This window comes from Phaseolus vulgaris, chromosome 2 (genome assembly GCF_051622355.1).
Source record: "Phaseolus vulgaris cultivar YP4 chromosome 2, ASM5162235v1, whole genome shotgun sequence".
NCBI classification, from domain to species: domain Eukaryota; kingdom Viridiplantae; phylum Streptophyta; class Magnoliopsida; order Fabales; family Fabaceae; genus Phaseolus; species Phaseolus vulgaris.
In genome coordinates, this window is record NC_143499.1 from 33,819,430 (window position 1) to 33,963,251 (window position 143,822).

A 143,822-nucleotide genomic window follows, 5' to 3' on the forward strand; every position below is an offset into this window, starting at 1 on the left:
TGACTTTCCAAAGAGTACTCCAACAAATTCAAGACAAGAATCAATGTTTGAGATTTCATTGATGACATCATAATATGTCAAACACCATCTCCTAGGTATTTACAGGATGCAGGTCACCATAATCAACTGTTGTAATAATCACTATTGACCACCAGTAGATTGATGTTACGTAGTAACTGTAAATACTCTTTTGAGTGTCATCAGAGACCATACTTAGCCATATTGATTTTGGATCACGATTTAGAACTATAAAATAGAAAAGGCAAGAAGCAAAATGCATTGAAAATAGAGTTACCTAGAAAAAGGCAAAGTTATAAGTTAGGTTACTGCAAACTCATTATGTCACCGATCTAAAGAGAAAGAAATTAAGAATGTAATGTAAACAATAAATTTATTTTTTACATTGTGTAATGTCAACTCGTTAAATAGGTCTTAGCTATATAAGATTTCAAAACCAGTTATCACGGAAGTAAATGAATTTCAACTCTATTGAACATTATATTAAAAAGTGAGTTTTATAAGACCATTACATTAAGTAAAAATTAAAAAAATCTTAAAAATGTAATGACATAGTGAAATACATAAATTAAATTAAATTAGATTAAAATATGATGGAATGATTCTTACAATGGAAATGTTTCAACTTTGCATCTTTATCTAAATGGGATACTTGATGATAAGTTAATAATTATGCATGAGAAGTTAAAAATTAAAAGATTATAAGCATAAACATAGTAAAAGAGGGTAATTTTATTTGAAGAATCCAACACTCTGTTTTACAAATGAAGTAGCATTAAATTTGTAATTGGAAGAAGATGAAACATTTAACATGGATGATGACAAACACATTCTTCTTTGTAATTGCATACACCACTTGCTAAGGATCCATATTTCTTGCGACAAACAGTGAAACACTTGTCATTGTCTTCACATTTCTTGTATAGTATTTCTATGCAAATCTCGGACAACGTTTTCTCAATCCTTATTCCCTCTACCATTTTCAATGCTCCTTCATTTTCTACACAACACAAACCATATTCAATATTCAACCATCAACTCAAACCAAAAAAATCATAAATCATGCATAAATTTGAAAACAAAACTTACCAATGCTAGATGAAAAAACTAGAATCACCATGAAAATTGAAGCGATGACCTTCATCTTAGTTTGATTTCGGAGCAATGTACCCTTTCTTCAATTTGATTCTCTTTTGCTCCATCTCATACCATATATATAGTATAAGGATGTTTGGTAAGTATTTTTTTATTATTAATTTATGATATAGTCAGTACACATTTAACTCTTCTATATGTTAACTTGACTTCATTATCTTCTTCAACACTACTAGAAAATCATTATAGAAATAAATTTTAGAGACACAACATAATTAGGTTCTATAGTGACTAAATTATATACTCTTTTAGAGACTAAAACAATTATTGATATCAAAATTAATTTATATTATTGATAAATAGTTTCTAAATTGGTATCTAGTTAGCTACCAAAGTTTTAGCTATCAGCTTTAGAATTTAAATAATTAGTATCTAAAACCTTGGTAGCTAATTAGATACCAATTTATAAACTATTTATCATGATATAAACTAATTTAGATATTAATAATTTTTTTAGTATCTAAAAGTATATAATTTAGTCAATATACTAACTAACTAAGTTGTGTTTGGGAAATTAGTTTCTACTTAATGATTTTATTATAGTGTAATAACGTTTTTTTTTATTTAAGATTTATCATTTATTATTATTTGTCTCCTATAGGTCATTTAATAAACTCTTAATGCAAAATAGTTAATAACTATGCTTATTTTAACCATTCATGAGTTCAATTCTCACATACGATGTCAATATATCATTAGCTCAAATATATTCAAATAGTATTATTAGAAAATCATTACATTTGAAATATTGTCTACGATTTTTTTTTAAAGAAGCGTTTCAAAGAATTAAAGAAGAGATATATATTTAAATTTTTCTTCACCTCGACTTCTAAGTGATGTTAAATTAATAAAGAACACTTCTCATCCATACCTAATTTTTTTTTTTTAAATTTTAAACTTTTCCAATCATAATTGCTATATAATTAAAAGTTATTTTACTTTATTCCAACCATAAAAATTGAAGTTAGTTTGATTTCAAAGCAATGTACCCTTTCTTCAATTTGATTCTCTTTTGCTCCATCTTATACCATATATAAAGTGTAAGGATTTTTCGTAAGTAAGTATTTTTTTATTAATTTATGAAATAATTAATACACATTTAACTCTTCTTTTCAATAACGTCTTTTATTTAAGATTTATTATTTATTATTATTTGTCTCCTTTAGATCATTTAATAAATCTTAATGCAAAATAGTTAATAGCTATAATCTTATAACTAATTATATATCAATTTAAAAATTAGTTTATAATTTTTTATTAATAATAAAAATTAGTTTTAGATATAAATATTTTTTTAGTTTATAAAACAATATTTAAATTAGTTAATATAATAAAAAAAATTAAATAAAATAATTTTTTAATCAACCAAATTTTATTGATTTATATTATGGATGTAATATTTCTACGTTACAGTTATTTTGATTTAGAATAATAGAATATTCATTCAATTACATAAACCTAACCTAATCCCATCTAACTTAATATCTTAAAGGTTAGATTAAGTTCCATATATTAAAACAAAAATCTATTTAAACTAAAATTTAAAATAATATTAATACACTGTAAGAAAATCATCAAATAGAAACCAATTTTTAGAAACCAAAATAATTAGTTGCAATAGTAACTAAATTAGAGACCATTTTATAAACTGAAATAAAAATTGGTTTCTAAATTAGTTTATATTATTTTCTATTATTGTTAACTAGTTTCTAAATTGATATCTAATTAACCACCAATGTTTTATCTACCAATTATTTAGTTTCTAAATTTAGTCTCTAAAACCTTGGTTGCTAATTAGAGACCAATTTAGAAACTATTTAACAATAATAGAAAATAATAGAAACTAATTTAGAAACCAATTTTTGTTTTAGTTTCCAAAATGGTATCTAATGTAGTTACTATTGCAACTAATTATTTTGGTCTCTAAAAATTGGTTTCTATTTCATGATTTTCTTGTAGTGATAATAATATAATTGTTATTCAACTTAAATTTATTATTTTATAAATTAAATACATTAAAGAAATTATTAAATATTAACTAATTTATAGATAAAAATAATTACTCTTTATATTTACTAAGTTAAATATTATTTTATAAATTAAAAATTATTGGTATATAAAGTAGTCTCTATTATTAATAAAAAAATTATAAAATAGTTTATAAATTGATATATAATGTTAGTTAGCAAGGTTTTCTATTTTTATTTGTATAAAAGTTTTCATCATTATGAAATTCGACATTTCGCGTCTACCACATGAAAAAAATATTATTAAAAAAATAAAAATCAAATCAAATCAAATATGGGAAACTAGATCAAAATTCATATATAAAAAATACAAGAAAAACGATACTTAGGTAATATATACCTATTATATATTAGCAAGGTTTTAACTACTAACTCATTTAAATTTTAAAACTATCTTTAATTAAATTAGTGACTAATTTTAAATCTAAATTAATTAGTAACTAAAATCTTAAATCTTAGTAATTAATGTTAATACTTTAAATGTATATAATTTTTTAATTTATAAATTAATATTTAATTTAATTAATATAATGATTAATTTTTTTAAAAAAATTTGTTGATATTTAATTATTTTCTTATATTGATTAAAATATCAAATTATTCCATTATTTAAGTATTAAATAATATATTCTATTTTTTTAACTCTTACAAAAATTCAACTCTTAACCGGTGCCAATAACCTCTCTCTCTTTTTCAATTCGTAAGTTTCCGATCCACTTGCAACTAACATTTTTCAATTTATAATATCTTAGGTTTTTATATATTCACTTAGGTTTAAGACCCAGGAAATACATTTTTCAATATATAATATCTTTGATAAATATTTTCTTTTAATATTTCAATGATGCTTTAATTATTTTTTAAAAGTATGTAATATATTATCTTATCTTATCTTGATAAATAAATATGTGCATTTAATATTTGATTGATATTTTAAAATATTTTTAAAAAATATAATCGCAATATTATATAATGTTCTTCTAATATTTGATTGATAATTCAATTTTTGTTTACATGCACAATCATATATAAATAAATTTGTGAAAGATAAAGTGGTTTTAGTATGGAATATATTATCTTGATTATCTTGATAAATATGCGCTTTTGATAGTTTATTGATATTTTAAAAGATTCTCTTAAAAAAATACATAATCACATTTTAAATAGATTTGCAATTAATATGTATTTTTAAGTAGGTAATACCTTATTTCGATAAATACGAGCTTCTAATATTTTATAAAAGATTAAAAAAGAACTAATCACATTCTAAATAAATTTGTTATAAATAACCCTTTTAAGATATGATATTTTATCTTGATAAATATTTGATTCATACTTTAAAAAAATGAGTTTATAATATATAAATAAGTGTTTGGTATTTGCATGTAAACATATTTTTCAAGGTTTTATAAAGTAGTGGAAAGAACATGAAGCGTAAATGGTGTAGTATGGAAAATAAAATTGTTAAAGAATTCTCCAAAGATGAATTATCAATACTTAAGCTTCTATGAATTATGCAAGGAGAAAAGAATCCTAAAAAATGGCATGAAAACATTTTTGGCAACAAAATATGTAAACACTCCCAAAACTTTGTTGAATGATCGTCAAAACCATCAAAATTTAAAGATGGTAGCGATGTTTCTTTAGGAAATTTACATCAAGAAGCTCAACTATCAAAGGTATGTTTTTCCTCACAAGAACATCTCATTCATCATAGTTATAGCCTTTCCTATTTGCCACTAGCATGGTGAACCTCTTCATAAGCAACTCACAATTAGTGATGTGAATGTCAATCTAAATAGACTTCTTCTTAACAAAAACCATGTTGAAAAAATCATTTTTATCATTGTTGAACAATGATGAAAATATTGAGAGAGGAATTGAAGTTTGCGTCTATGATGTTCATCAAAATACTTATAGTTTGACATTCAAGAAATGACCAAATAAATACTATGTGTTGAATGGTGGGTGGAAACATTTCTTCCAAGTCCATAAACTACAAGAGAATGATACCATTACAATATGGATATTTCGTCATTCATGTCATAGCAAATTATGTTTTGCTCTTTATTATAAGATTGGAATATGACAAGATACACTATCATGATTGGTTTAGATGATTTATAACTTGGAATAAATTAGTCCTTACTTGATTTTCTAGAAGGACTTTTACAAACATAACACAATGTTGGTTGATATTCGAATTTGCTTCTTTTAGTTTTAAATCATAATTTTGTTTTAATAGTACATTTATTCAAATTATTTGTATCATGGATTCTATTTTTACTTGCACAAGAGAAGTTTGAATTTTTTTTTATCTCACTTTCTTATTTTAAATGAGTCCAAATTTAATATTTATATTAGTTTCAATTTTATATATATTTCCAAATATATATATATATATATATTATAAAATATAAAATAGAATATTGAGTAATATTTTGTTGATAATCTTCTTAAGTTGATAATCAATCATAATCATCTTAAAGAGTAAAGAGTCAATATTATCAAACAAACATATACTTCAGTAGTCATACTTCAACATGATAAATCTTACTTTCTCGTTATTATTGCAGTAAGTATTTTCTTTTCTTTTTCAATTTATTTAATTAATTTTTACATGTGTATGTGGACACCATGTTAATTGTTTCATCTTCTTCCAATCACAATGTTATTTCATATTGCAAATCACAGGGCTAGATCCTTCAAATAAAATTAATCTTTTATATTATATTTTTGTTTCTGATATGGTAATTACATGTTCATGAGTTCGATTATCAGAAGTCAATGTTTCAACTTCAAATCTATTGAAATAGTATCATTAGGATCAATGATTATATTTGAGATATTGTCCATGATTTTGTTTGTAATAAACATATCAGAGGATTAAAAAAGACATGTATTTAATTTACTTTTAATCTCGAATTGTGAGTGATATGAAATTAATAAGGAGAACACTTCTCATCCATATGTGTACATAATAAAAATTAAAAAAGATGAAGAAAAATATTAAATTTTAAGCTTTTCCAATCATAATTGCTAAATTAAAATTTATTTTACTTTGAAATGATTATATTAACACTTTTTTATTTAAGAACAATGGATATCAATAGTCCAATTCAAACTAAAATTAGTATGTAACCGTTAAATTTTTAAAAAATTCACAAGAATTGGTGATGGGAAAATTTTAGTCTCCCAATAATCTAAAATTGGAAAATTGTGTTCTTCCATAAAACATTCATGCAAGAAACAAGCTTTCCATAAGAAGTATTGTCATGGGTGAAAATCTAATTTTTCTTACTAAAAAAAATACCATCTTGCTCTTATTAAATTATTTTATATAATAACGGATTATTTTTTTAATAAAAAAGTAACACATTACTCTTTATTTTGTTAAAATTATTGTTATGAGTAAAAATCTACCTTTTCTAAATTAAAATAAAATCATACTGAAAAATACCATCTTGATTTTATTATTTTACACTAACGAATTTACTTTTTTAATTAAAGTAACATAGTACTTTTTAATTTCTAGAAAAACTCAAACATTTTTAGTAATAGTTATAATCATTCGAGCAAAATTTAATCATGTTTCAATATATCATGATTCTCAGGATTCATATGAAATCTCCTTTTATAATAAATGCTCTCACATAATTCATACTATGAAAATTATGATTTCTAAAAGTAATAAAAATACAAAATTGTTCCTGATAATATTTATGTAATTCATTAAATAATAATATGATATTTTTTCAGAATCTTTATTTTTTTTACCATTTTGAATGGTGTAATAAGTAGCATGGTAGTACTAATCCATTGAGGAAGATGGTGTCCTATTAATGCTATTTTTTTAATAAAATAAATGAGAAACGGATTTCTGAATCTCTCAAAGAAAGAGAATGGTTAAAAATATCTTATCAACTAAAAATATGATTAAATGATAATATTTAAGATAGTATAACTTTTTTTTAATTTGTTAAGTTAATTTTATAAGACTGGTTAAATTTTAATTTTAGTCTCTCAGATGATATTACAGTTATCTTTAGTTTATTTTAATTAAGTTTCTTGGATTTATCACTCACCATCAAATTACTTTATAGTTTTATTGCAACATCTCCAATTACTTAAATTAATAATTATATCATACAAATTAATACACAAGTATATATATATATATATATATATATATATATATATATAATTTAAATACCCACAGTATTGTATTACAAAATATTATTTTTTACATAAATAATTTCAAATATATACATGTACTAATTTCTCCATTGTTTTTATACTATCACCTCAACTTCTTATTACTGGGATTTCGGACACTTTTCTTAAATGGCATATCCGTGTCGGACACACGTATCGGTGTCAACACTCGTACGACACTTATCGGTGAAGTGTTCAATTTAAAAATATTTGTTGGATTCAAAAAATACTTGCTACCAAATTTAGAAACTAAATAATTAGTAGTTAAAACCTTGGTTGCTAATTAGATATCAATTTAAAAACTATTTAACAATAATAGAAACTAATTTAAAAACCAATTTTTGTTTAGTTTCTAAAATAGTCTCTAATTTAATTACTATTGCAACTAATTATTTTGGTCTTTAAAGATTGATTTCTATTTCATGATTTTCTTGTAGTGTTAATTGCACCTAAAGCCAATGCCTTCTTTTGGTCATTTCAACTTTTGCCCTTCTTTCCCAAAATTTGTTAAGATAGATTTTAGTAAAAAATGGTAAGATTGCATTTGGCCAAAAATGGTAAATATGATGTGATTTGGTGCTAATTACCTCAAACTTTGCATAATCTAAATTGGCTTTACATAGTTTCAATTTTGCATAGTTTGACTCAATGTAGGGTAGGATCATATAATGAAATTCGATTATATTGTAAGTGATGCATTAACACTTTTATTAAGTTCAAAATAATTACAAAGTTATTGCTACAATTAAAAAAACATGAAACTTAACTCAATATCTTGTTCAGATTACCACTTACAATTGCTAGCATACACAGTAGTCATTATCATTCATCCAATCATTAAGTTGACTTTTTGTGCAATGTTACTTTGAAATATATGAAAGTTTGAGTTTGTGAGACTACTCTTGTTACTTTGTCTTTCTTATAATGTTCTTGTTTCATTTTGCCCTTTACTTTGATCTCTTTCATGTCTTGTTCATCTTGTGGGTGTTACATAACTGTTGCTAATTCTTGATTCCAAGTTTGTTTTCTAATTTCATTGGAAGTATAATTTTCAGGTGGGTGTTACATGTCTGTATCTAATTCGTTTTAGTTAGGTTCATTAATTAATTTAGGTAATTTTTTTTTATCAATGTAAGATATTGTTATGATTTTACTTCTTGTTATCTTGATAATGTTGTTCATTTATTATGATTACCTCTTGCATTTATTTTCTTATTTTGAGTCATATAACATGTGTTTTATTTTCTTTAATCATTATTTTTATATTTAATAGTAGTGATTTTTTTTATTAAAAATTAAGTTTAAATTTATTTTTGATTAGATTTGATTGATGCACTTCAGAAACTAAATTTAAATGTTCAAATTTAATCTTGTTAATATTGTGTTTTTGAAAAAAAAAAACAAGAAGACGAAATTGAATTGTAAATGGTTGATATTCATATTGAAAAAGTTAGTCAATTTTAGTTTATAGAGAAATTGATATTATTTTCTTCTTATTTTTCTATTTAGAATTATTTACCAAAAACATTATATGGTTTCATTTATGAGTATACTACATGAACATAACCTAAACATTATAAACAACTCATTGACCCTTAATATTTTCCTCTCTTCTTATGACACTTTATACTTATTATTTTGATCAATTCTTTCTTTGTTTCGTTCTCTCATTCTCTGTAAACTGATATAAGACCCTTTTTAGTATGTGAGATGAATGATAAAAGACACTTTTTAAGTATATGAGATAAATGACTATACTAAATAACATTTTATAAAGGATTGTGATATTTCTTAAATACATTTATAGCACACCATATTGTGCAGCATTGCTGATGTAGTGAATAATAACAGTAATGATAGGTAAAATATTTCACATAGACATGGTATTGAAGTATATAAGGACAAATTGAGCTTTTCTTCGTAATGGCAGATGTAATTGATTCATCATTTTTGTTTCATTTGACTGAACTTTTAAACAAAAAGTATTATCGAACATCTGCATCTAATCAATGGTGAAGCACAAGATATTTAATTAACAATCACCTCTCAAGATTTCAAGTAACAATTGGAAGAACAAGCATAATATATAAAAGAGGCACTGCCTTTTGTAAATAGCTAACCATGGAAGCCAAGGATGCTAGTGTCATAAATATGAGTCACACGTATACGAATGACATTCTTGTTGCATTATCTACATGCCTCTTTTTGGTTCTAATAATGCAGAAAGTAATTATGTTGTTTAGACCTACACATTTCTATAGTTCTTCTAACCAATCTTCATGAGATATATAAATGAAAAGTTTAGTTTATAGAAAAGAAACACTCCAATATATATATCGCATGAAGATGGATTGTAATCATAAGTGTGATGTGATCATTTCTCCTAACTACCAGCTTTCATGAGCCATGCAGACTCAAACAGTTCGAAAAGGGCATCCTTCACACTTTCTCCAACTTGATATTTCCCATCATTCTTCTCTCTTCCTTCTTTGCACTCACAATCATCACCTCCATTCACCTTCTCAGCCTCACACCCTTTTTCCATTTTCTCCTCTGGGTTCTCTTTTTTTCCTCTCTCCAACACATCCTTGTATGACCCTTTTTCGTGACTCCGCAATGCAGTGTCATGAGCCCCTTTATATTCACACTCTGATATTATAGGAGGAAATATTTCCAAATTCTCAATATCATTCAAGGAATCCATGTACCCTTCATTGTAACTCCTATCACCTATTGTTTTCTCGTTCGACCTTGAATTTTTATGTCCCCAATGGTTCAACGTTGAGACCAAACTGTTCAACCTTGAGATCACAGGGGTCAGTGCCCAATTCAGAAACGGGACCTCATGGATTATTGTGGGAAACTTGTTCATTGCTCCTTCAAATTTCTCAGGAAGGGACACCATCATTACCACAACTTCATCAACTTTGTCGAACACCCGTGTTGAAGGGGGAAACAGTTTCTCTGTAACTTTTTCAATTGCTAGAATGGCATCATCGATGAAGGAGAGAATTGTTAGCCATTGGATTTGCATGGCGTAGATAAGGAGCACGGCGAATTTGGCTAACTTCGTTACCCTTTTCAACGTTGAACCTAAATGTCCATTGATATGTTGGGTTTTTCCCATGACAATGTCAACAATGGCTAAGAAGGAAACTCCACAAGTGTGTAATGGACGATGCCTTGAACTATTCATTCTTGCTGTTTCCTTAGCTTTAGGCTTCATGAAAAAGACAACATAAAAAATAATACATTATAGAGTCATCATATCATGCGTAGAATTCGAAGTTTAAATTTCATTACATATCCATGTAGCAGATTTCAATGCAATCAGACATATACATTATTTATAGAATTGTAAACAAGAATGAGGATTTTGGCATGTTAAAGAACAATTAATGACAAACTAATAATGATATTGATGATGCAGATAATTTAACCTCATTGATTTGGCGATAAAAAGAAAAGTAATTTACACAAATGAAAGAAAATGATGAAAGAAACTTGGAAACTCACATGGCAAAGGAAATTGAGGGGTGGCATATCCATGTTAACAAAGATGATAGAATTAAGAGTCAAGGAATCAGCAGGTAAGTTTGTCCTTGAGAGAATTTATAGATCTAATGGTTGGTCTACATCCAAAAAAAATGAACTTCTCATATCACAGAAAATATCTCGGGGCAGCCAATTAGAGAAAAAAAACACCGTTACATATTAAACAGCGATTGTTTTGTATTTTTTTTATCCATAACCATTTTAGTTAAATTTAAAAGTCCACGTATCAAATAATCTATCCCTATGTATAAAGGGATTTCACTCTTTAACTGCTCTTAATTTTTTAATTTTTTTCTTATTTTATCTTTATATCAATATTTAAGTTTATTACTGTATTATGAACATTGCGTCATTTCTTATTTTTTCTAAAACATTTGATATGCACGATTTTAAATTTAAAGAGAGGTGGAGAGATGGTTTTGAATTGAATGAGATGATTCAAAATCAGTGCATAGAGAGAGGGAATATCAAATTCTAAGAGAGAGAAAGAAGATATGAAGGGAGCGTTGTTCAAACCTCATTCTTCTCCCTTACTTCTTCAATGGTTTAGAAAAATTACTTACATCATCTAAGAACCTCTCTCTGCAACGTCATTAAACCTCTAACTTTCTCAATTCATGTTCGATTGAAGAAATGAACCCTTTTTCCCAAAAGTGTAATTGTGTGTAATGATGTAGGAAAGAAGAAAAATAAGAGAAAGTTTCATGCTTTCAATAAAAAGAATTTTTTCATTTTTCTTAGGTGTGCACTTTCTCTTCTTCACTTTACTCAATTTCTTTGTTACACTTTTTATGATTATATATTATTTATCATTATATTTATTCGTCTCTCATTTCTCCTCTCTTTTCTCTGCAAATTTGTTTTTTTCTTTGCAAATTTGTTCTTTTGTATCTTCATGCACTTTTTTCCCTCTCTTCTCCATTCTCCCTAGGTGTGTGTTTTTTCATGTCAATATTATCCGAGTATACATATGAATATTTTGTGTAATTTTTTGTTTTTGATCTATTCTCTTTCATTCTCTTTGAACTTTTACTGATTTTTATTTTTTTTCATAGAGAGAGTGTGAGAGAGAAAATCTAGATCCAGAGAGAAAACAATGAAGATCACACAACGTTGTTGGTACTTAGATACACAAGTGAAGGTTATGATCTCATGATTCTTGCAAATGCTTCCGACAATGAAGATCACTTCGGCTACTTCCAACACCACATCGTCAAGGAGTTCATCATCTTTGTCAATCGTACCATCGCCAAACTTACCCCTCAAGGCTAACGTTAGTTAATCTGTACAACACGAAGGTTCTTTTCCCTTAAATTTCGTTTCTTAGGGTTTCTTTCTTTTACCCTCTTTGCTCCCTTTAATAATAATAGAAATCCTAATTTTTTGTATAGAGTATAATTGTGTTCTTTGATCTGCGGTGATTTATTTTATTTCTTGGAGGGTTCAATTTTTATTTTTTGCCAAATTGTGAATGATTGAAAACGTGTTTTTTTTTTCTTTTCAGAGTATAAGGTGTACACCTACAATAGAAATGGTCTTTACGCATTGGGATTTATGGATGAGACATAATTATGTTGAAGATCTTTTAATTGTGTGTGTTCTATTTATTTAATTTGTGGAGATTCTCCACTGTGAAAATGCATGTGATGAGTCATGGAGAACCATATTTTTTCATTTTGTAATTAATAGAGTAGTTATATTTTTTTTAGATTTAAATAAAGTAATTATAAAAAATAATTTATGGAGTAGTTACATAACAGTTTTTTTGGATTTAAATAAAATAATTAAAAAAAGTTAATAAGTAGTTATCAAACAGTTTTTTTAAATTTAAATAGAATAATTACATAATTACATAGCGGTTGATATAGGAGTTTTTTAAATTGATTGTTTTTCTAATTGTATTATTGGTCCTATATTGTCCGAATTTTGAATAACGGGAGGAGATGCCAAGAAAGCTTTTAATTGAAGAAATATTTGTTCGCATTCTTCCGTCCATTCGAATTTAGCTTTGCATAACTAATTTTTGCACAAATCTGGAGAGGGTCGTGAGTCGACCTATTAGCTTCTAAATTTCCTTCAAATTTTCGGGGCTACGCATTTTAGTGATGGCCTACACTTTTCTAGATTTGCTTCTCTGCCACGATGAGTAAACATAAAACCCATTAACTTTCCTCTCTCTACCCCGAACGCAAACTTGTCATGGTTGAGCTGCATGACATGGTCTCAAAGGGCTTGAAAAACTTCCTTGACCTTGACGTTTCAACCGAGCATTCCTTAGAAGATATAATCCATTAACCTATGATAAGTGGCACTAGCATTCTTGAGGTTGAACAACATGACTTCATAATAGAAGTTGTCACAGTCAGTCATGAACGCTGTTTTTTCCTTGTCTCTTGGGCACATCTAGATTTGATTGTATCCTGAGTATGCATCCAAAAAAACTCAATAGATTGTGATCAGCCGCCCATCTACTAGGAGGTCGATGCTTGGTAAAGGGTAAGAATCCTTTGGATAGGCTTTGTTGAGGTCGGTGTAGTCAATACACATTCTTTATTTGCCGTTTGATTTTTTAACCATAACTACATTGGCTAACCATGTTGTATAGTGTGCTTTCTTGATAAAACCGACTTTGACTAACTTGTCAACTTCTTGGCATGCGACATCACATTTTTCCTCGTCCATTTTTTGTTTCTTTTGGACAAACAATTTTGCTTCCTTATATATTGAAAGACGATGTGTAATGATGTTTGTACTCACTCTGGGCGTATCTAAAGTTGTCCAAGCAAACAAATCAGCATTATCAATCAATGTTTGACTCACCAATTTATTGTCGTCCGTCTTTAAAGAAGTCCCTATGTGTGTTGCATGTTCTTCATCACGAAGGGTAATGGGTGAAGGTCTTCGCCTGGTTCAATGCGAGCTTCGTTCAATCGAGGCTCGAGGTCGACCAAAGCAACCATAAGCTTTCTTCTTGGGGAAATTATCTCTCGGGACCGATCTCTAGTCAACCCTCTAGATCCTGATGAAATTCCTTTCCTTTCGGTTGACTGTCTGCGTGGTGACGCCTTGTAAAGTTGATTGATTGGTTTGACTTTGAAGCTTGCGACATAGCATTCATGAGCTATCTTTTGATCCACATGAACGGTAACTATATCTCCTACTGTCAAGGGAAGATTCATGGCAAGGAGTGATGTGGACATTATTGCTTTAAAGCGATTAAAGGACTACCGATCGAACAATATATTATAGGAGGTATTCGCATTCACCACCTTTTCCGAATGTGGTGTACAAGTCGATGTAACCCGTGTGTCCACTTGCTCTCCTGAAAAACCTACAATATGGTTGTCATAAGGCTGGATTTCTGACTTTGGAATCCTCAGTACAAAATGTCAATTGAGCTGCCTTGATCTACCAAAACCTTGGTGATGGCAAATTTATCGATTTCTATAGCGATGACCGTGGGGTCGTCCTGGACTAGATCAATAACTGTAAAATCATCATCTATAAAAAGAATTAGGGGGATTCTCGGTCGATGTTTGGTAGTTGTTGAGTGGACCGATTGAATAGCCCAAAGGGGCTTCTTACGAGCAGAACTAGAACAATAATTGATTTAACTACCAACTTTAAAATCTAAATAATTGATAGTTAAAACTTTGCTACCATTTAATTTAAAAACTATTTATCAATAATAAAAACTAATTTAGATACCCAATAATTTTTTTAGTCTTTAAAATAGTTAATATAACAACTATAATATTTTTTTAGTCTTTAAAATAATATATAATATAGTTAATATAACAACTAATTATTTTTTTCTTTAAAATTAGTTTTATTTAATAAATTTTTTTAGTATTAGTAAATCAGTAAAACTCCCAATAAAATTTATGATCACATATATTATTTTATTTTAATAATAAATGAAGTAAAAATACATTATATTATATATATATATATATATAATTTGTTATTTTCTTAGTAAATTTCTCAACCAAAATTTTGTAAACAAACTCATTTTAATAGCTGTAACGTCACTATAGGATCTTGTCTTTGAGTGACATCTATGACAGGTTGTAGCAAAATCTATAATTTGAACATAACATGAATAAAGGTGCTGAAGAATGAAGATGATGCAACAAGAGAAGAGTGTATGAGTCAAAGCAATAAAGGTTGGCTATGGTGAAATCTTGGAAGCCCAACTTTGTGGCCTAAGGCTTTGATATCTTCTTGCACTTGTGATCTGAACTCATTGTAAGTAAAGGGTTTGTACTTCGAGCTTTCAATCACAACTTCTTCACCAGGGAACACAAAGTAGCACAGTGAAATCCTCTCTTTATGCTTGTTTATGCTCACTCTGTGCATCACACTCTTGTATCTGTCGTTGCTAATTGCCTAAACCAAACCAAAACACAACCAAAATACATAGTATATTTCAGTGTACTTCTTTTATGGACCTATGTTAGTAGTTAATAACTATAGAAGCATAAGAGTAAAAACAGAATATGCACCTGCATCATGTCTCCAAGGTTGACAATTAAAGTGTTGGGAATGGGTTTTACATTGAGCCATTTATGATGTTTGAGCAGCTGAAGTCCACCAACTTCATCACCTTGGTTCAGTATGGACATGACTGAGCTATCTGTATGAGCCTCCATGCCCAAACCAACATTTGTATCAGGGCAATTCGGGTACCGATACACACGCACCATTCCACTCTTTTCTGCTATGTATTCCTTTGACCTTTTTATATTCAACTCAAGGTTCTTCGCCATAGCTTCAAATAATCTTATGCCAATTCTCGACAAATGTTTTTCATACTCCATTAGCAGAACTCTTGCAAACACAAACACATAACATACACATGCATCTTCTTGGTTAACTCACCACAATTTGTAAAAAAACATAATTCACCCACAAAACTATGCATATAAGATTTCAATCATGTCCTTAATAGATCCATGTAGTATCACGCACATACACAAGAAATGATAAGTTTTTCGAAATGTAAGACCAAATGATTTATTTATTTAATTATGTAACTCCGTAAATTTATAGAATAGTTATCTAGTAAAAAGTACTAAATTAAACATATAAGAATGTTCAATTTTATATTGATATATGTAAATTGATATCATATGTATATATTACATCGAATATAATTAAATAGTTATATGATATAAATTATAATAAAACTATAGTGCAAAAATTTAACTAAATTTGTTATTCTAAAATGTTATTACTAGTGCAGGATTTGTGATTGGATGTACCCATTTAAACTTGTACTTGCATAAACACATTTAAAAAAAATCGTGATATATTTAAAGTCAAGATGATAGAATCCTTACAACTCAATCTGTCCCTAATTTTAATTTAGTTAATAACAATTTTATGACATTTCTAAATAAATATTATATATATAACAAGATTCGACCTTATCCTATCCTTTTGATATAGCTAATAAAAAAGAAGTGAATCACCAAATCAATTGATCTCTCTCCTCTGATTGTTTGCCTCTCATAATTTATTACCTGTGGACCAATTAAATCACCAACTTCTCTCTACACATGCCATCACTCCCATATTTTTGACTAAGCACGATAAACAATTATTTCAGAAGAAACTTTAGGTGCAAAAATATTAAATATCTTTTGGGTTGTTTTTAAGTAAAATTAAAATTTTACTATATGGTAATATGTTCGTTTTCAACGTATAATTTTATTTTCATAAATTACTGAAAAAAAACTTCACAATTCTAATTAAAAAACACGTAAGAAAGTAGGTTCAATTGCAAATACAAGAACACATGTGGTCTTCAATTTGTTCATATTTTTCCTAACTTTGATGGTCTTGAACATCTAATTAAGGAAATTATACGTTAAACATGAGCATCAAATCTGATAATCGTCCTCCACGAAATTCCACAGTCCAAGTGGTAGAAGCACCCGTTCATGCAGTCCATCAAGTGTCATAATCTCGAAAAGGTGACGGGCACCCCACAACCAAAATCATGATCCCTATGTGTTTTCAAATACTGAATTATATTTTAATAATATCTCCGTATTATAACAGTACATTTAGAATGTTTAATATAAAATCTTTTATAACTTCAATGAATAAGATTGTGTCTGCTTTGTGATTAAACAAAGTATATATATATATATATATATATATACACCTTCTTTTAATTTAATAATAATTATGAAGATAAAAGAGAAGATTATATGTAAAAGATTTAAAAAAATGAAATTTTTGAAGGCACATGCATACATATACACAACACAGCACAGAGCACAAGACAGAAAGACCAAAAGATAGACCCGAGGGCCTGCCAGAAAGAAACAAAAACCAATAAACTAAAAGGCGTAGAGAAAGATCGAAGAAGACAAATGATAATAATGCAAGTTGTTGGCGATATTGTTCTAACCTTACGGACTCGAGTGTGGGAAGTTGAGGGTTGAAGTGGGAGAGTTGACTCAACGGCACATCAAACCCTTCAACCCAATTCATGTTTTGGGGGCTTTTTGTTAGGGCTGTCCCTGATGGTGTTAGGGCAGGGGTGCCCCAAAAGTATGTCACAGGGCTCCCACTGCATGCACCTTCTTTTGCCTCAAAGGACAGACCGAACAGTTCCTTCGCTACCTCTTGCAGCTCCTTCAAAAGGGTCAACGGAACACCATGGTTGACCAGACGGAACAAACCCCAGTTCTTGCAAGCTTCTTCCAACTTCTCATGCTGTAAGCACTCGAGATCTATGATGGGCACAGGATCCGGCTCCTGAAACTCTTCATTCGGATCGAGGTTAGGCGGTGGTGGTGGATGTTGCTGCTGGTCTAGGTGGCGGAGAACGGGAGGGTAGGACTCCATGTTGTTCATGCTGTTGTTGTTCTTGTTCTTGGAGAGCTTGGATATATACAAATCTACCATATGTGGTGTGGTGTTCTTTAATAGTAAGGTTGAGAAATGAAAATAGGTTGGGAATGCATGCTGTGATTCAAACGTGGATGGATGAGATTGGTGATTACATATATAGAACTCGCAAAACGGTTCGGTTCAGCTTCTTACAATTGTTCAAATGAAAAAATATATATGAATAAAATAATGTTACTTTAAGTTTTAAAAATTTATAATTACTGTTTAATAATAGAACAAACGGACCAAAAATTATTCAATAGGTCAAAAAATTTACGATCTAAAGCTTAATTACTTTTGGGACTGTTCGAGTCAATCTATCCAACTAGACTCCTTTTTTCTCACCTTTATGTATGCACTCAAATCATGCAATATGATAGAGGGCCATGATACAGAAATGATAGTATAGTGCTTAGTTGTTTAACCTACACTTTTTTGTATTTTATATTTTATTTGTTGAAAAAAGTGGTACAGTGCAAATGAAATATTGAGGTTCTAAACATAAAATTCCTTTCACTATACCTTTAGATATAACCTTTATACATGTAGCACCAGCTCCCTCTTGTAAATTGCTCTGTAGGAGGAGGTTTTTCTGCTTTTTACTGGGTTTTTTTCTGGTTTTTTTGGAATTATGTGTGCTGATGCAGCAGGCGTAATGTCATTGGCACTGCCGTAGAAATTGTGTTTATTGGTGAAACTGTTATATTTAATGTTCACTAGTATAGGTCTAGACTAGCATAGGTTATCTAGTTATGGAAGACTAGACAATCCAATTATTTAATCTGTATAAAAAATATATAGGTGAAAAGTTGTGCAGAGGATGATTGAATTAAGATGAAGAAAACAAAAGTGATACCTGGAAAATAGAAATGATGAAGAGTGTTTTGTTTGGAGTAGAAAAACTTATGTGATTCTAGAGGATTCTGCAAGGATTGGTTAGGGGACCAAAACTACGTGCAAATTGACTAGTGTCCATGAGACCCCTTGTGCAAAGGTCCAAACAAAAGGGGAGTTGTCCAGTGTTGGGACCACTTACGCAGCATGGATTGGTCCCCCTGCACTCCCTACCGTATTCCAAAGGGATGGTAAACAGATGACCAAATCAGATGCTATATCATGTGTATATGTGTCACCACCGACCCATGTGTTTGGATTTCACTCCAACATCCACCTTCTTAGTTAAGATGCATATCACTTTTTCAAATCATTTTCAGTAATTTTGTATGAAGGAAATTGGAAAGAGTTTTTGTGTTTATTTCACCAATCCATTTGTTGACAAGTAACATGTCACTAGTTCTAAGATGAAGTGAGATAAGATTTCTGAAGTAATGTTTTATATTTGGATCTATTTTGAATGAACTGTCAGCTGCTGCTATGTGCACTTCATCAAAATTAACTTCTATAGTGGGACCATTTATACGTAACATCTAGATTGGTCTCCTGACCCTTCTTCTCTTCCAAGGAGTTCAAAATTCGAAAGGGATGGTGAAGAAATAAACAAATCAGATGCTATATATCATATCAATGCCGCCCCATGTCATGTGTTTAGACAATGCATGCACCTTCTTAGTTAAGACCTACATCGTTATTTTCAAGAAAAAGTTACTGTCAAATTACCTCTTCAAAAAGTGGGGTGAGTTCACATTTGTTGACCCCCAAAAATGCCCCAAAAATACATGCCAGTGTACTGCATGGCATTAATGTTGTTTGTCTGTTTAATTTAATTCAGTGCTTTTTCTGTTTTTGACTTTTATCTCTGTAAAAAGTACACATGCTTTTTCATTTTTATGCCAGAAACAATGTTAAAAGTTGATGAAACTAACCTCGGGGAATCTTGCAGCTTTCTTAGGGCTTTGGTCCCAATCCAATGAGATCAAAGACTCAACTGTGATGTTTCATGCACTTTTGGGTCTGATGCATACTTATGCATAACAATATAGAGTGGCTATTATTAATAGATTTATGATAGTTTTTAATATTGTTCTGAAATATGATTTTTGCCTTAATTCTTTTGTTTAGATTTTATATCTAAAATTAATGCTAGACTTTTTTTTTCTAAACGATGGTCTTTGGTCTTTGACTCCTGAGTGGTTACACTGTTGGTGCACTTTTGGTCTGATCCATTCTGGTATATATGGGGTCTCTTTGGTGTTCCATTGATTCATTGTTCCTGTGGAACCTAGACCTGGCTATGTTTTATTGCTTCTACTATTGGTTTTGGGTAAGGGGACAATGAAAAGGTGTTTATACAGTTACCATTGAAAATGACAAAAGATACCAAACAACGCCTGGATCAATGAATAAGAGTTATTTTATATTGTTTGGTAATTAGTTTTATGTTCAAGTTTTATATAAGCACTTGTATTAAATATTAAGATAAAGAACTTAATCATTAAAATAGTTTTATATTTGAATAATATTGTCTTCCTTAAATAACATATAATCTATATAAAAAAAAAAATCTGGTTGCATTAATGCACATTTGTTCAAGCTGCATGTAAGATATATGATGCTGGACTTAGGAAGTTGAGAATTGAAAAAATTAAGAAATTGTGAATTGGTGAAAGGCTTAATTAAGCATACATAAATTTGCATATTTTTAATGGACTCTCTATTTAATGTGTAGATTCAATATTTAAAAAATTTATAACTTTTAAGTAAGGTTGGATTATTTTATTTATCGATGGATTAAGTAAGTAATGATGATTATCTTTTTTCATCATCTTACTTGTTTCAAGATCTTATTAAATATGATGTTTTGTTATTAATATTTAATATTTTGTTTAATTTAAAAATAAATATTATTTTATATTAACTATAAAATATCATATTTTTTAATATTTAAAAATAAAAAAGTAAAAATAATTAAAACATGAAAACAATCATATCAGTTAACGAAAAAAATTAAATAATAAATATTTAGTTAAAAAAATTAAATATTCAATAGAAAAAAACATTTATTAAAAAATAAATTAGAAATACTTAAATTTAGGAGAATTTATGAAAGCTTTGAAATTTAATTAAGCATTTTAGAAATTAGTTTTTGTATATTTATTGGTAATAAGTGGCTGTAAACGCTTATCATTATTACCAATGATGAGATGAATGACGATCTATCTATTTCAACTTTTGGGGAGATGACTCTTTTTCAAGTGGAAAGAAAGGAATCAAGCGAACAAATCTCTTTGGGAAGAATAATTTTTTTTTCAGATCTTTGTACTTAAGTTTATTCTTGATTTACAAAAGAATAAATTAAATGTATGAGTATAATGTTCACAATCTAAAATAAAAATGTATATTATAATTCAATGACAAATCATAGGTTTTTATGATATTGATAGGAAATTAGAATTTCTAATACATTATATATATAAAAAATTAATTAAATTTTAACTATTTTTGGATATTTTTAATGGAATTTTTATTAAAAAAATTATAAGTACTTGAAATGTTTATATTTTTTAATTAAATTTCTAATATTTAATTTTGTTGTTAAATAAGGTGATTTGGTTATTACTTTTTCATCACCATCTATTGAGTTTTAATTCTCAATTGGGATTGATGTGATCATTTGATTTGCAATCTTAAATATAATATCAGGAACTTTGATAATAAAAAATAAAATTTTGAAAGTCTAATTATTTTTTTTTCAAAATGTTATTGTATGTCTTTGTAGATTTGATTTTTATTATTATTTAACTTATAAAACTAAACAATATCATTTTTTGAAGATAAATTACAATTCCAAAATTTCATTTTTTTATTGTGAAAATTCGTGATGTTCTCAAGTATAAATTTTTTGAAATAAAACAAAAATAATTATTTAGAAAAACCCAGTTGAAAATATTTAAATTTATAAGAATATTAAATTAATTAAGATTTTTTTAATTTTTAATAGAGCAACATAAGCATTCACAATGAGAACTAATAGTCATATTAACCACAATAATCAAACAATAAAAATTCAATTGAAATATATAAAAAATAATTACTGAATAGAAAAAATAATTTTAATAATAAGAACTTAATTAAAAAAATATCTAGAATTTATAAAAAAAGGTGAACTTTATTAAACGAAAATATTACAGATAATTTTATATTAGATATAATCATCTTTCGCGATTTGAAAAAATACATGAAAGCATTAAAGCAAGGGAAGGTTTGCCAGCTATATATGAGTGATTTTGTAGTAAGAAAGCGAAATAAAAGTGATTTTCCAGGCTTTGTTCTGCAGCCATGAGGGATGACACAAGTCACTTGTTGAATATATTCTTTCTACTTTGAGTTATTGCAGAAAACAGAATAAATTGAAAGCACCTTGAAGTTGAGACAAGATGAATTAAATGCAACCTTATTCTAATCAGACAATATAAGGATAGTTATATTCACTGTTCCATGCCCAGAAAGGATGGTACTATGATCCCTATGGATGTAAAAGGCATAACATGTGTTGGAAAGATGTACCAGAAATTTTGGAATATGTTCCACTAGGTGTGCCTTTGCCTTGGCTGTCACATTTACCCTTCACCTATCATATCATATTCATATTCATACACATTCATTTAGGTTTAGCATTATCAAAAACACACCACTCAAACCACATGCCACTGCTTATTCAACTTCTACTTTTTCTGTTGTTGAAAGAGAGAAAAATAGATGGAAAAATGTGGAAATGTTTTTACTTGAGACAACAGTGACTTTGAATTAGCAAATACTTTTACTTGAAGAGGAAAAGAAAAACAGTTCAAACAACTTGTGTAAGGAGAAGGTGAAAGAAAGGAAGTGAATCAGGGAAATGGTGAAGTTTAATAAAAAAATTGTAGCTGAAAATTATTGTGGTAAGCAGTGTAAGGTAGTGAAAGTCACATGGAAATCACGGGAAGTTCACGTTATTCAGAATGTATGATAGCATGGAATTGATTGGATTAGAAGACCAAATATGACAAACCATGTTATGCATAGTTGATAACTACTACTCAACAAATTGGAATTCATTTTCAACTACTTTTCTCTCTTTCATTTAAATTCGTTTCAATAATTCTTCTAGCTGTTTAGATAATAGGTGCACATTTTGGAGTTTTAGTTTGGGTTCAGTGTTTTTATTTAATGTTTCATAAACATAGGGAAAAAGTCTGTAAAAATGAGACAAAAACTGAAATTCCAAACCAGTCCCATTGTTCATGGATTATATTATTAGATTGATTTTAAGTATGATGGGTCACGAATTTTGTTAAAACATATCGTTTCTATATGAATGTGGGGTCAAATTTTACGTAAATGTGTGTATGGTGAGTTTGGGAGAAATAATTATGCGTATATCTTGTATTCTATAACCTTTTGATAAATTTGTTCTGATGTTAAAGGATATAGATTGATTTTGAAAAAAAAAAACTTACGTTACCTTTTTACTTTAGTTCTCTTATGCTTTATTTGAATTAAAGAGTGAAATTGAGAGAATGTATTTGAGACTATTTGAAGGAAAATTCTGAAAAAAATTATATAAGTGTTTGATTAAGATAAATAGAGTGAAAAATGTAGAAAAAGTTTATGAAAATTTCTCAATGATGAATGTGATTGAAATTGTATTTTTTTAATTGATAAAATGGTAAGTTTACATATTTGTCCTTATATTTAAAAATTGTTGAAAAAATAATTTAATTGATTATTTGTGAAATTATAATTGTTTTGAATTAAAATATTTTTCTGGTATTGTATTAGAGTTAACTTGGGAAAAAAATATAAATGATGTAAAATTTTTCATGCTTACGATTTTCAGAAACTTAATTTAGACAAAAGTTGTAATTGTGATTTTTTTTTTTAATTATAGTTGTATGCAAATAAAAGATTATTTTTGTTACTGTGTTGGGACATTATTTTCGATATTGTATTGAAGCTATAATTTGATATATCAAAAAATATTAATAAAATAAATATTAATGTAGTATATTATAATTTAAAGCAAAATTCATGGATGAAGTTCGTGCATAACAAATATTATAAATGTGCATAGAATTCATGTTATAATTAAGATTTCAGATCTGAAAAGAAAAACACATGTGCATAATAAAAGACAACCAAATTTTTACATAGTTTAGGGGTTTTTAGTCATTATCTTCACAAGCTTTCTCATTCGTCGCTCGAGAGGCAGGCCAAAGAGTTGCTTCACCGCTTAGGATGACCACATAGGAAGTCATAACAGTTATCCAACAAACTTCATCCTATATGCTCATCTCCACTAACATTTCTCAGATATCAGATTCAGAGTACTGGAGAGTCGATGTACGGCGAAGTATGTGCGTGTGTTCATGAAATATGGAGTTTCGTTCTTCTTCTACAACAACATGTCGTCTGTTATATTGCGGATTTTCTTCTGTAGCATTAGTCACTTGTTGTGATGACAAAGCGACAACCTCAGATGAAATGGCTTGTCGCTCAGCATATGACATAACCTATTTGACTAATCACTACCTCTCTCAAGGATATCAGTTAATCCTTCAAATCTTGTATTAAGCCTTTCGAATTGCATATCAATGACATCCACCATGGGGCTTTTCTTTTTGATCCCCTAGAAGAAGAAGTACCACCTGATGGTTGGGATGACTGAGGTGGCATCGATTGGGGTGTCAGATTAGGGCCAAGACTATATGAATCGACATTAAGGTCAGCTGAGCGAGGAGCTTCACATTAGGTCACATCAATATCTGATTCCTCTGAGATGTAGTCCATATTGTGATCGTTAAGATCTAAATTAAAATGATGAGACTAAGTTCGAGTTGATGATTGTAGTGCTATTCTCCCACCATGGTCGTTGCCATAATTAATCCCCATAAGTCTTCCATCAAGTTGTATTGTCTGATGGGTTTAATGTGTCACATTGCAGTTGTGGATTTTGCCTGTTCATTAATGAAAAGAAATACTGAAAAAAAATACATTGATATTCATAATTAATGTATACAATAAGTCAACATCATCAATATGTTACCTTTACAACACATCTCACTTCATCCTCAACCTACAAAATTTTCGAGCTTTGATTCTAAGTGAAACCACTCAGTCCACTAAATAGGTCATGAATCTCACACCATATGTCCTAAAGGCTTTTCTGCCTATTCTTCACATATTTTTTGTAATCCCTACCAATCCACTTTGATGTAGGGATTTAACGATGTTTGTATAACCCTGGGTTGTCCAACTACCGTCAATGCGATTACCCATAAATGTCTCATCGATCATGCAATTCAGCAGTCGAAAATCCATGTCGGTAGTCCATTTTTTATGTTCACGAATAACTGCAGATGACTCTGAAGCAATACCCTTCCCGCGATACATGATAAAACCTAATAAAAAAGATTGAACTTTTGTAATAAAATAAATAGTTTTATACGTAAATATTAATAAAGGAATGTCAACATTAAACCATGAAATTGTTCTTACAACAATATAAATATAAGTTAACGGTTGTTACATAAAATTAATTATTGCAATAATCTGTCCACATTTCATTTGCTATAGTATCCCTAATTTGTGACCTGAGCCTATAGTAATCTTCACGAGTTTGTGAGTGTGACACATCTATATCTCCTTGCATCAAGTCACGATCAACTTCTTCCAGTAAAGACTCATCATTATCCACCCCGCAAAGAAAGTTATGAAGAATACAACATGCTAAAATAATATCGGTCATAGTGTCCACAAAGTAATGAGACTCTGTTCCACTAGCTATAATTGACAATCGGTTTTTAGGACACCAAATGTTCTTTCGATAACATTTCAAAGTGAGGAATGACGATGATTAAACAACTCGTGCGCATTTTGTGGAACTCTTCGGGGATACTCTTTTAAATGGTATTGAACTCTGCGATATGGAGTTATAACTTGGGCTTTAAGCATAAAACCAGCATTGCCAAGGTAGTATTTGCCTACAACCATCCATTATAACTTATTACTTATAAGTAATGTCACCAAATGAATATTTATTGCACTTGTAACGGAGCACTGAACTAACTTTCTAGAATGCCTAATGGATCCTCTCGTACAAATGCATCCTTCAATCTCCTAGAATCAAAGGTTGTTCCTTCCCACCCGACAAGAACATATGTGAATTTCATGTCAAAATCACAAGTAACAAATACGTTTTGAGTTGGCCAATATTTGCTTCCACGAAAACGAGGTGCATAAGCTCGTGGGACTTCAACACAGACATGTGTGTCGTCTATGGCACATAAACAATCCTAATACGCAACAAATCCACATTTATAAATAACTTCAATTGCATAAAACATCAATTAAATATTTAAGTATTGTTTCTCATATTCATACCTTAAAGTATGAAAAAACAACAACTATTTTTTAAGATATGAAATTCAACCTCGGTCCCAAATGGTTTAATTAAGAACTCTTCATGCAACATCAACATTGCCTTCAAAACATTATGAAAGTGATGAGATACCATTTCTCGAATCGATGAAAGAAGAATGAAACACTTCGATTCTTGACATTATGACCAATGATGTGTAAAAATTTAGCCACTTGTTCTTCAACTGTAGATCGAAATGCATCTTTAACCATCTCTTAGTCGTTGACATAAATTAATAAATATTTCTGGATCCATACGAATAATGTTACGACATCTTTCATATGGACCAAATACGACATCAATTCGTGTCGACGACGCTCTTTGGTGGAACCAACTCCAGCATAGCATTATTGGTCTCCGTTAATAAACACAACACATATCCAATAATGCAAAGGATTGTCATTGTTGCTACTTGCGTTTGCAAATTTATTTACTCTTGTATTTATAAAATTAGTGTGAAATCAACATCAACAACATTGATAACATGAAAACTTTTATATATATATATAAATAAATAAAAAAAATGAATGATTATCATTATTCATGGTCACAAAATCTTCACAGTACATAAAATAAAAAATTAAATTATATAATTAATTTATAAGATCTTAATGTAAAATTATTGTGGAGTTTAAATTGTGCTTTCTTCACTTCTTTTTTCTTACTTCATTTAAAAAAAAATATTATATGTAAAGTAGTATTTTCATACTTATAATTAATTTATAAATTCAAAATAATATTATTTATACTTATAACTATTTTATAAATTCACAAGAATATTTATCAACTTTTTTATACCTTATTCTAAAAAAAAAATATATTATATCTAAATTATTTTTGTACAGTAGTATTTTCAAAACTTAAAATATTATTTATACTTATAACTAGTTTATAAATTTAAAATAATATTTATAATTTTTTTTACTTTATTTTTAAAAAAATCAATATTATATGTGAAGTAGGTTTTTCCAAATAATATCTGTAAATTAGTATTTTTAAATATTTAAATATTATTTACACTTATAATTATTTCTTAAATTCAAAATAATATTTATAATTTTTTACTTGATTTTTAAAAACAAATTAAATACTGGAAAGTAGTATTTTCAAAAAATTAAATATTCTTTATAATTTTAATTATTTTATAAATTAAAAATAATATTTATAAATTTTTTTAGTTTATTTTTTTTTAAAATCAATATTATATGTAAAGTAGGCGTTTCCAAATATTAAAACGTACAAGTAGTATTTTTAAATCTTTAAATCTTTTTTATATTTGTAATTATTTCTTAAATTCAAATAATATTTAGAAAAAAAAATTTACTTGGTTTTAAAAAACACTAAATACTGTAAAGTACTTTTTTAAAAAATTTAAATATTCTTTATGCTTATAATTATTTCTTAAATTCAAAATAATATTTATAAAAAATTTTACTTGATTTTTAAAAACAAATTAAATACTGTAAAGTAGTATTTTCAAATATTTAAATATCCTTTATACTTTTAATTATTTTATAAATTAAAAATAATATTTATAAAGTTTTTTACTTTATTTTAAAAAAAAATAATAATTCAATATATTATATGTAAAGTAGGCTTTTTGAAATATTACAACGTACACGTAGTATTTTTAAATCTTTAAATATTTTTTATACTTATAATTATTTCTTAAATTTAAAATAATATTTATATTTTTTTTACTTTTTTTTAAAAAATTAATATTATATGTAAAATAGATGTAAAGTAGGTTTTTCTAAATATTAAAACGTACAAGTAGTATTTTAAAATCTTTAAATATTCTTATACTTATAATTATTTCTTAAATATTAAAACGTAAAAGTAGTATTTGTTATATGTATCAAAATCAGTTTCACAAGTTAAATATAAACAAATTTTAATATCTTAATTAACTATACTTAATATTATTATTTCAAAAATATTTATGTTTTTAAATCTAATAATCATTATTAAATACTATGCTATCCGATTGAGGCAAATAATACACTTATTAAAAAAACAAACCACCTAATTATCATTATATTTTTATATACATACATCAAAATAAAAATAAATTAAATAATTATTCATTCAGTCAAACTATTTTTTTCATATAGATTACATATAAAATCACAGCATACATACATAAAAATAAAAAACATAATAAATAATTATTAAAAAATGGAGGGATAAACAAATGGCCTGATGAAGTGTTTACATTAATATCCGGCTAGAATTTGAGGCATTGTGGCTGGTGCGGGATGAATGAGCAATTAATTTGCTCTGAAGTATGGTTATCTCCTCATAGTTCTGCTATGGAGTTTCTTTTCCTTCCACCATATTATTATTGTGTAAATGTATGCATGTGCCTTCAAAAAATTGATTTTAAATATTTTTACATGTTCAATTTTATTATCATAATTAATTAAAAGAAGGGTGTATATATTTTGTGTGCATAAGAATTTTCGTGTAGATAATCCTTATTATCCTTCATGAGAAATCATGTGAAGACATTTGTCAATAACAAGAGGTGGCAATGGCACCTTATGATATAACTAAATCCAAACTTCAACTGAAAACAAAACCAACATGGCCACATGTATGGAACTTTCTTAGACTTGTTTCATTTTCTGCCCCAGATGAAAATCTTGTGATGCATATCTACTAAGCTTATATATGTATACATTCTCGCACACACAAAATTCAGTGAAACCCATTTGAGGTTGAGACCAAACAAACAAACATACAAGCTAGGATCATTCATTCATGGCTTGGTTAAGAAACCTCTCCACCAAGTTTTCCACTATGATGAAAGCATCCTCATCATCATCAACTCGAACACCCAAAACCACATACCCATTTTCATTCACTTTCCTCTCCCACTTCAGCACCAACCCCATTGAGGAAAAGCCTTGTGTTAAGCCCATTGTTGAGAATTCGGGTCTGGAACCAACAAGGGCCCATGAGAAACCACGTGTGGTGGTGCTGGGCACAGGGTGGGCTGGGTGCAGGCTCCTGAAGGGTTTGGACCCGAGTGTCTATGACATAGTTTCTGTTTCACCTCGCAACCACATGGTGTTCACCCCCCTTTTGGCCTCTACTTGTGTTGGAACTCTTGAGTTTAGATCCGTTGCTGAACCCATTGGAAGGATCCAACCAGCTATTTCTAGAGAGCCTGGTTCTTATTTCTTCCTAGCCAATTGTACTCACATTGATGCACATAACCATATGGTGTGTATGTTTGTGTGTTAACTAGTTTTTTTGTTGTTCTTGTTACAAGTGTTTTCTAGCATTGAAGTTTTGTCCATTTTCTAAGTTATGTGTATTTTACTCAGTTAAACGTATCTTTCGACAAACTTCAAACTTCTTTACAAGTCATTCTAAAAGAGAAAAATAGAAAAAAAAATGAGTTTGTTTCTAAATTAAAATTAACTTATGTTTTAGCTAATTTATAGAATCTTTCTCATGTATAACTTGTTTAAATTCTTAATTTACCCTCAGAATAAGCTAATTTGTAAAATTTTCTTATATAATTTATACAAACTCTTAGTTATGGAAAAATTCATTTCGTTTTTATTTTTATTTTTGTCTCCAAAAAGTACTTCTAGGAAAACTTGTTGAAAGATTGGTATCAAAACAGTGTGGCTTAGTTATAGAGTGTTTGGTGTTTGGTGTTTGGTTTTGAAGGTGCACTGTGAGACTGTAACTGAAGGAGTAGAGACAATAGCTCCCTGGAAATTCACAATCTCATATGATAAGCTAGTAATTGCATTAGGGTCACAGCCTTCCACTTTTGGAATTCAAGGAGTCAAAGAACATGCTTTTTTTCTTAGAGAAGTTCACCATGCACAGGAAATTCGTAGGAAGCTCCTCCTCAACTTGATGCTATCTGATGTTCCAGGTCAGTTAAACAATAGTGTTACTATGTTAGAAAATATTGAGCCATCATAATTTTTTTATTATTGTTACTTTTTTGCCCTTGTCAACATAAAAAAGTTACATGGTCAATTAATCAGAAATTAAGATTGTAATTATTGTAAAAATCAATAAATCCGACATACACCACAGTATGGCAGTATATGATGGGATAATAATGTAAAAGTAATTTTCATACATGATTTTCTCTTTATTTATGTTGCTGTGCATTACTTTTGTGCTTTGTTTTTAAGCAGGGATTTCGGAAGAGGAGAAACAAAGGCTTTTGCACTGTGTGGTTGTGGGGGGTGGTCCTACTGGAGTTGAGTTCAGTGGTGAGCTTAGTGATTTCATCACGAGAGATGTTCGTCAAAGATATGTCCATGTGAAAGATTACATTCGTGTGACCTTAATTGAGGTATGCTAAGCACCATCAGATATGTGATATGTGAACTTATGGAAGCCAAAATTGTCTAATAAGGTAGTTTACGTTGTTAACCAATTCATGCATGCATACCTTGTTAGGCAAATGAGATATTGTCTTCCTTCGATGACCGGCTCAGGCGATATGCTACCAAGCAATTGACAAAGGTGAATTACATTTTGATGAAAAATCATTTCATTTTAAGTGTTATTTGAATCTTCATTTTACTAGATCTTATTCTTGATCATTGTAGTCCTGTATGAACTGGTTGACATGCTAAGCAAGTTGTTATACTTTTCTGTATTACTTTCTTTATATTTTGTCAATGTTGTAGTCTCTCTCAGTCAGGAGTTCGTCTTGTTCGTGGCATTGTGAAAGATGTTAAAGCTCATAAGATTGTCCTTAGTGATGGTTCTGAGGTTCCATATGGGTTGCTGGTATGGTCCACTGGTGTTGGTCCGTTGCCTATAATTCAATCTTTGGATCTCCCAAAAGCTCCTGGAGGAAGGTTAATTCTGTTTCTCAATATTGTTGCTTTCATTTCCTGTGACAACCTAGGAAAAGTTACAAATTTAAAGCTGATTTGAGGATAGATATAGTTTTTTATGCAATATATAAGGAAAGCTTCTGATTGATTTTGTTTCATAGGATTGGTGTTGATGAGTGGCTTCGTGTTCCTTCGGTACATGATGTGTTCTCAATAGGTGACTGCAGTGGATTTGTTGAAAGTACTGGAAGACAAACACTTCCTGCACTAGCCCAAGTAAGTGATATTGGGTTCATTGGCTTCTCCTGTACACTCCTTCATTCCTTAAATTCTTTCAATTTGTAGTTTTTGTTTTAGGCTAATGTCTGATATGAGACATTTCGTAGGGACATTGATTCTTTTATTCTCGTTTGTAATGAATCTTCATCAGTGAAGTAGTGTTGCTAGTTTCATCTTTGACAAAAAGTATGTTGTTGACCATTTGACACATTGCCATTTGAATTCCACAGGTGGCAGAGAGGCAAGGTAAATATTTAGCAGCTCTGTTAAACAAAATTGGTAAAGCAGGTGCAGGCCATGCAAACTGTGCAAAAGAAATAGAATTTGGGGATCCATTTGTTTACAAGCACCTTGGAAGCATGGCGACTATTGGTAGATACAAGGCCCTTGTTGACCTTAGACAGGGCAAGGTAATGGTTATCATTACTGTGATACTGTTTCTGGTCCCTCAAAAACTTATTAAGTTATTGTCTCACTTACTATGGCTCTTGCAGGAGGCAAAAGGATTGGCCCTAGCAGGATTTCTTAGTTTTTTTATTTGGCGTTCTGCGTATATCACCCGCGTTGTTAGCTGGAGGAACAGATTCTATGTATTTATCAACTGGATTACAACTGTTGTATTTGGCCGTGATATAAGCAGACTATGAAGATCTTGTGGTAATCACTTTGACCATGATTAAGAGTTGTTTCCCAAGGTTTTATGTAATTAAGTAGGAACTGGCTTGAAGGACAAGGCAGTGAAACTAACATCTTGAAACCAATGCAACTTATTTTGTCTACGCATATTTTTCTCTCTTTTAGCTTCCAATCAATCAGAAATGTAGCCCTCCAAAGTACTTTTGTACATATAGAAAACCAAGAAATCAATTTTCATGTTCATGTACTGCTTATGAAATGTGTGGTCATATTGATACATTTCAGTCACCTAAATGTTCTTATCTCTTTTCTATCAGTAGATTGCTGAAATGGAAAATTAATTTTTCACAAGTCATTCTTGAAATTAGTACTAGTACCTACATACAAGTGAAAATGCCTTATTGAGTTCTTGGTTGAAGTATTGGAATAACACTTAAAGTATGGACTAAAGTTCTTCATTTTACACTTGTAAGGACTAGTACAGTGATGTATATGATTTAACTTAATAAACATGGCAACATCATTTTAAGCATTCAGTAGAAGGACTGTTCGAATACAAGTAGAAAAAAGTTTACATAAGTTCCTATAATTTTGTATCAAAATATACTCTTAACTCTTTCAACATTGAAAAGAGTCAAACAGAGACTAACTACCATTAACAATAAATCCTACCGTATTCACAACACATTATTTAGATATTATACAGGCAATCGTGCAATTTTAGAACATTCACAACACATTATTTAGATATTATATAAGTAATCATGCAATTTTAGCTTATCGCTTTGCATATTTATTATTGTTCTTCACAAATCAAAATAGCTTGAAGAATGATAACTTTAAGGTTTTCTGACTTCCTAGACAGTGTTGCATATGGACCCCAATAGCATTCAAATACATGTTACTCCTCCCATGCAAACCGACCACTTTACCCTCTGTTTTGGTTGAAGTGAAATATTTCCCTACTTCGTCACCAAATGGACCATACTGTCCTCGACTAGTATGTATAAGATATTATTTAATCTGTTTGATCTTATAACTATATGATTCTCACAATATTATTAACATAAATATACGTACCTTGATCCATGAAGATTTGTTCTTCAATATGTTGATAAAAGATGATCACAAAACTGGTTTTCTCCTTTTTGACCATTTTCTCACTTTTACAAGACTTTATGATGGAGAGGTACTTCGTAGAAGGAGGACCAATTTCTTTCTCTTAAAAAGCATTATCAGCACATCCCATCAATGTGCTTAAATATAGAAACAAAAACTTTTCAAAATACCTTTTCAAATTTCAAATTTGAAAAGTAACCACCTTTCAAATTTCAAATTTCAAAAGTAACTACTTTTCAAATTTCAAAAGTAACTACTTTTCAAATTTCAAAAGTAACTACTTTTCAACTTTATGATTTATTTATTTATTTATTTTAAATCACATATATGCCACGTAGGACATATATGCATATTTTACATTCTTCCACTTAGCCAATGTGGCAGAACTACGTTAATTGAAAATAAACCATAAATATAAGGTTGAAATATCTTAAGCATTGGTTATATCATTATATCATCATTAAGTATAGGCTAATATGAGTCTTAGCGGTTTTATGTCATTAGATCAACATAATTCCTTCTAAGTACTACAATATTAGTTTTCTACTTAATATGACCTATAAATGAAAGGCTCATGATGGTCCAACAATAATGACTTAGTCAAAGACAAATCCTGTTATATCAACATAACTCATTATGTATATACAACAACTAATTAAATAAACAGGATGCATTAAATATCAGAAACAATAATCTAATGAGCTCAGAGTGTCAATTCATAATGAACATAATACTTAATCATAATGTCAATAAGGGTTTTTAGATACACCCATTCTTTCAACATGCTCATTAAATGTCTTTGGTGGCAGACCTTTCGTCAAAGGATCTGCAACCATAAGATTGGTGCTAATGTGTTCAATTGACACCCTTTGTTTATGAACTTCTTCTTTAACGGCAAGGTATTTCAATTCCATGTGTTTAGCACCCTTTGAATACTTGTCATTTTTAGAAAAGAAGACTGTTGCGATATTATCACAATAAATTTTCAGCGGCTTGGCAATACTATCGACAATTCCAAGTCCTGAAATAAAGTTTCGCAGCCATAATCCTTGAACAGTGGCCTCAAAACATGCCACAAACTCAGCCTCCATAGTGGATGCAGCAATGACAGATTGCTTCGCACTCTTCCATGAGATTGCTCCTTCAGCTAAAAGAAACAAATAGCCAAATGTAGATTTTCTTGTATCCACACATCCATCATAATCTGAATCTGAATATCCTATCACCTCAAGGTGATTGGATCTCCTATAAGTGAGCACGTAATTTTTTGTTCCTTGCAAATATCTCAATACTTTCTTTGTAGCTTTCCAATGATCTAATCCTGGATTACCTTGATACCTGCCCAACATTCCAACAGCAAAACTGATATCTGGTCTGGTACAAGTTTGAACATACATCAAGCTGCCAACGACAGATGCATAAGGAATCCGTTCCATTTCTTTGCGTTCCAACTCATTATTTGGACATTGCATAAGACTAAACTTATCCCCTTTCTGAATTGGAACGACACTTGCAGAGCATTTTTCCATCTTAAATCTCTCTAGAAATTTATTAATATATGCTTTCTGAGACAAACCTGATAATCCTTGTGATCTATCACGAATAATTTCAATTCCAATCACATAGGATGCCTCGCCCATATCTTTCATTTCAAAGTTCTTTTAGAGAAATTTCTTGGTCTCATGTAATAAGCCAAGATCATTAGTAGCAAGCAAAATATCATCAACATACAGAATTGGAATTATAAATCTGCTCCCACTGACCTTTAGATATATACATCGGTCAACAATGTTTTCCGTAAATCCAAAGGAAGTGATAGTATCATTAAACTTAAGATACCATTGTCGGGAGGCTTGTTTAAGTCCATATATTGACTTCTTAAGCTTACACACCATGTGTTCCTTTTCTTTAATTGCAAAACCTTCAGGTTGATCCATATAGACTTCTTCCTCTAAATTCCCATTCAGAAAAGCGGTTTTCACATCCATTTGATGAAGTTCTAAATCATACTGAGCTACCAATGCCATGATAATTCTAAATGAATCCTTTTTAGAAACTGGAGAAAAGGTCTCTTTGTAATTAACACCATCTATCTGAGTGAAACCTTTAGCAACAAGTCTAGCATTGTGTCTTTTAATATTGCCCTTAGAGTCACGCTTGGTCTTAAAGACCCACTTACACCCAACTCTTTTACATCCTTTAGGCAATTCCACAAGGTCCCAAACTTCATTATGATCCATTGATTTCAACTCTTCTTTCATGGCATCTAACCATTTAATAGAATTATTGCTTTTCATGGCTTGAGAAAATGAAACTGGATCTTCATCAATACCTAAGTCAAAATCTGACTCTTGTAAATAAACCACATAATCATCAGAAATAGCAGGTCTTCTCTGCCTTTCAGATCTTCTCAATACTGCCCCATATGGTTCATTTGTTACCGGTTCATTGGTGACAACTTCATTTTGAGGTGTTTCATCATTTATTTGTTGTTCTTGTATGTTGTCAAATGTTTCAACAACTGTAGGAACAACAACTTGAGAAGAAGTTATAGGTAAAGGAATCTCCACCCTAACTTCTTCAATTTCCACCTTACGTGGTTCGACACTCCCACTGCTTTCACCATTTTCAATGAACCTGGAATTTCCAGTTTCAACAATTCTCGTACTATGGTCAGGACAATAAAATCTATACCCTTTAGATTTTTCTGGATAACCAATGAAAAAACCACTAGTTGTTCTTGAATCCAATTTCTTTTCTTGTGGATTATATATTTTTACTTCAGACGGGCAACCCCAAACATGAGAGTGCCTCAAACTGGGTTTCCTTCCTGTCCACATTTCAAAAGGTGTGTTTAGAACTGCCTTACTGGGAACCCTGTTCAACAAATACATGGTGGTTTTCAAAGCATACATCCACAATGACAAGGGTAAAGAAGAATAACTCATTATACTCCTAACCATATCCATTAAAGTACGATTGCGCCTTTCTGCAACACCATTTTGTTGTGGTGTTCCTGGCATTGTATATTGTGCACATATGCCACGCTTTTCAAGGAACTTAGCAAATGGACCAGGATGTTGTCCCATTTCATCATACCTTCCATAGTATTCACCACCTCTATCAGACCTGACAATTTTCACTTTTCTATCTAATTGTCTTTCAACCTCATTAATAAATACCTCTAAGGCATCTACTGACTGAGATTTCTCATGCAACAAATAGATATATCCATAACGTGAAAAATCATCAATGAATGTGATAAAATACTTTTCTCTACCAAAAGCCGAAGCTTCAAAAGGTCCACATATATCAGTGTGTATAAGTTCAAGGAGTTGTGTGCTTCTTGTGGCTGCTTTCTTAATTGTGTGTTTTGTATGTTTTCCTTTAATACAATCTACACAAATGCCAAGATCAGTAAAATCCAAATCAGGTAGGATTTCATTCTTTACCAATTTTTGTATTCTTTCTTTGGATATGTGACCCAAACGTTTATGCCACAAATAAGCTGAACTTTCATTCACTAAACTGCGTTTAGTACCAATATTATGATGCAAGGTTAACAAAGTCTCAGCAAACAGATTATCAAGTTTTAATTTGTATAAACCATCACAAAGAACACCAGAACCTATAAAATGATTATGTTTAAACAAACTGCAACATCCATTTCCAAACTTAAAAGAATATCCAATTGTATCAAGTTTAGACAAAGAAATTAAATTTCTAGAAATAGAAGGAACATAAAGAGTTTGGAAAAGATCTAAATGATGTCCAGTATCTAAAATTAAACGATAAGTTCCGATGGCTTCAACTGAAGCTTTGACTCGATTTCCCATAAACACAAATCTTTCATTTGGGCTTGTGGTCTGGGTCATAAGAAATCCCTGCATCGTATTAGAAACATGAGTGGTACAACCAGAATCAATCCACGAAGAATTATAAGGAACTTCTGCCAAATTTGTTTCGAAACATACGAAAGCACTAGGCTTACCTTTCTTTTCGAACCATATCTTACGTTTCAGGCAATCTTTCTTATAGTGTCCAATTTTCTTACAAAAATGACACACGTCCTTCTTTTGTTCTTTGTGGATTTTGGCAGATGACTCATTAACCTTTAATGGTCCTTTATTGCCCCTTTGATTCTTCTTTTCTAGTTTCTTCTTAACTCCTGACTTACCCACAAGATTGACAAAGTGATTTCCTTGCTTCTTGAGTCTTGCTTCCTCTTGAATAAGTAAACTTTGCAATTCTGTCACATTCCATTTATCTTTAATAGTGTTGTAATTTATTTGGAATGGACCATACTGAGGAGGCAAGGAATTGATGATGAATTGTACAAGGAAATTTTCATTTACTTCCAATCCCATGGATTTCAATCTTGCTGCTATGTTTTTCATTTCAGTGAGGTGCTCATGCATTGTACGACCACCATCAAACTTCATGGTAGTTAACGTACCCATTAATGTCCCAGCAATTGACTTATCAGTCGTATCAGATTGAGACATACTTTCCACAGATTCCAAAAATTTCTTAGCATCATTAGTTTTAGGAATTGTTGACCTAATGCTCTCAGTCATTATCATTCGCATCAACATTAAACTTAGTCTATTTGATCTTTCCCAAGTCTTATGGAAAGATCTTTGTTCAGCACTACTAGTTTCAGTAATAGCAGCGGGCTTATCAATTAAGAGTGCCAAATCAAGATCCAGAACACCTAAGTGAAACTGAACTTGTTCAGACCATTCAGGAAAATTAAGCCCATTGTGTTGAAGATGGTTGTTGCCCCTTCAAGACATGTGTTTGATGAAGACTTTTGTGTACATTTCATGTATATTTCCTTTTGCTTTAAGTGTGTCTTAGGTAGAGTTTAGAGGTTGTTTAAGAGTGGGCTTTTTGCTAAGTAACTCACCTCTTAACCACTGGCCATGTGATAAGAACAAACATAAGGTTTCTTAAACTGTTTTTCACATGTTTTACAAAAAACACGTTTACTGCATAAAAATAAATCTGTTCTTTTCCAAATAAACAGATTCATTTTTAAACTGATGTCTTGGCTAAGTCTTGTGAAAATTAGATTTTGTGCATCAAGCATTTTGACTAAGTCTTCTACCTTTCAAAACGACTGTGTTTCAAATAGTTAAGCTTTTTCTGTTTTCGTTTTGAAAAATAAATTTGTTCATCTGTAAATGAATAGATTCTTTTTGACTCTGGTGCCATGTCTATCTTAAACGGTTTTCAGTTTTGTCCCTGCACCAGAATGGCTGACTAAGTCTCCTCTCATAACAAATTCTCTAACTGCTTTTTGAAAATAAATATGTTCATTTTATAACAGCTTTAACTGTTTTTCAAAAATCTGTTATAAGTTGGTTTTCTATAAAATGAAAACTTGTTTCTGAGTTTAAAAATCGAACATACAATTGTAAAAACAAGTTTTGCATCAGAGAATTGAGGATTTACAAGGAATTAGCATTTGTTCTTAAAAGAAGATGAGTTGCTTCCATGGGCACAACATCACATAAAACCTCATCTTTATACTTTCCTATTGCAAAGTTAATGAGGACTTGTTTATCAACCATGATTTCACCTTTGGTACTTAACCATTGCAATTTATAAGGCTTGGTATGAGAGATAGTGGGTAAGGCTAACTTCTCCACAACTCTTGTACTAGCCACATTAGTGCAACTACCCCCATCAATAATCAAGGAACATAACTTGTTGTTGATAAGACATCGGGTGTGAAAAATATTTTCTCTTTGAGCATCATCCAAAGATTTTGGAATTGTTCCCAACATACGCCTTATCATCAATAAGTCACCTTCACAAGGACTTTCACTCTCAATCTCACTTGATGGCTTAGAAGGTGAAGAATGCCTAGAGGAATTGGAATCATGCTCACTAACTACTACCCCATTATGCACAAACATATTTCTTTTAGAAGGGCAATTAGAAGCTATGTGACCATATCCCATACATTTAAAACATTTTTTGCTAGACGATTTGATGGGTGAGATGAGTAGAAGTAGAAGGCTTAGACTCTCTAGGTGTGAAAGAAGAATCCTTAAAAGGAAGGTTTGAAAAAGATTTTTTATTTTTCCAAGAGTTGTTGTAGTAACCATCATTGGGAGAGTTTTTAAAAGCAATTTTGGCTTCAACCTTCATTGCAAAGTGAACCAAAGATCCCAAAGATGAATACTTTTGAAGTTCAACAGCATCTTGAATATCCTTTCTTAGGCCACTTACAAACCTAGCTATCATAGCTTCCTCACTTTCTTTCAAATTAACTTTAAGTAAAAGCGTTTCTAATTCTTTGTAATAAGCATCCACACTTAGCGTGCCTTGTTGAAACCGTTGGAGTTTCAACATGAGGTCTTTCCTAAAGTGTGGTGGCACAAACCTACGGTGCATTTGATCCTTTAAAGAGTTCCAAGAGTCCACGGGAGGACCCTTGTGATAGATAATGTCCTTTACAACACCATGCCACCATTTCATGGCATAATCACTAAATTCTAAGGTAGCTAGCTTATATTTGTGCTCATCTAGGATCTCATGGAGGTCAAAAATCTGTTCACATTTAGCCTCCCAATCTAGATACACATTAGGATCACTATCCCCATTGAAACTAGGAATTTTGACCGAAGGGAGCTTGGCCTTTGCATCACGGTAGTAGCCATCTTCACGTTTATCTTCATGAGCATGAGGTGGTCTATATCCATGAAAGTTGGGTTGAGGTCTCCTTCTTCTATGTTCTTCTTCACAGCCATGATCATTGGAAGAGCCTCTTGATGAAGGTCTATGATGATGATGCTCTCCATGAATAGAATGAGAGGACCTAGCTTGCTTCATTTCAAAGTTTTGCAATCTCTCCTCCAACTGTCTAATAGCTTCATCTTTTTGTGTAAGGGCTCGCTTGGCCTCCTTCAATTCACCAAGGACAGAAGCTTTGCTAGGAGAATACTGGTTGTAACACTCATCACTAGAATATGGAGCCATTTGGAAAAGAAAACAGCAAACAAAGTTAAGAAAACAAAGTTAGCCAAAATAATTTGGAACCAATTGCCGAAGTGAAGTGGCACTGAAAATCACTCTCAAAGAAAGAATACTCTCTGCACCAAGCTGATCTTGAGGCCTTGAGTAATCTCAAATGAAATATGTCAAAGCAAGAGCACTCAATCTTCAAAGCACTTCACCACAAAACCAATGAATAAAGAAAGACAAGCAAGAAAAAGTATAAGCAATAAAAGGCTATAACAAAAGGAATACTAGATGTATGACAAACTCAAAGATTAATGAACAAAAGACAAGCAAGAAAAATAAGGTACTCAATGAAAAAGAAGGCACACAAAAGATACCTAAAGAAAAGTACTAGAGTAGATGAAGAAAACAAAAACAAGCTACTCAAAAATATATTTTTTTTTATGCAAACTGTGCTTGATGTTCACTGATTTAACTGGAATGATATAAAGCGAACTGGATTATGAAATTTTAACCACAGAAACTTCAAGATCTTAGCTCAACAATGGCACTGGAATTAATCAAAAACAGTAAGCCAATTAATTGAGATAAATTTTTCAAAATCGCTGCTTTTTTCGGTAGAATTGCACACCTTTTGTGTTTGATTTATCATTTTTTTTGTACTTTGAATTTTTGAGTATTTCTTTTTTCTACTCTTTTATAACACTTTAGAGAACACAAATCCAGAATTTCAGAAATTTCCAGTGAGTATATCAATTGCAATAAATCGAAACAATAAGCACGTTTTCAGAAAACAGAGGAATCCTAACAGGAATGAAAAACAGAATTAAGAACTAGCAAAGACATAATGGAAATGATGTATAGGAACTTGTATAGATCTAAAATACAAGTATGAGCTCAATACTAAAACAGAAAATGCACAAGGATCAAGTATCAAACTCATAAAACTGTATTACACCAAAGCAATAAACAAAAAATTCAATAAAAGTACTACAAGAAGTGATGACATTCTTGGAAAAACATGACTATGACAAAACTTGTATGGATTCAAAAAGGAAAATACACAAACATATGATAGGCACAATTAAGAAAACAGCAATAAAACTCAAAATAAGCCTAAAAACAGAAAGATAAGCAGCAAGAAATAAAGAGCTCTTGAATTAAAGTGCAACACAACTCAAAATTAAACAAGAACACACCTAAACTCTAGATACCACATGATATGAAATCAATAGCAAAGAAGAGATGATTCTTTGACATTCTATGGACTCAACTTGAGTTGTAGATAGCTTAGGCACTTATAATAGAATTGGATCAAGGTTCTATGTTTCAAGAACTCACCAAGACTTGCACCAAACACCAAACTCATATGGAAGAGCCATTTATTGTCAATTGAACCGAACAAATTGTGTAAAAAGGCAAAAGCACCGATTAAAATGATCAAAAACAGAAATGCACCGAACAAATCAGCTAGAATTGAAGAAGAAACAACTAGAAACAACCAATGAAATTAAGAACCGAAGCAAAGCTGAAAATAGACTGAATTGCCGAACCAAAAAAGGAAGCTAAACATGTTTTAGGAATTTCATATGAATATGGAGATGAAAGAAAGAAGAACTTATGGAGATGGATGCTTTAGTTTGATGATCACGCCACTCAGAGGATGAAGACTCCAAGATGAGTGAGCTAGTGTCGCCACTTGAGAGAACCAAATGCACTCAAGATAAGACAAGGTGTAGGAGAAGACAAGCTCTCACAAATTTTCTCTCAAATTGAGTAGAGTTTCTCTATTGCTAATTTCCAATCTGAATTTTACAAGAGCCCACACCTCTATTTATAGTGTGAGGGTGCTGGAAAATAGGTGGGAAAATTCAAATAAAACTCATTTGAAATTCCCACAAAAAACAAGTCACATGGGAGGTGTGACCTTTTTCTACTATGATACCTCCTAAAAACTACACCTACACCTACTCTCCTAAGTCACATGGATAATGTGACTTTATTTTACATTTTCACACTTCTTTATTTAATATCCACACCTCCTAAGAGTAATTCAAATGATGCTCTTTTATTTAATGCTTGGGCTTGTTGGGCTTTGGCCTTCTTGGGCTTGGGCTTGGGCCTCATCTTTATTTTATGTCTTCTTTTAATTTTGAGAAGACTAGAAGGAAGAACTTCAAATGTGAGGGTGGATGTCCTCTTCCTTCATTAATAAAAGCCTCCTTTATTTGATTCTCATCATAGAGTCTTCAATAAAAGGTTGCTCATAGTAGAAGAGTCAATGCATGTTGTATTTGATGAAACTGATCATAGCATATCTAAAACTGTTGCTGATGACCTTGACAGTAATGAATTTAAATCTGTTTTAAATCAAAATGAATCAATTCATTTTGATACTACTGATACACATGCTATGCAAGAATCTACTTTGCCTGCAGGTTTGCCAAAAGAGTGGAAAACCCCTAGAGACCTAACCCTTGATAATGTCATTGGGAACATTGAGAAAGGAGTATCAACTAAGAAATCCTTGAACAACTTCTGTGAAGCAATGGCATTTGTATCTCAAGTGGAACCCAAGAATCTGAATGAAGCTCTCAAGGACAGCAACTGGATTTTAGCCATGCAAGAGGAACTGAATCAATTTGCTCTTAATGAGGTCTGGACTCTTGTTCCTAGAATACCTGAGATGAATATAATTGGAACAAAATGGGTATTCAGAAACAAGATGGATGAGCATGGAGTGATTACTAGAAACAAGGCTAGGCTAGTAGCTAAAGGATACAATCAAGAAGAAGGGATAGACTATGATGAGACCTATGCACCAGTGGCTCGGCTAGAAGCTGTTAGATTGTTGCTTGCCTTCTCCTGCATCAAAGGGTTCAAGCTATTTCAAATGGATGTGAAGAGTGCCTTCTTGAATGGTTATATAAATGAAGAGGTATTTATTTCACAGCCACCAGGTTTTGAAGACCATCAGCATCCAGAATACGTGTTCAAACTCAAAAAGGCTCTCTATGGGCTCAAGCAAGCTCCTAGGCAATGGTATGAAAGGCTAAGTGATTTTCTCACCTCACAAAGCTATGACAGAGGCACATCTGATAAGACCTTGTTCATCAAGAAGAAAGGGGATGACACAATTCTAGTACAAGTATATGTGGATGACATCATTTTTGGATCAAACAATGGAGATTTGTGTGAAGCTTTCGTGAAAGTCATGAAAAGTGAGTTTGAAATGTCAATGATGGGTGAGTTGAACTATTTTCTAGGCTTGCAGGTCAAACAACTCAAGGATGGCATTTTCTTGAATCAAGCTAAGTACTGCAAGGATCTGCTGAAAAAATTTGAAATGGACAAGTGCAAACCAATCAACACACCCTTCTCAACAAGCTGTCACTTGGATCATGATGAAGCTGGAATTGCTGTTGATGAAACCAAATACAGAGGACTCATAGGATCACTACTGTATCTCACTGCCAGCAGGCCTGACATAATGTTTGCAGTGTGCATGTGTGCTCGGTTTCAATCTGCTCCTAAAGAATCACACTACAATGCTGCCAAAAGAATTTTGAAGTATTTGCAAGGAACTAAAAAAGTTGGCTTGTGGTATCCAGGTAACATCTCATTAAGCTTAACTGGATATTCTGATTCAGATTTTGCAGGTTGCAAAATTGATAGGAAGAGCACCAGTGGAACCTGTCACTTGCTTGGATCAAGCTTGATCTCATGGCAATGCAAAAAGCAGGCTTGTGTAGCTCTCTCTACGGCTGAAGCAGAATACATTGCAGCAGGGAGTTGTTGTGCTCAAACCATATGGCTAAGACAACAAGTGAATGATTTTGGTATCTTACTTAACCATATACCTCTGCTGTGTGATAATACAAGTGCAATCAACTTAACCAAAAATCCTGTCATGCATTCAAAAACCAAACACATTGAAATTATGCATCATTTCCTAAGGGAACACATTTCAAATGGAACATGTGAGATTAAGTTCATTGGTACTGATTTACAACTTGTTGATTTGTTCTCAAAACCATTGGCTAAAGATAGGTTTAATTTTCTGCTTAATGAATTGGGTATTATAAATGTCAATTGTGCCTAGCAGTGAAAAAGTAAATCTGTTTATTCGTAATTGAATGTGTTTATTTTCTGTACTGATATGCATTGATGACTAGGAAAGAGAAATTCTGATCTTTGACTGATTGACTGACTTAGTGGGCATTAACCTATGTACCTTTGACGGTTTTGGTCATGGTTGTGTAACCGATTTGATGGTTTGGGTGCTTAATAAAGGTATGAGTTGTGTGCATTGTGACCCTAAATATTTGCTTCATATTTTCAAAGATTCTCTACACAAATTCAGAGCACAAAATCTTCATGCATATCCACTCATAACTGCCATATCAACCTATTCATTTCTCAATATAAATCTGTGTGAAAAACTGCTACCCACATTGGCTACCTATTTTCGGTTCTCACCATTTGAAACAAGAGAAAATTATGGTTCAACCATGGCTTCTTCTTCAAGACTGAAACAGAAAAATAAGGGCAAGCAAACCACCTTTCAAGGTGTGCTAGAAGGTTGGTTCGCTGGAAATGAAGAAGTTATCAATGCCTACATCCATGAGACAAGCAGAAAGCATATTAATATACCCAAGGTGCTGGATTTCAACTGGCTGAAATCAGAAAAATTGGCATAAACAAGGGCTGTGTTGAAGCACCAGAAACTGAAAAAGCTGCTGGAATTAACGGGTAATGTATATCCTGACTTGGTTAAGGTGTTTTACACTAACCTAACATTGGATGGAAAGAACATTGTCTCTTATGTGAAAGGGATCAAAATGAAGATCACAAGTGATGTTTGGAACTCTGTGGCTGGAATCAAGTATGTTGGACTGAAAGTAGGAAAAGGAAACACCAGTGGGATTCAAGAATTCAATAAACTGCAATATTACAAGAGCTGTATGAGGAACCTTACAAAGAGCATAAGCAGGTTCCATGCAGGTCATTTGAACCTTACACCACGTCTTGTTGCCTACATTATAACATGACAACTCATCCCAAGAGGTACAAATCATGTTGTTTTACATGAAGAGGATTTAATCCTTCTATACTGCATCATGAACCAGATTAAGGTAAACTGGGTTTTCATTATCAATGAACACATGATGAAATCCAAAAGGTTGGCTGATTATCGCTTTCCTTATGCTATACTTGTTTCAAAATTGATTGATTTCTTTGGTGTTGATACTTCAAATGAGAGAAACGACCCCATCAAGGCTGTCAGTGAGATTGTCAATTCAACTCTCACAAAGATGGGATTTCACAAAGTAGAGGACAATTGGGTGGTTCTCAAAAGCAAGAACCCTCAATCAGAACATGGAGCATCAAACCTCAACAATAAGGATGAGGATGAAGTTCTTCCCATGGAGGATGACACAGTTCAAGCAGCAGAACAAAGGATAAGTTCTCCATCTGCAGAAGTCAGAGGAGACTCACCTGCTCCCCAATCTGTGCATGAAGAAGTTGTTGCAAATGCCATTGTTGCCTATCAAACTCCAGAATACCGAGGTGAACCATTGTCCATGTTTGAAAGGCAAGTTCTGTATCGCCTTGATATCATGCCTGCGGAACAGAGGGCATACTTTGAGACTACTCAGGACAAGTTTCAGCACCTTGATGATCAAATTGAAGGAGTTCAGGCGCAGCTTGCAGAGTTATATTACAAGGATCAGTAGTATCTTGCTTTTCATGCTTTCTTCTATCAGTTTTTAAATTCTGTAATGATGAACAATTTGTCTTTATCTTTTGGACTATTATGGTTATGTTTCTGTTCTTTTTTCCCTATGCTTACATGCTGTTTGATGAATCCAAAGGGGGAGAAAAATAGCTCACCATGCTAGGTGAAGCTAGCTGAAACAGGAAGTTAAATTCTGCACCTTAAAACCTTTTTACATGTTATGCAATGTTCTGTTTTTCTGGTTTAATATTTGGTGCATACAGGTTCTTAAAGAAACAGAGCTATGGGGATTTGTCTCCATCAAACAGGGGGAGATTGTTGAAGATGGTTGCTGCCCCTTCAAGACATGTGTTTGATGAAGACTTTTGTGTACATTTCATGCATATTTCCTTTTGCTTTAAGTGTGTCTTAGGTAGAGTTTAGAGGTTGTTTAAGAGTGGGCTTTTTGCTGAGTAACTCACATCTTAACCACTAGCCATGTGATAAGAACAAACATAAGGTTTCTTAAACTATTTTTCACATGTTTTACAAAAAACACGTTTACTGCATAAAAATAAATCTGTTCTTTTCCAAATAAACAGATTCATTTTTAAACTGATGCCTTGGCTAAGTCTTGTGAAAATTAGATTTTGTGCATCAAGCATTTTGACTAAGTCTTCTACCTTTCAAAACGATTGTGTTTCAAATAGTTAAGCTTTTTCTGTTTTCGTTTTGAAAAATAAATATGTTCATCTGTAAATGAATAGAAACAGATTCATTTTTAAACTGATGCCTTGGCTAAGTCTTGTGAAAATTAGATTTTGTGCATCAAGCATTTTGACTAAGTCTTCTACCTTTCAAAACGACTGTGTTTCAAATAGTTAAGCTTTTTCTGTTTTCGTTTTGAAAAATAAATTTGTTCATCTGTAAATGAATAGATTCTTTTTGACTCTGGTGCCATGTTTATCTTAAACGGTTTTCAGTTTTGTCCCTGCACCAGAATGGCTGACTAAGTCTCCTCTCATAACAAATTCTCTAACTGCTTTTTGAAAATAAATCTGTTCATTTTATTTTCAATCTGTTCATTTTATAACAGCTTTAACTGTTTTTCAAAAATCTATTATAAGTTGGTTTTCTATAAAATGAAAACTTGTTTCTAAGTTTAAAAATCGAACATACAATTGTAAAAACAAGTTTTGCATTTACAAGGAATTAGCATATGTTCTTAAAAGATTTCGAAAATCACAAAGTGTTTGTTCTTGTTTGGTTCCAAAAGCTTGGTGAGAGGTGTTGCTACTGTTCTAGCAATTTGTTCTACTGGTTTAAGGCAGATTTCTGCATTCTCAATCAGGTGTAGTCGTTTCACATTTCTTTTTTTGTAAAAGTTTGGTTGTACACTCTTCTTGATAGGGTTTCTTGAAGAGGGTGTGTGCTGAAATAGGGTTTTTCAGCAAGTGTACCTAAGTTCTTGTAGGTTTCAAGAACAATGGGATTTGTGTTTGTTTGAAGTGTGATTTAGTGAATTTCACCTTGGTTTAGGTGAAGACTGGGTGTAGCTCAGTTGAGTGAACCAATATAACTGCCTTGTGTTCATTCTCCCTTAATCTCTGCACTTAAAATTCTGCATAACTGATAAACTGCCAAGAAATAAATCTGTTCAATCAATAATAAATTTGTTCTTTCTGGGCTCGGTTCATACTGTTCTTAATTTCTGGAAAAACTGTTTGATTTTAAGAAGAACATAAATAACCTGTTAAAAAGCCACTGGAACAGGTTGATTGTAATAGGTTGCTCAATTAATTGTCAAGCTATCAATAGAACCTTAATCACTTGCTTGAAACTGAAGTTTGTTGTTTTCTGATTCACTGTTGTTCGTTCTAATATCAGTGTGTGTATCTGGAAAATCGATCTGCATAATCTTGTGACTAATCTTGCTGTATAAATGTTTTTTTTAACACAAACAGTGCCAAAATAAATTTGTTCAATTTCAAATAAATCGATTTATTTTCTGTACATTGTGATAAATACTGATTCTGCGAGAAACTCTTAAAAGGTCAATTCACCCACCCCCCTCTTGAACTTTGCACTATTAAACCCAACACATTGAACTTCACAATAGACGAGGCTTGCGAATGAAGAGAGACGAAATCAAATGCTGCATAGAACATATAATACAGATTCAGATAACATTCATATAGACAATAAATGTACATTGAAGTTCTCCTTTGGGTGATCCAACAATGCATTTCAATAAACATAATTGATATTAATAAAATATATATACATATATTTTCATACGTAAATGATAATTAGATATACTTCAATTAGACATGTTTGCAATCTTTGGATATACTGAACATATCTGATCAAATATATTAATTAACTACTATCATGTTCATGATTTTATAAAACAATTAATCAACCTTTGGGTGATCCTTAAACATTTTATAATCAATGAACTTCAATATACCCATTATAAAATATAAACATGTATGAATCATCATGTCATCGCATTAATAACATCACATAATCATGGGTAATTGAATTTTATTTAATTTTACATTTATCAAAACATTCTAATTTGGCCACTTTGGTGACTAACAAATTATTTGTAATGTACACATAATTTAATGAAGGACAATGTTCTTCATTGTGGAGTTTGTTTGTGTTACTTTCATCCTACTACCATGATTTTGAGGAAACAATACTAACTATTAACAAAACTTACATAGTATGGCTCCAATTTCATGTCACTGTTTGCAATAACAAAGTATAATTTGTTATGCTTTCACTTCTATGATTGTACTTTAGTCTTTAGTGCTATTATATATAATTCGTTCATACTATACTATTGAAGAACAATTTATTACTTTTATATCTATGCAATCAAATAAATCTGGAATCATCATAAAAAATAATAATCTACTTTTCAATGCAATAAATTATTAATTTGACGAACCCTTAAAGGCGTTAAGCAGCGGAAATATATAATTGATAAAATTATCAATTTTCTCATCAACAAAATTAGGGTTATCAATTAATGGAAATAATTGACAAAAATAATGGAAAATCATACGTTCTTAAACCTTGCTCTGATACCATATATAAGATATTCTTTAATCTGTTTGATCTTAGAACTATATGATTCTCACAATATTATTAACATAAATATGCGTACCTTGATCCATGAAGATTTGTTCTTCAATATGTTGATAAAAGATTATCACAAAACTGGTTTTCTCCTTCTTGACCCTTTTCTCACTTTTACAAGACTTTCTGATGGAGAGGAAAATGTCTCACGTACTTGGTAGAAGGAGGACCAATTTATTTCTCTTAAAAACCATTATCAGCACATCCCATCAATGTGCTTAAATATAGAAACAAAAACTTTTCAAAATACCTTTTCAAATATCAAATTTGAAAAGTAACTACCTTTCAAATTTCAAATTTCAAAAGTAACTACTTTTCAAATTTCAAATTTCAAAAGTAACTACTTTTCAACTTTATGATTTATTTATTTATTTATTTTAAATCACATATATGCCACGTAGGACATATACGCATATTTTACAGTATGGAATTGAGTCACTTTACGATTGTAGGTTATTCATTAGCAGTGATTGAACCATAATAGCCAAATATGCAAGTCACAACCTCATTTGGGTACTCCAGTTTGATCTACGACCACAATAGGCATGAGTTAGAGTAAGAATGCAAAGTCAAGTTAATTGTGGTGCTAGCAATCATGCATGATCCAACAAAACGAATGCTAAGTGTGAAACAGAAGGTATGTGGTTAGAACATGAGTTTAATATCTAGCACTCTCATGTAAAACTATTTATATAGAAATCATGATAGATATGATTTATAAGATATTTGTTTTCATTTTAAAGTTTAGGACCTATACAAAAAATTTGTAACATTAATCCCATGGATAAAATTTAAGTTTGGTCCATTCCATTTTTGTCCGGACTAAATCTTAAAATGGGGACAAAGTATAGGAAACAAATGAATAGTTAAACTTTAAACACAAATGGTGTTCCAATTGGTGTTGATTTGGCAACAACTGCTAATTGGAGGTTTTGCCACTGGCACTATTACTTTTCCTTCTATTGCATGCGCACCTAGAGAATCTAGAAATAAGCCACTTCTACAATGAAAACTAGGGTGATCATGGATTGGATTCTAATCCAATCCAAATCTAAAGAAATAGATTGAGATATCATTGTCTTTATTTTGATTGTTTAGATAATCAATTTTTATATGTCTTGACTTACCACAACTAAAACAAGTGTAATTAGTGTAACTTGACTCATTCAGTTTAGAATACATTTTCTTGGGTTGAGATTTTTTCCGATTTTTTTTCTTTAAGAATCTATTGAACTTCTTGGTGAGAAGATTCAGAGTTTCATCTTGGTCAAAATTCTCTTCTTCTTCACCCAATTATTTCTTCTGCACACTGGACTTTAGAGTAATGCTTTTAACTTCTTTTCAAATGATTCTTGCTCCATTAATCTGTTGAGCTCCAACTCATCTTCTCTAAGCTTTCCAAAAAGGGCAGCAGTTAAGAGCTTTGACAAATCTTTGGACTTAGAAGTTGTTGTTACCTTGTGCTGTCAGCTTCAAAATTTTGGTCTAGGTATTTCAAAATTTTGATATTTAATTATTTAATTATTCTTTGTCAAACATCATACCTAGACCAGTAAGATGATTTACAGTATGTGTGAATCTTTTATGAACATCAGTTATTACATGATTTGTACCTTCATGGGTTACTTCCAAAATCTTCTGCATTTCTTTGGATGAATCACATTGTGATACCCTGAAAAATTTATCTATGTTTAACATAGAAGTGATGATATTTTTAGCCAAATAATCATATTAGGCTTTTCTTTTCACTATTAGACCTTTCAGACCAAGCCTTTTTTAATGATTTCTTCTTTTACCACATACATAGGTATAAAAGGTCCATTTAAAACAGCATCCCATATTCCCAAAACTTGATTAAAGTACAAGCCCTAGCTCTAGATACCAATTATTAACTTTATGGGAGTCTAAGATTAGGGGGGGGGGGGGTGAATTGTACTTAGGCTAATTTTCGCAAAAGCAATTATTAAGCAATCCTGGCTAAACAATTGATTGTTTTATGAAATAACAAATTGTAATTTTCTTAACAAAAGGTAACTTCAGAAAAACAACTGATTATAGTGAGTTTCAACCAATTATATTTCTAACTCTAGTTTTTCTAATCACACAGTGTATTCACTTATACGAATACCGGGCAGACAAAATTTCAAATAAAGGATTTTAACATATTTTAATACTTGATATCCAATTAAAAATATGATTTTAATATGTAAAGAAAGATTCCAAACATGAACCACTTTTCATTTACATAGTTCCTTAAGCAGAGTTAGTAATTTTTAGGAATTGTATTATTAGAAAACTGGAAAAACAAATAGTGTAGTAAAACAACAGGTTGATCTTTGAAACAATAAATTACTTTTATACCAGTTCTTACAAATTTTCCATAACTTCAAAGCAATGAATATGAAAGAAAAAAACACTCAGATTTATACCGGTTCACTCAAAATTGAGCTACATCCAGTCTTATCTCACACTAAGATGGATTCCACTACATCAAAAGAATTTTTTACAAAAGTTTTGTCAATAACATCTCTTGAACTCTACAAGAGCAACAAGCACACACTGAAAAACACTATTCCAACCAAGCTTATGCTTTAAGAAACTCTATCTTAAAAGCACACTAACACAATTTACACAATAGAAGAAGTATGAAAGGAATACACCTTATTTGCAGCTTAGGAGACAACCAGTGACCTCCAAATTGCAACACCTTTATGAATCCCTTCATCACAAGCTAATGATGAAAATGACAACACAAAGAACTCACAAAGTTTCAAAGAACTCACAAAAAACGAAATTCCCTCAAAGAACTTCTCAAGCTTTTGAAAACAGTAAGATTGTATGTATTCAAGATGTGTTCGATTCAGAAAACCATTCTCCCTTTTATAGATTTCAAAACAGAAATAGATTTAAGAAAACAACTAGTTAAAGGCTAAAATAACAAGTTAATTTTCTGAAATACACTAAGTAGAATCAAAACAAATTTTTTGAGAAGTTTGAAAACTATTTGTGGAAACAAAACAAGCTTCAAACAACTTTACATAAGTAAACATTTATTCAATTGTTTCTTTAAATAACCAGTTGAAAAAGCTGCACAATATGTAAAACAGAAACTTAAACATGTTGAAAAACTTTTAACAGATTGAAAACCTGTGAGTAGTTAAAAAAAACAATTTAACTTCTTTTCAAAAGACTTTATGTTTTGGCTTATTATCATAGACTTGAGATAAGTGATAGATCAAGACATCACAACACTTAGTCTCTACCAAAACACTTTATGAGACACCAATTCTTCTCTTCACGACTTACGACAACACCCACTTTTCTTCAATGCCTATTGCTTCATCAAACATATAAAGTTGGATACCTTTAACATATCCAACTTGGATAACTTATATAGGTCCAATATATACATTAAAATATATACATTGAAATATATTTCAAATGTGAATAAGGAATTATTTAGAGAACTATCCAACAAATTTGGTCGAATTATGGATAATCCCAAATATTACCCAATTTAGAAAAAAATCATAAAAAGAAGTCATTTGAAGTCATTCGCAGTATACACTGAAATAAATATGAAAAAACTTGAACTATTAAAAGATGTTCAACATGAAAAAATTCAATTTATTATAAGAGAAATATCCTTATCGTTGAGAATGTTTAAACCAATCAAATATAACTAATAATTGACGACAATAATTTTAAAATCAACAACTCAAAAAAACTCATTACAAAAACTCATATTTGTAATGAAAGAGTGTTTAGTTATATATGTTCAATATGTATTGTTTTAATGTATTATTCTTTAATATCAATTATTAATGATTGTTTGAAATTGTTTATTATAATTATTTTAGTATATTTTGATGGGAAATTTAATACAATAACAATAATATCTCAACAAAAGCAATACGCAGCGGATAACAATTTCCCCAACTTGCAAGAATCTGTGAGGAGCAATAGCAAATAATGGCAGCAACACAAAACACACTTCAAGAAGACACAAGAATTTTAACGTGGAAAACCTTCTCAATGTGAGAAGTAAAAACCACGGGCACAAGCCAGTCAATCAAGGTTCCACTATGATAAAAAATATGGTTACAAGAGACTTAAATCACAGCACAAATTGTGCTCAATGACCAGCCAAATACCAATACAACAGAGATGAAAACAGAGAACAAGGAACCTGTAAAATTCACAAACTGCAGTTACCGTACACGGCGTATATGTCACTGTTCCAGTGACTTTTGAACAATCCGAACGGTCAAACTGAAGAACCACGAGGTATGAACCTGCTGACACAATTTCAGCCCGATCCAACGGTGGACGAAACCGCAGCAGCAATCTGAAAATTCCCGTTCTCAAAAGAAACGCTGAAAAATGCTGCTGCAGTGTGAGATGAATTTCTCTCTGCTCAAACACCTTCTGCAAGATCCGAACGGTCAGATTGAAGTTACACACAGTATGAACCTGCTGACAAAGTTTCAGCCAGATCCAACGGTGAACAAATCGGCGGCGGTGGTCGGAAGTTTCTGACGAAACTTTCTCCTTTTCTCTGCTTCACTATCACTCTCTATATCACTCTCTATGGAAGGCACACTGTTGGCTCTCTCCAAGAGTTTCTGGATGGCTCTCTCTACTCTTTCTCTTGCACCTTGACTGCACTCACTCATCCATTGAAAGAATGAAAAGCAAAAGGTACCTAACCTAATTTCACTGTGGGCTGGGCTTCCACATAGGAAGTGAGCCCAAACCCAACAAATCTCCCCCTCACAACTATGTGGAGATGATTGCCAAACCGGCAATCTTGCAACAAGTTTCAGACTTGCTCCTCGGTAGTGACTTTGTCATCATATCAGCACAATTATCATCTGTATGAACTTTTGCCAACTCCAGTAACCCAGCTTCCAAAGCATCGCGTATCCAATGATACCTCACATCAATATGCTTGGACCTATAATGGAAAGTTGAATTCTTACCAAGATAAATTGCACTCTGACTATCACAAAATAGCAAGTACTTGTCTTGAACAAAACTAAGCTCTTGCAGGAGTTTCTTCACCCACAACAACTCCTTGCATGCTTCTGTAATGGCAATGAACTCTGCCTCAGTAGTGGACAATGCAACACACTTCTGTAATCTGGATTGCCATGCCACAGCTCCACCTGCAAATTTAATCACGTAGCCTGAGGTAGACCTTCTAGAGTCTATGTCTCCACCCATATCAGAATCAGTGTAGCCCACAAGGGTAGGCTTATCACCTCCAAAACAAAGCCTCAAACAAGTCGTACCATGAAGATACCTTAAAATCCATTTCACAGCATTCCAATGCTCTCTACCTAGATTAGACATAAATCTACTGACTGTACCAACAACATGTGCAATATCTGGTCTTGTACACACCATTGCATACATCAAGCTACCCACAGCGGATGCATAAGGAACCTGTTGCATATCTGACTTTTCAGATTCATCAGAAGGACTTTGTTTTGTACTCAATTTAAAATGGGTAGCAAGAGGAGTGCTTACCGCCTTAGCATTTTCCATCTGGAACCTCTGTAGCACTCTTTTAACATAGTTCTCCTGTGACAACCAAAGCTTCTTCTCTTGCCTATCACGCATGATTCTTATACCAAGAATTTGCTTAGCAGCTCCCATGTCTTTCATAGCAAATGACTCACTCAATTGCTTCTTCAACCTGTTGATCATGGAAATATCTTTCCCAACAATAAGAATGTCATCAACATACAACAACAGGATAATGAAATCATCATTAGCAAATTTTTTAACAAACACACAATGATCAAAAGTAGTCTTCTTGTAGCCTTGCTCACACATAACAGACTCAAACTTCTTGTACCATTGACGAGGAGCTTGCTTCAAGCCATATAGACTTTTTCTCAGCCTACACACATGATCTTCCTTGCCTTCAACAAGAAAACCATCAGGTTGCTTCATGTAAATCTCTTCCTCCAAATCACCATGAAGGAAAGCAGTTTTAACATCCATTTGCTCTACCTCTAAATCAAGAGTAGCAGCCAAACTCAGCACAATTCTAATGGATGACATCTTCACCACAGGAGAAAAAATCTCATTGAAATCAATGCCTTTTCTCTGTCTAAAACCTTTCACCACCAATCTGGCTTTATACCTTGGAGATGTGGAATTGCTTTCTTGCTTTACCCTGTAAATCCACCTGTTTTCCAGAGCCTTCTTGTCTTTTGGCAATTTCACCAAGTCAAAAGTGTGATTATCATGCAAGGACTTTATTTCATCTTGCATTGCATCCAGCCACTTTTCCTTTTCTTCACTCTCCATGGCTTCAAGATAGCACTCTGGTTCTCCTTCATCCGTCAAGGTAACATAGTCATCAGAAGGATACCTAGTAGATGGTTCCCTCTGCCTATTAGACCTCCGAATTTGAACTTGAGGTGGTTCAGGAGCATCACCAAGATCCTCGTCTTGTGACATCCCATGTTCCTCTTCAGTGTCATCAATAGGAACATCAAAAACATCTCCAAGTTGTTGATCATCAACATCATCATGTTGTTCATCACTCAGAACTGGATCGACATTAGACAATCTATTATTTGTCTCAGATGTTGTCTTCTCTGTCTTATCAATATCTTCAATGGTTTGATCTTCCATGAACTTCACATCACGGCTTCTCACTGCCTTCTTTTCAACCGGATCAAAGAACTTGTAGCCAAATTCATCCTGACCATAACCAATGAAGATGCACTGCCTTGTCTTCGCGTCCAACTTGGATCTCTCATCCTTAGGAACATGCACATATGCTTTACAACCGAAGACTCGCAAATGATCATACTTGACATTCTTGCCAAACCAAACCTTGTCTGGCACCTCAGCATTCAAATTAATAACATGCACTGCAGTGTACAATGCCTCACCCCAAAAGTGCTTAGGCAACTTTGCTTCAGAAAGCATACACCTGACTCTTTCTATTAGTGTCTTGTTCATCCTTTCTGCTAAGCCATTCAACTGAGGAGTTTTAGGAGGAGTCTTTTCATGTCTGATACCGTGTTGCTTGCAATAAGCATCAAACGGTCCACAATACTCACCACCATTGTCAGTACGAATGCATTTCAGCTTCTTGCCTGACTGTCTCTCGACCAAAACATGAAATTCTTTGAATTTCTCTAGAACTTGGTCCTTTGTCTTCAAAGCATAAACCCAAAGCTTCCTGGAACAATCATCAATAAAGGTAACAAAATAAAGTGCACCAGTAAATGACTTTACCTTCAATGGGTCACAAACATCAGAATGCACCAGTTCAAGCAACTCTGACTTCTTTGTGGGAGGATGCTTCTTGAAGGATACTCTGGTCTGCTTACCAGCCATGCAATGAGAGCATTTCTCCAACTCTGCACTCTTCAATCCCGGAAGCACATCCTTTTTAGCTAAACAATTCAGCCCCTTCTCACTGATATGACTAAGCCTTCGGTGCCACAAAGAAGCGTCCATATCCATGGCGTTCACACTGTCTTTAGCAACCAATGCTTTTGTCCAATACAGTTTACTGATTCTCTCCCCTTTGGCCACGATGAGATTACCTCTGGAGAGTTTCCACTTTCCTGAACCAAAGTGATTTTCAAAACCACTATCATCAAGCATCTGCACAGAAAGCAAATTAAAGCGGACATCTGGAGCATGTTTGACTCCTCTAAGCAATAACTGCATTCCCATATTGGTTTGCAAGCAAACATCACCAATACCAATTACCTTAGACACACCATCATTACCCATCTTCAACACTCCAAAATCACCAGAAGTGTAAGATGTGAAGAACTCCTTCCTTAGTGTAGCATGCAATGTAACACCACTGTCAATTATCCTCATGCTCTCATCTGATACAAGAATAACTGAATCATGGTCACAGAGAATAATAAGATCATCATCAGAAATAGCAGTAGTAACACGATCATCATTGTCATGATGTTTCTCCTTCTGCTTCCCTTTCTTATCCTTGTTCTCCATTTTCCATATAAAACAGTTTCTCTGAATGTGCCTTGTTTTGTGACAATAATGACACTCCACATTCTTGTATCTGGACTTGGATTTACTTCTGCTGTTCTATCTACTCCCTTTCAGTTCCTTTCTCTGGCTTCTCCCCCTATTTTCAGTGACAAGTACTTCGGAATGAGATGAAGTACCATGTGCCTTCCTTCTCATCTCCTCATTAAGAACACTACCCTTGACACTTTCCAAGGAGACAACACCATCCGGGGATGAGTTTGTAATTGAAACCCGAAATGTTTCCCAAGAGTTTGGTAGAGTATTCAGTAGCCATAGTCCCAAAACTTCGTCATCAAACTTGATGCCCATTCCTGCCAATTGATCTCGGAGTCCCTGAAAATCATTTAAGTGATCTGAAATAGAAGTGCTCTCCTTGTACCTCAAATTCATCAAAACAAGTATAATTTATTGTTCCCTGTACTAGAGGCATACAAAATCTCAATCTTCTTCCACAAGGATTTTTCATCTTCCTCATTAGCAATGTGATTATAAACATTGTCTTCAACATACTGACGAATAAACCTGCTGATGCTCAAACTTCCAATCCTCATCAGTCTTGTCTTTTGGCTTTTCAGTAGCAAACACAGGAAGATGCAATTTCTTCACAAATAGCAGATCCTTCATTTTTCCCTTCCATAAGTGATAGTTAGTGCCGTTCAAACAGACCATCTTATTTGTATTTGCCTCCATCATTCAAGCAGTCAAATAGCCCCAACCAAGGAGCTCAATTTCCCCAACTTGCAAGAATCTGTGAGGAGCAATAGAAAATAATGGCAGCAACACAAAACACACTTCAAGAAGACACAAGAATTTTAACGTGGAAAACCTTCTCAATGTGAGAAGTAAAAACCACGGGCACAAGCCAGTCAATCAAGGTTCCACTATGATAAAAAATATGGTTACAAGAGACTCAAATCACAGCACAAATTGTGCTCAATGACCAGCCAAATACCAATACAACAGAGATGAAAACAGAGAACAAGGAACCTGAAAAATTCACAAACTGCAGTTACCGTACACGGCGTATATGTCACTGTTCCAGTGACTTTTGAACAATCCGAACGGTCAAACTGAAGAACCACGAGGTATGAACCTGCTGACACAATTTCAGCCCGATCCAACGGTGGACGAAACCGCAGCAGCAATTTGAAAATTCCCGTTCTCAAAAGAAATGCTGAAAAATGCTGGTGCAGTGTGAGATGAATTTCTCTCTGCTCAAACACCTTCTGCAAGATCCGAACGGTCAGATTGAAGTTACACACAGTATGAACCTGCTGACAAAGTTTCAGCCAGATCCAACGGTGAACAAATCGGCGGCGGTGGTCGGAAGTTTCTGACGAAACTTTCTCCTTTTCTCTGCTTCACTATCACTCTCTATATCACTCTCTATGGAAGGCACACTGTTGGCTCTATCCAAGAGTTTCTGGATGGCTCTCTCTACTCTTTCTCTTGCACCTTGACTGCACTCACTCATCCATTGAAAGAATGAAAAGCAAAAGGTACCTAACCTAATTTCACTGTGGGCTGGGCTTCCACATAGGAAGTGAGCCTAAACCCAACATATTTCAATATAATTACTTAGTCTATTGATATTATTATGATAGAACAAAATTTAGTTAATTGATACAATTGCAAATTAAATTTGTTATTCCTTAAAAAATTTCATTTCTAACCTAAAATATTTAAATTAATTACAATTGTACGTTATTAATTTAAATTAATAATATTTAATAATCATTTTCAATTTCTTTTATAAAAAATAAAGAAAATATTATTAATTATAATTTTTAAATTAAATAATTAAAAATACTAAAATATCTACATTGTTAAATAAAAATCAAATAACTAAATCAATTACAAATATTAAAATATATGTGTTTATTGAAAAACATAAATACTTAAAGTAGTTAAAAATATAAATATCTATACTGAAAATTTAAATTAAGACTAAAATAAATAATAAATAAATAAAATAATCTTTGTATTAAATAAATAAAAACTTAAAATTTAAATTAAGATTATTTGTTTATATAAAAAGGGAAAAATATTCTAACAGAGTCCAATATATTTATTTATTATGGTAATATTTTAAACACACATTAAAATAATAATAAAAAATGTATGAATATAAAACATTTGAGGATATAGAGTAATATTTATAATTAAAAAAATATATATTGTAAAATTTGAAGGAAGGAATTTAATTATGACTGAAATTTGATTGAAAGCGCTTCTTAATTTGATTGAGGAGCAGAACAAAGCGCTCTACTTGGTTTCAGGGAGGAATAGGATGGTTTCTCTTCCCATAGTCCAACATGAAGAAAAGATCATCCAAACCGTTGAGCGGAACCCCGTTGTGGTTGTCATCGGGGAGACCGGGTCCGGCAAGAGCACTCAACTCTCTCAGATGCTTCACCGCCGCGGCTACGGCAAAATCGCCGTCACTCAGCCACGTCGAGTTGCCGCCGTCTCCGTCGCCAGGTAACACCTCTTCAGTTTCCAACTAAATGCGTCGACTCTTCTCCAATGTGTTTCCGTTTCTCACCAATACGTCGTCGTTTACTTCCGCAGACGAGTCGCACAAGAGCTCGGCGTTCAGCTCGGCGAGGAAGTAGGTTACGCCATTCGATTCGAGGATAGAATTTCTCACGACACGCGCATAAAGTAGCCGCCTTCTCATTTTGTATTACTCTATTGGCTTGACTTGGTTTTATTTTCAATTGGTTTCTGATTGTCATTGATTTGATATAATTAAGGTATCTTACTGATGGAGTCCTGCTACGTGAAAGTCTGGCAAATCCTGAGTTGCGTGAGTATTCTGTTATCATATTGGATGAGGCGCATGAACGGAGTTTAAACACGTAAGATTGGTTACTGTGTGATGTTCTCCCGTGTTAGGTTTATATTTGTTGTGTATGCAATTTTTGGTGATTGGTGTGCTTATTGTCAGGGATATATTGATGGGTCTAATGAAACGCTTGGTTAAAGTTCGTTCCTCTGATCTCAAAGTTTTGATTACGTCTGCGACTCTTGATGGCGATAAAGTATCCAAGTTCTTTGCTGATTGTCCGGTATTGAACATCCCGGGAAAGTTGTATCCAGTTGAGGTTCTTTATAGCAGTGAGCGCCCCTCGAGCTATCTCGAGTCTTCGCTGAAAACAGCTCTTGGTGCGACATGAAATTTTTACCTTGTTTGCATATCAATTTAAATGCCTGCTTGTGCGTGTGAATAAATTTGCCATAACATCATGTAGTCAGTAAAACATTCTGTCAAAGTGTTAAATGTTTGCTTTGCTTATTGCTCATTGATAAAAGCTTTTATGGAGCATGCCTATTTGCCATCGTTAAGGTAACATTTGTTGACACTTGTATTGGTTTTTAAAAGAATGGTCTTGTTAAGGTCGTTGAATGCAAGAACATAAGTTGATAAGGAGGGTGGATGCATTTTAAACCTCAATTGTGTAATTTATGTTCATGTTGATGTAAATAGTCACCAGCACTTCCTCTGCTCCCTTCTGATTGAATGACTTGTAATTTGTAAGTAGAAATTCAGGAAATGTTGTAATATTGGTTTTGCAGATATACATATTCACCAACCTGAAGGGGATATTTTAATATTCATGACTGGACAGGTAAACATTTTTGTTATGTGGTATTTACTCTATACTTTTCTTTTCCAGAATGTAAATCTTAGTGCATATTTAGGATTAAATTTTTTTATTCGAACTTATTTAGGGAAAATAATTCCTTTTATTTTTTGAATGTTGCTGAGAGATTCCATTTGTGTTGTAAGCATTTGTTTTCAAGAATTAACCTGTATCCTACACCCTATAGTTTCTGGTATTATGCAATAATTGAAAATATTTCACTGATCTTCGTGTAGGATGACATAGAGAAGTTGGTATCTAAGTTAGAAGATAAGGTTCGTGCTCTTGAGGAAGGTTCCTGCATGGATGCTATAATACTTCCCCTACATGGTTCTTTGCCCCCTGAATTGCAGGTAAGTAATTTTTGTTTAATAAATCTGCTTGGCATGAGTTACTCACTCTAAATTCCAAATACAATCAAATTTCTATAAATTGATGCCATGAGGCATGACTGATACTTCAGATAAAAGCTGCAGTAATTGTGAGAATATTTGGAAAGGAGTTACAATTTCATTCCTATACATAGTTGTCAGTTTTCTTTTTAGTTTTGTCAATGTCAAACTTGACTGATTTGCATTTAAAGAATGTTGCTGGCTTAAGTGTGAAATTGCCTTGAGAGTATTTATTGTTGGAGACCTTCATTGATTAGAGATATGATAAAAATATAGTATATAAATGGGAGACAATTTCACATCTTACTAGCCGGTTTTGTGAGGTTGAATTAAGTCTTTATTGAAATTTTAAGATGATATCAGAGTTTATTCTAATGATTATTGTTGGGCTTATTAGTCCATCTGCTATTGAGTCATTATTGAATTATCCGTAGATGTTCAATCCTACAACTAGTTTTGTGCGATTCAATTAGCCTCTAACTCAAATTGTAAGATTTATCTTAGTTCTTTCCTCGTTTAACTTGTTGCTTACCTTGTTTGCTTCTTAACAAATGCCAAATCATATTTCTTTGCTTACAATTAACACTCATATAATTGTTTCTTTTCTTTTTGGGAAAACCTTATATACAACAATTGATGTTTAAGATATTTTGTCCCAGAAAATCAAGTTTGAGGCATTGTAATTCTTTTTGGGGCATTTGATAATCATGAGTGTAGCCAACTTCACCTATTGGGATAAGGCTATTGTTATTATTGTTGTTGTTGAAACTCATACATGTCTTTTATAATTGTACAGGTGCGTGTATTTAGTCCTCCCCCTCCAAATTGTAGACGAATTATTGTTGCAACAAATATTGCTGAAACTTCCTTGACTGTTGATGGTGTAGTGTAAGGACAACAATACTTGATTAAATATTGTCATTTTGGGATTGCAACTTTACTCTAGCATTTCCAGATGTCTAGTTATACATCATCACAAAGATAAATTGTTGTGTATTGTTCTTGTTGTTGCTAATTGTTATTATTACTTATTATAATACATTTTTTTTTCATTCTGTAGCCTACTTATTTCAATCTTAACTAGATAAGAAATCCGTAATATGTTTAATGAATAGGTAATGAAGTTCATTGACACATTGACATGATTTGCTTTAGTCTCTATGAGATGCAAACATTGACACAAGTCAAACAACAAACCTTGTCATTTGAATTCACCCGTATTGTGATTTGGAGTGTTTTTTCAGTCATTTTCTCCTTACATCAAGCACATAAACTTGTCTTCTCACAGTTTTAAATTTTATGAATTTTAGGTATGTTATTGACTCTGGGTATGTGAAGCAAAGGCAGTACAATCCGTCAAGTGGCATGTATTCTCTTGATGTTGTTCAAATTAGCAAGTATGCAGTTAATAGTTTGGTATCTCTTTGTGGTTTCATAAAATCTTAAATACCCAATTCATTATCTTTAAGATGATTTCAAATAATTCCTGACTGTGCAGAGTGCAAGCTAACCAGCGTGCAGGCCGAGCTGGACGAACATGTCCTGGGAAATGCTATCGACTATATCCCTCCCGTATTTACAATGATGAGTTTTTGGATGTTACAGTTCCAGAAATTCAGAGATCATCCCTCGCCGGCTGTGTTCTTTACTTGAAGTCATTGGACCTCCCAGATATTGACATTCTAAAATTTGACTTTCTGGATCCTCCATCATGTAACATACTATCTATCTACTGACACTTTGTCTCCTTGCAGCATTGAGTAACTAGCTTGATTCTCATCGATAATCCTGAGAATCTTTTTTTGTCATCTAGCAACTATTAAGTTAATGAGTTTGACTCAAGTTTACTTAAATGATTGGATAATTGGGTTTTCTGCAGTTGAGTCCTTACAAGATGCCTTGAAGCAGTTATATCTAATTGATGCTATAGATGAAAATGGTGCAATTACAAGTTTTGGACAGAAAATGGCTGGTACTTGATTTTTTCTTTACATTTTAATGTTGAATTTTAAATCTGTATGCAGAAATAACACATGTTATATTGTTGTCTTGATCAACATTTTGTTAAGGGCCTTCACTACTTTACCATATTTTTTTTCAATTTTTTTTGGTAGAAGATTCTTTCTGCTAGATTGGACAATGAAAGTGGTGCTTAGTGTTGAGCATAAAATTTATTCTTGCCCATTTATTTTCCTAACCAGATGTATATGGAAGAGTCCTTCTCTTGATTCGCTGAGTTGTTTCTTGATTCTTTGCAGAGCTTCCATTAGAACCATCCTTATCAAGAACTTTAATGGAGGCAAACCATTACGGTTGCTTATCTGAGGCTTTGACTGTTGCTGCCATGTTATCAGCTGAGACTACATTGCTACCTGTGCAGAGGTGGAATAGTCTGAACTCTGAAGTTTATGTATGTGTATGTATACACACACACACACACGCTGAGACAGAGGAGGATCCTTGCATCCTGACGTTTTCAATCATACTGAAAAAGACACCGTTTTTCAATTAATGTCATTCTTATAAAATATTTTAAAATTTCCATACTTGTGAATATTACTAACACCAGTCTACAAAACAAATGAAAAAAATAGGGACATAGGATGGTTTGTATCTTGGTTTTCTCTAGGCTTATACATTTAAACATTAACAAGGACTGTAACTGAGCAGTAATAACATTCCTTTAATGTGCAGAAAGACTGAGAAAAAGAGGAAACACTCAATATCGGACCTTGTTGATGGTTCTGGATTGGGTGATCATATTCAATTGCTACATATATACCAATGCTGGGATCAAACTGATTTTGACATTGGATGGTGCAAAGATAATGGCTTGCAGGTACCTATATGCGTTCTAGTAATGTCAAGAATAGCATAAATTTGGGACTGAGCTTTTGCATTTAAGTTGTTAAAATGTTTAGTTCGAAGCCTAGTAATATCCTCGTGGAATATTGGTCTTCACTCTTCACAAATTTGATTCAGATATTGTATCCTTTAAAGAAAAATGCTTATGAGTCATTGATATAGAATCTTCTGCTATTTCTTGATGATTATGCTTGTTTGCATTTTTATTTCCGTCACAATTATCTAAAATTTCTAGTCATAATTGGAGAGCCATTCTAAAATATAAAGTGACAACTACATGTGGATCTTTTGTATTTGTTTAATGCATAATATATGTGATGATTCTGGAATCAACTTATTTCTTGATGATACTGCATCTTTGCATTTTTCTTCCTGTGATAGTTATCTAAAATTTTTAGTCTTCAATAGAGCCATTCTAAAATATTAAGTGATAGCTACATGTGGATCTTTTGTATTTTTTTAATGCATAGTATATGAGATTATTCTGGAATTAACTGATTGAAGGTGCGAGGGATGTTGTTTGTCAAAGATGTCCGTAAGCAGCTATCCCAGATAATGCAGAAAATATCAAAGGGTTAGTATTCCACATTCTTGAAGAATTTACCTGTTGAAGTGAATAATAATATACTTTCAGATACAATAATGTCACTTGCAAAATGAACCACATTTGAAATTTAGCACATTCATATCCTCTTTAATCCTTTTAATTGCTCTTTTCTTTTGCCTCCCCTTCATCCTTATTTTGTCGATATGAGCTTGTTTCTAAATTGTATAGGATTAATTGTTACTTTTAGAATGCTGAAATAACAGTCTTAAATATTGAGTGAAGAAAAGAGATAAAAGAAAAGGAAACACTAAATTGTTATTAACAGAGATGTATTACAATGTATTAATATCTTTGATATATTCATAAAACCTAGAGTTTAAGCCTTTTAACTAACAAACTATTTAACCCAATGTCAGAAGGTTCCTCCTTGTGTAAAGGTATTGGAGAGGGTCATTGTATGCAGCAAATGTGCGGAAGCTGTTTTAAAATTCGAATCCATGACCAAGTGGTCACCAAGACACAACTTTATTGTTGTGCTAGGGCTTGTCTTTATTTATTAACCCTTATTACTAATCATAATCCTAGCCAATTAGTTCAACTAATCATGATAGGGTAAAGAAATATGATAATTTATCCTAAGACATGAAAGAGGAAATAGGGAAACTAATTTTAGAGGATAATGTAACATATTCTTAAATATGAGAAGGTATTTTCATCTATGTTGACTCAAAATGCTTGATAATATTCATGAAAAGTAATTTGTAAGATTTTGTTGTGGTGGGACTTTGGTGGGACACCATGGTAGTAAGTATCTTTGTGATACATGATAAGAATCATACGAAACGATATGATTCTGCTCTCTCGCGGTACGAATTGTGTAAACAATCGTTTTTACTCCCGTGTCGCACTATACAAGTGCAAATCGTTCAAAAAATCGCAGAAATGCGAATCTCTTTTTTATTATGCCTTGAATCGTGCAATGCATTTGGGTTTGGTAAGAACCCTAACTTTATTTTTTTTCAACCACAAACTTGCTTTTCCTCCAACAATGATTTCCCTCTTCTCCTTCAATGGCCCAAACACAATGACACGAAGAATGACGACAAAATGAACCGTGAGAGCGAACGACGGCGAAGTGAATTGTGAGAGCGAACGACGGCGAAGTGAATTGTGAGAGCGAAATGCAAGAGCAAGACAACGGGAGATTCGGTAGGAGCAAGCGGCGTGGGAGGTGCACACCAACTTTGCTCTTCCTTACTTCGATTTCCATGAATGGTAAGCGTGCCTATGCAAAAATGAAGAGGCAGCTGCAACAACAACAATGCCCATGGATGGAAAATGAAGAGGCAGTTGTGCACATCAGAGAAGACAACTCTAATGTTTTCTCTTTCTTTCTTATTTTCGTTGGGCCAAACATTATCAACCCAAATATATATATTTTTTTTATTCCAAATAGTACTAACAGTAGAATTAGGAATTTAGGGTTACAGAATGGAATCAATTAGAAACAGTAACAATGAAAACCTGGATAGAGGGAGGCGCCACAAACAAGGTTTGATAAGCCTAAAGGATGATTGCCACAAGAATGAGTGAATTCTTGATAAGATCGCAAGTTGCAGAGAAGAACCCTAGCAGAGATATATTTTCTATGTTAAATTGCCAAAACATTCCCAATATCATGGTTCAATTCATTCAAAAACCTAGCCATGGTTGCTTCGTTTTCTTCATTCATTCCAGCTCTAATCATGGTCACCTCCATCTCTTTAAAGTACTCTTCCACACTTCTATTCCCTTGAGTCATTCTTTGAAATTTGAGTTGCAACTCCCTATGGTAGCTTGCTGGAATATATCTCTTTCTCATAATCCTTTTCATTTTAGTCCAAGAGTCCACCATGGGTTCCTCATATCTAATTCTCTCCCTTTGGTATTTATTCCACCAAGTTAAGGCATAAACTGAAAATTCAGTTACTGCCAACTTCATCTTTTGCTCCTCATTATACTCATTGCAGGCAAACACATGTTCTACTTTAATCTCCCACCCCAAGTAAGCTCTAGGATCACTCCTCCTTTTTGAATGTAGGAATATTTAATCTTATCCCATCAAATCTCAGTTCTCCCTCATTCTCTCTTCTCCTCCTCCTATCTTCCCCTCTATTTTCATGATTTTCTTGTTGTGTCTACTCCAATCTCTCATGGAGTCCATCACCTTGTTGTTTCATTAGTCTCTCCAAATGTTGTATTAAGGCTTGCATTTGTATTTGTGAAAGTCCACTAAGAATTTGGTATTTCCCCTATCATGCTCAAGTAAAACAATAAGTTTAGGCCTCACACTACTTTCTCACGTGTTTACACTCCACACTCATGTTTCACAAATAGTGGAAAGGGAAGAGTGATCCTGAAGCTTACTTGGAGTGGGAGATTAAAGTAGAACATGTGTTTGCTTGCAATGAGTATAATGAGGAGCAAAAGATGAAGTTGGCAACAACTGAGAAAGAGATATATTGATATATTCCAACAAGCTACCATAGGGAGTTGCAACTCAAATTTCAAAGAATGACTCAAGGGAATAGAAGTGTAGAAGAGTACTTTAAAGAGATGGAGGTGACCATGATTAGAGCTGGAATGAATGAAGAAAACGAAGCAACCATGGCTAGGTTTTTGAATGAATTGAACCATGATATTAGGAATGTTTTGGCAATTTAACAGAGAAAATATATCTCTGCTAGGGTTCTTCTCTGCATCTTGCGATCTTATCAAGAATTCACCCTTTCTTTTGACGATTATCTTTAGGCTTATCAAACCTTGTTTGTGGTGCCTCCCTCTATCCAAGTTTTCATTGTTACTATTTTTAATTGATTCCATTCCGTAACTCTAAATTCCTAATTCTATTGTTAGTTCGATTTGGAATCATATCATCGGTCATATGACCCAATCCAACCATTATAATTAACCTAATCTGCCCAATGATTCGACCACTCTTTTTGAATGTGGTTGTGATTATTAATTATATTTTTTTTAAAGTTTATATGTCTTATATGTTATATTTTTTAAATGTTTATGAATCTTGCGATTCATGATACAAAACGATTTATGATTCAAAATATAAACTCTCTGATTCACGATACTATTAAACTATCATGGTTATGATGGTTAATTTACTTCCCTAGTCATTTTGGGGTTAAAACTTGCGTTTTTGGAAGACTTGCTAAGCATTCAATTTACATGGTGGGATTTTTCAGTTGCATAACAATACATTTGCAGTACTATCCAATTGTATGTACCACTAATACTATCACACTGGTCGCATTTGATTATAAAAGCATTATTAGCGTTAAAACAACTTTGTTTTTTCTTTGTCATAGACTTGTATTATAATTTAAAGAAGAAATTACTTCACTTTCTTTGAGGTTTTCTTAAATAACACTAACACCTCATTTAGTTTTTAAATAAGCACGTATCTTTCTCATGTTTGTAACAAAGTAACTATGAGAGACTCCATATTGACTTTAGATATGACCAAAGTATAGTATATAGTAGCTACAAATTTCATCTTACAAGCCGGTTTTGTGAGTTTGAGTTAGACTTAACACTCACTTTTTAAGATGGTATGAAAGCTTAATAACCCTCTTTTTTTCACTTTCTAAGATGATATTAGAGTTTATCCTAATGATGTTTGTTGGGCCTATCATGTCACCTACTATTGAACCCCCTACAAGTATCTAGTGTCATGCTTGAGATGTTCGGTCCTAGGCGTGAGAAAGTGTGTTGGAGATCTCATATCAATTAGAGATATGATTAAATTATTATAGTATATCTAGTAGATGCAAACCTTATTTTACAAACTAGTTTTTCATATATTTTATAAATATTTATTATTTTTTTATTAAAACAATGTTCTCATAAAAAATAACTTATTGTGTTTTTATTAATATTTTTTGTATTAAAAATATAGGGAACTTATTTTTTTTTCAAATTCTAAAATACTCATCTTTTACACAATAATGCAAAATTAAAATTATAAATAAATACTAATTAAAAAATTATTTGAAATAAAATATGAACTGTATTTAAGGGAACATTGTAATATATATAAAGTACTTCCTTTGGTCATTAATCTAAAGTATGATTTAGAAGAAATTGGTAGTAATTTTTATAAGATATTTTATAGTTCCTTTGAAGCATTAAATGTTGTTTTCCTTGTGTACTCTTAATTAATATTTTGAATATGTGCTTTTTATTAATAAACAACGAGAAGAGAATTTTAGAAGTCACTAGAGAAATTTAGTACATTGGTAGCATTGTTTTGAAAATTCAACAAAATAAATTGAATTAATTATTTTTATTGTGAAAACAAGTTAACTCTAGAAGGGGGTCGAATAAACTTCTTTTTTTTTTTTTTTTTTGCAAATGCTTGGAAAACAGTTAATGGCTGGTAGATGGTCTAATAGGAGCATCTATACATTTTGAAAAACTTTTGATAAACCAATTTTCACAAAACTTATACATATTTAAGAGCCAATCTACAAGCATACTAGAAGATCATAACAAAACTCGTTTTTATATTTGTTCACTCAAAAGGAGTTACATCTAGTCTTGACAAGTGTCTATTTATGTTTTTGCTTGATTAAAAGGAGAAACTTAACTTTTTAAAATTTAAAGACAAACATCATGAAACTCGTAGAAGTTCATCAGTGAACACGAATCTAATCCACAAGGATTATATAAGTGTGAAAGTTTGCATCTAAGAGTGAAACTAAAACTAGAACATAACAATAAGAACACAAGGAAAAATATGGAACAAGATCTCTTAGAGGCTTGCTTGAGGAAATTTATATGGAGCAACCACCTTGGTTGATTAAAAGCCGAGTCTTCCGACTTGGTATGTTGTATCCCCAAATTTTTATATGATCTTAAGCAGTCTACCATAGCATGGTTTGGTAGATTCAATGCAATAGTCTTAAAGTTTGTTTTGACCCAGAGTGAAGTTGACCATTTTGTGTTTTATTGTCATTCTGTAGACAAAATACATTTAGGTGATATAACCCTCTTGTTTCTTGATTAGAACAACTGAAGAACATATATGCATATAAATTATTACAAAGGGAAGGGCCCAAGCCCACATACAAAATGTATCTAGCACTACCCCTCAAACTAGAGCATACAAATCATATGCACCAAGCTTGATCATTACAATTAACAGACTGAGTGGTAATGTCACCAGATAAAGTCTTTTCTCAGATGAAGTGACAATCCATCTTGATATGTTTGGTCCTCTTGTGAAATACTGGAAAAGAGACAATATGAAGAGAAACTTGGTTATCACAAATGAGAGACATCAGTGTAACTTCCCCAATTCTTAGTTCTTTAAGCAAATGTTTGAGCCAACTAAGGTCACAAGATGTAGAAGCTTTCGCTCTATACTTTGCTTCTACATTAGATCTTGCCACCACTTTCTACTTCTTGCCTTTCCAAGTGATCAAGTTGTTATCAATAAAAACACAATATGCAGAAGTAGATCTTATGTCAATAGGCAAGCTTGCGCAAAATGCATGAGTATCCCACAACTCAAGTATGATTATTGTGTCCATATAACAAACCTTTTCTTAGGGTCCTTTAATGTACTTTAGAATGCTAATGATTGTATTTCGATGCTTTGCACTTAGAGAATTAAAAAACTAACTCAGTACATTTAGTGCAGAGGAGATGTCAAGATGATTGACTGTGGGGTAGTTCAGTTTTTCAACCTGTCTCTTGTATCTCTTAGAATCTTAAAGTGTCTCCCCCTTATTAGGTAGAAGTTTAGGATTAGGATCCATAGGTGTCAATGGGTTTGAAATGCATCATCCCAGTCTCCTCTAAAGTATCCAATGCATAATTATTTTAAGAAATAATAGTTTTATTGCTGGATTGTTCTACATTAATGCTAAGAAGTACCTTAAGAAGTACCTGAGTATGCAAAGATTGATTGTCTAAAAATGTTGATAAAGGTGTTTTATTTTTTAGATGCTATGGTGGTCTCTACTTTTAAGAACAGTGTTATCAACATGCACTATTGGATAGATAATTGAATGACGATAAAGCACAAAATGGTTACCTTTGCTTCAAGTCATTCAACTATTGGGTGTATATACCCGATAATGTATGTTGATGACATTGTTCTTATACTGATTATCATGACATTTCACCGATGAAACAACACCTTAGTCATCATTTTCAGATAAATCTTGGTAGAATCCGAAACTTCTCAGGGATTGAGATAACAATTTGTAATAGAGTGACATGATAATTTTATTTTTTACATTGTTAATATATAATAATATAATAATTAAATCAAATGTTTTCTTATAAAAAAATTATATTTTAAATTTTTAATCTTAGCTTTATTTAAAGTTTTAATCAACATGGTATTCATTTAATAAAATAAGAAATGAATGTCTACTTAAAAACAAAATGCGGTGAATGTCTGTTTAAAAACTAGACAGAAGAGTGAAGTATTCTACTATATATATATATATCATGTTGTGTATGTTGTTTCCTCCCCACTTTACATGTAGCTTTTTTTCACTCTCACAATAGGACCACCGGATGTAAAGGCTAATGGGAAAAGAGAAGAGTTCAAACAAGGTTATCGAAATTTGAGGAAGGCTTTATGTGTGGGCTATGCAAATCAGCTGGCTGAAAGAAAGATGCATCACAATGGTTATCGAACTCTGGGTTTTCAAGGTCAAGTAGTCCAGGTAAGACAAGTTTATATTCACTATTGCATGCCACCGTTTGCAGCAATTTTATTTCACTTTCTGTTAATATAAATAGTTTTTCCCTAAATCCGTACACTTATACCTTGGAGTCCATATTTATTGATGATGGAACTTACAGAAATGTCACAGTGAAAAAAGGTCTATGTAATGTGAATTTGTAGATGCTAGCTAGTATTTAATTTCAACTGAATTCTAGTTTGTCGATACATTAATTACCTGAATCTTCTAGGTACATCCATCATCTGTATTGAGTCTTGATGACCTCGGAAAGTTCCCAGACTATGTTGTGTACCATGAACTAATTGCAACGCCACGGCCATACATGAGAAATGTATGTGCTGTTGAGATGAGATGGGTTATACCCATTATTAACAAGCTGAATACCCTGGATGTGTACAAATTAAGGTAACTATCAAGGCATTTTAAACCATTTGGAAAATTTAGCAGATGAGTACATTTTTTTCTTATGTATTTTTTTTTTGGGGGGGTGGGGGGGAGGGGAGCACTGTTATAATTGATGGCTCTAATTCCTTTATCTGAAGCAGTGGTGGTATTCATCATGTTGAGGAGGAACCTGAGAAGAATCTTCCAGATTTACCCAAGAAGGATGTTGAGGTTGCCAGTACTGCTGATGATCGTGAAAGTAGAATCCAAGCTGCTAGAGAACGATTCCTTGCTCGTAAAGGCAAAAAATGAGCCTGAAAGGATGGAGACTCCAAATACACTGCGGAGATGATCTTAGCTTGTCAGGCATTTTTTTAGAGGAGATGAGCTGATGTTTTTGAGTTTTCCACGTTGTCACCAATTTTGTGCTATGATGTTATGTCAGCTTCATTGTTCGCAAACATTAGAACGTCACCAGAAGGTTTAGCACGAGCCTGAGATTGGTCTCATGCCGTTTGGATAAGTTGATTGAGCGGCTGAATGAATGTATACGTATGTCATGTTTATGCTCTTGGTTTGAAATATACCCAGAATGGAGAAAGGAAAAAGGAAGAGGAAGGAAAGAGGAGACAGAAAGTAGCAAGTCCCCTGACAAGTAAATGCTAATCAAACAGTTACGAGGGGTTTGAAAATGTAATCGTGGTTACAGACATCAGACAGATAATTACATTTCAGTGGCTCATATTTCCTGAGTTCAATTACATTTTTGTTTGATATTAAGACTTACATGTTAGTAGTTATGTATATGAAACAAGATCGATCCTTCTATATTAGGGTGTTGGTTTGGTTCTCTACCCGATCGATCAATTGTGCATCTCTTGTCATGTTTAATAACACAGCCATAGCGTGAGCAAAGCTAATATTTTTGTTCGTAAAAAACCATCCCCAACTAGTGAGGGTTAACTCAGATGATGGGATCAAGAGTCAGTGCAACACGTTACATCACTTATAAGTACTTGTACACTCTAAATTATAGTTTGAGATCTGGGGTTTACATTTGCCCTTAATAAGAATTTTGTTTCCTTCACTTTTCTACGGTTGTTATACTGCTATAGGGCCACTTGCACTGAACGGAGCAAGACAGTCCCGGATAGACAGAATAACATAATGCAAAACTTGGGTAGGTAGAAGCTGTAGAGACTGATGATGAGATACAAATTTAGTTTATCAAGTTAGGTGTGTTTCAAGTGTATCTAACTTTTCAAATTTATTAAATCTCTGTTAATTTACCGTTCCGAATTTTTATTGACCTTGTATGTTAGTAATTCCTTTTCTTAATAATAAACAAGAGTTATGCCTTGATAAATCTCAATTGAGAATTATTGTTATTATGGAACATAAGAACTATAATATTTAAATAGTCATTATTATAAAATTATCATATTTTATATAATGAGTTGGATCTTATCATGAATTACAAGATACATAGTAAATAAAATATGATAATTTTAAGAAAAATAATGACATGAAAAATTTTAAAAAAATTATTTATAAAAATAAAATTAACTGTTAACCTGTAAAAATAAAACATGATAAAAGACACTTTTATTTCTTATATCTAAATCCGACATCTTAATTTTATATACTCATTCATTATATCTTAGATTAATGTTATTTAGTTATTTTCTTCTTTTAATATGACATTCTCTTGTAATTAATTTTACTCTTTTCTTCTACTCTTTTAATCATGTGTCTTCATTCTCATTTGTTTTTGTGGTAGATTTTTATTTCTATCAATCTTACTAGTTAATTATTTAGACCTATTAAACAAATAAAACTTTATAACTATTATAACATTCATTACTAACTAGATTGTACAAGTTTTAAAGGTTGAACAGGTACCTCTTTTTCTTTTCTTTTTTTTTCTTAAAGCTCTCTTTTCAAAAGTAAAATATTTACGTATATACATTCTTGAAACATCATTTGGTAGAGAAAGTTCATCTTTATATGTAGTTCATTTACTCATCATCTCATTTTATGTCACATAAACATATATTATGATGATAAATATCATTTTCTCTTCTTTAACATTTTGTCTCATCTTAAAGTTATAGATTATAGTTGAACATTTAATATTTGTTGATTTAAGAGATTTCCTTTTTTTAGTATACACTTGATTAGATATGGTCCAATTTATTTCACCCCTAATGGCAATACTGTTAGAATTAGAGGCCTTAAACAAGAGGGGGTGAATTATTTTTGAAAGATTTTTGCAAGTATTGAATGTAGAGTGAAAGGCTATGAAGAATCAATCAATTAGAAAACTATTTAGCCAATTAGAAAACTATTTTTAGTTTGATTCCAGAAAATCAAGTTGTTGTTTTCACGAAACACCGGTTGTTTATACCAGCAGATTTTAAGTCAAAGATAAAACAGTTTAATGAGTATAGGAATAAAGAGATTCACACAAGATGTTTATACTGGTTCACTTTTAACCAAGAACTACATCCAATCTTCAGCTAACCACTGAGAATTCACTATGTAATCAAACCTAGATTACAAACCACACACCAAGAGTGATGATCTTGAACCCCTAAAAACACACACCACTCTTTCGCAAAAGACAGTTTCTAGAACAAACCTCTGAAACTACACCACACCAAATCACACAAAATTACAATGTTTAGAGAAGAAGGGAATAAAATACACATGGGTAAAATCAAAGATTAAAGTTCAGAATTACAAGACAATCTTATTTCACACTTGAGATGATCCAAAAGCTCTTTGAAATCTTGAAAATTGTTTTTTATTTATCTCTCTTTCTTAGTTAATGACCATGAGCGTAAAACAACTTTTTTATACTCCAATCAGATGGTCAAAGCAGTTAATCATTTAAAACAGATTGGTACAACTTAACATAATTTTGTTAAGGTTTTCAGAAAAACAACCAGTTGAATTCTTGAATCAACCAATTGAATTAGCTCGACAACAAAGTCAAGCTTTCCAAACTCATTTTAAAAACAATTAAGTGCCAAACAACAGGTTGAATCGACATTTTAACAGGTTAAATTTTCACACTCTTTAGAAAACTCATCTTTTTCAAAAGGATTGAGATTCAATTAACTTTGGATCATCTTAAAGAGTGGATTAACAAATTCAAAAACTACTAGATACACACACATGACCAGCAGCAAGGTCTTCAAGCATTTTGGATTTGGACACACCAAATCACCTTGTTCAACCAATACAAGTGACACTTAAAACTCTTGTTGTTAGATTTCATAATTATTTACCCTCTCCACCATAATTTTCCACCAAAGAGCTTCAATTTCAAATAAAAAGGAAACATAAATAAATGTGAAATCATGTTTTTATGAAACCATAAAAATTAATTAAAAGTTATACCGAGTTCTCTAATATCCCTAGTGTTTATTACCATGCTTCTTTTTAAAAAAATCTTTGAGATTTCTTGAATTGATTAAGTTGGAATCTAATAATTTTATATGGAATAATATTTTCAATGGTCTTGTATGAACAATACAAAATTCACCATTCACATTTATGTTTCTACCATAATGAAATATGATTCAAATAAAGATAAGTATTAAATATCATTATAAAAATACAATAAAAAAATATAGTATTGTAGTCACTTATTTAGGATTAAGGTAGTAAACAACACTATGGAGATGCATGTATAAATGCAAATTCCATTGAGTATCATTTATCTTTCATACCTTGTTTATATTGAGCATCTTGATTATTGAAATTTGTAGCTATTTGTTCTTTAGTTCTATCTATAACTTCATAAATATATTACATGACATGTTTTGAGTTTTTATATATAAGTCTTAATACTTTCATAAGTGGAGTTACACACTTCAAAAATATCAGATGGATTTTCAAAATCTATCATCACATAAAACAATATTTACTACTTGTTTACCTTTACTTTTATTACCATGATTACTAGTTGTCAGTTCCTATGAAACAAACATAGATTGAAAAACATTTTTTTTGTTATGTTATACATTGTAGGGTGAGAAAAGCAATTGCAAATCTTATAATTGTTGGTTTAGCTAATTCTTTTTTTGTTGAAATGCTTTTTATACAAGTTTAGGATTCATGTGTTTCTATAAATGGAAGTTGTGACTTTCTTTGGCATTTGCATTGGTATTATAAGATAATGGGAGTTGACCAATGTCTTCAATGACCTGCACAAGGAGATCAAAATAATTTTTCTTCTCATCTCTATCATCTTTCTAGCTTTCACAAAATTAGAAGCACCATCTCGCACAACTCGTGCAATTCTTTCCAATTTCTTCTATCATAAAGTCTAATAGCTTAAACATTTGTTTGGCATAATCCCATTACTCATATTAATAGATTTTAAAAAAATTGTTTCACTTGGACTATTCACCAAAATGATGATAAGTGACTTCCCTTTTCCATCTATCCAACCATAACACATAATGTAAACCTCATTTCTTCCATTCAACTTGATATTTTTTCAAACAAGTTTGAATATTGTCAACCACATTTTTCAAATAAGATATTCTAACTTCATGATAAGTAAGAGACTTTAAACATTTTCCATATTCAAAACTAAATTTTAACATTTGGACAAATAAGGAGCTTTTTACCAAATTAAATGCATGTATGCATTTGCACCATCTCTTTATATTTAAATATTTCATTAATAGTTTTTTGCTTTATAACTTTTTATTTTCCTTTGTTGGCAAATGACTCAAATGCTCCTTTCTTATTACTAACTCGAATATCTACCTTTTCAAAATAGTCTATTATTTACTTTTTTTTAGTTTTCTTTTCTTTATTTTTTAACAATTTCAAAAACACTTTTTAATATTATCTAGAACATATGTACAATCAATGACATTCTTATTTGTTTTAGTAAGATGATATTTCATTCTTGCAATACCACCCTAACAAGTATTTCATTCTTTCTCTACTTCATTCAGGAACCTCAGTCTGGTATCCGCCTCATCCTCGTCCTCCATGTCCACCCCTCTGACCTTGACCACGCCCTTTGAACGACTTTCTGCCATGATTATGTGTGGCTTGGTGTATGAATCGATTGAGTGCTCTTGATATTGTTAGCTCCTTTAGGAGGTCTTTCACTTTAAAACACTCTTCGGTGGCATGTCCCTGGTGTCAATGATAGCTACAGTGTTTTGTCAAGTCACGCGAGGGATTGTTGGGAGCTGGGGAGGGTAGTTGGATGAGTTATAACTTGCAGGCCTCCTTGAGGACCACCTCCCTCGACACATTGAGGGGGTGTAATTCTCGAACTTTCTTGAGCATCTCCTTTTGAAGGGTGGAAGTGATGGAGAAGTTGGGGTTTTCATCACCTTTCTTCGAGCATCGGCATTCTCCTCGATGTTGATGTATCTGGTTGCCTTTGCTCGGAGTTGATCCATGTCGATGAGAGAATCCAAGTATAGGGTACCTAAAAACTTCCATGGGTGTAACCCTACCAGGAGGGTATGCATGGAGATTGTCAGGTGCAAATCAGGGATATTCAATGTGGCTCTGGAAAATTGGGCCATGTATTGTCATAAACCCTCTCGCTCCCCATCTACAACGTTTTGCAAGAAGGTCGAGGTTGCAATAATTGGTTTGAAGTCAGAAAACTTAGCCAAGAAACATGCACAAAGGGTATTGAAATAGTCAATTGAATTCCTGGATAAGGAATAATACCAATCTAAGGCTACCCCACCAGTGTAGTTGGAAATAGTCTGCAGTGCACAACTATGTTTTCCGAGAACAGATTGACTTGAATCATATATGCTTTAACATGAGCCTCGGGGTCTGTGATCCCATTGTATTTTTTCATGCTAGGCCACTTTCATTTTCATGGCAGTTGGGTCCTCATGACCTCGAATGTGAAGGGGTGGAAACCTTCTAGATTGGACCTCATTGTTTCATTGAGAATAGGATTGGGTAGTGCCTTGAAAGGTAGTTGATCATGCCCCAGACTTTCCTTCCACGAGGATCTTAGTGTGGGAGTATACTGAGCTTCTCCATGATAATCTAGGTGTGTAGGTATGAGGTGGAGTTCGCTCTTATCAAACAAATGGCTCGAGTGAGAGTGGTTGAGATTTTGTTGTGTACTCAGTGAAGTTTTTTCCGCCTCGAGTATAGTTGTCATTTCTTATTGCAAGTTGATCCTGTCATACTTGTATCTTAAGTCGATGTTGTTCAGCTTCCTTTTGGTCTTTTGGTGTTGTTCTTTCATGGATGTTATATTCTTCTCCATCTTGTCATGCATTTGTCCAAGATTAATCTCCATTGTTTTTTGCATGTTTTTCCTCGTTCTTTCAGAGGTTAGCTTCGAGTTTAATGTTCATATTGTTTTGCGAAGAGCTCATTTTGTAAGGCACACTCAATATTATGGTGGTCCTGGGATAAAATCTTACCAAGTTTCCACAGATGACACCAAAAGTTCTTACTAAAAATGAACACAGAAAATCCTGAAGTAGAATTGATTTCGCTCCTCTATATACTGAGTTTTGACTGATTACCAAGAAGAGGAGGAAATTTACCAGAAAAAGATTTTTTTCAATGTTTAACTTAGTAAGAACATTGGATATCAATATGTATTTAAAGTATAAGTATAATGATAAGATGATGATGAGATACTTCCTAGGAAGTTTATAAACTCTTTGAAAAGTGAAAAAAGCTTTAAAACCATCATTAAAATAATCATTATCATTCTTGAATAGCCGCTTAGCTATTAATCAATCATTTACCTTATTATGAGTCATTTATTGATTAATTATAAGACCATGAACTCAGTCAATCATGATCGTGCCCAATCTTAATTCGGGGTAGGTACAATAATAAATGATATAATGTACTTAAAAAATAAATAGAGGTATAAATAATAGTTAAGCATGCATATTGACGTATTACTAGCTAGTCTTTACCAAATTCAAACTTATTAATTTTATAGAAATTCAGATAGAGATATAGTAAAAGGTAAGTAATTGATATTACTATAATATATGATGTCATGTGAGGACAATGAAGATAATGAATAAAAAAACAGAGATATTTATCGCGAGGAAATAATTATTGATAAGTTATTATATTATACTCTTATATTTAAAAAAGAAATAATTAATCTGATTTTAAACTTTTTAAATGAAAAATAAATAAAAGCAATTTTTTGGGAGTGGGTTACACAGCAGGAGAACACACACGCCCATCTCCGATTCGTGAATCCAAAAGACAACTCACAATGTTGCCGCTCAGGCCTCTCAACTCATACTTCTCCCTCCGCCCGTCTCCGCCGCTCCTCGCCCTCAACCACCTCCGGAACATTCACTTCCGGCCCTCCGCGCGCGGGAGCGTACAGGTCCAGGCCAGTGTTGGCGGTGGAGATCAGAGCCAGACCATGACTACGACTCCGTTGGACAGTAAAGAGAGGAGGGAGAAGAAGGGGCCGGTGGAACCTGGTTCCGGCGTTGACGAAGGGATACAAGTGAGAGCAGTGGTGACAATAAAGAAGAAGATGAAGGAGAAGATCGGTGAAAAGCTTGGGGATCAGTGGGAGTACTTGGTCAACGGCGTTGGTCAAGGGATCCAGATTCAGCTCATTAGCCACGACATCGACCCTGGTTACTTACTTTCTCCTGTTTCTCAACTTCAAATCTTTCTTCTAACTTTTGTCAAATTATTAATTTATGTTTTTAAGGTTGTCTTGAGATCGCCACCTTCATCCACTTTTTACTTCCTAAACTTTTTGCCGCACACACGAGAGTGCTGGTTTATGCAACACAGCTGCAAGCTTTTTTATTTGACTTCATGTCGCCTTGTTCGACGAAAAGCAGAAGCCATACAAAAAGGGAAAACTTGTTTGCTGATCTGCGATCCAAACACCTTTTTATTTTTTTAATATTTCCAGCAGTGATCAAATATTCTATTTAACATTACTTTTTATATTATTATGACATTATTATTTATACACTTTTTTTTTACATAATTATTAAGTGTAAATGCTCTTAGAATATTAATTAAATTAAACTGTCTTCCTTAAATTGAAAAGTTATTTAGTTTTTTTCGCATTTAACTAAATGAAGTAAGCATTTAATATTTGACATTGTAAGGAAATAGATGTGATGTGACAGTGTTATATTTACTCTTAAGAGGGTACTATTGTCGTTTTGTGATTCCAAATATTTGTTTGTTTTGTTGTTTTTCAGTTACTAATTCTGGGAAAAGCGTGGAAAGCTACGTGAGAGGGTGGATACCGAAGCCGTCGAACGTTTCTTACATTGTGGAGTACGCTGGTGAGTTCAGCGTGCCAAGTGACTTTGGATGCCCGGGTGCAGTTCTCATCACTAATCTTCACGGGAAAGAGTTCTACCTAGTGGAGATCATCGTTCATGGCTTCAGTGGAGGACCCATTTTCTTCCCAGCTAACACCTGGATTCATTCCCGAAACGACAACCCTGAAAGCAGAATCATATTCAACAACCAAGTGAGTCACTGCTCAACCCTCTTTTCAAACTCTAAACCAATGGAAAGTTATTGCATGCATGCATGATGATCAACACTCAAAACTCTACTCAACTATTTCTCCTATAACCGACAAACTTTCTAATTACGAACTCTTACGGGACAGGCATACTTACCGTCACAAACACCAGCTGGTATCAAAGATCTTCGACGTGAGGACTTGCTAAGCGTAAGGGGTAACCAGCATGGGACAAGAAAGCAACATGAAAGAATCTATGATTATGATACGTACAATGACTTGGGCAACCCTGATAAGGACGAGGAGCTTGCGAGGCCTGTCCTTGGGGGTCACGAGAGGCCTTATCCTCGTCGTTGTAGAACTGGCAGACCTCCCACTCTCTCTGGTACACTTCATAAATTTGCTTCCTTTTATCGGTTACTTTCTGTGTTGGGTTTTGGAATGAAGGAACAAGCAGCATGTCTGATGGGGTGTGCATAATTTGTTGTGTGTAATGGGTGCCATTCAAATCAATTAGATCCATTGTCCGAGAGTAGAATTGAGAAGCCTCATCCGGTTTATGTTCCCCGGGATGAAACTTTTGAGGAGATCAAGCAGGACACTTTCTCCGCTGGAAGGTTGAAAGCTCTGTTCCACAATCTACTGCCCTCCATTGCAGCCACACTGTCGAGTTCAGACATTCCTTTCAAGTGCTTCTCCGACATTGACAAGCTTTATATCGAGGGTGTTCTACTGAGAGATGAAGAGAGCAAAGGGGTAGTGGAAAATCTCCTAGTTGGCAAGGTGATGAAACAGGTCCTGAGTGCTGGAGAGAGTTTGTTGAAATATGAAATTCCGGCTGTTATAAAAGGTATGCTAGTGCAGAAAATGCAACACAACCTTGTTTTCTTTCACCGAAAACATTATTTATTTTCACTTGTTCGTTTTTTATGGTTCCAGGGGATAAATTTTCTTGGTTGCGGGACAATGAATTTGCAAGACAGGCCTTAGCAGGGGTCAATCCAGTGAATATTGAGCTGTTAAAGGTAGTTTCATATACCTAGGACTAAATTATGGTAGGGTTCAAGATCGTCACATGTCTATGGTTATGGTCAGCTCCATTTGCATGCAATCGGACTGTTTTAAGTTTTGAGAAAAAGTTAATCCAATTTGATTACGTGTAACGGAGATTATCCAGAATCATGGTTGTCTTGAATTATGTAATAATTTATCTTGTCTAGGAGTATTTTTTTTGTGTGTGTGGTCTCTTTAGCAGTTCTTTGTGTCTTCCACAGGAATTCCCCATCCGCAGCAATCTGGATCCTGCTCTCTATGGGCCTCCTGAATCTGCACTAACGAAGGAAATTCTAGAGCAAGAACTTAGTGGAATGAGCTTGGAACAGGTTTGCTCTATACCTTTGTTGCTACTTAGCTTGACCTGTTTTTCCAACAGAAATTTGTTAGCTCTACTACCAATTACTTTTGTATTATTAGGCTATAGAGGAGAAGAGACTGTTTATCCTTGATTACCATGACATGCTCTTGCCCTTCATCAAGAAGATGAACTCTTTACCTGGGAGGAAAGCTTATGCCTCTCGGACAATTCTCTTCTATACAAAGGCTGGCATTCTTCGTCCTGTAGCAATTGAGCTTTCACTTCCTAAAACGCACTCTTCCCCACAAAACAAAAGAGTTTACACCCAAGGCCATGATGCCACAACATACTGGACTTGGAAGTTGGCAAAGGCTCATGTCTGCTCAAATGATGCTGGCGTCCACCAACTAGTAAATCATTGGTAAGACAACTTTTCGTGGAAATTCAAAATTATAGCATAAATAGCTAGATTGGCTTCAGATTCAGTACATCTGATTAAGACTAATACACAGTGGAAATTTGTGTGTGCAGGTTGAGGACTCATGCATGCATGGAGCCGTATATTATTGCTACTCATCGACAGCTAAGCTCAATGCATCCAATTTACAAGCTCTTACACCCTCATTTGCGCTACACATTAGAAATTAATGCGCTTGCTCGGCAAAATCTGATAAATGGAGGCGGTATTATTGAAGCATCTTTCAGTCCGGGAAAGTATGCCATGGAACTTAGTTCAGCAGCTTACAAGAACCTGTGGCGATTTGATATGGAGTCACTGCCAGCAGATCTTATTCGGAGGTAATACTGATTTTAAGGCTAACCCCCGCGTAAATCTTCCTTTGTTGTCGTTTTCTACTTAGTAACATGAACTATGAAGCTTCTATCGAACACCGACACTCCCGTCTTTTGAATGAATTAACAAACCTTTTCCCTCCTTGGAGTGATACTTATAGGATACGTATATGTTAAGTGTTCAATTCAAAAAGTATTTGTTGGATTTCTGACAATTCTAATACGCTTCTAACACAATTTAAAAAAAATATATATATTAATTTTTTAAAAACTCAAACTTATTGTATAAATTTTTCTTATGATTATAAAAATAAGAAACAAATCCTTTTGAACTAGTAATGAAAAACATCTTTCTGCTCAAAATAATAATCAGAGACATATTTGTGCACATAAATTTTTATTGTCAATTTATATAATTCATAATTATATAATATATAGATTTGTGTTCCCGTATCCTACATTTTAAAAATTATACGTATCTTCGTGTCCGTGTTCGTGTCGTATCAATGTCTGTGTCAGTGTTTATACTACATAAAACATGACATAACATACTAGTATGGCCCCTTTACTATAGAGGTTCAATTTATTTAGAAATTTACAAAAATAGTTAAATTTTAAAAAATTATCCATATTATGTATGAACGTGTCAGTTTCATCATAATCATTAAATGGAAATATACATAGAAATACAGAACAGGTAAAATAAAATAAAAATTGAAAAAGAAAGAAGTTGTGAATTTCCATGACTTGTAAAATAAAAATTAAAAACCTATAGTCATACATTAAAGTATGACTTCTTAACTGCGAAACATTTGTTGGATAAATTTAAAAAAAAAATGATCCTGTTTGATAAATTTCCCTAGTATTCTATCAATCTGTTTATAATCCTCTTGTTTTTTTTTTCAGGGGAATGGCAGTAGAAGACCCTTCAATGCCCTGTGGTGTAAAACTGGTGATTGAAGACTACCCTTATGCTGCAGATGGACTCTTGATCTGGTCTGCCATAAAAGAATGGGTAGAATCTTATGTTGGACACTTCTACTCCGATTCAAATTCAGTGACATCTGATGTTGAACTCCAAGCATGGTGGAGTGAAATCAAGTTAAAGGGTCACTGTGACAAAAAAAATGAACCCTGGTGGCCAAAACTGGATTCCCAAGAGGACCTATCTGGTATACTTACCACAATCATATGGGTGGCTTCAGGCCAACACGCTGCCATTAATTTTGGACAATACCCCTTTGGAGGATACGTTCCTAACCGCCCTACCCTTGTGAGAAAATTGATCCCCCAGGAGAATGATCCTGAATTTGACAAGTTCATCCAAAATCCTCAACTTGTTTTCCTATCATCACTGCCTACTCAGCTTCAAGCTACCAAAGTAATGGCTGTTCAGGACACACTTTCAACTCATTCCCCTGATGAGGAGTATTTGGGTGAGCTTAACCCTCTGCATAATCACTGGATCCATGACCATGAAATCCTCCAATTGTTTAAGAAATTCTCTGCTAGACTGGAGGAAATTGAGGAAATAATAAATGCAAGAAACAAGGACACCCGTTTGAGAAACAGGAGTGGTGCAGGTGTCCCTCCCTATGAACTCTTGCTTCGCTCCTCAGGACCCGGAGTAACAGGTCGTGGAATTCCCAACAGCATATCTATATGATCATTATTCTCACTATATTAGTCTAAGTCATATTTATTCACCCTAAACTCCATCTCATTAAGACATATAATTTTCGTAATTATTTTTTTGTCCTTTTTAATTAAATAGTTTTATGTTTTAACATATAAAAACAATTTTTTTCTTTGATCAAATAATACTTTAAAACAACAGCAGAATTTCTTCACTTAAAAATAAATATCATCTATTTTTTAAAAAATTTCTAGCGAAATTATATCATTTTAGTATAATAGATATGTTGATATACAAATAAAAGAAAATATGTTTCTATTAATAATAACAGGAACAAATAATAAAATAAGGGTAAAGTGTGTCTACATCCAGATCCATTTCAGCACCTTATCCAATTTCTTTTTCTCTTTTTCCAAGACCTGTCATTTCTCTCTGCATTTTCTTTGTCCCCTTCCTTTCCTTTTTCCTTCCTAGTTGGTGGCTTAAGGTTGCCACATTTTGTGGTCTCCACAAACTTTTTCCTAATTCAACTTTTTCTGAATTCATAAATTTTTTTAATAACATTTAGTTATATCTCATTTATAAATTAGTTTAAACTACATGATCAATTAGTATGAAAAACATGGTAATAGATCCTAGGCGATTATCATCGTTCTCTTCTCCTATTTCGACATATTCTAAACACCAAGTTGGCATTACACTTCAAATTATCTAATATCCTTTTTTTTTCTAACTCACTGTCCAACCAAAAATATACAGTATTATGTAAACTAATTATAACACAATTCAACTTTTCCTTTTTTATGTTTTTCACAATTTTGTTTAACTATATTTGTTGTCTTGTAATTTTGTCTTTACCTTCCCTTCTTGTGTTTTTTCTGTTTTTTCAAAAATTAGGTAAACTACTTTTGTTGCCTTGTAATTTTGACCCTTGAAATTTTGGGATATCTGAAAGGCATAATGCCAAACTTTTTGTTAAAGTTTATTAAGTTTCAAGAATTTTGGGAAGTTGTTTCATTCAATTACAAATTCATTTCAATAATTATGTTCTAAACTTTGAGATGTTATGATAAAGTTTTAGAGGTAAGGAGAATACTCATATTTACTTTTTTTTAGAGTAAAAATAAGGACCTAAACTATAACAATAACAATGAGATTATTCCTCTTTTACTTTTCATGTAATTTTTGATGTTGTTAGATGTGAATCTCCAGTTGATATGGTTTAACTTATTTTGTAATGTATTGTAAATTAAGACCTATCTTTATTTTGTTGTAAATTTAAAAGAAAACTTCCTTGGCATGTAAATATGATGTATATTTAACAAATGAAGTGGGCAAAACAATCAAGTGAAGCAAACTTGTGTATATTTGGTCAAACGAAGTTATGAACTTGTGTTTGATTCGTCAGGCAAAGTTATATTATCATATAATTTTGTTTGTAAGTCAAATAAAGTATTTGTGTCTAACATGATGTGACATATAATTTTTTTTTTTTTGTGCTATTGTCAAAATACATCTTTTTCATAACTACCATCCTAAATCATCTTAACTACTTGATAAACATGACTTCACAATATATAAAATAAAAATAATGTGAAACTTTCAAAGGATGATGAACAAATTATGACATTATATGATCTGTGTATGTATGTGTCTCATGCAAAAGACAATATGTGATTATGTGTTTCATTATCTAATTGTATATTCTTGAAATTTATGATTATTATTATTTTTTTATCTTTTTTAGTAGTTTACCATTGTGTTGACCGTTGACCATGTGTAATAACTTATTATGAGTGTACTAGATACACAAGTAGATTCAGATGTAGGCGTTGAAATTTTATTTTACGATATATTTAAAAGGACATAGTTGTAGGAATATAATGTTTTTTTTTTCTTTATATATATAACATTTTATCTTTTTCTAAATCATATATTATTGGATTCTGGAGTATATATTAACTTTGATCTTTTATAAGATATTTTTTAAGTACTATATTAAACTACTTATTACCAAAACCATTTCAATTTTACAATACATTATTATTGTATTTGAAAAAGTTATTGAATTTTTATGTATGAACAATAGTTTCCAAAAATATGTGGACAAAAGTATTTGATTAAATTAAATATTTTAAAGTATGTTTTGCTTAAATACTTTTAAAAACTATAAATATAACTAATTTATTTATGAGATGAAATTAGTTTATGGGTAAGTTTTAAAATATTTTACTTTTAAATTAATATTTTTTAATTACTTTTCTCTTTTATGGAAAAGTGTTTTTTTTTTTAAACTTGTGTCTATGTACTAACTCTGTAAGAGAAGTAAAAACGTAATTATTACAATAAAAACCTAATTATTAAGACATTGTTAAAATGGGACAAAATTATATGAAACTTCTGTACATTAAAATTAACTATACGATCTTATAGATTAATTAATATAGATGGAGAAACAAGTCCTCATTTTGCTGGCATGATCTACTTCGTTATATTTTTAAGAAAACACTAATAAATATTTCAAAAGTACTACTAAGAATATAGAAACTTTGTTAATAATATATAGCTTCATCATGCTCTTTAGAATTTTACTCATTGAGCAATATGATAATATGATATTTTAAAATATTAATTTTTGTTCCAGGTATTAATTCAAAATAAAAATAAAAATATTGAAGTTGTTCATTATAGCTTAATTTTTCAAAAAAAACAGGTAGACAGGTGCATTATTAATCTTAAAAAGAGGGTATGAAAAATAAAGAAATAATTGAATCCTCCTTCCCACGTCACAGAGTTTGTTAACTGCTTAAGGAACCAGCAATTGAAAAATGGTCTCTCTCACGATCAACCCACCGTTTCTTCTTATTCTCCCGGTGGAGACCTTTATTCTTTTCATCCAACGGTTCAGAGTTTCCATAAGATGCCACGCGTCACGAGACGACGCAAGTTGCATTTGATCCCAGGTGTGTTCTGAACGCGATTCCTTTGGGGAGGATGAAGAAGAAAGGTATTAAGGTAGTTGAGGTGAGGTGAGGTGAATTTAGGAGACTCGGTCCTACCCTACTAAGATACGGTTATAGCGGTGGGGGATCCGCAACAGAACAGAGATGACTAATCTGCAAATACAAACAGAAGAAGCCGGTCATAGTCAAACCCCGCTTCTAATTTCAATTCAACATCAACAACAAGCAGACCAAAATGGGGATACTAATGCTAATACCAATAATAATGATAATAAGAAGAACGACGATGATGGTGATGGTGATGGTGACGGAGAGAATGACTATGAGGAGGACGAGAGTGAAGTGGAGGAGAGCTTGGCGCGGTTGGAGTGGTTTCTGACCGTGTTAGGGTTCAACCAGCACTCGGTGTTCAGTTTGGTGCTTTCGTGGACCGTGTTCGCGGCGGTTGGAGTGGCGGCGCCACTTGTGGCGCTGTCCATGTGCAAGTGCGCGGAGTGCGATAGGTATGAGATTCAGACCTTTGAGATGGTGATCGTGGGGTTTCAGGCGACTCTCGCCGCCGTGTCCTTGCTCTGTCTCTCCCACAACCTCCGCAAGTACGGTCTCCGCAGGTTCCTCTTCGTTGACCGCTACTCTGGAAAGATGCATTGCTTTCACCGTGACTACGTCGCTCAGATTTCGGTCTGTTTCCTTGTCTCCTTCGCTAGCTCCAGCGATAATTGCACTGTTTGTCATCTGCTTTACTTGCGTGCTTAATTGCTTTATTTGACTCGAGTTTTTTGGTGATGAACACTTTTTGGCGTCGTTAGGGTTTTTGCTCGAAATCAGAATTCGTTGCTCTTTGTTCTATTCTTGTTATTATTATTATTATTATTATTATTGAACATTTGCCTTATTTGAGAACTTTTCGAAATGAGAGGAGTCAAATCGTTGAAGATTATCTTGTATTGTTTCGGTTCTTCCTTATTCGATTGTATGAACATGTTATCATTCCTTATTATTCTTCTATTCCTCATCAAACAGATCTAAAAGTTAGAACAAATAATGTACGAAACTTACACAGTTCCACAGGTGTTTTTCAATCGAAATTAGAGTTTCACTTCTGGAATTTGTATAATAAGAGATGCATTAAATGCCAACATAGATTACTTCAGGATTTTTTATGATAAAAGATTCATTAAATGTCAACACAGATTGCCGAAGTGAAACTTTTCATTTTGATTGGAGAGCACAAGGCTAGTTTATTACGGTATCTTGTATAAAAAAACTACCTTACAAAGTCATACAGTGTGATTTCTGATTAATTCAGAGTCAAATTTTATGGCAATTAAACTTTGCTTTTACTGTTAATAGGGATCTATGCGCTTGCTTTTTCTGTGGGTTTTGCCATGTTTCCTTCTGAAGACCGCCCGAGAAATCATTCGCATTTTCTATGTTCAACATGGGTCCTGGTGGCTTTCATTCGCTATTCTATCAGCTTTGATTATATCCTGGACTTATATGAGTACAATTTCTCTGTCCGCCTGCATTTTATTTCACTTGGTCTGCAGTTTGCAAGTGATCCATTTTGATGATTATGGGAAGCTCTTGCAAAGGGAAAGTGATGTTATAGTTTTTATGGAAGAGCACATTCGGTTGCGTTATCATCTCTCCAAGATAAGTCATAGGTTCAGAATCTATCTGCTTCTGGAGTTCTTGGTTGTCACGGCTAGCCAAGTTGTGACGCTTTTGCAGGTCACTGGATATGGTGAAATGCTTACCTTCATTAATGGTGGAGATTTTGCTGTGAGTTCTACACTATGTTCAAAGTGTTTATGCATTTAGATTTAATGAACTAGTTACTTTCATTTCACCATTCATCGTGTAATGTTTTTTTTTTCTCAGGTATCCACACTTGTTCAGGTGGTGGGCATCATTATTTGTTTGCATGCTGCAACAAGAATTTCTCATAGAGCTCAAGGCATTGTTTCCCATGCAAGCAGGTGGCATGCAATGCTAACATGCACATCTTCTGATGCACCACAATTGAGGAGCTCTGCTAGTGCAGGGAGCTTGGAGGCTGCAAACCATTTAAATGCCATACATGTAGACTATTCTGAAAGTGATCTGGAGTCAATGGATTATGCTGGAATGTTTTCGAATACCCAATGGGCTTCTTACGTGTCTTCACATCACAAGAGACAAGCTTTTGGTATGTATTACCTGTCTGTAAACTGATCAATGTTACATTTTTTTTTTCTCGTGATAAAAAGAAATTGTTTATAGAAACATCATATTATCATATATGCTTCCTTGGTATCTTGTAATTTCTTATAATTTCATCTTGCATGAGAACATAAAATAATCTGATAATGTTACACGAAATGCTGTGAAGGGTATAGGTGTGTTGCAAGGCCAAATTGAGATGAAATAATACTTCAACGACAGATTATTGAAATCAGAACTAGGAAAGATCCAAGGAAAATTTATGTTAGTGTAGTTTTCTGGTTTTATTAAGTTTTTTATTAATATATTGTGAAGTCTATTTTATCTTGTACATTCAACTCATACTGAAAACATTTGGTCCAGTGAAAGAGGTATCTAACATTGTCTAAGAGAAGGAAAAACGTATTTCTGCTAATTTTCTCTAAAAGGTACATCCGAGTGATATTCATTTGCATTATTATCTTTCGTGTTCATGAACCAATACTAGCTTAAAATGGCTACCTACAGCAGGCTATGCAAACATTTATTATGATACATCTGATTAGATTAACAAATTAGCTTTCTTAGAATCATCTTCCATATGTAATGTGCAATAAACATGCCATCTCTAGAAAATATTGAAAGCCTAAAGGTTCATTTTGCATATGTAGATTACTATTACTAGGTCATTCCCTTGTCCTCATAATAATTACCACATAAATCACAATTTTTTGCAAATGTGAATTTTCTCATTTTGTGAGATTAGTGCGCTGAATTTCCTGGTTCATATATGAATGACTTTATTTATTATCAATACATTGGCAGTCGTGATAAATTACACACAACTTCTATACAACTGCTTTTGGAATGTATTTTTCAAGTTGAGAAACCTTGTTCCTTCTGGTTTCAAGACTTGAACTCTGGCTGTTAGCTTGTTTTGTGTCCACCAGGAGGATTTCGTGCTTATTGTTTTCTTCAAATATGCAGTGATGTATTTGCAGACAAATCCAGGAGGAATAACAATATTTGGATGGACAGTGGATCGATCTCTAGTCAACACAATATTTTTCCTTGAATTAAGTCTGGTTACCTTTGTTCTCGGTCAGACGCTAATCTAAGGATAAAATTTGCTCGCTGACCAAACAAGCCTTTCGTTTTAGGCCTTTCCGGCGGTTATGATTTTCATTTTGATTGAAAGCCCTCCACTAATAGCCATAGTTCTTCCTGGGGACCCAAGGATAATGAATTTATATGCCGAGCCAGGAGAAATTATTACATGATCTGAGATACCAGTTTCAAATGATCTCCTCCATGTAGCAAAAAAAAGGAGTTTTTACTCTCGGAAATTGACAAACTAGGTTACACATCACATGGAGATTAGCGGGGACTATGGACGCTTGGAGCTTCTAATAATTTCTTCTGTGTCAGAATGTTGCATGCACACAGCAAAGAAGCAGACCCGTGATCATGAGATTTGTGGTGCCGCTGTCAAATATGCCCTTTGGCCTCTTCCCCAATTCCCCAGCAACGCAAATATCATCTCCAAATTCTGTTCGTGATTCTTATTCCTCCCGTCAGCATACTGACACTTTTGTTGATCTTGTGACTTCGAATTAGCACATTAGGCAAGCAAACAACTTTTCCTTAAATCCATACAAGCGCAAAAGATATTTGCGGTTTTTAACATACTTGGGCTAATCGAAGCAGTCTTTCTCATTGTTTTGATTCTTAACCTTAGGTTTGCACCATCTCATTTGAAATGGAAGGATCATATTTGTAGAAGAGTTTCCCCATTCTCTGGACATTTGTGGCTCTTATAAGTGCGTTGTCTTGTTGAATGCGTATAACTTTTGCTCTTACGCTAAGGGCCAATCGCGTTGGGTGTTCAAGTCTTGGTGGACAGTGATATTTCCAACCAAGTAATGTTGCTTGCAAATTCTGATGTAGTTAGGTTACAGTATTTCTTTTTATTATTGTTTGAGATATCCTTAGGGCGATTTATATTATGTAATGGACAATATTTTGAATTTAGCTGGTGCCGATCAGCTTTGTAAGATGTTTATAATAAAGCAACGAACCTTTGTCCATACTATCTTAGAAATACCGTTATACAGTTAAGTGAGGAAAAATGATGTTTTCCTGATTCCTAAAGGAAAAATGATACCTTTGTCCATTTTCTTCCGAATGTTGTTTTCTTTATAACTAAGCAAATTTCACTTATTTTTTTATTTAATAATCATTAATCGTTTGCAGAGTGAGATTTTGTTTTAGACTTTAAAATTATGGATTTTAGTTTCTATAATATGAGTAAATTTGTTATTGATCTTTCTTTTTTTTTCTCTTTCAAATACTCCAAATTTAAAATGAATATTTTTGGTTCCTGGAGATTAGGAATGTAGGAAAGTTTATAAGATGTTAACATTATACAACAAAAAATTAAACATTTTTTAGAATGATCACTTGATCTTCTTTTAAGCATATAAATTGTTAGCAAGTGTCACATACTAGTAAGGTTTTAAAACACAAACAAAGTTGATTTTCTGATATGTGAGTTATCACTTTTCATAAGGACTTATTTGCAGTGTATTGTGCAAGTTTTTCAGGATACAACAAAATTTTATTGAAATTTTTTGAGAATCAGAACTAGCAAAAGCTACTCTTAAAAGGGTAAGAACCCAACAAACTCAAAAAAATTAGAAAGTAAAAGAAAAGAATAAAAATGAGTGAAGAGGAAGAGAGGGAGAGGAAAAAATGTGAGAAGATGAAGAGGCAATGAAGTTGTGAGTGATGTGGACGAAACCCTTTTTATATAAGGAGAAGAACAAAAATCTGATGCAACTTTCACAACCTAGATTACTGACACGCTCCATGGGCCTGGACGTCAGAAACAGAGCAACTGTCGGAGATGGAGGAAGACCTGCGAGAAAGGAGGAAGACACTCCCCTGATCTAGATGGCGCCAGACCTGGACCATCTCGAAACTGCAGAGATACCGTCCAACTTCCATTTATTTCTCGATTCCGTGTTCCGCAAAACTCTCCCCTGGATTTGAAATGGGATAGGAACGTTCACTGCGTCACCTTTGCAACTCTTGCTTAATTTTCGCACCACTCTATTTTGATATCTTTAGCGATATCTGATGGGTTCCAACAATCCCCCACATTTGCAAAAGATAAAACATACAAACAAGAAAATCATGGGTTCATATAAGATGTAATGCATCAAAGCTGGTATAGCAAGCTATATGAACTAGTCTTAGATTGATGAACTTAACACACAATGTAGTTGGTATAACAAGCTATCTGAACCAAGACACTTAGTATGTGTTAGAGGTTTATCAGTCACAATACACCCCCACATTACTTGTTATCATTGTATTACGCTTACTTGGCCATGTGCGTATTCAGTATTCATGAGTGCTGAGATATCGCTAAGATCTCATGCAAGAGACCCCACTTGAAACTCATATAGGTAATTTCATCAAGTGTATGCTGCAAATCATACATCACCCATAAGGAATATGAAAATCATTAAAACTTTGTTAATTGTTAAAACTCTTTTACCTTAGAGTTTTAACCACAAAGTTTATCATCTCGATAATGCAGTATCTATCACTTTCACACACACCATAGGAATGAACCTTATTCCTGGGATCTCCAATCACAAAGGTCGGGTTTCCATTACTTGTTTGTTTGCAAGTGGCTTAAGTCTCATTCCCCTCGATGATTCTAAAATCAGTTTTCTCCCTAGGGGTTTTGTCAGAGAATCTGCCAAATTTTGTTTTGACTTGACATAGTAAATAGAATTGTTCCACTCTTTAGCAACTGCTTCACTAAATTATGTCTTAATTGTATATGTTTGTTCTTTCCATTATAGGTTTTATTTTTAGTTATAGCTATTATTCGATTGGCAATAATGCATTGATACAGATAATTTCATTCCTAATGTTTGCTAAGAAGTTTTTCAATCACTCAGATTCCATTTCGAGAGCAACAGCTTAGATTCCATTGTTGGTCTTGCAATAATATTTTGCCTGGTTGATCTCCATGTAACTGCACCACCCCAAGTGTAAATACATAACCACTAGTGGATTTTATCTCATTTGAATCAGAGATCCAGTTAGCATAATTGTACCCTTCTAGAACAACGAGAAATCTACTATACTCAATGGCATAATCCATTGTACCTCTCAAGTATTTCATGAGTCTCGCAAGCGCATCCTAATGATCCTAACCAGGACATTGAGTGTATCTACTTAGTGTACCTACTGCATAAGCAATATCTGATCTAGAAAAGCTCATTAGATGCAATAAGCTTCCAATTATTTGGGCATGCTTAGTTTGAGAAATAGATTCTTCTATGTTCTTCTTAAATTTAGAGTTAGCATCATAAGGGGTTTTCACTGGCTTAAAGTCATAGTAACCAAACTTCTTAAGAAGTTTTTCAGTGTATTATTTTTGGGATAGTAATATACCATTTCCCTTTCTTATAATTTTAACTCCTAGAATCACACTTGCTTCACCCATGTCTTTCATCTCAAACTTAGATCCAAGAAATAATTTGTTTTAAAAACAATATCATTGCATGTGCTTAGCCAAAAGTGATTGTGTCCAAAGAATGTGTGTAGTTCAGTCAAAAGTGGTTGAATCCAAAATAATTGTATCTTGCAAAGTTAGTGAAAACTTGATCGAGTTGATCAAGAATTGGACACAATCTAGGTTTGTTAGAAGAATTATTAAAATAACTTGTGTAAATCTCTTTATTTGTTATCTTTTATATTGAATTTTATTTATTTACTTCTAATCAAAGAAAGAAAGTTTTGCAAAATCTAGTTTTTTTAAAATATAAATCAACAATGTATCTATCCTTTTTGCCTTTTTGAAGTTGCATCTAACAAGCTTCCTCAAATAAATCTCCCAACTGAAACTTCTTTTTGTTCGTGTTTATAGACAAAGCTTTGTGAAAAGTTTTAAAAAAATAAATAAATGCAAAATTCATTCCTTCCTTCCTTCTTGTATATTTGGCATATTCTCACCGTTGGTATTAGAGTTCAACCTTTAAAGGGTTAAACGCTTGTTTGCAACTACAAAGAAGATCCACATGGCTGACATAAAAGGGTGTCTAATCGTTGAGGTAGCATCCCTCACAAAGCCATCAACGTTTCTAAGGAGGACTACCCCTACTGGAAGGATATGATGAAGATGTACATCAAGTTCATACGAGGAGATACTATCATTAAAGTGCTAAAAGAGGATTGGATACAAGACAAGTTTGAGCAGATGCATTTGAACAACAAAGTAATTTACATGTTTATCTATGATTTGTAAAAAAACGAATATAAAAAGGTTTGCAAATTGAAGAGTGTCAAGGATATTTGGTACTCCTTGAAAATGAACACCAAAAAGTAAATGAAAATGTTTAGTTGAGGAAAGTTATCACCTTCACACGCTAATATGAGTCTTTCACCATGAAAGATGGTGTGATTGTGGATTGGGTTTTGTATACTTTTGAACTATAGCTTTGAAAAGTTAAGAATCATGTTAAGAATTGGTCACTAATTCTAACAATTGGTGTCAGAGTTGAGTTCTTGAAAGTTACTCAATTTTCGATCCTAAAATCTTTTTTGAAAATGGTTGAAAAACTATCCTTTAGACATGGTGCTTCTATTAAAAGGTAACATTTATTTTGTGGACTGAACTATCAATTTTGGTGCCTATATTTAAGGACAAAGACCACCACTTTTCAGGAGGCAAATAAAGAAGCAGATGTGAGATGAGCTTTTAGAAATCTTGAGAATGCTCGAGATGCATCTCTAAGATAACTAGCAAAAGAAGCATTTACATTGTTTGAACAAGGTCTTTATGCAAGATTATATGAAAGTAAATGAAAGAAAGTTGGAGCTTTGAAATCTTTAGATAAGAAAAAAAATACTTATGAGGTTAAGGCAAAAAAATTTAATTGCTGAAGAAATATCTCTCATCTCAAAAAAGTTTAAGCAAATGATTAACGAAAAAGTCAGTGCTCGCCAACAAAAGATAGGAAAGTTTCATAAAAAAAAGAGTTAAAGATAACTTTTTGGTTATCTTCTCTGAGTGTAGAATACCTAGCCACGCCCCCAAACTGGAAGAAAAGCAAAGATTTAAGAGGAAAACTTTAATGGCCATATAGGAAAATTCAGACTTCAATGAAAATCTATGTCTGATAAAAAAATTTGCAGCGGATAAGGAATTAATAACTCCAACTTTTCTTTTCAAACTTATCATATCCATCGTTTGATGAAGATGGTGAAAATTATGTCTAATAAAGATATTTTTACTAGCTACAACAAAATCTTTGGCAGTATTTAAAATTAAGATAAAAAAATTTAAAGCTTTAGATTTTAAAATAAGAAGCTCAAAGAGAAACACAGATGCTGAAAAGATAAAGATAAAGTCTCTTGAAGGAAAGATATTTTTCTGCAAGAGCATTTTTCTAAATTTGCTAAGAGTTCAAAACTCTCAATCCTCTCTTCTCAATCGTAAGACATTCATCAGATAAATTTGACCTAGATTACGACTTGAAAAGATAAATTATGTTAAGAATATTAAGACTATTTACCATATTGTGATATGTTTAGACACTCCAATATTAGATGCAAGCACAAGAAGTAAGATAAATCTAATAAGAAAGATCCAAAAAGATGTAGGAATCAAAGAATCTTATAATTCTTGTTGCAAATACGTTGTATGGAAAAAGCTGATAGACTAAGTTTCTAAATATGTTATTTGCTTTGCTTTAACTAATTGTATGAATTGCTTATATACAGAAACTCAACTCTTTTATATCCTTTATTTATCAAAATAATTATATTCATTTTATCTAAACAATTCGTGATTTTTATCCTACGTTAAAAATTTGTATATCTTTTGTGTTATGTCTTCTGTTTTTTTTACTATATTTTCTTTAATGTTTCTTAAAAAAAATATGCGTGGGGAGAATTTTATTTCAGTAATTATTGCTGTATTGATATTTTGATATATTATGTTATCAGAAAAGATTCAGAATCAATTGTTCAAAGTAAAGTAAAACAAACTCGTACACTTTTTCAAATTCATATGCATTCCCTCTTCCTGCAACAGCTTCGGTATAAAGGTTTAGTTCCTATATACTACACCATTTGTTCATTGACTGGTTGCCGAATATGAACTCATCTTCCCAAAAGACAAATGAATCAGAAGCGATTTCAGGGATAAATATGTAAATTTTATTTGATTTAATTTAAGGGAAAGTTCGAAAAACGTTTCTACAGGTTACCACCGATCCATCTTAACAATTCAATAATTAATTAATAAATCTAGTGGTAAATTGTACTTTAGCTCAAATTGAATTAATAAATCTACAGATACATTCTACATTGTGAAACAATTATTTTTTAACTTGATAGAACCATTTAACATAGCATAATATCCAATATTGTTAATCTTAAGTATATCCCTATCAAAAATAATAATAGACATGAGTCCATTTATCATTCAGAAGGCTAATAATGAATACCAATGTATAGAAATTATTATTTGCCTAATTAAAAAAATTAGAATAAAACAAAGTGTATAAACGATTAGAATTACAGTTTTACTGTACTCTTAATTTCCTTCTAATTTAATTTCAATTGTACCCGAATCCAATTTGCAAATACCAAACCGTCCTCAAAGTCCTTTTCCATTAGTCTTAAACAACAGATATTTATCTCCCAAAAATAAATCTTAGATATTCATATAATAACCCTAACTAGAAGACAGCTTAAAACATTAATAGAATTATAAATTTACTTTTAACAAATGCTATTGAGTGCTCTATAGACACTGATTAGAAAAATAAAAGCAAAATGGTTTTTATAGGAATGCATTAGAACCGTTCTCCTATGGTTTGTTATAGCGCTTATGGATTTCGATACAACCGATATTCTTAAAATAATAGTTAGCAAGACGTTTTACTTTAATAATCTCATTCGGAGTTCAGATTTAAAGGTGTCTTAAATAATTAAGTTAAGAGTTCATTTGACTGAACCAAAAAAATCAACTGCAACTCAACAAAAGGAGTTTGATATACAAGATCTACCATTACCCAAAATGTTCGCCAATCCTTGACAAGAGGTTAGCAATTACACTTCAATATACATTAAGAAAAATTAGAGGTTCAACCTTTTAGTATAGTTTAGGTTACCTGTAAGGTGAAATGGATCTATTAGAAAATCAACAAAATTCAAAACCTTAACTTATTGGGAGGGTTGGAAATCCCATAGAATACATCATCCGACGTTGCGTTTTTTCGGCCTTTTCCCTAGGTGCTTAGCAGTCCTAACTTCCACTCTTGCTGTGTGAACCATGTTATTTTGTGTTCCCGTTTCCTGCTCAATTTTTCTCTACCTTTAACAAGGCAAAACTATTCAAGCAATTTTTATTTCTCTCTACCTGCCACATATCAAAGGCAACTCCATGCAATTTTTATTTTTTGTTTCACAATTCAAAAGACCATTCATGCAACATTCATCAAATAAATTCTTGATTACTGCTCCATTTTCTCAAATTCTTACGAACTATTTACAACATTGTAAAATCATACATAAGTTGTATACTTGTCACAAATATACCCACCATGATTTTATATCCTTTTAATTGTACAATGACTTTTTATGCATTTTAGTTTACTAAATTGAAACAAAAGGTCCTAGGCACCTGACCCCATAAAATTTCAAGTTAGACACAAGAAAAACTCAAGTATTCCATCCTACAGACACAGCAAAAAAAACACATACAGACGAAACCCTAAACCTATAGGCACGATAAAACAATATATGTGCATGTACTGAATTGCCTCTGTATGCCTAGTGTGTATTCAACTACCCACTCCAGTCCAAAATAGTTCAAGCCTTCTACTATGTCAAACAATATACATAGATAAACAATAACCTCGAAGAGTAACTAAAACAATATATATGCATGTAATGAATTGCTTCTATGCCTAGTGTATGTTTGAATTCATCTCCAAATTCAAGGTCATGCGCTAAGATTTAGGTTCAATGTCATCGATGTGTACAGAGAAGCACCCAAGTTTGAGTGGATCTTGGGTCTTTCCCTACCTTTACACCCAGTCCAGCCGATGATCCACGAGAACTGTTAATTCACAGATCATTTTCCAATCCTTCGACATAATCCAAATCTTATTTAAGAAAAGATCTTCTACACAACATATAAATGATTTGTGGACACGGCCACTATGAAATACAAACCCATCCACACTTAAATAACAAACCTAATATTTCATATCAAAAACTGTCTTCTACCAATTGAAATATAAAAAAAAAATACAGCTTATGCTTACAGCATTAGCCATCCATTGATGAAATCCAGTAAATGATGTTGAAAGGGAAGTGGATGCTTTACATCTCTTAGCAACCCAATCTCCCAGCTGTACCAATTAATAGAATTATCAATTGTACTATAAGCATTGCAAAAATGCATCAATTCTTGCAGAAATCATGAAAGCATAGTAAAAGGTTTCCGTCTTATATTGAAATTTAAAAGAGAAAAAAACTACCCACAATGTTCAAATGAAAAAATAAGTAAAACAATGACCAAGGAATGTAAACAAGCGGGGAATTGTTGTTCAACCCGGTAAAGTACTTTTCATGGGTATTGGAATATTAAGAAATCTAAAATAACTGTTGGCCATCAGATCAAATTACCGCTTGCAAAATTCTTTTCAAACTACTACAATGTAGTGTGCCCGAGTAAAAAATTCAGGGAATTGTTAAACTGGTTAATATAAAGTTGACTACTTTAATGGGAATTGGAATATTAAGAAATCTCAGTTAACATAAATTTCTCCAATTCTCAGAAAACACACCTGAGTACTTGCTCCTAAACATGCTTCAATCAAAACATTTCACCATAAACTGGGCATAACACTGAGGCAGTCAGTGCATAATTCAATGTTATAATCTACCACATCGCATTTTAGGAGAAGGATGGGCAAGGGGGACCATATCATTGATACTAAGAATTAAGAAATTATTACAGCACAGTAAAAGTAAATAATTCAGATCTTAAAAATCTATAAAGACAAAACGGAAAAACACATTATAACAAACCAAGTTTTGCTTTGTACCTCTAGAGAGACTGAAGGAACAACTAATTGAAGTTCTATACTTTAAGATATACTGGTAACCTCCTCAACCTGCTTGCTTTGATACTTGATACTGCAGTGACATTTGCAGACAACTATCATAAAAAATTCTTGTATTCATATGATAATAAGATAACTGTTTTGCTAACTTTCCACTTCTTGAATTGACGAGAGCAAACACTAGAGGTATGCAAAGCTGAAAATTAGTTGTTTATTTCCTTGTCATGGGGAAGAGAGATGGAAAATAAACTGTTTAAAAAGGGGGAAAATAGGCACAGTAATAAGCATCCAGTAAAAAACTTGGTTGCAAATTTATGGAGCGTTAATCACTGTTCATTGACAATTTGGTCTTGCCTCAAAAATTGGTGTAAAAAAAAGTCATTAACACAAGAATGTGCCTGTTCAAAACAAGAGCACAAATGTTTTCAAACACAGTTGTTAAACATCACAAAACAATATTAGGGGGTGATTTTCTAATCAATAGGAATGATACAAAAGTATAGACCTGTCTTTCAATTTTATTATGGCAGTATTAACAAGTCCAAATAAAAATAAATAAGCTCATAAACAGAGCTAATTGCAAAAATATTCCATCATGGCCATGAAATTTTTTGCAATTCATTTCACTTAGATACAAGAATTGGAAACATTAACCTATCACAGCAAATAAATTCTTGTATAACATTACTTCGGATCCATAAAAATATAGAATGTTTCCTTCTGATAATTGGTCATTGCCCTCAGATAAGAGGTCACAGCCACTTCAAATAAAAAAAAAGTGATGATTAATTCTACTTAAAATTGTCGCATCCACGATAAAATAATTCACAGTAGATCATGTCATCCACAAAATTAAATTTGGGAGAATAATTCATAATATGCCATTGCTGAATTATATAATACAGACCAATAATTTGTTCAGGTAGCAATATTAAGATGAATAAAACAGAACTAAGTACTCTGAACCCTCCATCATCGCCAACACACCCCACTACCACAAAAAACAATACAAACATACATTAAAAATCGGCTGAAGTACTAGAATAGCTTCAAATTCTAGAGACACTATCTGTCTCACACATAAAACATATCCACATTCCTTAATATCCAAGATATCAAAGGAATGCATTACCTTTTAATGCATAATGTCACCCAATTTCTTTGGAAAGATGCACAGAAGGTCCTCTTGCACTTCACACCCACCGTTTCTTGCAAACACAATGTGAATATTAAAATAGAGAGAAGAGAGATAGCTGCTAGAAAATCCAGAGCTTTAATACTCAAAACCAGATAAAATTTGTTTACAAATATGCCAATGGAAATATGTTACAAAGTTTCAGCAGACACTGACAATTCCTAATTTTAGAAGCCAAATGTCACACCTTGAGCAGCAAGCTATGTCCCAGATGCATTTCTATATAATGATCAAGCATCAAGAATGTTAACCTGAAATAAATCTGGTTCCCAGGGAGGTAAAAGAATACATCTTCGCTAAAGCAATAAGTTCCTGTTAAAAAACAGAACGAGTGATCGTCTAAGAAACATGCTTCCAACTTCCATTTAGTGTATTCCCTCACCTCGAACACTAAAACATTCAGCAGTGTTAGAATAACTATTGAGACATAGCCTTAGCAAGCTCCATTCTTAGCCAAAAATTCCACCAGTCCCTGATTCACCCTGCTGCAACTCCTTCCTGCGCTGCTCTTCTAAAGGATCTGGACTCTTGTATATTCTCCGCACACGCCTATTCACATGAAGAAATCATGAAAACTTATCAAAACTGAAAAATTGTAGATAAAGACTCAAAATATTTTCCACAACTTTCCTCCTCTGTCGAGAATATAGAACAGTCAAGTACAGCTTTTGGTATAAAAAAAATTGCTCCAGGATTTCCTATTAGGTTAAATACCTGTCCTGAGCGTGTTGAGCAGGAAATGTAGGCATGAATTCTTTACTTTTGGGAAGAGGAACCTCACGGAACCACTCATGATTTAGAGCAGCTTCGGCAGTGATCCTCTGCATAAAATAGTGTCTTATCTTAATATTCATACAAATATTTATTACCAAATTAATTCGTGTAGCTCATGTAAACTGTACCTTTTCGGGGTCATATGTTAGAAGCTTGTTCAACAGATCAAATCCTGAGTCAGAAAGAACAGGAGATCCCGTGAATGATGTGGCAGGAAACTTTTTACGCAGGAGGTTGTACCTGAAAGGAAGATTCCAACTGTTAATACAAAATAGAAAAGTTGTTCAACAGTCAAGTCACCAAGGAAGGCCAGATAGTCAGACCAGAACCACCCAAAGCTGGAAGCCTGGGAAAACAGTGGCAAAACATAAGCACAATATAATCAAACAGTAACTTTCTAAATAAAGGAAATCGTAAGCACTTACTGGTGTTTGACAAAATTGACCTTGACTCCAGGTAATTTCGAGAAACCAGGCCAAATTGCTTCATTAGGGGTGCCTAGAATCCGAAAAATCTACAAGTAGAATAACAGAAATCAAAAGTCTAAAACAACCACCAAGTAATTAAGTGCAAGACACCACATGTTACAAGGAAATAGAAAAATGATGCAAGAATATATCTGATGAAAAGAAAATAACATTACCATACCTTGTCAAGTTGATCAAACTCCGTTCTCCCATTAAACAGTGGTTCCTTAGATAATAGCTCAGCCATTATACAACCTAGAGACCACATGTCTATGGCTGTTGAATACTGTTTTGATCCCAGAAGAAGTTCAGGTGCCCTGAGAAACATATGGACAACAATTAGGTAAATGACTTCATCTCGGCAAGAGATGTAGCCAAACACATATTGAGATGTGAAGGCAAGTGCAACAAGTGAAACACCCAGTGTGATGACAGAGCATGCACTCATGTAAAAGTATTAATGCTGCATAAAAAAGGATGGATAAGCACGCAAATATTGACCTAAAGTTGCAACTATAAGGCAATGAGGCTACTTTGTTGCATAATAATAATAATAATAGCTTTAAACAAATATTAGTTTTATTACAACCATTTGACATGACAAACATTACTACATGGTTCACAAATTCATGAAAACAGTTAACTAACTATACCTAAGAATGTAATACCAAATATCCTATGATGTAAATAGACACATACAGAGAAAAAGAGAGAAAATCAAATTGCATATATAAGCAGATTAGCATTTACCTGTACCAAAGAGTAACCACCAGGTGTGTATATGGCTTTAAAGGACTCCCATACTGACGAGCCAAGCCAAAATCACAAATTTTGAGCTCACCTCTATTATTTAGAAGCAGATTTGATGTCTTTAAATCCCTATGAAGCACCCAGTTGTCATGAAGATACTTCACACCTTCTAAAAGCTGGATCATCAAGCACTTCACTTCACTCTGGCTGAAAGGTTGCTTCATTGCTTCCATTAGTCCTTTAAGGTCATGCTCCATATATTCCATGACCATGAAAATGCTATCAAGGCTACTTCCTACCACTACTTCTTTAACATCAACTATGGATGGGTGGTGAAAAGAAAGAAGAATGTTTATTTCCCTAAGAGAAGTCAGTGGGAAGCCCTCTTTTTCCTTCTCCATCTTGACCTTCTTCAATGCTACAATTTCTCCAGTCTTTTTATCCCTAGCCCTATATACAACACCATATGTTCCTTCATCTATCTTGTTAAGTCTCTCAAACTCATCAACACTTCTACAACCCTGAAGCATGTTGACAGTTCTTTGAGGTGGAGAAAGAGGTTCCGGAGTCTCCCGACCATCATCTTCATCTTCATATTCCGTGTCCGAGTGACTGACACTGGTTTCACTTTTCCCACCTTGAGGATCAACCTCCATGAAGTCATCCTTCTCTGACTCGATACCAGGATGATCATCACTGCTGGAGGTTCTCCCACGGACACCTCTTTCTTCAGATTCAGATGATCTGGCTCTAGCTCCTTCAATCCCTTCTATCTTGGATTCCACAGGGCTCAATAACTTGTTCCTTAGTCTGCCATCCAAGAACTCAGGAGACACCTTCCTCCTCCGTTTGGGCATTTCCTCATCATTGAGGATCTCACCCTCATCACCAGGAGAGTTATCTCCAGCTGCCCATCTTGAAGACGATATATTGCGAGCTGGAACATAAACTTCACCTTCTAAATGCTCAGCTTCCTCCTGATCATTACCCCACCTCCCTTTCGGAGGTGATGAATGCAAACCTGAAGGAGAGGGCAGGGTAATCTTAGATGCTGCATTCATCTGGAGATCCTCGGTCTCCTTGTTATTGACAGGATGTATTTCAACCCCACCATTTGCAGCATTTGGTGACTGTGACTGTGACTGATGGAGGAACGCCTTTGGCAATGGAGGAGGAGGAGGAAGAGCTGCTGTCACCACTGTAGAGGCAGAAACCCTAACTTTGGATGACTCACTGACATCTTTGTCATCCTGATCCCACACAATGGGCGAGAATTTTCTTTTCCTCTCCGGCACCGGTGGAGATCGGGTTCTTTTTTCTTCCAACATGGCAACCTCGGAGTCTTTCGCACCCGATTCTGATTCAATAGCATCATCAGACCCACTCTCACTGGAAAGCTCACCAGGCTCTCTATCCATTGCCTTGACAGAGAAACCACACCGGCGAGGACCAAGGCCACTACTACCAGAGTCACTCCTACTCGAAGATGATCGGTAACCACCATTAACACCTTCCCTCTCCTTAATATCCCTCTGCCTCACCCTAACCCTGTCCCTGGACCCACCCCTCACAACATCACCGCCACCATTCCTAACACGATCGTAATCCTCTTTCGAATTGGCGAACCCGCGTCTAGAACCTTCGAGTTTCGATTCGCGCTCTCTGAACTCGTTTTCGCGGTAACCGCCATGTCTCCCAGCCGCCATATATCTCTGGCTACCTATATGCGTAAATTACAAGGGAAACCCTAATCCCCCTTCGGAACGACTTCGTATTTTTTTTTTTACGGAACCCTAAACCCAAAAAACAGCAAATCCGTGGAATTTCAAAACTAAAGAAGAAAGCGTGAGAGATCTGAAGGCAATTGGAGATGACGAAAGAAGGTGATATAGAAAAATTATGAGTTGAAATAAAGTAAGAAGGCAAAAAGAGGATTGGTATCGAAACCCTAGAAATTTAGGAAGAGGCGTTGAAGAATTTTATAGAGATTGAAAAGGCTTACCGATGATGATGAATTTGGATATTAAAAGAGAAAGCCCCAGAGAGGCAACGCAATCGAATAAGCGATGCGATGCGATGCGGTGCGGCTGTGAAGAGAAGAGAAAAGAGAGAAAAAGAGAGCGACCCTTCGCGTACAAAGAAAATTGGGCCCTAAAGAAAACAGGGTGACAAAAAAACTGGATATTATCTCGAGACTCCTTTTTCCCAAATGTTTTAAAACAAAATATTATAACACAATGTTTTAACATAACTATTTTATTAGCTTTAAAATATTATAATACAATGTTTTAACCTAAGTATTTTATTAGTTTTAGCGTAAATACATCCCATTCATTGCTCATCTCTTGGAAAAAAAAAACCCAAAAACAATATCGTGTGGAAAGAAAACAGAATTTGAAGTTACAAAGAAAAAATTGAAAAGGATTGTGAGAAGATTAGTTGAGGATTATTTGAAAGAGGAAATGAAATAGAAAAAATAAATAAAATGGTGTTATATAGATTAAGGATATATTAAAAAATAAAATGTGTAAACAAAATTAATGTTATTATAGACAACATGAAAGGAGTATTATTTTATACAACTAAAAATGTAATAAATACATATTTTTAATATAATTTTTATTTTAAATTTACTATATATAAATTGTGTTATGATATTATTGTTAGTTATTTATACGTTTTAAAAATATTAAATCTACTATCTCTTTATATAAAAAAGTTAGGTTTCCAAAATTTATAATAATAAACTTGTTAGTTTGTTTATACATCTATATTTATTTAATATATTTTTGGTGATTTGTAGTTAATTACTAATGGAGTTTCTGTTACAACTTTTTTGTTTTTATTTTCTCTTATTTTTTATTTTTTACTAACTTTTAAAATTTTACTCAATCGATTATATTTCATTGTGTTTGTATCTTCTCAAGAATTTCCTCTTTCTTTTTTCCTTGTTTTCCATTCCCTTCCCTCATCTTTGTTTTTTTTTTTTCTTATATTTATGCAAAAAAAATATAACTCGCTTTATCTTTGACCTTACATATTAAAAGTGCGTTCATTTTTTTTATCGTGTAGATAAATTATATCTTTTATTATTTTCTTCACCATCTAGTTTTATAATTTCTTTTATTATGGATTGTCAATTTTTAACGTTTTATATTCATATGTTAATTAATTTTTTATTTGATTTATTTTTGAAAATCTACATAAGCTAGATATAATACAAAATTATATATTATATATAATATATAAATGAGAACAAATTTCACATCTTATATAGTACATAAATGAGAATAAATCTTACATCTTTGATACTATTTTATGAGGTTGAATTGAACTTATATTTCACTCAAACATGGTATTAGAGTCATTCAAAGTGTATCCTAATCAAGATTTGAACCTAATCATGACACTCGTTATCCGGTTTTCTCAATTTTTACGCTTGATGTCCTTGACATAAACGCAAGATGTCCTCAACATGAATGCACGATGATCTCGGCATGAACCGTGTGTTAGAAATTTCATATTAACTAAAGATAAAATCAATTTATAATATATAAATGAGGTAAACATCACCTTATTGAGATTATTTTGTTATATTGAGTTAGACTTAAATTTCATTACCTTAATATGTATAAAGTGTATAGCAAAAATATCTTGATAAAGGGATAAAGGAACAAATTATTTTAGGATAAAGGAACCTCTTAAGCAATATGCTTAAGAGAGAGCTAGATGTAGTATGTGAGTTTGGGTGAACAATTATTAAAATAAGTTGTGTTACTTGTTCTTCTTGTTAACTACATGACCTAGTCTAGTTCCCTATGATAAGAGTTTAGGCTCTAATCGATCCCCTTTTAGAGCCAATTGTTTCAACAATATTATGTCAACTAAGATCTATGTTAGGAGGTGTTGAAGGTTTCCTTGCAGGTGTGGATAAATTCAATGTTCAAAGCATTTTCTAAGATATATGTTATATTAGCATTGAAAGGGGTATACAAGGTAAATTGAGGACCACGAGGCTCTTGAACCATTGGTGTAAGTTGTGGTAAATGATGAATGTATTCTCTCTTATAAGGTTTCCTCTTTATAGGAGTTGTTCCAACTTTAACTTTGTTCCAAAAACATTTGAGTTCCTCTAATTGCATGAACTCGGTAGCTCTACACCTTAGTTCATTTAAGTCAAATGTTGGCTCGAACAATCTTTAATGCAAACTCCACTCTAAAGTGTTTTGGGGCAGAAATAGTAAAAACAAGTTGTTATTAAAAAATAAAATTTACATTAGACCCTTGATTAAAAAGACTTCGTATGAATTGTTGAAGAATATAAAGCCCGACATTTCATATTTCCATCCTTTTGAAGTCCAATGTTTCATTTTGAGCATAAAGGATAGTCTAGGAAAATTTGATTCCAAAAGTGATGAAGGAATTTTACTTGGATACTCATAAATGTCTAAGGCCTTTAGAGTGTACAACTCTAGAGTATTTATAGTTGAAGAGACAATTCATGTGAGATTCAATGACTTTAAGCCTGATAAGAAATTATCATAGTAGGACAATTCATGTGTTTTTTATTTGTAGGAATTATATGTAAACTTTCCGACATTATATGGTTAAGCAAAGGCATTAGACGCTCTAGCAAAGCCACCAAGTAAGGACATTAGACGATTTACCCAGCATGTTAGATCATGTTGTAGAGATTAGAAAGCCAACTGGAAGGAATTCAACCTTGCTCATGAATCACCTTATTGAAGCCATCATAGGAGATCCAAAGAGAGGTGTTTCAATAAGAGATAGTGTGAGATACCAAGTCACAATGCTCTCTCAAATGGAACCCAAGAACGTGAACGAAACTTTGGAAGATGATAGCTAGATTGACACGATAAAGGAGGAGCTATACTAATTCGAGAATAACGAAGTTTAGACTCTTGTTGACTAGTTTGAGAAGAATGAAGTTTCAACTCTTGTTGACTAGTTCGAGAAGAATGAAGTTTGGACTCTCGTTGATCATCTCAAAGGCAAAGTTATAGGTGCAAAGTAGGTCTTCAAAAACAAGCTCAATGAACAAGAGAAAATTTTAAGTTGCAGGGTTATTATGATGTTGACTACGATGGAGACATAATGGAAAGAAAAAGCACAAATGGAGGATGTCACTTCAATGGAGGTAACTTGATCTCATGGACAAGTAAAAACAAGGAACGATTGTTTTGTCTACAACAGAAGTTGAATATTTATATCAGTTGTAAGTTATTGCTCACAACTGCTACGGATAAAGAATCAACTTGAGGATTATAATGTTCATGAGACAATCATCGTTATCTTATGTGATAATAACGTTGTTATTAGTTTTTCTAAAAATAAAATTTTGCATTCAAAAGCTAAACATATTGAAATCAAATACCACATTACAAGAGATCATGTTCAAAACGATATTGTTGATATGTAGTTTGTTCCAATAAATGATCAACTTGCAGATATTTTCACAAAGCCTTTTGTAGAAGAGAGATTTCAATGTTTAAGAACCCTTAAGGGTATGATTTTTATTGAAAAAATTATTGATATTAGTTAGTATAACTTCATGTCTTAAAATCTTTTATGCATATAGATGGTCTAAGTTTTTCGTACATTAGACAGTCTAGGATATATATGTATAATACAATCTAAGACTCATATGTAATAGATGATCTAAAATTGTATGCATTAGACGCTTTAGGTATCTTGCGTGTTTCGCTATGCTTTAAATGTTTTTTATTTGTTTTAAAAAGAAAATATGAGTTGTGTTTTTGAAAAATATTATTGTTTCATTGTTACCATTTTTAACTCACCCTTATAAATACCTGGTTTTAACCTAAAACCTTACCATCAACCCTGATATAATTCTTTCAAAGTTCTTTATGCCCCATTTTTCATCTCTTTACCATAAACTCTAAACTCCATGGATGCTTCAACCTTTTTCGCTTTGGAAAAAGACACAAAAATCACATTTCCCCAATGTCATTGAAGTCAGATATGCTGAAAGTTCAATGCATTTTCTTTCTGGGTCAGCACAAAGTTGTTGAAGAATTTTTCATGTAAATAATGGATTTAGTTGCTATCACATGGTGTTCTTGACATTCTTTTGGATGTCGAGTCACATGAATAAGTTTTTGAGAAGGTTCTTCAACCTTTGGAGTTGGTGCCTCCACCTGTTACTCTTGTTCCAATGATTCCATATGCATTATTCAACATTGTTCAGTAGTTGGTTCAACAAGCATTGCACTCTGAACGAGAATTTGTCCAACAACGTCTCAAAGAGATGGAAGAAATATTTCAAAAAGGTTAAGAAGTTGATCACCAGTATCTACGAGTTATGTAGAAACGTCATTCTCAAAGGCTTCATAATCTTGCTATTACTTTTTTTTCTACCCAAATCCAAAATTCTCTTTATGAAATCCTAAACCAGTTGAGACAACCACCCTCCCAATACTAATTTCAACACCCTTCGCGACAATGATGATTTTGATATACTTGTTAATTCTGTTATGATGTTTTTAAAACTTATAGTTTTTGTCGTCATAAAAAAGGGAGAGATTATTAAATCACTAGACGGTCTAGTCACCTCTAGAAGATCCAATAACCCATTAAACGATCTTACGAGGATAAGTAAGTCTATGAGATTTTGATAATAAAAAAACTATAAGATGAGTAAAGGTTTCTAACAAAGTTGATTTTCATGTGCAATGTTAAGTTAAATGTTTAAGTCTATAGACGGTATAGTCAATACTAGATCCTACACCTTCTAGACGATCTCATGATATGAGAGTTTATATATTTTGATGATAACAAACACTATAATATGTGTTGTGATTGCTAAAACCATTACTTAGTGTGCAGACTCACTAAACGATCTTAAAATGAATAGATCTAGTTAAGACATGGCAAACGATCCAACCTTCATCCCTATGTTAAAGAAATTCTAAGTAATAAAAAGATAGCATTGAAAACGAAGAATGTTATGAATATTGAAAGATGGAACACAACAGACATTGTTGAAACTAAAGGATTGAATGTTGCTCAAAGTAACAAATAATGTCATGCACAAAACAAACTAGATGTTGTTTAAGAACATCTTAGAAGATGAGCATGTTAGACAATGTCGACTGTAAAAGCATTAGACGAAGTCTTCGCTGAAAGTGTCAAAAGATGCTTAACAAGTTCATTGAACGAAGCACAAAGGATAACTCATGGAACAAAGGTTAATGTAAAATGTTAAAGAAAGCTAACACATAATAGATGATAGACATGAAAGATCAACAATAAGTCAAACGATACTTGAGTCAACCAGACAAACGATGATGCGTGTTGGACGGTCTTCAAAAGGAAGTCCCCAAACTCAGTATTTACATTTGTTCTTACATGTTTTCTATACTCGTTTTCTTATTGAGAATTCACTGAAAACTAATTAAATCAAAACGAACAATTGAAACCAAGAATAGAATGTGCTTGCAAATTGATTTGAAATAGAGGCCCAACTTATTTTGAGAAAATACAACGTGCTTTAATGTTTCAAAGAAGAAATACAATTTTCTAAGTGATTATTAATTGATTTCGAATACAACTATACACTAATGATTAATTTTAGACTATATGAGAAAGTTTTTGAACGTTCAGTGTTTTAGCTAGAAATGTTTCAAAAAAACATACCATATGAATGATTATGTATTAAAGAGTTTTTCAAATTATATTTAAAATAATATAAACCAGATTAAATATTATTGCTCTTAAATTTTTTAATCTGCTTTAATTTAGAAAGACTTTATGATATATTTTTGAATTAAAATCTAAGAATAAAAGGTCTAGATAATTTAAAAATATAAAAGATATATTTAAATGATAATTATTATTGACCTTAATATTCAATGAATTTCAAAAAATATGCTCTGGTATATCTAATGATATTTAAGTGTGATTGCTATCAATGATTAAAACTTATACAGGCTTAGAAAGTTTTAATAAAAAAATCTAAAATAAGAAGGTCTAGATAATTTAGAAATATCAAAGATAATATTTATGCCATACCCTGCTTTATTATGAAGATTATATTATTCATTGATATTAATGAAAAGTTTCTAAATGTGTTTTAAAAACAATCAAGACGTAAAGGAGAACAAATACAATGTTTCCTTTTAAAGAGTCTAACAGGAGAATAAAGATTAATTGCAGAGTGAGATTTTTGTAAAGAATTTATAGCCTCAGAAAGTTCCTACATTCAACAAAGAAGAAGAAAATAAAGAAAAATATACTTAAGAGAGTTATCAAGTGAGAAAGATGCAATCAAGACGTATATAAGAACATTCCTTTTATGCATCTAATAGTAAAGTGACGAAGTGAAGATGACACAAAAATTATCAAAAGAAACATTGCCTAACTTAGCGTCTCCATAGCGTCTACTATATTCATGGAGAAACAACGTAGCAAAGATAATTGAAGATCTAATCACAAAAAATTAAAGGGTTAACATTCACATCAAAGGAATAAAATAAAACAATTCAAATTGTTTCTACATGCTCACAATGCACAATATACAATTAAAGAAAATGTTTCTATGTATAACATCTAATGAGAAGAAGATGATGAAAAATGCATCACAATGAAGAATATTGTTGAAGGCACTCAAGATTACAACATTGAAGTATCAACGTTCACATTTTGAAAAAGAAAGAAACAATTTAAAATACATTAAAACTCCATGACGCATAAGAATCAACCAGATTAAAGAGTTTTCATATTGAGCGTCTAACGACTATGTGAACCTTAGAAGAAATCAAAGCTTCAACGGTCATAATCTGAAAGTTATATAAAGATCTTGAAGATTAAGAATAAAACACACAACACCACACATATACAATGTGATCATATACTATAGTGTAATAGTCTTTCATTGTGCCTATACCTTTTAGATTTGTTGTTTAGAGCATTCACACTTTGGGGAGTGAGTTATTCATTATAACCCTGTGCACTCTCATTGTTACTATGTGTAGAGAGTGTTTTCTCGTTATATTAAGAGGCCTTGATCTCAGGGGGAGATTAAGATTGATTGCCTCTAAAGGTAGATAATACTTGGTGACCTACAAATGTGTAAGAATCCTGAGTGACCTAAAGTGGTGTAAGAATACTTGTGTACCTAGAGAGGTGTAAGAATACTTGTGTTAACAAAGACTCTTAAGTGGGTTGCTCAAGTGGACTAGACGTAGCCCTGGTTGTGGGGTGAACCAATATAAAATTGTGTCTACTTCTTTCTGCTCTTACTTTATCAAACACTAACATTATTTTGGTTATAATTCACGATTTGAGTTCAGACTCCATTCAACCTTTCCTTCTGGAGCCAATTGCACTTTCATTAAACATGTTAGATAGTCTATAATATTAACATGTTAGACGGTCTCACTATATTAAATGTGTTAGAATCACAAGTGTTAAACATGTTAAATTTTCTTATTATGTTAAACTCGTTAGACGGTCTCACAGTGTTCTAACCGTTAAATGCTCTTGACTTCATTTATCCGCTAGACGATCTATTTTGTTTGATATTTCTAAACTTAATTATTTTGTTATGCAAAAATGTTGGAAATACCACATAGAATAGATATTAGAGCCTTTCATAGTATATAAATGGGTGCAAACCTCATCTCATTGAGCCGGTTTTATGGGGTTGAGTTAGGCTTAAAGCTCACTTCTTAACAAGGTATAAGAGCCATTTCGAGCCTATCCTAGCGAGTATTTGTTGGGTTTATCAGGCCACCCGCCATCGGGCCGTTATCGGACCACCCATAACATATATCGCCACGCACGAGTTGGTAGCCTCGGCGTGAGGGGTGTGTTGGAAATACCACATCGACTAGAGATTAGAGCCTTTCATAGTATATAAATGGGTGCAAACCTCATCTCATTGAGCCGGTTTTATGGGGTTGAGTTAGGCTTAAAGCCCACTTCTTAACATATTAAGGAAATAATAATTATCAAATTGTATGCAATTATTGTACCCAATTATATGCAATTAATTTAATAATTATAGAATCTCATGATTAGTATCCTACCTAATTAGATTGTAATTTGGGAAGAGAAACTCCCTATATATTTCCTAATGCATATAGATTGTACACATAAGAGAATAAAGAAACATCTCTTCTTCTTACCATTTTTTTATCATTTTCTTATATGGTATCAGAGCACCGATCTTGGTGCCTTGTCAGCCTCTCCATTTTTATTCCCTAAATAAAAAATCATGTCTGGCAAAGAAGGCACCAGTAACGAGTCCGATAGAAACCTCGTACAACGCTTCAGTGCCGAGCAAATTCAGCAATTGGCAAGGGCTATTTACTCACTCAACAATAACGGTAAAAGTGACACGTTTGTTAGCTCTGCAGGTCTGCTTGCCCATAACTCCTCTTCTAATTCTGCTTTTACGAAACCATGGATTTTGGATAGCGGAGCAACCCATCACATTGCATCTGATTCACAATTTTTCACACACACTTCATCATCATTTATTTCAAATGTTAATCTGCCCACAGGCTCAACTGCGCCCATCTCATCTACAGGCACAATTAAATTCAATGACAAAATCATTCTCAAAGATGTTCTTTGTGTTCCTTCTTTTAATTTAAATCTCATGTCCATTAGTAAGATAACCAGTTCACTAAATTGTTGTGTCGTTTTTACTCCACATGGTTGCGTTTTACAGGACTTGGCTGCGGGGAGGATGATTGGCTCGGGAAAACAACACGCATGCTTATACTACATGTCCCCTCTTCCAAACCAAGTCCACGCATCTCAAATATCGACTGATCCTGATTTATGGCACAAGCGCCTTGGACATCCTTCTCCGGCGTGTCTACAACTTGTATCTTCCTTACTACCTATCCCTATCAGTAAAAGTCTCATTCCATTCATAATCATTGTAGTATTTGTCCCAAAGCTAAACAGACAAGGCTACCCTTTCCTTTAAGCACAATAAAATCTCATTCTCCATTTAATCTATTGCATTGTGACATTTGGGGTCCTCATAAAACCCCAACTCATTTTGGAAAACTTTTTTTTTCTCACTATAGTTGATGACTATACTAGATGTACTTGGCTATTTCTTATGAATCACAAATCTGAAACCCAACATCTCTTAGAGTCATTCATTACATTTGCACAAAATCAATTTCAGGCATCTATTAAAACCATCCGCGTTGACAACGGATTGAAATTTATTTCAATGTATGATTTTTTTCTCAAAAAAGGTATTGAATGTCAACGCACTTGCGTTTACACTCCTCAACAAAATGGAGTAGTAGAACGCAAACATAGACATGTTTTAAACACAGCACGAACCCTCATATTTCAGTTCAATTTACCATTAGAATTTTGGGGAGAATGCGTTTTAACCGCCACATATATCAGTAATCGCTTGCCATCACCTTTACTAAAAAATAAATCACCTTTTGAGCTACTATATAATCAACCACCTTCACTTTCTCACCTAAAAACTTTTGGTTGCCTCTGTTACGCAACTGTTGTTTCACCTAAGCAAAAATTTGATCCATGCGCCCGACAATGCATCTTCATTGGTTATCCTCACAGTAAAAAATCATACAAATTATTTGATATAGATGCAGACACTTTTTTTACAAGTCGGGATGTCATCTTCCATGAAAGTGTTTTCCCATTCTGCCAACAGTCACAAACACAATTCTCACCTCCATTACAAGGTATTTTGCCCACTATTGACATTGACTTAGCCACTCATGTCCAACATTCACTCGATCAACCTTCTTCTCTTACTCATCACAATGCACCTGAACCTTCATCAAACCAACATTCTTCTCCTACTCGTCACAATACACCTGAACCTCCATCAAACCAACTCTCTTCTCCTACTCGTCACAATGCACCTGAACCTCCATCAAACCAACCTTCTTCTCCCACTCGTCATAATACACATGAACCTCTAGTAGACCAACCTTCTTCTCACATGCCAAGAAGTTTAGCACCCATTACCAAACCTTCTCCAACCGACCTTCCTGTTCGACGATCCAGTCGCACATCAACCCAACCTTCCTGGCTTCAAGACTACGTAACGGGATCCCAAGCCAATCATTCAACCACTGCCCAAGACCGACTGAATGGAACCAGGTATCCTATGCATCATTTTCTTTCCAATTCACGATTTTCTTCTACACATAGTGCATATCTTGCTAACATCATAGCCACCAAAGAACCTCACACTTATGCTCAAGCTATCCTTGATCCAAATTGGCAAAAAGCAATGGACGAAGAGCTTTCCGCCTTGCAGCTAAATCAAACGTGGACCTTGACACCGTTACCCACTGGGCAGAAACCCATCGGATGCAAATGGGTCTATAAAATAAAGTACAACTCAGATGGTAGCGTCGACAGATATAAGGCGCGCCTTGTCGCAAAGGGGTACACTCAGATTGAAGGTGTCGACTATTTTGAAACTTTTTCACCAACAGCAAAATTAACAACTTTGAGGTGTCTCCTCACCATTGCAGCAGCCAGAAATTGGTTTACTCACCAACTAGATGTGCAAAATGCCTTCTTACACGGCACATTGCATGAAATTATTTACATGGACTTGCCACCCGGGCATCATCGACAGGGGAGAACATTGTATGTCGACTCAACAAATCCTTTATGGTCTCAAACAAGCATCTCGAACATGGTTTTCAACATTTTCTCATGTGATTAAATCTGTAGGATTTCAACCGTCCAAGACAGATTACTCTCTATTCACAAGACAGAATAACTCATCATTTACTGTCCTTTTGATTTATGTGGATGATATTCTTTTGACAGGAAATGATTTGATAGAAATTCAGCGTGTTAAAGATTGTTTATTACAACAATTTCGCATTAAAGATCTTGGAGACCTAAAATATTTTTTTGGGATTGAATTTTTCCGTTCCAAAGCTGGTATTTACATGTCCCAAAGAAAATATACGCTTATTTTGCAGTATTTACATGTCCCAAAGAAAATATACGCTTATTTTGCAGGATACGGGACTCACAGGTGCTCGTCCAGACAAATTTCCAATGGAACAATACCTAAAACTCACACCAGACGATGGAGAGTTATTAAAGGATCCAGTCAAATACAGGCGACTCGTGGGACGACTGATATACCTCACGGTTACTTGGCCTGACATAGCATTTTCGGTTCGGACCCTAAGTCAATATATACAGGATCCACGGAAACCTCATTGGGATGCCGCAATTCGAGTCCTAAAGTACATCAAAGGATCACCAGGATAAGGATTGCTATTGCCATCCGAAAACAATCTGACATTGACAGCTTATTGCGACTCAGACTGGGGAGGTTGTCAGACAACTCGGAGATTAGTATCTGGATATTGCATTTTTCTTGGTTCCTCTATTATCTCATGGAAGTCAAAAAAACAGACAAACGTATCAAGATCATCAGCGGAAGCAGAATACCGCGCAATGGTTAATACTTGTTTGGAGATAGTTTGGTTGCGATATCTGTTGCAGGATTTAAAGGTGCCATGTAACTTGCCAGCTCAACTTTTCTGTGACAATCAAGCGACATTACATATAGCAGCAAACCCAGTATTTCATGAACGCACAAAACACATTGAGATAGATTGTCACATTGTGCAAGAAAAATTACAAGCTGGGATAATCAGTCCTTCATATGTACCGACACAGTATCAGCTCACAAATATTTTTACAAAGGCATTGGGCAAAGAACGATTTTTGACGCTACGACACAAGTTGGGGGTTCTTGATCTTCACCTACCAACTTGGGGAGTATTAAGGAAATAATAATTACCAAATTATATGCAATATTTGACGATATTGTGCCCAATTATATGCAATTAATTTAATAATTATAGAATCTCATGATTAGTATCCTACCTAATTAGATTGTAATTTGGGGAGAGAAACTCCCTATATATTTCCTATGCATGAAGTGATGTAATACACATAAGAGAATAAAGAAACCTCTCTTCTTCTTACCATTTTTTTTATCATTTTCTTATAAAAAAATATTTGTAAGCTCTTCAACGTTTATTTATTTTTAATAAAACTTGTATCAAGCATGATTAATCATTCAAAGATATGCTTCAACATTTTAAAATTATACAAGTATGGAAAGTTGTTGAAATACAACGTTAACAAAAGATTTTGAAAATAGAAAGTTTTTCAAATTCATGATTCTTTTTAATTCTAATTGATTTGCTTTTATTACAAAATATCACAAAATTATTTGAATTGCTTTATAAGCAGGTAAACATTTAAGACACACATAATCTATAAGAGCATAGCAGAAGTTTTTGTTTCCTTCATGAGCGTTTACAACTAAAACTATAAAGATATCTCAAAGTGAAATTCATGCCAACATCGAGTCTTGCTATTTTGAGCTTCAAACGGTTATCCTTGACAACATTATATAAAGGTTTACAAGATGAAGATGAAGATAAGAAACAACATTGTACAAAGAGATTCAAAATACACGAGATTTTCGTATAAGCTTTTTAGAGTGTCTAGTCTATTGTGTTATGTGTTAAACTTAACCTATGAGCTTTGTTTGCACTCTCTTTGAGAGTATTTTATTGTATTATGAGAGGTCTTAGTCTCAGGGGAGATTAATACTGATATAATTAGGGGTGACAATGCAGGGCGGACCAATCCACAATCTGCTATGAAAAACGTGGGGCAAGGCAAATTAGATGTTCTAGATTCTGAAAGGTAAAATAGTTGTTCCAAAATTCTTATTCTGGAATATAGTTTTTTCTCTTCTAATTTTTTTTTTCCAGAATTGACTTTTATGTTATTGAAATTAAATTCCAAAATTGATAAGATGCTAGAAGAAATTTGATGGAGTGCAAGAAGAAACATCCTAATAAAAAATAAAAAATTATCTCCTCCAACTTTTTTTTTCTATATATATTAAAAATGTATAAATATTTTTTATTTTTAGTGAAATTTTTATTTTCTTATGTCAGCTGACCCACGAACCATCTCTTATGTAGGGTGGACCAGCCCACATTGCCACTCCTAGGTGTAACCTGGAGAGGTTTGTGTACTTGCTATAACCTAAAGGTTTGTGTCCTCTTTGTGACTTGGAGAGGTTGATGTACTCGTTATAAATACTTATTGATTGGTGAAAATTACTTGAGAGAGAATTTGACGTAGCCTAAAGTTTGAGAGTGAACTGATATAAAAATATGTTTCTCTATGATCTTTATTTTAGTTTTAGACATTGGGGGATTGTGTGTTCTTAATCTGTTGCGAATTGAATTGAGTCTAGACTCCATTAAACTCGTCTTTTGGAGTGCGTTGTTCCTACACTTCCACTTTAGGGATGTATTGAGGCAGAGTTCGCGAAGCCACTCATAACAAGTCTATATTTTTGTTCTTCCTCACAATGCTCTATTTTGAAAGGGCATAAGGTGTTATAATTCTCTTCCAACCTTCTCCCTATCTAGTTGTTTTCCAACATGAGCACATTAATCTCTTTGTGCATCCTTTCCTCAAATCATCTAACTTGTTCCTGAGTTTGGCTAGCATCACTGTCTTGTTTACGTGATTTTCTTGCAGTTCAGGTGATCATTCTTGTTGGTTATTTGTCATGTTCCTTATTGTTATGTTCTTTGAAAGTTCAACTGGATCCATAATGGAACCAAATATTCTTATAAGGACCATCATAATCTTATCTTTTATACCAAACTTCTTTCTCTATTATTCATTATGTACTTTTCTTCTCTCTTCTTATCCAAGATATACTCTTATGGTATTTGTGAGAGAGACTTCAATATTGAAGTTAGTTACAAGTATTACAATAAATTCATAACAATGAACATTAGGTAGAATGTCTAAATTATCTTAATACATTATTAATGTTTAATTATCTAATTATTTATTTAATATATATTATTTTACAAGAAGGATAAGTTGTAACCAGAATATCATCTCGAATAACGTTACTTACATTTCTAAATTTTTCTAGTAAGTATGATGCACGGTTTAAATGATTCAATAATCTTACATAAATTTCATTATATAATAAGAATGCATTATAAATCCAAATTTAAACTCATAATATTAAATTATAAATTTATAAATTTTAAACTCGTTTACATTCGAAACATGATCGATCAAATATTGAAAAGTAGTCTTATTCATTGCATAAATGATTACTTTATTTCTAAAGAAAAAAAATGAAATAGCAAACAATAAATTATTAAAAATGGATAAAGACATAGAACATAAATAAGTGCTCGAATTGTTACAAGATCACAACATGAGAAAAAAATTTCTAAACAAAAATAATTAGCAATGAAAGAAAAATAATACCAAAGAAAAGTTTCAATGAGAATTATTGAACAAATCCATCCTCATGTTAAAGCATTGTGTAATGGTAAACTATACATGCACTGACTCTCCTAAAAATAACAACAAATACTTAAAAATATTTTAATTATTTAACAAAAATATAACAACTAAATTAATTAAAAAAATAACCTCAATTTTAATGCCAGTTTATCCTAATTAAATCGATTAATTGGATATAAATTTAAACTAATTCAAATCTAAATTTAACCTAGATTAAAAAAGTTTAAATTAATTTGTGCAAGGTATCTTAATTTCAAATTCAATCAATTTTATTATATTTGAATTGGTTTTAAATCCATACCCACCTCTGCTTAAGGGTTAAGGTTAGGGTTGGTAGGATGTGAGAGGTGAAGGTAAGCCATGAAATTGACAAAAAAGGATGTTTGAAGAAAACAAAATTATTAAGTACATAAAACAAAACATCAATAATAGCCATGATTATAACAAATGATAAAAAAAATACTTGTAATTTTTTACTTAGGAGTTTACCTAATCCTAACCTTAGAGTAATGGTATATAAGTTAAAGCACAGGTTGCTTCATTATTTTCTCATTTTGCTATGTCTGGCTCTGGCTCATAAACCAATGACTGATTTTCGAGGAACAATCACTGAAAAAGGCATATAAATGAGGAAGAAAGAATCACAAATATGAGATAAAGAAAAACAGCATGGACCTTGCAATATTATTTTAGAAGTAGCACAATAATTGTGTTGGAATAGAGCGAAAAGTTTTTATATTTCACAGAAATATTGCAAATAGGTTGCAAAATTGCTACCAACACATGGAAGGCAACTTAAAGGTGAAAGAGAAAGAAGAAGGCACATGTCCTGTTCTTCGTATATAGTCTACCCTTTCGGTAGTCCTCAAAGCCTTGTCATTCATCTTCACCTGTGCATTTGCTCGTTTCTCTTCGGCTTTCCTCTTAGTCGAAGCCAGTTTATTTGCAAACCTTTCTTGTGCCAAAGCTTTCATTCTCTCAGCTTTCACCTATTCATTCAAACAGATCCATTTCTTAGATGGCCTAATCAACATCATCAATATGCTAAATATTCTACAATACTAGTGTCAATCACCTTTCAAAAGAGACTAATACTTTGAGATATTAGGATCTTATACAAACTAATTTGAAGATCAAACTCCTAATCACTTAGTTAAGTACTATAATTATCTATTAACTATATGCACAGTTCAATAATTTTGTTTTGACAACACAATGCACCGATGCTCATTTATTTTGCTGTGTCATGATGATAGTAAGTAATTCCACATAGGTACATACACAACAAAATGTGCAGCTGTAGAAATGTAAATTGTACGGTTGTATGCAGGAAAAAGCAACTTTACTCAAACTTTAGCTCACTCATGAAAGCAATGCATGTCTGCTACCTAGAGGAGGTTGCATCAGTATTTCGTAAGATATACATAACTATGCATCAGTGTACTGTTTTGAAGCGATCAATTACAGAGAGTACTTGCTTAACCCTTGTGCTATTTCAGTGGATCAATGACAACTCGAGGGAGTTTCATAATATATACATTTTCTATTCCCTCCATGGGGAATGAATCCAGGAATAAAATAGGAAAGATCAAAGGTCCCTGCCATGCCATGAGGAATAATTCTCTTTGTCAGTCTATTTCACAGACCTTTCAACTTTACTGAGATGTGCTTTGGAGTTGTTAACAGGGCATGAAAAGATGAGCTATCATCTTCATTTATAACAACAAATCGAGGGAAAATGGTTGTACTACAGTGTACTACAATGCTAACCTACAACACCATTTAAGAGATATGGGAAGATCTACTTTTGGAAGTACCAATTTCAGAATATCTTATTGATAATATGCTAGACTATAAGAACAACAATAAATTCAGTAAGGATTATACCTCCATTTTCTTCATCTCCATTTCAGCTTTTCTAATCTGGTGATTCTCCCAAGCTTGAATCTTCACCTCTTCCCGCTTGAACCTAAATAAAGTTTTAACAAGCAAACTTTGTTAGCAATCAACAATCACATTAAATCCTTCACTCCTAAGGTCCATGCATGGACCTACCAAGAAAGCTCACTTGACCTAGAACATTTTTCCAAACAAGAGTACAATTTACTTTTAAGTGTTTAATAATGGAAATAAACTATATTATTACCTGAAAAAATAAAATTAGTGACAAATTTATATGTAATTTTGAAACAAATCATCCCTAAAATCACTGAACTTTGTAATTATTGAAGGAAAAATCATCTTCCTTCATTAAATTCAGTCACTAGTTCATTGAATTTTAGCATTTGATCATAGAACAAGTTCAATAGTTAAGTAATTACCTGGCCATATATTTGGCACGTTCTGCCTCATCCCAAGCCATTGCTCGGCTTTCTAGAGGACCCCACTTTCTAGCTTGATCTTCAATCCTCTTGCAAGGGCTCGTTGATCCTTCTGCACTGTGCCTAGCAGTTTCTCGGTCACCCTCCACAACTTGTAACCCATTTTGACCCCTCATTGGAGTTGAAGTCCCTGAATGAATGGGGCTTCGAGTTGCAGGAGTTGTGGCTCTGATTGGGGTGCCAGTTCTTGAAGGCTCTTGACTAGCAATTGGTGTCATCTCAGTCCCCATGTCTCTGAAACATATTGATTGGACTTGGATTGTGTTTTCTGAAGGCTTAATATTGTTTCTCCAATTTGACTCGTCACATTCTACCCTTTTGGCATCAGCTTCGTATTGAGCAGCAATGGCATTGGAACTAGCTGTGGTCATGAAATCATGACATGCATCATTGTCTTCCTCTTCCTTCTCATTACTTGAGTAATCATGCTCCTTCTGTGGCACAGGAGCTATCAGTCTCAAATCATCTGCGTTTGAGTTTCTTGGTCTGTTCTTGGAGTGGCTTTTCTCTCCTCCTTTTGACAACCCCACAAGCCACTTTTGTGCATCGTCCCACTTAGAAGGGGTTGGTTTTCCCATGGATGTTCGATGGTGGTGGGAGATACGAGTCGCATCCTTTCCTTTGTGAAACTCTGAACACACAACACTGTTACTTGAGATCTCTTGTGTTGGTCCATGGTTGTTATAGCACCCTTTGTCTTCTACGTATCTCATTCTCAAAGATGTCTTTCACAAACTCAATCTTTTGAGAAGAAGAACAATGGTAGTCCAAACTCTACACAGTAAAAAATTTCAGGATCTACAATTTCTGCCCTAGATCCTATATATAGAAAATCAGTATAATCTATGTTATGTCTTGAGATCTTGTTAATACTCAAAACAAAAAAATATATAATACAGGCCTAATGTAAATTGAAGTTGTCTATTTAGTTGTCTTTACAAACATGAAACTAAGAAATGTCAAAATAGCTATGTAAAGACTCTTGTTGCTGCAAATACTTTAGTTTGAATCCTGAAAACCTTTTACCTAAAATTAACAAAGAACTAAAGAAAACCTTATGCACAATGCTTGGAAGCAAAATACAGTCACTCATCAAGTTACACACTTGAATCTATGTTGTCAAGGTTTTAGGAATGTAGTATGAGACATCAAAACAGAGTAAATGAAGCTAAAAATGGAGCTCACATGTTATAGCTTAGTATTTAAGAGAAAAATACCTTATTTCAGACCATGAAATTCTGAGAGTTGCAGAGGCAAAGATGAATTTTCAGATCCATTGAACATTATAATACTACCAAAATACTATGCATGGTTCAGAAAAGGGGTATCCTTACGACAACAATAAATAAAAAAATGGTCAGAGGAAGAAACATAGATGCATAGAATAGCCATTTATCTTGGGAATTGGTGGACTTTTTTTACTGAACAATGCAGGTGCCATGTGGGGTGGAATCCACATTTCATCTTCAATGTAAGGTGACAGAGGGATCGTGGATGTAGTATTTTGGCAGAGAATGACTAAGTAATTTACTATTTTCCATTCCTAACCATTGAGCATTCATGACAAAGTTATACTACTTAAATACCCAAATGAAATTCATAATTATATTTTTAACTTCTTTAATACAAATTATTCATACAATATTATAATAAATTATAGAGTAATAGTTCTGTTAGAAATAATAGTTTTGTTAGAAATGAGCATGAACTACATCATTTTTTAATTAATAAAAGTAATGAGAAATAACACAACTTCAGCAGTGTTCTTTTTCGGTTGAAGTGTCATGAGATGTCCACTATGTAGGCAAATAATATTGTACTGTTTCCTAGGGAAAGCTGGTTAAAACTTTGGTTGTACTTTTAACGGCTACTAGATTGAAAAGAATAGTATAAATAGATGACACGTGTACGGTGGGGATGTCTGAAAGAACATCGACAATCTGCGATACTCCTGAGCTGAAGTAATAGAGGTTTCTGACCTTTTCACGTGATACTTATACGCTTCCAATGAAATGACGCAGACAGTTTCATAAATTTGATTGTTTCGGGAGGGGTCCATCTTGACCACAAACTAACTATGGTCATTGCAGTCACAATAATGATGATTAATGCAACATGACTTAGCATAGAGTTAAGTCTATTTCCTACAAGATAAACATGAAAGATGATGGAGACTCAAACAAGATGGAAGTGAATGGTTTCTATGAATGAAAATATAATCAGATATTTTTTTAAAAAACCATTAGATTTGAAAAAGATCCAGACAGAGTAGCACATATTTGCACAAAACATTGTTGTCCATGTTTGTTTTATTTCCATTTGAGTTTCATAATCAATTAATGCTACCATATTTTTGGTTAGATTAGTCAAGAAGAAGAAGAAAATGGAAAGAAATAAACTGAACATGATACTTTAAATTTAGTGAATTTGAATCACAATAGCTTTGGGATATGAGAAAAATAATTTGACTCAGTGGATAATTTTTTCTCATATAACCACCATCCACTCTCAATTATTATTAATTGGATATAACATAACATTTTATAGATCTACTAGTTAGTAGACTTCTACTATTTACAGTTTTTTTAAGAAAATAATATATTTTTTGTATTTCAATGTAAATAGTAACTTAGAAGAAAACTAGAGACCATAATAAAGAGATAATTATTTTTATCATAAGGAAAAGGTATGTTATATTGATAAAAAATAAGTAAAAAAAAATCAAAAGTAAATTATTTTATTAAAAATTGTTTTGTTTTATAATTTTTGAATTCTTTTATTATATTTTATGTGATTTTTTTAAAATCTACTTCAAGAAAAAAAAAAATCTTTATAGGTCATGAACTCCATCTAAAAAATTAACTCTAAGTTTATTTGAATGATCCTTAAACCCTAAGTTTCTTTGAATGGTCCTTAAAATCATGGTCAAAATCATTATTTTTGTATCTGTTTACCAAACTTAAACTTGTAAATGTTGAAAGATGTTACCTCTTTTTAGTGAACAAATATGTGATATTTTGATCACACCTTAGACAATCTTTGACTTAGCCAAGTGTGGCTGTTTATTAAAACAATACTCGTTGAGTTAGTCATGAGTGACTACGAGCCAAAATAATACTCAATTTTAAATGTTAAAAGTGATACATTCTGAAACAATACTAGTATGAGAGGAGTGACTACGAAACAAAACTTATTTGTATCTTGCAACAATAGTTTGTTTAGTGAAACTCAATTAGTTGATTGAGAATTGGACGCAATCTATGTAATCAAATGGACTAGTGTAAAAACATTTTGAGTAATTTCTTCCTTCCTTATCTAAAATATATTGGATGTTATTACATCTGCACTAACCAAAGAAGGAAAAGTTTTTTAACTCAACTTTTAAAAAGGTTTTTGATTGATCATCTGTTGAGCATAATACTATTTTGAACGAGTACCATCAGATGATATCTACAAAAGTTGCAAAAATATTCTTGATGGAGGATCATCCAACCACCACACCTTTGGCTAAGAGGAAAAAAGAAGATAAAGTGTCATGGAGGAAGACTTTGCATTGAAGTGTAGAAATGATAGGATTTTCTTCATTCTTCTTGGTCTTGTAAATAAAAACATGTAGGAGTGGACTTGTAAAAAATATATAGAAGTAAAGTATTTTGTATAGGAATAAGATTTTTCATTTGTAAATAGTATAAGCATAAGGGGGTCTCTAATTGGACCACAATTAAGGTTGATTGGGTGGTCAAAATCCTAATTCTCAAAGTCAAACTCATCAACCCCAATTAAACTTCAATTGGAGAGTCAAAACCCTAGAAAGGAAGTCCAAATTCGGCCAACACATAGTCATGGGAAGTTAGCGCTTATAAAGGCTTAAAATTTTCTTGTTTTGCTTGATAGAGGGCTTTAAGTAGGTACCAAAATTCATTCCCTTGTGCATCATTGAGGAAAGAGACTTATGCATCTATAAATAAGACCTTTTACTCCCTTTTGTAAACACTTTGAATTTTAATGATAATTGAATTCCTAATTGAATGCATTCTTCTTGTTCTTTCCAAGTCATAAAAATAGGAATATTCTTCTAGGATCTTCTCCAAGGAACATTCCTTGGGAGAGGAACCTCAAGTTTCAAGATTCTTTGTAAGAGTCTTGGCAAAAGTTTTAAATATTTTTCACTACAAGAAAATCATTATATAGCAGCCAAATTTAGAGACAAAAAATAACAAGTCATGATATTGACAAAATTAGATACTATTTTAGAGACTAAAAAAATATTGGTATCTATTTACTGTAATTTCAATTATTAATAAAAATTTATAAAATAATTTTTAAATTGATATCTAAATTAGCTACCAAGGCTTTAGGTACTAATATTCTAAATTTTAAATTAGTCTCTAAAAGACTAATAGAAACATATTTATAATATAAAGTAGTTAGTAACTAAAGTCTTGATATCTAATATCTAGAAACTAATTTATAAATTTTTATTAATAATAAAAACTATATTAGATACCAATAATTTTTTTAGTTTATAAAATAATCTTTAATTTACTTAATATAGTAACTAATTATTTTGGTCTCTAAAATTAATTTTTATTTAATGATTTTCTTGTAGTATTTGCAAGCCTTATGTTGCCCCGTCATTTCTTTAAAACACAATTCAACCTTCCTTCTTGTGTTTTACCTATTTTTCATAGTTGGTATCAGAGAAATATGGAGATGTGCATGAAGTCCACACATCGTGTCAAATCATCACCCATGGTAATATAAAGATCTCTCATTCCCAGAGGAAGACTGGGAAGAAAAAGAGTTTTAACCAAATATATTTGATAATAAAGTAAGGTACACTCTCATCTATGCCTTATCTAAAAATGAGTATAAGAAAGTTTTTTTAGGTTAAAGACATCCAAGAAAATATGAGACTCCTTGATCACCAACTACAAGGTAATGAGGACGTACAACTTAAGAAAGTTGTCACCCTTACACCAGTATGAATCTTTCACCATGAAGGATGGTGAAAGTGTGGACGACATGTTCTTCTAAATAGGCTAGAGGCTCCTAGGCATAATTTCTCTAATATCAATATGAAGTTGTTGGATTGCATGCCAAAGATTTGGGGACCCAAGACAATGGCCATTACAGATGATTGTGACCTGAAAAAGCTCATGTGGGATGGGCTTCTTGGAATCTTGAGGGTGCATGAGGTGCATCTCCAATATAGAAGTCCAAAGGAAGCCTCAATCAGATCAGACTGAGGTCTTAAAGTGAAGGTCAAGACTAATATTGTTAGATGACAATGCACTAGGGCTTTCAAAGCTCTAAGCGTCTGTTTGGATTAGGGGGTGCACTGTTCCTACAGTCGAAAGTGAGGGTGCACCCCCTGTTTGGATCAGCAGATGGAAGGGGGTGAGAGAGCGAGGAAGTGGGGGAGAGGGGGCTGAAAGCTTCTTCTCAAAGCTGCAGAGAAATAAGGAGGATAAGAGAGAAAGTCCTACACAAATATGTAAAATGACTTATATACCCTCATTTCTATTCACAATATTTACTTCAAATTATTCACATTCCACATTTTTTTAAACTATACTGCACATATAATAAAACATAAAAAATATTAAATATATTTTATTCCAAATATATTTAAAATAATGATAATAAATATTAATTAAAATAATTTAATTTTATTCCAAATAAACTGTAAATATCCAAAAAATATTTAATATATTCATAATAAAAATAAAAATATTAAATATATTTTCAATAAAATAAAAATACCTATATACCTAAAAATATATTTATATATTTATAATAATAAAAAGTATTATTATTAATAATATAAATATTAAAATAATAATAATAATTTAGATTAATTTATAAAATAATAATAAAATTATAAATAATAATTTTAGTTTTTTCACAATGCCTAATTCATTATGCATGAAAAAAGACATAGGATTTAATCAATTATGTCCTAAAAAATAGTTGATAATCGATTAAGCATACAACATAATTTATTAACCTCTATTTTTAGGAGGATAATCGATTATGTCTATTTTAACACACACCACATAATCGATTATGCTATTAAGATATTCAACATAATTGATTAGGTTCTTTTTTTAAGGGAAGACATAATCAATTAAATTCCTAAAAACAGTGGATAATAATCGATTATGTTGTTTTTTTTAAGACATAACATAATCAGTTATGTTCATTTTTTTTCCAAATTTTATTTTTTATGATTTTTCCTTTAATTTTTCATGTGTTTTTTTGTTTTTTTTCTAATTTAATATTCCGTTTGTATTTATTTTTATAAATATTCAAAATTAATAAAATACATTATTTGAAATTATAGGCTATTATTTTAGTAATTTTATTTATATTATATTATTCAAAATTCAATTATATATTATAGTAATCTAGATTTTGATTTATCAATAAGAATAGAAAATCCATTTAAATATTTAAATTCTAAAATTATGAATAATAGAATTCAATTATATATTATAATAATCTAGATTTTGATTTATTAATGAGAATAAAAAATTCATTTAAATATTTAAATTCTAAAAATATAAATAATGGAATTCAATTGATATATTATAGTAATTCATATTTGATTTTATTAATGAGAATTTGAATATTTAAATTTTATAAAGTTGGAAACTGAGAAAATGTTAACAAAATTCAAGAATTCTATAAAGTTGGAAACTGAGAAATCTCTTTCATATTTTCTGCACAACTATCTTAACCTTTTTTTTATCATTATTGTTATATTGCTAACTTTTATTGCTTACAAATAGATTGTAAACACTGATTTACTGATTTCACTATTGGATTTGCTAGGAAACAACTTGAGGTCATCTGACCAAAATTATACTATCATCTTTCTAGTGTTAGAAAGGTGAATCATTTTAATTTGATAACAAAACGACATCTATCATTCAACACACTCATCTTTGGCATGCTAAAATGGGCCACTTATTTGCTGATAAACTTGATGTTATGAAACAAAAACATACTTTTATGTTCAGTAATAAAAGTTTCATTTGCAATGCTTGTCATCTTGCAAAATAGAGGAAGCTTCCTTTCTCTTGTAGTTGTTCATATGCTAGTTATGCCTTTGACCTGATCCACATAGACAAAAAGGGGACCATGCTCTAGTGTACATAGATACTTTTTTATTATTTTTTTATGATGATGCCTATTTTACTTGGGTATATCTCATGAAAATCAAATTTGAAGGTCATAATTTTGTAATCCATTTAAATGTTTTTGTTAAAACTCAATTTGAAAAACGTATAAAGATTATTAGAATAAGTAATGGTGTTGAATTTGATATGAAAATTTATTTTGATTATGAAATTGTGCCTCAAACGAACTATGTTGAAACACCTTAACAAAATGGAATAGTTGAATGAGAACATCAACATTTACTCAATCTCAATTTTGGTGTTATGTCCTTAATCAGGTTGTGTATTTGATAAAATGTATTTATACCTCATTTTCTCAATAATGTTTCTACTTTTTTAAAAACTATATAGAAAATATTGTGACATTACCAATCTCAAGTTCTTTAGAGGCCTTTGCTAAGTTAATACCATCACTACCAAAAAAGAAAATTTGACTATAGAGGAAAATTCAAGCACATTTCTTGGATTTAAGGCACACTAAGGATATCTTATCTTAAATCTTTAATCATATAATATTGAAGTATCTTACAATGTCAAATTTTATGAGGATCATTTCTCATATATAGACAATTTTGCTGAAAATGCCGAAAACAATTCTCCCTCTTTACCTGTATAATCTAGTCTTTGGTTTCACGAAGACATTCACTACCAATAAACCATGAACAAATCTATATAAAAAACTATAACATCACTTTGAATCTAGAACTTTAAAACAAAATGAATTTATGATTATATTTGCTTACCCTTTTTATTTTTACTTAATATAAAACTTAAATTGATACTAGTAAGATATGCATTACTACTTAGTCCTTAGATACTTAGTACCCACAAACAGCAGAAGATTTTAACGCACGAAGTCCATTGCCTTCAGTTTTTTATTTCTGTTCTTAACATCAGAACAGAAAAAGGTTAAGTTGATGAAAATGCAGACTTATTTTTGAGGGAAGAATTTGAGAGCACAGAGAAAGATTTGAGTGTTCCCATTGGTAGTGTCAACAAAGGCCTCAATTTGTAGTGAGGGGTCTTAGAAGGCTAACTGACGTGAAGAGTCCAAGGATCCCTCCCACAATCACCTGCACTACCAATGACAACAACCATGAGAAAAAAACAGAATACCAATTTACTATGATTTCCTGATATTATCTCAAATTACATTTATATTCTATGTTTTTTCCATTCATTTATCACCAGATGCAAGTGTAATTTTTAAAATTTGAAAGAGTACATGCATAAGATAAAATATTTTTTAAAACAAAATAAAAAGTTAAATTGGACTCTAAACTTCAAAAAGTTTCAGTTTAATTTACTGAAAAAGCCATTTGTGATAAAAGAATTGACCATTGCCAACAAGTATCATTTGCAGCTTGTATGTATCAAAGAAGGAAAATATTTCTTTTGACATCACACACGGTCAAAACATACACTTCACATCATATTATAATATTTAAAATTAAAAGAGAAATTAAATATGATTAAAATATGATTTTGTTGGTTTGTGAAGTGTATATTTTTTTATGAAAGAAACACACACTTGGTTCCCAATTTGTTTCTTTCGGCTAGAAATCATAAAATATAGACTCAAATATTTTTAAGTTTTTTAAATTTAAGATAATTTTTTTAAAAAATTTAAAATCAGTACTTTTAACCTTACAACTTGAAAAATGTTTCATTTAGTCTCTTTGTGTTAAATATCATTTTAGATTTTGGTTATTTGAGTAACTATTATAATCAGTTTACATGACAACCTATTTTGGTGTTGTATTTTTATAATTAACTAGCTTATTGTTTTCTTTTCAATGTATTTACTTTGATAATGTTTAAGTTAAGACATTTGAACAAAGAAACAAAAGCATTTCTCCCTAAGAACATTTAAAAAATAAATATAAAAAAATGAAATTAGACTTTTCCTTAAACTAAAATTAGTGTATCCAAAGGTTAAAAGTAAAATTTGAAATTTTTTATAAATTTTGTTTATAAATTAATTTAAAAAAGTTAATTTTAATTTATACAAAAAAATCATTTTTTTTATTTTTCTTTTCTTTTAAGTCTTTAACGAAAATATAATTCACATAAATCTTAAAAATAAGAAATTTAATAAGACTGAAATTACAAATACTAAAATAAAAAGTTGGTATTTCTATAATGATTAAAAGAATGATTAGAGCAATTAAGTAAAATGGGGAAGGAAAGAAATAAGTGTGGAGAAGATAGTTATTAACTGAAGCAAATTATAATTCAGAGTGAATGTAATCAGCAACTGTATGAGAATGATAGAATCATGAATGAACTGAAACAATGTTTATAACCCTGTGAAGCAGTACCATTTGTGCACTGAATTTCATTGGTTGAACTCAGGTCCTTCAAATAATTATAAGGAAAATGATTAGAGGAAACAATGAAACGAAAAATGATAACCTGAGAGGGTGTGTGCCCAAGAAGTTCACGAAGTGGTATGCTTTCAGCAAGAGGATGCTCAGCAGGAAGTTCATACACAATTTGGTTTAGAACCTGGGAAAATCCATTGATTCAAATTCAATGTAATTCACTGAAACCAACTAAAATAAAGGAGCAAAGCTTCTATGGACAAATCAAAGGCAACAAACAGAAAAAGGGTTCCATGGCATTCCATCTGTGGTAGAGAAAGGACAAAGAAGGGCACTCATCAAACCTCTGCTTGGCGTCCTGCTTGCAATCTTACACCAGTTGCATCATACATCACCTGCCACAAATCTCTTTTTCAGAATTTTATTTTACACAACCAGCATTACTTTAGTTCCTCACTGTCTAACCTAGCTGCATGTTTAATTGTTTAAGTAAATTACATTGACAAGTTTCGTCAAATTTCTTCCATCTTATAAATAACTTAATTGTTCGAAACATTATTAGAAGTCCATGTTAAGTAAAATGAACTATTTGATAAGTCTTGCTCTCTCTTAATGGTTTAGAACTTTTAAGTCAGGTGATTAAGGTGCAAATCAAATAGAAATAGGTGTGGGAAGTTATCAAAGAGAAAAAGATTATCAATGTTGATGATGGTTACGATCGATGAAGTGAAAATCATCGTGAAGATCAATGTATGTGGTACTTAAACTTTCAGGCTTTTCCATCCAATGGACTAATATTTTGGATTTGGCTCTTGTTAAGTCTTAATAAAGTCATTATTATATCATGTTTACAACATGGGGGGTTGCTGTAATGTTTAAAAAGCAGGAGGTTGCATGCAATCTCAAGAAGAAACCACAGGTATATTTCAGTATAATGTTTCTAATGGTTTTTGGGACATCAAATGCTTTCTTAACAAAAAGTTAATGTCTACTCCTACAGGTGCAGATATGGAGCAAGAATAGATTGAGTATTTCTTACATCTCAGGTAATTTGTAAATAAAGTATCAAGCTAAGAGATCTTCACTATTGATTTAAATGAAGAATTAGACGGAGAAGTCATACAGTACAAGCGAAAACCAAGGAAGTAGCAAAAAGAGGTCCTTCAAGGCCTTCTTGAAACCCAATGGCAGCTGCAAGAGCAGACACAGTTGCTGAATGAGATGATGGCATTCCTCCAGACCCAACTAATTGCTTAAGATCCCATCTTCTTTCCTTAAACCTGCATATCTAAGAAACATCAAGACTTTTAAACCATTTGATCATCTGTTACTTTTTCTTGAAAAGTCCTTTATCTCTCTATACTTCAAAATGAAAAATTAACCCTTTCACTTCAGTTATGCCTTTCATATATACATGTATAGTTGGTTTAGCTTATTCAAAAAGGGGAATACCAACCAGGTGGTGAAGAACTTGATGGATTGGGCAAGGGCAAAAGCAACAAAGGCAGAAATGAGAGGGTAATTGGAAGAGATTGATGAATGCATGGCTGCAACCTCATCCACAGAAAGTTTGGAAAATTGGAATCTGTAAAGTGAAGGGATCTAGGAAGGCTTAGCCTTGGAAGGAACAAAAGAGAGACTCATTTGAGGAGAAAGATGAATGATGTCTTCTTAATGGTTGGTTGGGTTGCTTCTTTTTTCTTCCAAACGCTAACTAACGGTCTTACTTTGGCTTTCACACCTGAATATGCTTCTCTGTTTGGAATCTTCAGTGGAATATCATGACTTTATTTAAAGTTAAGCATACAAAAAATAAGATTTTAAAATTTAAGTTAAAAGTGTTCAGTATTTAATTATTTTCTCTTACAAAATATCCTCTACAAACTATACTGTATCGGCTAATTTTACTTCAAAAACACAATATTAAATTGCAAGTTTTTATTATATATATACACACACTGTATCATCAAAACTTTAAATTAATTAAAAATTATTTAATACTTTATTAATAAACATAAAAAAACTAGCTAACATAATATAAAGATACTCATAAATATATGAAGATAAGTATTCTTTAGTTATACACTTTGATACAAATTATCGACGTGATGTATATTAAAATACATGTATGTCAAAACCCAAGAATATTTGTACCACTAAAAAATAAATGAACTATCCATATTTGAAAGTATGGATATAAGAAACAATACAGCAGGGCACATTTATATAAAAAGTTTATAATGCCAAGGGCTTCGCTTATATTATTATTAATTTCCACTGCCTCCTTATATATAATTTCTTCTATTCTTTTTATAATAATTTGTTTCTTCTAATTTTTTAACTGCCTGTGCCTGACTTTGAACAATTATCTACTCTGAAGGTAATAGACACTGTCTTCTTTCTGCACTTTAAGCTAAAACACATTTTTCCTTTATGATAACTAATTAAAGACTAAAAAAATGCAAATTCCTTCTATATACTTCAACAGAATAAAATAAACAATTCGAATATCAGTTGATATATACATAACAAAGGTAAACAACTTTTTCATTGTTTTGTGCTAACGTGAATTACTATATACATATGAAAAAATAATTAGAAAAGTGCTGTTGATATTTGAAGGTAAGCAAATAATAACATTATTGGCAATGGGTGCTATTCAAGATAGGGGAGAAGCCTAAAGTGGAGCTAGTCAATCTACTTTTTCCTTTTCAAGATCCGAGGGATCTCTCTCTATGACAAGGTGATAACAACAAATATCAGACAGCAAAGGATTGTAAATCCTTGATTCCTCCGACCATAGGACGCATGCTATCTCAATTCCCAACGGACAATTGGAAAATGCAAATCAATAGGCACAAAATGGGGCAGAGCTTCATTTTTCCTTTCGCTTGTCTCAACTTGAGATGACAGATGTGTGCTGGCGCCACATTTATGACAATAGTAACATGTCACACAACTCCCTAATTTAATTCCAACGACTTCACATGGCACAAAACTGAGCTCTTTTCCTGGTCCTTGGATCCATGCAAGTCTTGGACGGATTCTGTTTCCCCAGTCCAAATTTGTCAGATGGTAAAATCAATCGGTCCTAAACGGTTAGAGAATATCTTTTCCGACGATTTTTTTAAGTTCTTCTTTTGCTGCTTCCATCACTACCTTAAAGTCTATTCGTGTATACCTTCCCCTGAAATCCATAATTAAAAGTTCAGTTTTACCACTTTGCTCTAATCAATGATATAAAACCAACAAACCATAAAAAACAAAAGGTAAAAAATAATTTAGCTTTTGTTTGGAAAATATGGAAGGAACGGCTACTGCTCACTAGATTTTCCTTCTCCTTATGTTTCCCAAACAAAGACTAAGTTTTGGAACAACAAATCATGATTAATGATTGTTTATTGATACCGACGCAAGTGTGCAGTGTTCTAACTCCCACTATATGCACAACAGTTCAAAGTTGCCCGATTTATTCTCCATTATCGATAAGTAGTAGTAAGGCATCAAATAAAAAAATTAGAATTTGTATGTACCAGAAATGAGTTTTACTCCATACTGTTGAAGGATACGCTGGGCTTGCAATTCCATGCATTACTCTCGCAACTGCTCTTGGCGTAAATCGGGCCTGTGAATTGCTCTGCAGAAAGACCTGTTGAGAACCAAAGATACAAGTAAATTTTAAAAAGAATTCTTCAATACATGATATACTTAGATGATGAGAATGCTCATGTACCAACTTACCTTTATATCCGCTCGCAGGAAAGGACTGCACATGTAAAAACCACTTATTTTAGTTTAGTTAAAGATAATGCAGCATATAGCACAAGTATTTACCTATCATCAATATAGTATGTTGCTACTTGCTAGAGAACTTTATTTCTGACGTTTCAACATGCAATAGAATTTATGTTCCCGATGTTTAAAGCCATTTCATAGGCTAATTTTGTTCTCTAGTACTTAACTTAGATCAGAAATTAGATTGAACCTGCTTTGGCCAATTTTCTTGCAGAAATCAGCATTATCAACTCCAGAAAAGTAATCCAATATTTTCCTTTGCACGCATGGTGTGTGATTGGTGCCGCTGCAACCTTGCATCTTATCACATAGATTTAATGCAAAATATACAGCACTAAACATTGCATCCATTTTTCGTACCTACTCAAAAAAAGAAGCATGAGAATAAATCTATCAATAAAAACTTATTTGACCACACAAAAATGAAGAAAACGCAACATACGAATTATCCAATCAGTTATAATGACATTACATACCAAGTCTTGAAAATAAAAAAGGAAAACCAATTTTGCAGAGGATACAACATCCCAGATGAACATACTTAAAAAAAAAAAATACAAAAAAAAAATGTACCACAAGTTCATCAGAATTTACCCACCTTACAAATTTCAACTTCTGATAACCATTGGGTAATATCTTCTGATAGTGATAACAAGTCTGTAGGGACTTCAATGATCCTATAACAGTAGGCCAAGTCCTTCATTTCATAAGTTATTTCTCCCATCAGCTGAGAATATTTCGAAAATAATGAGGTCAGATTGTATTCATATTGCTTCCAATACTAAGGTTAGAGCTACTACGCCAAATGGGTGGTGTCCTATCTGAATCAAATAAGAAACATTTAATTTTGAAAACAATGAATGATGGGGCAAGACTAAATTCTCAATGAAAAAAAATGCACTACATAGCTACGCCTAGCACACAACGATATTTCCAGATCATAACAAAAAATACAGCTTCAGTACATTAATTAATAAACTTAATGTATTGTCTGAAAGATTTTCAAGACAAAGAAAACTAGCAGATTTTTTTAGATACTTTATGGCTAAAGTATTATAAATCTACAATATAGTAACTATTTTTCTTTCAGTCACATTCATCAGTATTTAACTTGTACTACTGGTAAATTGGAGGTTTGATGCAGGGGCAAGAGTTGGAAGCATTAGTCCTTGGGACTAGTATCCAGAATCAAAATTCGGTACTTTCGCGAACATTACTGTATTCATTCATTCCCAGTTTCATTTGTCAATTTAAAGAACGACTTAATGATATGAAGATCAGCCTTCAATCATAGCATCTGACATCTTTGCTTAAAGTGGCGTTACTTAGAAGAAAGAAAACCTCCTGATACACATTTTAAACATATTTGTTAAGCGCACACACGTGAACTCTAGAAAATTTACATCCACTAATCCAAACCTTCAGGTCGTACAACTGATTTGTTAATTGAACTGCTGTAACCCCCATGTCATTTGCCACAGTAGGGATGTCAAAAATATATTTCCCATGCTTATTTTCAGATCTGAAAAATCACACAACGATTCCATTAATGAAAAGTACGAGTGTAAGTGAATTAAACTGCTTCTCTAAAGATCATAATCAGGAACCAGGTGTCATTAGCAGATATACCTTCCCTTCATACAATTAAAGTTTGGAATCATACCCCATATTGGTCCGGTTAACAGCATTAAGATAACTTACAAAACTTTACCATCCAGGGGAAACAGGGAAAAAGTCTGGAAAAGTGAAAGGACGACAAGTGTAATATTCTTTGATATTATTACCTTTTTAGAATTACAGCTATAGCAGATACTTTTTGGGCAAGTAATGGCGGAGTAGTCTGCAATATACCAAAAGTTAAAAATATAAGCAACTAAATGATTATTCTAACGGTCAAAAACCATATTATGTTTTCTATATTTCAGATAAAATTTAGTAAACATAAGATTAGAATGTCCTATAAAAAATCAAGTTTAAATATATAGATTTAGGGAGACAAGCATTCATAAATTTATTCATCTTGTGTGACAAACAAATTCCACGTGCAAACATGTGTCTGGCAACACCTTATGGAAAGCCAAAGTGCAAGTTGCATTTATCTGTGGAAGTAACTGCAAGTACTGCACATGACCCAACTCCAAGCGTGTCAGAAGAGTAAGCATCACCTGGTAAAGAAAAATATAGGAAAAATGTTTTAAATTGTAGACCTAGACGATAATAGTCAACATGTATTGTCTAGATTTTCCTTACAGGAACAGGTTTCATTACTAGCATGTTAAATCTCGTGTAGACTGATAGTTACAACTATATGATTGTCCAAAAAGAAAAATTCCTAATCAATCTTGATCTCTTGAGATAAAAAAAAATAATATTTTGTACAGATAACGAGATGATCTACGCTCATAAAATGCTAAAAATGGCGTTTTTACATGGCATGCATACCCTAAAGATTTCCTAATGAAATCATGTATTGGAGCTACCAAAATTTGAATATTTCTCCCCCATTTATTATCATCGAAATATCAACATGATTGACTTCTCAACAAGATGTCATGAAATTTATCTGAAATTTTAATTGAAAATAGTTTCTGAGTAATCAAACAATAAATTTAAATGAATTGTAGTAGAGTAGAGGACCTCTTCTTTCATATCAAACCTGCGTGAAGCAGATTCTTTGATTAATGAACATATTTTCCCACAGGAGCTTTTATCAGCAGGAAAGACTTCACGCAGAAATTTGTTCACTGCATATTCATCTACTCCTTCACTGAGGATAAGAAAAAATGCATCAAAGAACAATTTGAAGGTGAGAAAAATAAAAAATAAAAATAATTGCGTTACCTGTACATTAGACTACGAAGTTTGAAAAATGTCTCATCATCATAAAATAGGTGGCAGTAGGACAACCTCCCATCTCTTCCAGCACGTCCTATCTCCTAAAATATCAATTCCCTTTAAGCAAAGCATGTGCTAGAATATCTTGCCCTGCTACTACTAAAGTTTAGAAGAAATTATGTACCTGTACATACTCTTCCAGACTTTCAGGCAAACTGTAATGAATTACCTAAACACAGGTATGACAATAGAGTTCCAGTATGAATTACTGTGATATACAAGATCATATATATTGCAATGCAAATATATAGTGTGTAAAATACAAGGGTAAAGCGTGCGAGTGATGCTTGAAGACATCATTTTTTAAATAGAACGATTAACTAAGGAACTAAAAGCATTAGCAAGAATAGAGACCAGGGAAGAGCTCAGATACCCAAGACCATTTGTCCCTATATTTGGATTTTAACCACAAAGAAAAATCTTGAGGAAGAAAGAACCAGTTGTTTATGATACAGCCAGACTTCAAAGGTTTGAAGCATATGACATAGAAAATCAGGTTACCATGCAATAAGAGCACAATGAGAATCAGTAAATCACTACATGAGAATACCATCCTAGAGGACTTCTATAGTACACCAGTTCATGCAAATTAATACAGAAAACCATAACGAGGTGATAAACCTTACAGCTCCAACATCACTTTTATCTAGTCCCATGCCAAATGCCACAGTTGCGACAACCTTCATAAAAAATACAAGTTATCAGTTAACAAAAACTAAAACGAGGAAACACAAAGAAAACTAGTATATAATCCGTGTGCTGCATGGGAAAATTAAATGATAAATTACTAAAATTATAAATAAATGTTAAAGTATAACAAGTATATTACCCGTTTGTTGCATGGAAAAATTAAATTACAAATTACTTAAAAACATAACAGCATGTTAAATTATAACATTTTTAAATTTAGCAAAAGATATCACAAAAAACCCTAATGAAACATAAGATATAAACATAACTTCGATGAGGAAATCATTTGTTTGTAAATAAATATAGTTTGTTAAGGTAAATTAAATTTTAAGAGTACTAATATTTCATACAGAATTAATAAAAAATTTAACTGTTGAATACTTTGGAATGAATAATTATACCATGCTTTGACATGGAAATTTATGATTTGTAATTTTCTGTCATAAATAATTCAAATGATTTTCACAATGTAAATATCACCATATCAACAGCAGAACATAGATTTCTATTTGTAGACGAAAACCAATAACGTTTTGGACATTAATCACAAGTGACATATTTATCGAATTACATACTGCATATTATAATTTCTAAAAAGCATATAGACCGGCAATGTGGAGTAAAACAAATTCAGAGTAAAACTTGAAGAATTAGCTCTATTTTCCTTTATAACCTACAAAAATAAGAAATCGTGTTTCAAAGAAGAGAGATGAAGTTTCTTTCTTGGTAGAATTCAAAACATTTAACATTGATAACCCTTTTACCAGCGTCAGAGAAAATTTGAAACTTTTTTCAAAGACAATGTTCAAATGGCATAGTTAAATCTGGACAACTTAATTATGTATTTTATATATATATATATATATATATATATATATACACACACACACATTGATATTTGAAATCAGTCCGAAAAAATATAAGTTTTACCAACGTAAAACTAGATAAAATTGATTTCTCTAACCCTCACTTGTATTGTTTCTATACTCGTGGTTTTCAATTTGAACTAAGTGTGAATTTATTTCACCATCCATTGAACATGTTTATACTTTAATGTAATATATTACAAAGAATTGTTTCAAAAAATTGATATTTATCTAGATATCTACAGTTATATAAATCTAAATATTTATGAATATATAGTTTGTTTTTAGATTTAGATTTTAATATTGTTTAGTTCTCTTATTAAAAAAATTAATTTTCAACTAGTAAAGTAATTCAAAGTCCATGGATATTTAATCATTATTGTTTGTAAGAATAAAAGTAGACATAATAAAAAATTTAAATATTTATATTGTAATAAGAAAGTATATTGATTATATTTTGTATGTTATGATATTTTTTAAACATGTATCTTGCATACATATACTTTTGTTTGTTTTATTATTTAACTAGAAAACTTTTTCAAAAGGTTTTTCTGAAATGAAAAGATTAAAAACAACTAAAACATCTAATTTATATATTTAAACAAAATGAAAAAATAAATTTAAGTATTTTTCCTTTATCAATATTTATTTCAATGTAGGAGAAATATTTTATCTAATTCTTAAATTGTCTTTTTTTATCACTTAAAATTTAATTTACTACTTTTATATGAATAAATAAATATAATTAGCAATGACTGATTGTTAGATTGAAATGTAATAAATAAATTTTAGAATTCACATTTGAAGTATACATATTTTACAATAGAAGAAAAAGATAGGAAGTCAGCAAGAGAAAATATTTTATGGTGACAAGACTGGCCAAAAGACAAAGTCAAACTTAACATGACAAAATTGCTAAATAGTTATTTATTATTATTATTATTATTATTATTATTATTATATATATATATATATATAAATGCACGTGTCATAAATTCATAATATCTATGATTAAATCATAAAATTTGTCTTACCACTCTGATCTTGTTGGAATTAAACAAGTCCTGTACATAGCTACGTTCTTTTGCAGTGATACCACTATGATAACTCTACATGACAAATCAATCATCAAATTTAACTCAGTGCCATGGATTATACCGAAAGACATGCAATGTCAAAAGAAAATTCAAAGCTAACCTTTGCCAAGATATTGTTATCATTCAAATATCTGCTAATTTGATCAGTTTCATACTGGAACAAGAAGAAGCGTCATTAATTTCCCACCAACATATAAACGTTATTATATATATATATATATATATATAATTCAATTATCAACTATAGAAAACGATATGTTAAATGAGTCATGTGGATCTCATCACTAACTGTCTTTCTGCCAACAATATTGTACATATCAAATGCTGAGAGCTAGAAGCGAGAATATATTGCAATACAGTGACAGTTGAGTTTAAGAAATCATAGAACATCCCGTACTTGAAAGTTAACAAAAGCCAGTCCATATACACACCTGAAATTTGCAGTATATGATCATGCTCTGAACCTCAGCAAAAGGAGGAGACTTCATCAAAATCAGAAGGTCTTTCATTCTAATATGTTCAAAGAATTCAAACATAAGTTTAACAAAGTTCACATAATGAAAGTATACAAGCTCAAGCAGTAAGTAGAAGCATATAACTTGCCTGTTTCTGACCATAGACACTGATAAATGAAAATTGTCCCTTAACTGCGCCTTCTGAATAAGATTTGTGGAAGGGATATCTAGAGCAGACATGATGGCATCTAAAGTTGTGGTAGTAGCGGTTGCTGTCATTGCAAGCACAGCACGAACATTAAGTGTCTTACGAAGCAGAGATGCTCGAAGTCTCATAAAAGACGGTCGGAAATTGTGAGACCTGTACAAATGTTTTCAAAATCTCAAGATTAACCACGAAACAAATTAATGCCACCAAATAACATTGGAATTCCCTCACCATTCAGATATACAATGTGCTTCATCAATAACAACAAGTGATATGGCTGACAAAGAAGAAATAGTAGACAGAAACTCTTCATTCAGAAACCGCTCCGGCGAAACAAAAAGCACCTACATAAATCAAAATTTCAAAACATCAATTTTATGCAAGAGTACTACTACCATCATCCATAAATAAACCTCAACATGCAAACACGTGCTACAAAAATGGCCTGCAAACAATCAAAACCATTGTATGCAAACAATCAGTGCTACACAATCTGAACCAGAGTCATTCCTACATGTAGTTGTAGAAAGTCCTACCTTTATCCCCCCTTGTCGAAGCTGCATCATTGATTCAGAGGCTTCTTCAGGTGTCTAATATTAGTAAACATAAAGAGATTAATTAAACACAAGGGGATGAAAGGATAACATCGAACATATCAGTATGTATGTATAGGAGAAGAGAAATTTGAATTAAGTTTTCCCCGTAAATTAAAATTAACTTGTATTGAAGTTAAACATAGCTTTTAAAGAAGTTCAGTGAGAGACTTTCTTTAGAAGTTAAAGCCCATAAGTCGATTTTATGTTATAAGAGAAGTATATTGAAGAAGAAAATAAGAAACTAAAATACATTGGACCTCTCTATAAGTTAAAATCAACTTATGCAGCATAACTTTTGGACAAGTTAAGTGCATAAGTCTACTTTAACTTGGTGAGAAGCTGATATCATGTACCTGCATATTTCTTTTTCGGTAAGTACTAAGAGATTATTGTCGGAAAATTTGAGAGAAGGAGAAAAACTAGAGAGATCTTCACCAATGAACTACATGCTGACCACCCAAGAAAATTTGACACCACACTCATCCCAAAATCTTAAAACGCACTTACACTCTAACAACAACTTTTTTTCCGAAATGGCCTAAGTTATGAACTAACTTATTACATTCTTTCTTTTTCTCCTATGAAGGTAATTGAGAAGCTTAAACAAACAGAACCAATCAACCAACACTGCACAAGGTAGAAAGTATAACACACCTGAGTACTGGATAGAAGACCACCCCTAATCACATAAGGCAATTGCCTCAACTGATCAATCATCAAAGCCACCAATGGACTAACAACCAATGTAATCCCAGGCAAGATCAGAGCAGGCAACTGATAACACAGCGACTTTCCGGCTCCGGTCGGCAAAACAACCACTCCTGACTTCCCAGCAAGAACCATCTTAATTGCATCAACCTGCCCGTCTCGAAAACAATCATAGCCATAAACCAATTTCAAAATTTCCAACAAATTCTCCTCCGAAGCCTCATCGAGGGCCGCAGCCACAGCCTCTTCCACCACAGCGCAATCAATTTCACGAACCTTACAACCCCCTCTCTGTTTCAACTCTCCAATATCCTTCTCTTCCCCCTCCTTTTCCTGCTGCGATTTGAATTTCCCTCTCTTGTACCTTTTCCCGCCGAATTTTCCCTTCTTGTTCAGGAACTTCCTTCGCTTGCCACTCAAGTTCAGCTTCACAAAGTTTCCATCGCCGCCGCTGCATGGTCGAGGCTTCACGACAGGCATAGGCGCGCTGGCACCTATCAGGTTGGGAAGGCGCGCCTTTCCGCGTTTCCTCGCATCGGCGCTCTCGGCGCGTGAATCAGACGCGGCGGAAGTAAGAAAAGGTTCGATTCCAGAAGATTCAAAGTTAACGAGCGGTCTTCGAATCTTCGCGAACGAAGCAGAGTATGAGGAGGAGAAGAAACCAGCAGGAAGGGTTTCAATGGAGGAGGAAACTGACGCCGCGCCGGAGGGTCGCCGAATTTGGAAGGGGAGATCGGTGGGAAGGGAGAGAGGTGTTTCCTGGATGGGGTCGGGTTTCGACGGGACTTTGGAGGATCCAGAAGGGGCTGGTTTTGATTTTGAGGGTTTGATTCTGACTCGGGATTTGTTTGGAACCTCGAGAGGTGGTGGTGGCGGCCGAGGCGGTGATGAACTTAATTGTCTCGGAGGAGTTGCGGAGATGTGAGATCCGTCGGAGTCTGAATCCGACTCCATTATGATTTTGTTGAGTCGGAGCAGAGATGAGTGAAGAATGTCTTAAAGAAGACAAATTTTGTTCCCGCCACTTTTGCAGTTTCTTTTAGGTGTTTCTTCCTGGAGCTTAGCAAATTTCTCCCTACACCCATCATTTTTGGAAAAAAGACTATTTTATCCTTTTAAAAAGTATTATTTATATTATTCTTTTTTAAATGTTTTTTAACATAATTTTCATAACAATATTTTATGAATTCTAGATTTATAATTCTAAAAGTAAAATAAAAAATCTATTTTAAAAAGAATATTTTGAAATTGTTTTTAAGATTTTTTATTTTCAAAATATTATTATTTGGATTAAGAAGTGAAAATAAAGAGTGGAATTGACATGATTTGAAGAGAAAGTCTAAAGAAAGTTAAGGATGTTTGGATTAAAGTAAATAGGGTAAAAAATATACATAAAATTTATAAAAGTTTTTTTAGTGATGTGATGGATGTAATTGAAATTATATTTACTCCTATATTTAAAAATATTTAAAAAATTAATTTTATTTATTTATTGTACCGGTATGGCCGACCGACATCATGACGTGGCTCAGTCTCCCTGTCCGAGATGACCGAGACACACGTTGACGTGTTCTAGTCTGCTTGACCGAGCTGGCCGAGACACCACGCACGGCCAGACCGATCGACACGTATAACCATTAACGCTCAAACCAAGGTTAGTGAAGCTAAACTATCATTAAGAATTAGGTAACGTAACCCTAAGTGTGATCCATTCCACTAATCAGGCCGAATGAGGTAAGCCCTAAAATAATATAAATAGCACATATTACAAGGAACAAGGTACGCATTTATTACTGTGCACCTACCCGCTTTACTGACTTGAGCGTCGGAGTGCCTTCTGCAGTTACCTCCTCCATTTGGCATTCACCCTAGACTGAGAGCCGA

The 143,822-nt window shown here is 32.5% G+C and overlaps 10 protein-coding genes and 2 long non-coding RNA genes across 26 annotated transcripts; 4 read left to right on the forward strand and 8 right to left on the reverse strand.

The window, feature by feature from the left end:
- Nucleotides 1-732: 732 nt before the first annotated feature.
- On the reverse strand, nt 733-1,192 carry LOC150029124 (uncharacterized). Its single transcript, XR_016518307.1, has 2 exons — nt 1,108-1,192; nt 733-1,018 (listed from the first exon to the last, which is right to left on the reverse strand). It is a non-coding gene; the product is annotated as an uncharacterized LOC150029124 (long non-coding RNA).
- Nucleotides 1,193-9,521: 8,329 nt separating this feature from the next.
- LOC137809713 (uncharacterized) lies at nt 9,522-10,628 on the reverse strand. Its single transcript, XM_068610804.2, has one exon. It carries the CDS (start codon nt 10,609-10,611, stop codon nt 9,799-9,801), a length of 813 nt encoding a protein of 270 aa, XP_068466905.1. The 5' UTR covers nt 10,612-10,628; the 3' UTR covers nt 9,522-9,798.
- Nucleotides 10,629-14,964: 4,336 nt separating this feature from the next.
- Nucleotides 14,965-18,081, reverse strand: LOC137811563 (gibberellin 2-beta-dioxygenase 8). Its single transcript, XM_068613348.1, has 3 exons — nt 17,392-18,081; nt 15,476-15,800; nt 14,965-15,359 (listed from the first exon to the last, which is right to left on the reverse strand). Exons 1-3 carry the CDS (start codon nt 17,889-17,891, stop codon nt 15,123-15,125), a joined length of 1,062 nt encoding a protein of 353 aa, XP_068469449.1. The 5' UTR covers nt 17,892-18,081; the 3' UTR covers nt 14,965-15,122.
- Nucleotides 18,082-28,803: 10,722 nt separating this feature from the next.
- Nucleotides 28,804-32,222, forward strand: LOC137811570 (internal alternative NAD(P)H-ubiquinone oxidoreductase A1, mitochondrial). Of its 2 annotated transcripts, none has more exons than XR_016518663.1 (8): nt 28,804-29,460; nt 29,917-30,130; nt 30,402-30,562; nt 30,670-30,735; nt 30,903-31,076; nt 31,217-31,331; nt 31,565-31,744; nt 31,829-32,222. XR_016518663.1 is itself a non-coding variant. In XM_068613361.2 (8 exons), exons 1-8 carry the CDS (start codon nt 28,996-28,998, stop codon nt 31,979-31,981), a joined length of 1,518 nt encoding a protein of 505 aa, XP_068469462.1. In that variant the 5' UTR covers nt 28,810-28,995; the 3' UTR covers nt 31,982-32,222. The 2 variants fall into 2 exon arrangements, 1 of the variants encoding a protein (XP_068469462.1); XM_068613361.2 differs by having other exon boundaries at nt 28,810-29,460; nt 30,913-31,076.
- Nucleotides 31,937-72,343, forward strand: LOC137811572 (RNA helicase family protein). 2 transcript variants are annotated; one of them, XM_068613362.2, is made up of 17 exons: nt 31,937-31,991; nt 59,225-59,451; nt 59,542-59,634; nt 59,727-59,831; nt 59,921-60,138; nt 60,550-60,602; nt 60,854-60,970; nt 61,806-61,897; nt 62,320-62,406; nt 62,508-62,722; nt 62,889-62,981; nt 63,268-63,391; nt 63,704-63,848; nt 64,379-64,448; nt 70,998-71,158; nt 71,409-71,584; nt 71,725-72,343. In XM_068613362.2, exons 2-17 carry the CDS (start codon nt 59,261-59,263, stop codon nt 71,873-71,875), a joined length of 2,091 nt encoding a protein of 696 aa, XP_068469463.1. In that variant the 5' UTR covers nt 31,937-31,991; nt 59,225-59,260; the 3' UTR covers nt 71,876-72,343. The 2 variants fall into 2 exon arrangements, with proteins under 2 accessions (XP_068469463.1, XP_090154767.1); XM_090298641.1 differs by having other exon boundaries at nt 31,972-31,991; nt 59,250-59,451.
- Nucleotides 72,344-78,699: 6,356 nt separating this feature from the next.
- On the forward strand, nt 78,700-83,954 carry LOX6 (PLAT/LH2 domain-containing lipoxygenase family protein). The gene is made up of 9 exons (XM_068613349.1): nt 78,700-79,203; nt 79,789-80,066; nt 80,211-80,448; nt 80,581-80,913; nt 81,003-81,088; nt 81,338-81,445; nt 81,537-81,838; nt 81,949-82,215; nt 83,116-83,954. The coding sequence occupies exons 1-9, from the start codon at nt 78,825-78,827 to the stop codon at nt 83,873-83,875; spliced, it is 2,751 nt and encodes a 916-aa protein (XP_068469450.1). The 5' UTR covers nt 78,700-78,824; the 3' UTR covers nt 83,876-83,954.
- A 2,648-nt stretch (nt 83,955-86,602) lies between these two features.
- On the forward strand, nt 86,603-91,079 carry LOC137811565 (zinc finger CONSTANS-like protein (DUF3537)). 3 transcript variants are annotated; one of them, XR_011081097.2, is made up of 5 exons: nt 86,603-87,489; nt 88,162-88,593; nt 88,693-88,999; nt 89,980-90,617; nt 90,731-91,079. XR_011081097.2 is itself a non-coding variant. In XM_068613351.1 (4 exons), the coding sequence occupies exons 1-4, from the start codon at nt 86,953-86,955 to the stop codon at nt 90,108-90,110; spliced, it is 1,407 nt and encodes a 468-aa protein (XP_068469452.1). In that variant the 5' UTR covers nt 86,603-86,952; the 3' UTR covers nt 90,111-91,079. The 3 variants fall into 3 exon arrangements, 2 of the variants coding, with proteins under 2 accessions (XP_068469452.1, XP_090154760.1); XM_068613351.1 differs by having other exon boundaries at nt 89,980-91,079; XM_090298634.1 differs by lacking the exons at nt 89,980-90,617; nt 90,731-91,079 and adding an exon at nt 89,377-89,500.
- Nucleotides 91,080-98,161: 7,082 nt separating this feature from the next.
- On the reverse strand, nt 98,162-99,025 carry LOC150029125 (uncharacterized). The gene is made up of 2 exons (XR_016518664.1): nt 98,877-99,025; nt 98,162-98,438 (listed from the first exon to the last, which is right to left on the reverse strand). It is a non-coding gene; the product is annotated as an uncharacterized LOC150029125 (long non-coding RNA).
- A 1,384-nt stretch (nt 99,026-100,409) lies between these two features.
- LOC137811573 (Protein kinase superfamily protein) lies at nt 100,410-104,557 on the reverse strand. 6 transcript variants are annotated; one of them, XR_011081103.1, is made up of 9 exons: nt 104,344-104,494; nt 102,342-104,134; nt 101,773-101,908; nt 101,550-101,638; nt 101,448-101,470; nt 101,253-101,364; nt 101,065-101,171; nt 100,733-100,899; nt 100,410-100,662 (listed from the first exon to the last, which is right to left on the reverse strand). XR_011081103.1 is itself a non-coding variant. In XM_068613364.1 (7 exons), exons 2-7 carry the CDS (start codon nt 104,045-104,047, stop codon nt 100,800-100,802), a joined length of 2,250 nt encoding a protein of 749 aa, XP_068469465.1. In that variant the 5' UTR covers nt 104,048-104,134; nt 104,344-104,524; the 3' UTR covers nt 100,410-100,799. The 6 variants fall into 6 exon arrangements, 2 of the variants coding, with proteins under 2 accessions (XP_068469465.1, XP_068469464.1); XR_011081099.1 differs by lacking the exon at nt 101,448-101,470 and having other exon boundaries at nt 104,344-104,541; XR_011081101.1 differs by having other exon boundaries at nt 100,410-100,899.
- Nucleotides 104,558-119,394: 14,837 nt separating this feature from the next.
- Nucleotides 119,395-122,672, reverse strand: LOC137811566 (Remorin family protein). Of its 2 annotated transcripts, none has more exons than XM_068613352.1 (4): nt 122,338-122,672; nt 121,061-121,894; nt 120,627-120,708; nt 119,395-119,728 (listed from the first exon to the last, which is right to left on the reverse strand). In XM_068613352.1, the coding sequence occupies exons 2-4, from the start codon at nt 121,831-121,833 to the stop codon at nt 119,513-119,515; spliced, it is 1,071 nt and encodes a 356-aa protein (XP_068469453.1). In that variant the 5' UTR covers nt 121,834-121,894; nt 122,338-122,672; the 3' UTR covers nt 119,395-119,512. The 2 variants fall into 2 exon arrangements, with proteins under 2 accessions (XP_068469453.1, XP_068469454.1); XM_068613353.1 differs by having other exon boundaries at nt 121,061-121,939.
- A 6,338-nt stretch (nt 122,673-129,010) lies between these two features.
- Nucleotides 129,011-132,389, reverse strand: LOC137811574 (uncharacterized). Of its 2 annotated transcripts, none has more exons than XM_068613365.2 (5): nt 132,085-132,389; nt 131,752-131,908; nt 130,973-131,023; nt 130,720-130,812; nt 129,011-129,377 (listed from the first exon to the last, which is right to left on the reverse strand). In XM_068613365.2, exons 1-5 carry the CDS (start codon nt 132,171-132,173, stop codon nt 129,309-129,311), a joined length of 459 nt encoding a protein of 152 aa, XP_068469466.1. In that variant the 5' UTR covers nt 132,174-132,389; the 3' UTR covers nt 129,011-129,308. The 2 variants fall into 2 exon arrangements, with proteins under 2 accessions (XP_068469466.1, XP_090154769.1); XM_090298643.1 differs by having other exon boundaries at nt 131,752-131,916; nt 132,085-132,225.
- A 729-nt stretch (nt 132,390-133,118) lies between these two features.
- On the reverse strand, nt 133,119-142,974 carry LOC137811568 (DEAD/DEAH box RNA helicase family protein). Of its 4 annotated transcripts, XM_068613356.1 has the most exons (19): nt 141,885-142,974; nt 141,171-141,224; nt 140,866-140,978; nt 140,575-140,787; nt 140,403-140,481; nt 140,072-140,125; nt 139,909-139,983; nt 137,945-137,998; nt 137,443-137,487; nt 137,265-137,359; nt 137,061-137,190; nt 136,490-136,588; nt 136,208-136,263; nt 135,843-135,945; nt 135,022-135,150; nt 134,614-134,783; nt 134,370-134,394; nt 134,162-134,277; nt 133,119-133,815 (listed from the first exon to the last, which is right to left on the reverse strand). In XM_068613356.1, the coding sequence occupies exons 1-19, from the start codon at nt 142,890-142,892 to the stop codon at nt 133,728-133,730; spliced, it is 2,706 nt and encodes a 901-aa protein (XP_068469457.1). In that variant the 5' UTR covers nt 142,893-142,974; the 3' UTR covers nt 133,119-133,727. The 4 variants fall into 4 exon arrangements, 3 of the variants coding, with proteins under 3 accessions (XP_068469457.1, XP_068469456.1, XP_090154762.1); XM_068613355.2 differs by having other exon boundaries at nt 140,403-140,787; nt 141,885-142,963; XR_016518662.1 differs by lacking the exons at nt 133,119-133,815; nt 134,162-134,277; nt 134,370-134,394; nt 134,614-134,783; nt 135,022-135,150 and having other exon boundaries at nt 135,856-135,945; nt 137,080-137,190.
- Between the last annotated feature and the right edge of the window lie 848 nt (nt 142,975-143,822).

What these genes read in the sequence shown, in the direction of transcription:
- LOC137811570 (XM_068613361.2), top strand. Translation starts at nt 28,996, where the DNA reads ATGGCTTGGTTAAGAAACCTCTCCACCAAGTTTTCCACTATGATGAAA. An exon ending in CTACCAAGCAATTGACAAAG is followed by an intron (nt 30,736 to 30,912) that starts GTGAATTACATT and finishes AGTCTCTCTCAG; the next exon opens with TCAGGAGTTCGTCTTGTTCG. An exon ending in CACTTCCTGCACTAGCCCAA is followed by an intron (nt 31,332 to 31,564) that starts GTAAGTGATATT and finishes TGAATTCCACAG; the next exon opens with GTGGCAGAGAGGCAAGGTAA.
- LOC137809713 (XM_068610804.2), bottom strand. Translation starts at nt 10,611, where the DNA reads ATGAATAGTTCAAGGCATCGTCCATTACACACTTGTGGAGTTTCCTTC.
- LOC137811565 (XM_068613351.1), top strand. Translation starts at nt 86,953, where the DNA reads ATGACTAATCTGCAAATACAAACAGAAGAAGCCGGTCATAGTCAAACC. An exon ending in ACTACGTCGCTCAGATTTCG is followed by an intron (nt 87,490 to 88,161) that starts GTCTGTTTCCTT and finishes TACTGTTAATAG; the next exon opens with GGATCTATGCGCTTGCTTTT. An exon ending in TCACAAGAGACAAGCTTTTG is followed by an intron (nt 89,000 to 89,979) that starts GTATGTATTACC and finishes TCAAATATGCAG; the next exon opens with TGATGTATTTGCAGACAAAT.
- LOC137811573 (XM_068613363.1), bottom strand. Translation starts at nt 104,047, where the DNA reads ATGGCGGCTGGGAGACATGGCGGTTACCGCGAAAACGAGTTCAGAGAG. An exon ending in GTGGTTACTCTTTGGTACAG is followed by an intron (nt 101,909 to 102,341) that starts GTAAATGCTAAT and finishes TATGTTTCTCAG; the next exon opens with GGCACCTGAACTTCTTCTGG. An exon ending in GTCAATTTTGTCAAACACCA is followed by an intron (nt 101,365 to 101,549) that starts GTAAGTGCTTAC and finishes TCTTCCTTTCAG; the next exon opens with GTACAACCTCCTGCGTAAAA.
- LOC137811566 (XM_068613352.1), bottom strand. Translation starts at nt 121,833, where the DNA reads ATGAGATACGTAGAAGACAAAGGGTGCTATAACAACCATGGACCAACA. An exon ending in CGTGCCAAATATATGGCCAG is followed by an intron (nt 120,709 to 121,060) that starts GTAATTACTTAA and finishes AACTTTATTTAG; the next exon opens with GTTCAAGCGGGAAGAGGTGA. An exon ending in TGGAGATGAAGAAAATGGAG is followed by an intron (nt 119,729 to 120,626) that starts GTATAATCCTTA and finishes TTGAATGAATAG; the next exon opens with GTGAAAGCTGAGAGAATGAA.
- LOC137811574 (XM_068613365.2), bottom strand. Translation starts at nt 132,173, where the DNA reads ATGCATTCATCAATCTCTTCCAATTACCCTCTCATTTCTGCCTTTGTT. An exon ending in AAGCAGGACGCCAAGCAGAG is followed by an intron (nt 130,813 to 130,972) that starts GTTTGATGAGTG and finishes GGATTTTCCCAG; the next exon opens with GTTCTAAACCAAATTGTGTA. An exon ending in TTGGGCACACACCCTCTCAG is followed by an intron (nt 129,378 to 130,719) that starts GTTATCATTTTT and finishes TTGGTAGTGCAG; the next exon opens with GTGATTGTGGGAGGGATCCT.
- LOC137811563 (XM_068613348.1), bottom strand. Translation starts at nt 17,891, where the DNA reads ATGGTAGATTTGTATATATCCAAGCTCTCCAAGAACAAGAACAACAAC. An exon ending in CCCACACTCGAGTCCGTAAG is followed by an intron (nt 15,801 to 17,391) that starts GTTAGAACAATA and finishes TGTGTTTGCAAG; the next exon opens with AGTTCTGCTAATGGAGTATG. An exon ending in ACCTTGGAGACATGATGCAG is followed by an intron (nt 15,360 to 15,475) that starts GTGCATATTCTG and finishes GGTTTGGTTTAG; the next exon opens with GCAATTAGCAACGACAGATA.
- LOX6 (XM_068613349.1), top strand. Translation starts at nt 78,825, where the DNA reads ATGTTGCCGCTCAGGCCTCTCAACTCATACTTCTCCCTCCGCCCGTCT. An exon ending in GAATCATATTCAACAACCAA is followed by an intron (nt 80,067 to 80,210) that starts GTGAGTCACTGC and finishes CTTACGGGACAG; the next exon opens with GCATACTTACCGTCACAAAC. An exon ending in CAGACCTCCCACTCTCTCTG is followed by an intron (nt 80,449 to 80,580) that starts GTACACTTCATA and finishes CAAATCAATTAG; the next exon opens with ATCCATTGTCCGAGAGTAGA.
- LOC137811572 (XM_068613362.2), top strand. Translation starts at nt 59,261, where the DNA reads ATGGTTTCTCTTCCCATAGTCCAACATGAAGAAAAGATCATCCAAACC. An exon ending in GCCGCCGTCTCCGTCGCCAG is followed by an intron (nt 59,452 to 59,541) that starts GTAACACCTCTT and finishes TTACTTCCGCAG; the next exon opens with ACGAGTCGCACAAGAGCTCG. An exon ending in TTTTGGACAGAAAATGGCTG is followed by an intron (nt 62,982 to 63,267) that starts GTACTTGATTTT and finishes GATTCTTTGCAG; the next exon opens with AGCTTCCATTAGAACCATCC.
- LOC137811568 (XM_068613355.2), bottom strand. Translation starts at nt 142,892, where the DNA reads ATGGAGTCGGATTCAGACTCCGACGGATCTCACATCTCCGCAACTCCT. An exon ending in ATAGCTGTAATTCTAAAAAG is followed by an intron (nt 135,946 to 136,207) that starts GTAATAATATCA and finishes GTGATTTTTCAG; the next exon opens with ATCTGAAAATAAGCATGGGA. An exon ending in AAGAAAATTGGCCAAAGCAG is followed by an intron (nt 134,395 to 134,613) that starts GTTCAATCTAAT and finishes TTACATGTGCAG; the next exon opens with TCCTTTCCTGCGAGCGGATA.